General features: G+C 46.1%; 2 protein-coding genes across 5 annotated transcripts; both read left to right on the top strand.

Moving 5' to 3' along the window:
* Nucleotides 1-14071: 14071 nt before the first annotated feature.
* Nucleotides 14072-54999, top strand: HCK (HCK proto-oncogene, Src family tyrosine kinase). Its single transcript, XM_065919745.1, has 13 exons — nucleotides 14072-14428; nucleotides 29527-29644; nucleotides 32430-32472; nucleotides 32831-32930; nucleotides 33675-33773; nucleotides 37761-37864; nucleotides 39846-39995; nucleotides 40338-40490; nucleotides 42265-42444; nucleotides 43271-43347; nucleotides 48179-48332; nucleotides 50229-50360; nucleotides 53298-54999. Exons 2-13 carry the CDS (start codon nucleotides 29528-29530, stop codon nucleotides 53498-53500), a joined length of 1512 nt encoding a protein of 503 aa, XP_065775817.1. The 5' UTR covers nucleotides 14072-14428; nucleotide 29527; the 3' UTR covers nucleotides 53501-54999.
* Nucleotides 55000-67225: 12226 nt separating this feature from the next.
* On the top strand, nucleotides 67226-118243 carry TM9SF4 (transmembrane 9 superfamily member 4). Of its 4 annotated transcripts, none has more exons than XM_065921811.1 (18): nucleotides 67226-67360; nucleotides 85575-85688; nucleotides 90305-90404; nucleotides 95245-95413; nucleotides 95509-95638; nucleotides 96863-96986; nucleotides 98279-98397; nucleotides 98502-98613; nucleotides 99840-99910; nucleotides 104861-104993; nucleotides 105582-105663; nucleotides 105757-105832; nucleotides 108567-108650; nucleotides 110436-110611; nucleotides 111086-111149; nucleotides 112339-112458; nucleotides 113208-113297; nucleotides 116278-118243. In XM_065921811.1, exons 1-18 carry the CDS (start codon nucleotides 67346-67348, stop codon nucleotides 116425-116427), a joined length of 1929 nt encoding a protein of 642 aa, XP_065777883.1. In that variant the 5' UTR covers nucleotides 67226-67345; the 3' UTR covers nucleotides 116428-118243. The 4 variants fall into 4 exon arrangements, with proteins under 4 accessions (XP_065777883.1, XP_065777886.1, XP_065777885.1 ...); XM_065921814.1 differs by lacking the exon at nucleotides 67226-67360 and adding an exon at nucleotides 68775-68908 and having other exon boundaries at nucleotides 95289-95413; XM_065921813.1 differs by lacking the exon at nucleotides 67226-67360 and adding an exon at nucleotides 69306-69333.
* The last annotated feature ends 4096 nt before the right edge of the window (nucleotides 118244-122339 follow it).

Below are 122339 nucleotides of genomic sequence, written 5' to 3' on the forward strand. Positions count from 1 at the left end.
AAAGTCAAAGAGTGAAAAACTGGCGCTTTCTGGGACGGCTGGAAAAAGCTTCTTGGAGGAGGTGACCTATGAGTGAGACCTTGAAGGACAAGCGGGGTTTTGGCAGGTTGACGAGAGCAGGGAGGGCCCTTCAGGCGGGCTCAGCATGAGTGCAGGCAGGGGAGCATGACGCCCTCCGAGACACCTAAACACTCTGGCTCCAGGATCAGACTTGTGGTTTTGAGTCCCAACTCTGTCAGCTGCAGTTGGGTGACCTTGGGGTAAGCCCCTAAAGGTCTTGTTTCCCTCATCTATAACGTGGGGCAGTAGTCGCATTGGCCTCATAGGTCTCATGGCTTGCTGTGAAGCATAAACAAGATAATCCATGTAAAAGTGTACCTGCTGCGGCTCAGTCACTCAGCCGTGTCTGACTCTGTGTGACCTCATGGACTGTAGCCCACCAGGCTCCCGTGTCCATGGAATCGTCTAGGCAATAATACTGGAGTGGTTTGCCTTACCCTCCTCCAGGGGATCTCTCTGACCCAGGGATCAAACCCAGGTCTCCCGCATTGCAGGCAGATTCTTGACCGTCTGAGCCACCAGGAAAGCTGAAGAATACTGGAGTGGGTAGCCCATGCCTTCTCCAGCCAATCTTCCCGACCCAGGAATCGAACTGGGGTCTCCTGCATTGCAGGCAGATTCTTTACCAGTTGAGTTACCAGTAAAACCCCAAAAGCATCCAGTAAGTGCTTAATCAATGTGACCATGATTTATTTGGGAGGTACTTGGGGGTATGTGCAGTGAGGGGCAGGGCTTGTAGGGGAGGAAATCAAAGAAGTAGACAGGCTGAGATGGCCCTAGAAGGGCAGGCTGGGAAGTATAGGCAGTGGGGAATGAGCTAATGGGCTTGCATTTCTTCAAAATGAATCTAGCTATTGGACAGGGGAAAAGTTTGGGCCCTGGGGCCCAAGGGAGAGGGCTGGGACAAGGACCGAAGGAAAGATGCTAAGAACTGGCTCAGATGCGGTAAGAGGAAGGAAGAAGGGAGGGCAGGTTCAAAGAAGGAGGGAGGGGAAGAGGGCTTCCTATCAGCTGAGAGACAGTAAAGCTATATCCTTTGATTAGAATCACCCATCCTTTCCTTCATTCATTCTTCACAATTGTTTCTTTGGCACTTGAACATTGGCCTCATGAACATTGGTCTCCTCACTCTAAGGAGTTTATATGGCTATTAAATAATGTTCCAGATGCAGTAACCAGCAAATGATCAGAAATTGACAGTCCCACTGCTGTGTCCTGGAGGAAGGCATGGCAACCCACGCCAGTATTCTTGCCTGGAGAATCCCATGGACAGAGGAGCCTGGCGGGCTACAGTCCATGGGGTGACAAAGAGTTGGGCATGACTGAAGTGACTTACCACATACACACTCACTGTTGTGTCCTCCCATTTCTGGCTTGTCTATTCGCAGACATTCCAGATGAAGGGCAAAATGTTTTAGAACTGAGCCAGCCTGTCTTGTCTACTTCTTGCATTGGGGAGCTTGCTGTCTTCTGAGACAGTTCTTTCCATCTAGGACAAGGGCTCACAACTGCCTCCTAGCCCACCCCTCTCCCTCCAAACCCACCACCAGGTCTTAGCATCACCTTCTAGAATGTTACATGGCATGGCTGCTCCCTTAACCCTTGGGTGGCCCTGCAGGGAGGCACAGAAAATGATGTGACCTGTAGAAAACTTCAGGCTTTCCTGGTGGCTCAGACAGTAAAGAATCTGCCTGCAATGCAGGAGACCCGGGTTTGATCCCTGGGTCAGGAAAATCTCCTGGAGAAGGAAACGGCAACCCATTCAGTATTCTTGCCTGGGAAATCCCATGGACAGAAGAACCTGGCAGCTCATGGGGTAGAAACTTCTCATTTCTGTCTTAAAACAGCTTGTTCCAAAACATTATTTCTGAAGCTTATCATGCAGACAGTGCCTTTGATGTATAAAGAGAACATTCAAATAAATAATAAGGACCCACAGACCAACAGAAAAATAGGCAAATTATTTTTTCAGTTCACAGAAAAGATAATTGGTTCTGAAACTTGTGACACAATGTTCAACCTCACTCTAATAAGAAAAATGCAAATTAAAACTGCATTGAGAAGTCATTTCTTTTTCAGTTACTAGATTGGCAAAGTTTGGAAAGTTTGACAACTTACAGTGTGGGTAGGTGTGAGGAAACAGACACTCACACGTTTTGGGTGGGAGGGCAAGTTGGATAAACCCTACTTAACAATATCTATCAATATTTTAAATGCACACACCCTTCAATGTTTCACCGCCAGGAATGTCTCCTGCATTCATACTCACAAAATGGAAATGATGAATATACAAGGAAAATCACTGCAGCTATGCTTCTAAGGACAAGAGATTAGAAATAAATCGAATGCTCAGTGATAGAGAACTGGTTAAATAAACTGGGACTCGTGCAGACAACAGAATACCATGCAGCCATAAATAAGAATGAAGTAGCTGTGTTGTTGTTGTTTGGTAGCTCAGTCATGTCTGACTCTTTGTGACCTCCTGGACTATAGCCTGCCAGGCTCCTCTGTCCATGGGATTTCCCAGGCAAGAATACTGGAGTGGGTTGCCATTTCCTCCCATTTCCTTCCCAGCCCAGGGATCAAACTTGCGTCTCCTGCATTGGCAGGCAGATTCTTTACCACTGAGCTACCAGGGAAGCCCAACTCTCTGTGTAATGATGTGGAATTGTTTCCAGGATAAAGTAAGTGGAAAAAGGAAAAGCAAGATGCAGAATAATGCACTTTGGATGGTGCTATCCTTTTCTTTAAAGAGGGCAGAGAATGTCTTTGTGTCTCCGCATGGAATACATAGATCTGGAAGGATATACAAAATAGGTAATAGTTGTTGTCTCTGAGCTGGAGGAATGTACAGTTGTAAAATATGGAGGAAAAGAAACTCTCTTTTCATGATGTATCTTAAATATTGTGCCATAAATATGAATTACAGAAGAACAATCAAAAACCTGTTATTGCAGTATTCATCATACTCTACAACCCCACGTGTTTCAATGTCTACCTGACCTGATCTCCATCTCCAACACACGCACACACACACACACAGATCCTGATCTTGTGAGGGGGATGGGAAGAACTGGTTGTGACTTATACTCCCTCCTGGAGCCCAACACAGCATCCAGCACAAAGCAAGTGCTCAGAGAATCTGAACCCATATTCATAATGACTTCCTTCTCCAAGAAGCCCCCAAGTAGTCTCACCTCCTGGCATTCCTGCTCTTGTGTGGGCCACTCCCACATGGAATGGAGATGACCTGTGTGACCAGTGTGATGCATCACCTCCTCTCTCCAATCACTCGCTCTAGGGGAAGCCAGCCATCATGTCATACGCACACTCAGGCAACCTTATGGCAGGGGGGTTCATGTAGTGAGGTTCTGGGCCTCCTGCCAACAGTTGTATGAGTGAATCATCCTGGAAATGGCTCTTCAGCCCCAGTCAATCCTTCATTTGACTGTAGACCAGGTTTACCTTGCCTGTTTCAGAGAGACCCCAAGCCAGAGCCACTAAGCTAAGCTGCTTCCAGATTCCTGACCACAGAAACTGTGTGAGATAACTGTTTATAATGTTTTAAACTGTTATATTTAGGGGCAATTTGTTACACACCATGTGTAAATAGTACAGTCAATAGTCTTTATTAAGCATCTAGTAAGTTAAGTAAGTATGTTAGTCATATCTGACTCTCTGTGACCCCTTGGACTGTAACCTGCCAGGCTCCTCTGTCCATGAAATTCTCCAGGCAAGAATACTGGAGTGGTAGCCATTCCCTTCTCCAGGGCATCTTCCCTACCAAGGATCTAATCCAGGCCTCCTGCATTGCAGGCAGATTCTTTATCATCTGAGCTATACTGTGTATCCATTCTGTGGGGAGTACAAGAAAAAAAGACATGATCCTGCCCTCAGGGGAGAAGGCCATGTGCACATTCATTCTTCAACCAACATTTATTGACCACTTAATATATACCTGGCCCTGTGTGACATGCTGACTCATAGAATGCAGGCAGTTAAAATAGGACAAAGGGGAACTTTCAGGATTGATGGCAATGTCTAGTTTAATGGGGTTGAATTTATATAAATGTACAATCCATTTGCAAAAATTCAGCAAATAAACACTTAATCTTATGCAGTTTGTTGTACATACATTTTACATCAAAAATTTGTAAGCAAACATTGAACTAATTCACTCTGAAATACTTTTTAAAGACGAACTGATGCACAGCTAGATGGACAGACATGTGATAAAGTAAGTAGAATATTCATGGTCGATGCAGGTGGTGAGTATAGGGGTTTGTTGTAAAAGTCTTTCAGTTTTGATGTATTTGGGGGAAGTTTCAGAATAAGAAACTTTAGCGAAAGGACCCTCCATAACCATACATACCAATCCTCTCATTTATTATTATTTTAATTACACAAATAAAAACAAATATAGCCTAGTTCTAAAAAAATAGAGGAAAGGTAACATCTTTCTCTCTGGTCCCATGTTACTTATTTAGTGACAATCTCTGTTCCTGTCGGCTGTGTATATAGGTAGATACAAAACAGTGTGTTTTCCGTTTGCTTTTTTTTTTTTTTTTAATGAATATGCTCTCTATACTATTCTGAAAGCATATATTGGGGCTCTCTCCATGATAATTCATACACAACGCCTCAGTTTTAAATTGCTGGGTAGGATGTGCCCTCTCATTCAAGATGTGAATCTCAGAAAGGAGGTCTTTCTTAGGAGCAGTGAGTTAGGACTGCCGGGAGGCGAACCTGCTCCCGGGGCTCCAGGCCTGGGCTCACCCAGCCGGAGCTCGGCCACCAAGTGAGGGGGCGGGGCTAGACCAGGCTGAGCGCGGGTTGGCTGGCAGGTCCTGCTCTGCCCCGCCCATCTCCCCGCCCATCCTTCCGCCCTCCCGAAGGACCCCTCCCGGCTCCCGCGCACCCGAACCCAGGAGGAAGTCCATGTAGCGCTTCCTCTTTTGTTGGCCTCCGGAGACACGGGGGGGAAGGGAGAAGGGTTGTGAAACCGAACTGTCCCCTACCCCTCCTCCCCGGGGGAGATCCATCAGCTGGAGGTGGCCACGCAGCTGGGGGCAGAAAAACAACTCCGTGGACACCCCCTCCACCCCTGTCCCCGTTCTGCTCCGCCACACCCCTGAGCAGGAGGTCGGCTGTCTCTAGGGTGGTACCTGGGGTAGGTGCGCTTCCAAGACACCCATAGGGCCATCTCCCTGGTCACCCTCATAAGAAAGTCCCAGCTCCTTATCCGCTGCTGCTGCTGCCATCTCCAGCCTCCGGATGTGCCTTCTCTTGCCTAGGGCTTCAGACACCGACAAAAAGAAGGTTTGTGGTTGCTCAAACAGTCTAGTCTCCAGTCTTTGAAAGGCTGCAGTTTCTGTCTGGAGGACCCTTTGCCATGACCTTCCACTGTTATCCTTTGAACCTCAAAGGATCACCTTCTCCAAGAAGTTCTCCGTGATGCATCCCAGGCTGGGCCAGTGTCCCTCCTACTTGGTTCTACAATGTCATGTGCCTCTGTACCACAGAATTTTCCACTTCTGTGTCTAAGTTATTGGTCTAAGTTTCTCCCTCCCTAACTGAATTGCTTGAGGGCCAAGACTATCTTGTAAATTTTTGTCCTCCCAGCTCCTGGCTGCTTTCGGAGAGATTAAAGGACATGGGCCCCAGCCTTGCTCAGGTGAATTAACATAGAGAGAGCCCTAAAACAAGTTTGTAGAATAGTACAGAGAGTACATTCATTAAAAAAAAAATAACATGGTTAATTTTTTTACCTATGTGCGCGTGCGTGCATGCTCAGTCACTCAGTGGTGGCTGACTCTTTATGACCCTGTGGACTGTAGCCCGCCAGGCTCCTCTGTCCATGGAATTCTCCAGGCAAGAATACTGGAGTGCATTGCCTTTTCCTCCTCCAGGGAATATTTCCCACCCAGGGATTGAATCCACATCGCCTGCAGCTTTGGCATAGGCTGACGGATTCTTTACCACTGTGCCACCTACCTGTATTTGTATGTAAATATGTAAAGAAAAGCCTGGAAGCTACACATAGTAAGCCCTTAATAAATATTAATAGAATTAATCAATGATTGGGTTTGGATCCTAGGCACTGTCATTCATTTCATCATTCTGTTTGTTTCATTAATTCAGTTTCCTTCATTCATTCAGTTTCTCCATCTGTAAAACAGTGTGCATGAATAGTATCTGCATGGAACATGCCAAAAAAATGTAGAAGAGATAGACAACAAACAGGTTAACATAGATATGTATTAGAGTGCCTGGTGGTGACAAGTTCTCTGGAGAAAAATAAGCCAGGGCAGGGGCAGAGGTGGGCTTGGCGGAGGCAGCTAGAGATGATGGAGACTGGAGGAGTTTTTTAAGAAGAGAGGTCAAGGACCTGCTAGGAGCTATTGTGAGGTTCTTATGGGCTAACTTCTCAGATTTTCATTTGCCTCTCTTGGAAAATGAGGACAACAGTGACCTCCTGCCTGGGACAGTGTAGCTGTGAAATGAACACTAACTACTTGGCAACTAAAAGGGGAAATATCTGGGCTCTGAAATGACAATTGTGACTCTCTTCCCCATCTCCTATCCTGCTTTGAATGTGAAACAATCAGCAGTTCCCAAAGAACTTGAAATAAATAAAATGCAAATATTCCCGGAAATAGGAAAATATATTTTTGAAAGAGCAGACCTCTGACCCTCTGTAAAGTGAAGCCTGCATTGTTCTCTAAGACTGAGCCCTGTGTCAGATCCTGTCATCAGCATGTCGCTGTTTCTGCTCTTCAGTCTCCAGGGCACACTTGCTAAGTTTGTGTAGTTGTTACAAGCACAGCCTTTGGAGGCACACCGGAGGCTCAAAGACCTGGGTTCGAATTTGTTCTTGGCTGTGTGACCTTGGACAACTGTCTTTGCCTCTCTGAGCCATCCTCTTATAATCATCCCTGTTTCAAAGAGATTAAGTGAGATGATGTAAGTGAGGGCACAGTAATGAGCTTGACATGCAGTGATTCAGTGACCTGGTGAGGTAAGCACTCTTACCATTCCACTTCACAGATGAAGAAGTATGGACAGAGAGGAGTTGAGTAACTTGACCAAAGTCACAGCTAGAGAGAAGCGGTCAGTCCAGTCTCAGCGCCTTTGCTTCCATCATCCCTGCACTGCTGGTCCCAATGGCAAGTGCACAGACAGAACCTTTTGGAACTCTTCATCCCCTAAAAATCCTACCCAGCCTCAATTCTACCTTGTCCATGAAATCTCTGATATTTTAAATGACTTTATTTTTGAATAATTCATATTATTTTTTGAATAAATATATTTAGGTGGCTCAAAATTCGAGAGTACCAAGGGTATGCTAGGACCAAAAAGCCTCCCTCTCTCCTCTCTCATCCAGCTACACAGTTCCCTTCCCTGGAAGAAACCACAGGGGCTGTTTCTTCTGTGTGCCCTTCCTGACTCAGCCCAGGCATGTGCTGGTAAATTCCCATATCTTTGTTTTCTTGTTCTACACACATAGAAAAACATAATAGAAGCTGTTGTGCACCTTGCTCCCCTCCACTTACACACTTGTTCCCTATTAGTACATAGAACTTTTTTCATTTAAAAAAAGTATTGAATTGTAATCCCCATAGTCATCCATTTAAATGTACAATCCAGTGATATTTCATATGTTCTCAGAGTTGTGCAGCCATTACTGCGATCAATTTTAAGAATTTTCATTACCCACTCCCCCCCCCACAAAAAGCCCTGTACCCATTAGCAGTCAGTCCTTGTTTCTCTCCACCCCCCACCCTAGACAATCACTAGCCTACTTTGTTTCTGTAAATTTGCCTATTTTGGATATTTCATATAAATGGAATTATACAATGTGTGATATTTTGTGACCAACTTCTTTCATTTAACAAATATTCAAAGTTCATGTTGTAGAATGTATCAACACTTCATACCATTTTATTGTCAAATAATAGTCCATTGAATAGATAGAGCACATTTTATTTATCCACTGATGAACATCAGAGTTGTTTCCACTTTTGGAGCTATTATGAATAATGCTGCTATGAAAATTTCATTTACAAATTTTGGTGTAGACATACATTTCAATACTTTTGGGTAGACACCCTGGAAGTGGGATTTCTGGGTTACATGGTAACTCCATGTTAACTTTTTAAGAACATGCCACACCACTTTCCAAAGGGGCTGCACCGTTCTACATTTCCACCATGATACGGGAAGGTTCTAATTTCTTCATGGTCTCATCAACTGTTGCTATTGTGTGTTTATTCTTATTAGCCATTCTAATGGATGTGAAATGGCATCTCATTGTGGTTTAATTTGTAGTTCCCTAATGGCTAATGTTACTAAGTGTTTTTATGTGCTTACTAGGTACTTGTATAGCTTCTTGGGAGAAATACCTATTTAGATCTTTTGCCCACTTTTCAAGTATGTTGTCTTTTTTTTTTTTTTTTAGTATGTTGTCTTTTTATTATTGAATTATGTTGCTTAAATATTTAGGCTACCAGTACCTTATCAGATGTGTGACTTGCAAATACTTTCTCCCTTTCTGTGGATTGTCTGTCTTCTTGATTGTATCATTTGCAGTACAAGCTTTTCCTTTTGATGAAGTCCAGTTTATCTATTTTTTTCTTTTATCACTTATGCCACATCTAAGATTGCTTTGCCTAACCTAAGGTTGTAAAGATTTAATTCTAAGAGTTTTATAGGTTTGGCTCATAAATTTAGGTCTATGATCCATTTTGAACTAAATTTTGTGGGTGGTGTGAGATAGGGGTTCAACTTAATTATTTTGCATGAAGATATCCAATTGTTTCAAAACCATTTGTTGAAAGGACTATTCGTTCTTCCCATTGAATTGTCTCAGCACCCTTGTTGAAAATCAATTGGCAGTCAATGTAAGGATTTACTTTTGGACTCTTAATTCTGTTCCACTGATCTATATTTCTACCTTTATGCCAGTAACCACACTATCTTGATTACTGTAGTTAAGTTTTCAATTAAAAAGAGTGAGTCCTTCACTGTTTACTTTTGCAGGATTGTTTTGGCTGTTCTGAGTTCCTTGCATTTCTATACAAATTTTAGGATGAACTTGTCTATTTTTATTTCTTAAAAAAGATATCTGGGGTTTTGATAGGGATTTGGTTGACCATTTGGGGGAGTATCACCATCTTAATATTAAGTCTTCTAGTCCACAAAGGGATGTCTTTTCCATAAGACGTCTTTTCCATCCCATGAGATGTCTTTATTTAGGTCTTCTTAAGCTTCTTTCAAGACTGTTTCTTGGTTTTCCAAGTATCTTGCACTTCTTTTGTTAAATTGATTCCTAAGTATTTTATTCTTTTCATTAATATTGTAAGTGAAATTATTTTCTTAACTTTATTTTCAGTTTGTTCATTGCCAGTGTATGCAAAGACAAATAGTTTTTAAACATCATTATTCCTTTGACAACTGCTGGGCACTCCATTATTGTATTATCATTTTTTCCCCAGTTCTCAAATGACAGGCATTTAGCTTATTTCTAATTCATTTCTGGTAAAAAGTGGTGCTGCAATGACTTTTCTTGTGCATATCCATGAAGTTTAAGGCATCTGAAAATGATTGAGAAAAGATCTACAACTGTTGATTGCCACTACCCTGGCCCGTGTCACCATCATCTCGCCTTTGGAGCATAGCCTCAGCCTGCTCATTGGATTCCCTGCTTCCCCCTGGTCCCTCTAATTCATTCTCCTCCCAGAAGCCAGAGAGATCCCATTAAAATACAAGCCAGTTGTGGCTTACTCCTCTGCTCAGAACCATCCAATTGCTCCCATCTTGTGTCAATTAAAGTTTGCTCTCAGGATATTCATGGCCTTACAGTCTGACCTCACACCCTCTCCAACATCCTCTCCATCATTTTCTCCTGTGCCCATTCTGTTCCAACTACGATGACTTCCTCGTGTTCCTTAAATACATCAAGTGCAGTCGCCCCTCAGGACCTTAGCCATTACTATTCCTTCTGCCTGAAACACATTTCCTCAGACTATTCCATTACTCACTCCCCCAATTCAGCAGATATCTGCATACATGCTCCCTCTTCAGAGAAGGCTTCCCTGCCACTCCGTCTTGGGTCACACCATCACTCCTTCCCCACCCCTGCTCCCTTGCCGCTTGCTTTGCTTTATTTTTCTTATAATCCTTACCGTCCTCAGACATAAGATGTCAGTTGACTCTCACAATGATTCACTGATGTAAATACTATTACTATTCCCACTTGACAGATGAGGAGACAGGCTCCGAGAGGTGACTCAATATGTGCAAGATCACTGAGCTGATGGCAGTGTCCGGGTTTGAACTCTAGTCTGACTCCAAAGATGCAGCCTTTAGCACCATTTCTTGTGGTCAGCTATATTCCCCATGACAGTGAATGAATGAATGCCTGAGTAGACAAAATGTTTGCTATCCCAAATATTAGTAAGGCAGTGTTTTGGAGTAAAATTTATAATTGTATCAATGTTCTTTCATGCTAATATGAGTTAGAGGGGAAATATTTTTTTAATTACAAAGAACAACAATACAAAATTGACAAGGACATGATAAAACTGGAAACCATAGTGATTCCCATCACTGGTGGGAATGCAAGGTGGTATAATTACTTTGAAAACCACTTTAGTTTTGTATTATAAAGTTACCGACCCAGGGATCAAACCGGGATCTCCTGCATTGCAGGTGGACTCTTTACTGTCTGAGCCACCTAGTGGGAAGCTTAAACATGCACTTACTATATGATCCAGTAATTCCAGTCCAAACCATTTAACCAAGAGAAATGAAAATGTATCCATGCCAAGACTTGTACATGAATGTTCATAGCAGCTTTATTCATGTAACAGAAGCAACTCAAATATTCACCAGCAAGTAAATGAATGAACAAATAGTAATACATTTGTACTATGGAATACAACTCAGCACAGTAAAAGGAAAACATACTAGAATATGAAACAACTTAAACTCTTAAAAGCAATATGTGAGTAAAATGAAGGCCCATTTTATTCACAAAAAGAAACATATTGTATGATTGAATTTATGTGAAATTCTAGAAAAGACAAAGTTAATCTATAGTGACAACAAGCCAAACAATCGTTACCCTAGGAAATGAGTGGGGAAGTTGAATGTAGCAGGGTATAAAGGAACTTCTTGGAGTGACAAAAATGCTTTATATCTTGATTAGTGTGGTAATTACATGGATGTCTACAGTTGCCAAAACTCATCAAGCTGAGTATTTTAAATGGTGCATTTTATTTATAAAATTATGCTGCAGTAAAGTTGATAGGGTCTTTGGGAACACATACGCGATTTTCATTGCGGCATTACTTTAATAGCCAAAAAAAAAAAAAAAAGAAGAAGAAGAAATTGGAGAAATTGGCTATTAACAGGAGAATGTTTTCGCTATAAGTGGTCCTTTGCCATCAGAATGGCAAACTCAGAAGATGTGGCTGATGCTGGAAATGACACTCTAACATCCCCAGAACCTGCATCTGTCTTCTTAGAGGCTCTCTGTGGTGACTGGAGCATGCATGGGGCAGGCCAGAAATGTTAGAGGATTAATATCCAGCCCCACCAGGAGCAACCATGGGGTTGCAAAGAGTCAGACACTGTGGAGTGACTAAATAGCTGCAGGAGCAGCCCTCATCCAATGTCTCACAGGAGCTGGTGTATAAATGCCCAGACTACCTCATGTCTCAGGTGGGATGACTCTGTGTGGGTTCATTCCCCAGGCATGAATGAGCTCCAGGAGCCCCCAATTGGAGCTTGCTTGGTAATGCTTTCTTGAGTGGCTTTCTTCCCTTCTCATTCACCCACTCCTTTACCCGTGCTTTCTGCATCTTCTAAATAACCAACTTTCACTTTAATCTGTGTCTAGGGTCTACTTCTGGGGGACTCAAATTAAGACCAGCAGATGATACCTAAGGTACAGTCAAGATATGGGGAAATGGTGGAGAGGAATCCAAGCAGCAGCCATTTGATAAGTTTCTGTCATTCTTGGCAAAGCCAAGCCTTAATAAAATACTCACATAGGTTCATAAGGGAACTCATATCAGGATGTTTACAGTGGCACTGTTTATGGTGGGGTGAAGCTGTGTGCCATTTGGGTGTCTGTGACTAGCGGAATGGATAAATAGACTATGGGAGATATAGACAATGACCTTCAGCAACATGGCTAGATATATACTAGATAGATATATACTAGATACTAGATAGTATCTAGTGATGGAGTGAAAAAAAAAGTACAAAATTGAAGTACTATCCAAGAAAATTAAACACACAATTAAAACAATATCTGCTTTTTAAAAGGGCATACATGTATTTAAGCACATAAACCAAACGCATAAGAGCAGGGTCATTATCTTTCTTATTCATGGTTCTGTCCCCCTCCATCACCACCTGCCATTCCCCCTGCCACAGGGGACCTTTGGTCATGTCCAGAAACATTTTTGGCTATCACAACTGAGGAATGGAGCTGCTACTGGCATCGAGTGGATGACTTCTGGGAATTCTGTTCAACCCCCTGCTATGCACAGAACAGCTCCCCACAACAAAGAATTTCAGGACCTAGATGTCAATAGTGGGGCTGCCCAAGTGGCTCCGTGGTAAAAAAAATCCGTCTGCAGGTTCCACCCCCCGGGTGGGGAAGAACTCCTGGAGGAGGAAATGGCAAGCCACCCCAGTGTTCTTGCCTGGATAATCCCATGGACAGAGGAGTCTGGCAGACTGTAGACTGTTGGATCGCAAAGCGTCCAACAAGAATGAGCGACTGAGCAGGCACGCAAATGTCAATCAATAGTGCTGAGGCTGAGAAGTCCTATGTAGCTCAGCCCCAGCATAGTGAATGAAGGAGTGAAAGAGATGGTGGGGGCCTGAAAAGACTGGTAGCGGGTGGGACTCCAGAGACACCGTAGTGTTTCTGTACATTCTCGGAGGTGTGCTCAGCAGGATTTAGGGTGACAGTCCGTTTCCAGGAGGAGTGGGCTCTGCCCTTGTCTGGCCCTGGACACCTCTCATTCATCTGCAGCCTCAAACTGTACCCTCCAGCGCCGCTTACTGCCCCCTCAATTTTCGAGCTCCTCTGAGCTACCGGGAAACGGGCCAGGAGTGAGTCAGGCTGGTTCCTGCGGGCAAAAACTTTGCATAGAGTTTGAATAGCCAGGGCCTGAGGAGCAGAAACCGCAGACCACAGAAGGGCCGGGAAGGCTTGGGACACGGCGTTGGGGAGGGGACTGGGTTAGAAGGAGGCGATTGGAATGGTGGGGAAGTGAATCGGAATGCTTGGGGTGGGGGTGGGTAGAGTCCTGTGAGAATGAGGAAGGTAGGGTCAGGAGCCTCCCGAACCGGTTTAGAATCCTTTGATACGTGGGATCAGAAACCTGGAAAGCAGGGGTTGAACCTTTGAATGGGCCGGATTAGAATCCTTGGGGGGGGGGGGGCGGGGGGCGCGGCGCGGGGAGAGGCAGATTAAAATCCTGTGTGAATAGGCTGGGATCACCCAGGAGTGAGAGTAGAATAGTATCCCTAGGGTTAGGGTCACAAATCTTGAGGGCTGGGTTAGAATCTTCTTATGAAAGAGACTAGGATCCTCCACTTGCCGGATTAAAATCCTGGGGGCAGAATTAGAAACCTCTGATAGGCGAGGTTAAAATTCCTTCCTGGGTGAGATTCAAAATCCTTTGGGGCAGAATTAAGATCTCAGGAGCAGATGGGGTGCTGGGGTTCTCGGGAGGGTGGGGTTTAGAATCATTTGGTACAGGGTTAGGGCACTGGAAGGCGGGATTAGAATACATTGGAGGAGGTGTTAGTTTATTTGGAGATTAGGACCTTGGAAGGACCGGTTAAAATTCTTGGGGGCGGGGTTATTGCCCTTCGGGGATGAGGTAAAGATTCTTGGAGGCAGGGTTAGAAGCCTTGGATGGGCGGTGTTTAAAAAAATCCTTAGGCAGCGGGATTAGGATCTTGGGAGGTGGGGATAGAGATTGGAGTCCCTGGGGTGGGGTCAGAATCTCCGGGGCGGGCTTAGGACACTTGGGGGCGGGGTTAGCATCGCCCCGGGCGCCCAGATGGTCTGTGGGCGCCACCGAGTCCCTGGTTCCGGCCGGGACGCACCGCCGAGGCCTAGGGGCGAGTGGAAGGGGACGCGGACAGTCCAGCGCCAGAGAGCCCCCCCAAAGACGCACGGCACCGAAGCCCCTCGCAGCGCATCCCCAGCCTCTTCTTGAAAGTCAATCCATCTTCCCCTAGCTGTCGAGCGCCCCGGGACCCCGGGGACTGCCGAGCTGGGGGGGCGCTCGAGCTGCGAGGATCCGGGCTGCCCGCCGGAAGAGGAGCGGGCGCCCAGGTGAGTGCTTCGAACCCGGGGGTCGTGGGACACCGGCCCTCGCACTCGGCCTGACGGTCGGGTCTTCGGGCTGCTGAGGGCACCCAGGGTGGTGAGCCGCGTAGACTGGGGCTCAGCGGAAAAAGACCGTCTGGGGAGCGGCGGACAGGCGGTGGGATGCGGGGGCCGACTCTCGGGGGAGGATGTCCAGATGAACAGGCTAATGGCCCGGCTGCGAACCTGGGAACGCGGGAGGGTGACTTTCTGCCTAAGCCGCCACTTCCCTGGGCCGTCCAGGTTCCTCTTCTGCAAGAGACAAAAAAAAAAATGGCTTCAAGGAGCCCGAGAGGGGAAAAGCCCTTTGGGGCTGGGTGACAGTCACGGTCACGGCGGCTTGGCAGCCATGGTGGGGAAGGGGACAGCTGGCCGTGGGCGTGACAGCGCAAGCCACACCCAGGCGGGGCTGCAGCTGGGTCGGTTCGCTCGCTGGGCTCCCTCCTCCTCCCAGCTGCGCCCTGATTCCCAGGAGGTCTAGGTGGGACCCTGAAACCTCCTGGACAGACCACAGGAGGATGCCTGCCCCCTCACTTTCCTCCTGTGAGACCTTGGACAAGTCACTCACTCTCCGTCTATAAATTCCAATTTCCTCATCTGTCAAAGAGGGCTATTAGGTCTGTCTTCCAAGACTGCCATGAGATAGAGTATGTTAGAGGTCATGTTAAGTGAGTTTGGGCTTCCCAGGTGGCGCTAGTGGTAAAGAACTACCTGCCAGTGCAGGAGACATGAGGTGTAGGTTTGCTCCCTGGATCAGGAAGATCCCTGGGAGGGTGGAGGGCATGGCAACCCATTCCAGTATTCTTGCCTGGAGAATCACATGGACAGAGGAGCCTGGCAGGTTACAGTCCATTGGGTCGCACAGAGTCGGACACAACTGAAGTGGCTAAGTAAGGGGTTTGGGGTGGGCAACGTGCCTGTTGGATCTTGGGCAGAAGATGTGGCCATTCTGTGCCTCCGTTTCCATAACTGTAGAATGGGGATATTTGAAATAATGGCTACCTCAGAGGGTCTTTTTAAAAATGTATTTATTTATTTATTTGACCGTAATGGGTCTTAGTTGCAGCATGTGGGATCTAGTTCCCTGACCAAGGATCAAACTCATGCCACCTGCATTGGGAGCTCAGAGTCTTAGCCACCGGATCACCAGGGAAGTCCCCATAGGGTTGTTTTGAAGATTAGATTGAGTTACTGACAGGTCTGCTTATTGCCTAACAGGTCTAACTGTTTAATATCCATTAACAATGGTCATAGCTATTACAGTCTAGCCTAGTGGTTCTCAAACTTAAATGGTACATAAGAATCAACTGGAAAGCTTGTTAAGACACAGATTTTTGGGCCTTGACCCCAAAGTTTGTGATTCAATAGGTCTGGCACAGGATCCCAAGAATCTTTATTCCCAGGTGATGCTGTTGCTGCTGGTTCAAGGGCCACACTTTGAGAAGCACTTTGGCCAGCCGAGAGAAAGGCCTCAAAAGATATTGGTTCTCACCATTGCTTTCTCTGCACTATCATTTTTTTTTGGGGGGGGGGGCATTAAATACAGAGAAGCAAAGGCAGTAATATACTAAATATCCCAGGAACCCACCACCCAGAATTAACAAGTGCTCACATTTTGTCACGTGTGTTTCTGTTTTTTTGAAAAATAAAATTACTAAAAGTCACAGATAACATTGAAGCCTCCCCACCCTGTATCCATCTTAGTTCTGTTTCTCTCCCTCCCCAGAGACAATCTCTGTCATGAATTATAGCTCTTCCTGTCTGTGCCTTTAAAAATGTATTACATATATATGTGGGTGCATAAACAATACCCAAAATTGTCTGTCGTGTTTTAAAGATCTACATAAATGCTGTCTAACTGTGAGATTCGGCGGCAGTTTCATTTCCCCTGCCTTGTTATCATTAAGTTGTCAGAATCTAGCCAGAATCAGACACAGAGCTCTAGCTTATTCTTTCTAAGTGGAGGATTCCAGGAGGGGACCATCCTGCCCTACTTCTCATTCCCCCTGATGCTGAACACTCAGGCTGATCCAGGGCTTCATGACAACAAAGAACACCGCTGGGGCCAGCCTCATGTGTGGTCTTGGGCTCGTGTACAGGTGTTTCTAGGGGGAAACACCGAGAGGCTGAGTGGCTCTCCCAGGGGGCAGCTTTTGTGTATGAGTAGGACTGAGGCATGGAAATGTCACCCAGGCGGTCTGGGGCAGAGAAGAGAGAAGAATCGGCTCTGCTGACCTTCCAGCTCCCTCTAGATCCAGGGCCACTGTCACCTGTTCTCAGCTGCAGGAGGGCAAAGATTCTCCTCCGCCTTATTCACTACGCCTGACACTTAGTATATGCTCCAACAATAGGAGCATGCATCTTTTTGTTTTGTTTCGCTTTTCAGTTCTTTGGGGTTTTTTTGTTTTGTTTTCTTTTTGCTTCCCCTCACAGCTTGAGCAATCTTAGTCCCCCAACCAGGTATTGAACCTGGGCCCTCAGCAGTGAAAGCACGGAGTCCTAACCAACAGATAGCCGGGGAATTCTTAGAAGCATGAATCTTTTAAAAAAATGTTTGGGTAGCAAATGTTTTAGTTTGTTTTTATAGTCTACTTTTCTGTGCACGTTTTATTTAACATAATTAGTAAAATGCTGCATATACAATTTTTATCCCACTTATTTGCTTAGTATTACATTGCAAGCATTTTTCCATGTCATTAAAACATCCTCAAATTTTTAATTACTGAGTAATACTCCACTGTTTGGAGGCACTATAATTTGTTTTAACCATCCTAGCAAAGCACTTTTAGGTAGCTTGCAATTTTTTTAAAGTATTTTGATGTGGACCATTTTTAAAGTCTTTATTAAACTTGTTACAGTATTGCTCCTGTTTTGTATTTTGGTTTTTTGGCAGCGAGGCATGTGGATCTTAGCTTACCAAACCCACACCCCCTGCATTGGAAAGTGAAGTTTTAACCACTGGGCTGCCAAGGAAGTCCATAGTCTGAAATTTTTAAAACTTTTTTAGGTGAAATTCATATAACATTATAAAATGAATCATTTTTAAGTGAACAATGCAGTGGGGCATTCAGTATGTTCAGTGGGTTGTGTGATCAGCACCTCTGTATAGTTCTAAAACATTTTCATCATCCCAGAAGGAAACACCATAGTCAGTTATTCCCCTTCCTCCCTCCCCTCAGACCTTGGCAGCCACCAACCTGCATTTTGTATCAATGGATTAATTTATTCTGGATGTTTCAGATAAATGGAATTACATAATATGTGACCTTTTGTGACTGGCTTCTTTCAAGGTTCATCCACATTAAATACTGACACATTTAATTCATTTTATGGCTGAATAGTATTTCATTGTATGTATATTCTATGATTTGTTTATTCACTCATCTGTAGATGGAAATTCAGGTTGTTTCCACCTTTTGACTACTGTGAATGGTGATGCTGTGAGCATGCCTGTACATATATTTGAGCACCTGTTTTCAGTTCCCTTGGGTATATACTTAGGAGTAGAATTTCTGGGTCATATAGTAACTCCATGTTTAACTTTTGAAGAATCACCAAATTATATTCCACTACTTTACATTCCCACCAGCAATGTACAAGAGTTCCAGTTTCTCCACCCTGTGGTCAACACTTGCTATTTTCCTTTTCAAAAATTATTATTAAAACCATTATTCATTAAGCGTGAGTCTCAATCTCACCCCAACCAGGCTGCTGTCTGGGGGCCTCTTACCCCAGAGGGTGAGGAGAGAGTTGTCTGCATTCAGAGGACTGTTCAGGGCTTGGACTTTAAACTATTTTAGAAAGTTAAGTCCCATGAGGGCACAGACATATCTGTCTCCAAAACTACTGTATCTCTAACCCTGGCACCTGAGACATAGTAGGGCCTCAAAAATACAGAACTGAGGGGTGTTGAACACTCCCTCCCCTCCTTTGCCTGAGATATTTCATCAAAGATGTGTGTTTCAGTTGGCCTCACACAACGCTGCTGCTGCTGCTGCTTCTGCTAAGTCGCTTCAGTCGTGTCTGACTCTGTGCGTCCCCATAGATGACAGCCCACCAGGCTCCGCTGTCCCTGGGATTCTCCAGGCAAGAACACTGGAGTGGGCTGCCATTTCCTTCTCCAATGCATGAAAGTGAAACGTGAAAGTGAAGTCACTCAGTCATGTCCGACTCGTAGCGACCCCATGGACTGCAACCTACCAGGCTCCTCCATCCATGGGATTTTCCAGGCAAGAGTGCTGGAGTGGGGTGCCAGTGCCTTCCCCGGCCTCACACAATGATTCTTCTTAAATATGCACTAACATTTAAAGTCAAGAGAGCTCATAGAAATCTGAATTTCTGTCTTCTCTGGAACAACTAGAAGAGCTGGGACTAGAACCTTGATCTCCTGTGCTCTGCTGCTATCCACTCATTGTAGCGTGGGTGATGCTGAGTGGGGTTGCCCTGTAGACCGCCCCTGAACTGTCCAGTTTGCAGGACCCTTGCCTGGACTCCCTACCCCATGTGGGTAGCCCTGTGGGCCCCTATAGCTTCTATGAGTTCTCAAACCCAGTCCTAAAATCATGACAAGGCCTCCCTTTTATAGAAAAGAAATGTCAGGTCCAGAGAGGATAAGTAACTTTCCCAAAGTTACAGAGTAAGTTAATGGTACAATCTCTTAGCCTCTGTCTTTCTAAGCCACCTCCACCACAGCGCTTTGATACCCCAGGCCATTTTTCCAGTTTCCTCCATCCCAGGACTGGGAGATTTAGTGTGTAATTCCAGAGGCATGGGTAAGGACACAGAAGAAATCCTTGCTTGAATATAAAATGTGTCCTGTTCTTGGCCAGTGGCTGTGGCCACACAGGCTGCACCCTCTGGGTGGCCCTGCCCTGCACTGGGCCTTGTAACAGTCCTCATCCTGACCTACGACACCTACCTGAGGTCCCACCATCACCATGAAATCCTTTGGTCCAGGAGACTTAGGTGCAGCCAAGAGAATAGGAGAGCTTCCCTCAACTCTGCCAGAGAAATGAAGAATCATAGACAGAGCACTGGAAAAGGAAATGGCCACCACCCCAGTATTCTTGCCTGGAGAATCCCTTGGACAGAGGAGCCTGGCGGGCTACAGTCCATAGCGTTGCAAAGAGTCGGCCATGACTGAAGCTACTTAGCACACATGCATGCAGACAGAGCATGAGAGGCCTGAGTTTGAGTGCCAACATTGCCTCATACAAGTTGTGATGCATCAGACAAGTTCTTTCACTCCCTGAGTCTCAATTTCCTCATCTAACAAATGAAGATGAGATAATACCTCACGATTCATGCAAAATCGTGTTCCTTTTATGTTAACACACACACAAAAATGATACTTCATATTTTCCATGAGTGTATATGTGTCAGCCTGAGTTTCCCCAGAAGCAGTCCTTAGAAGAGATGTCAAGAGCATTCACTGTTTAGTTTATTTGGGATTTGATCCCAGAAAACCCTGTAGGAGAATGGGGAAGCAAGACAGAGAAGAGAAGTGAAAGTGAAAGTCACTCAGTCCTGTCCGACTCTTTGCAACTCCATGGACAGTTCATGGAAGTCTCCAGGCCAGAATACTGGAGTGGATAGCCTTTCCCTTCTCCAGGGGATCTTCCCAACCCAGGGATCGAACCCAGGTCAGCAGACAATAAAGATGTGATCAAGTCAGTCCCATTGTCGGCACCTGGAGCTCAGTTCTACTGGGAGTGCTGGGAGCTGCTTGAGCCAGCTCAAGAGGTAGAGGAACTGGGATGCTTATCTGCCTGATCCTGTCAGTCACAGCTGATGGGGATGAGGTTGGCTCCCACGGGCTGACAATCCTCTAGCACTTCCACTTGACAGGCTTATGGGCAGAGCAGGCACCAAGGACCACAGAGAAATCTGCTAGATGAAGAGGTACAGGTCCTGGCAGTTGGACATCCAGCGAGTGTTCAGAAGGGTGAACAGCTGAGCAAGGGGGCGGGGCACTGACATATCTGCTTTAATATAATATGCAAATGCATGAGAAGAGGCTACCTGGGCAGGGGTAGTGAATGGAGGGATGGCCATGGGGAGCCTGGAAAGGGTACCTTACAGGCCTTATTACAAAGGTGCCTTAGATTTAGCTTTATTGTTTTCATTTTTAACAAGGATGATGTAGTGTTTTAGTAGGTGATGAAAGGTAATTTTAAAAACAAAAATGCATACCATCCAAAACAGAAAAGAATAGGCTCTGTCAACAATAAAAAAGAAAGTGTAAAAGGGTCAGAGCACGCGATGGAAACTTTGAAGTTCCCATTTGAGGGGGTCAGATTTGGGGGCAGCTGACCTCGGAGCATGGTGGGAGGCTGAAATGAAAAATTGTCCCTTGGGCGAACTGGCCACCATGTCCTTTTGGAAGGGGGTCATCTTCACTTGGCTCCAATCAAGGAAAGACTTTGTTCCTCTCCAAGCAAAGATAAACAAACATGGACAGTCCTTCTCAGTTTAAACACACATTTGTGACTATTGTTTACAAGGAGAAATCTAGGGCACCCTGGCAGCTAAGGGCATTTGATTCAGTTAGTCAGGTCCTTGGAGAAGGTGACTCTCAGAAACTGATTAGAGGGAATGCCTGTAGAAGAAGCTAGGAGAGGCTAGGAAAGGCATCATATAAGATAGTAAGGCACTGTTCAGTCACTCAGTTGTGTCTGGCTCTGCCACCCCATGAACTGCAGCATGCCAGGTTTCCCTGTCCTGCACTATCTCCTGGAGTTTGCTCAAACTCATATCCGTTGTGCTGATGATGCCATTCAACCATCTCATCCTCTGCTGTGCTCTTCTCCTTTTGCTTTCAATCTGTCCCAGCATCAGGGTCTTTTCCAATGAGTCAGTTCTTCACATCAGGTGGCCAAAGTCTTGGAGCTTCAGCTTCAGCAGCAGTCCTTCCAATGACTATTCAGTGTTGATTTTCTTTAGGATTGACTGGTTTGATCTCCTTGCTGTCCAAGGGATTCTCAAGAATCTTCTCCAGCACCACAGTTCAAAAGCATCAATTCTTCAGGGCTCGCCTTCTTTATGGTCCAGCTCTCACATCCAGACATGAATACTAGCAAGGCATGTCTGACTCCAAATGAAAGAAGGAGAGAGGAAAGAAGGGAAGAAGCAAGGGAAGGAAGGTAGAGATGTCTTAGACTGCAGGGCAGTTCTAAGGAAGGTTGGCAAGGCTGTCAAGGAGGTTCCATCAGAGGTCCCCCTGGCACGGGCCTGCCTCAGTACCCCTGCCACACTCAGTCATTGGGTGGGAGCAGCCCAAGGCAACAGTGATAGTCTTCAAGCATGACAGCTGGGGCCACTGGTCAATTCTGCCCTCTGCATGTGGAGATCTGAGAGGCTCATTCTTGTGGTCACCACATTAGATGGTGGCTAAAGCCATGAAGAATATAGCTGGAAAGGGGCCAGAAAGTGATAGGAGTTGGGGACAGTGCTCCTGTCTTAGCCAGGGGAATAAGAGAAGACCCTGCTGAGAAACTAAGATCTGCAAGAAGACCTGGGTGAAGAGAAAGAGGCTTTCTGGGTAATGAATGTTCCAAAAAGCAGCCTGTGCAATGACCCTGAGGTAGAAACATGGTTGGTGAGTTGAGGAAGAGCAAGAGGCTAGTGTGGCTGAAATGAAAAAATCAAGGGAGGGCTGGAGGAGACAGGACTGTGAGGTTGAGGGGACCCCAGGTCATGGAGACTTGCCAGCCATAGAGGGGACTTGGACTCTTACTCCAAGTAAGATGGCAGCCTGGGGATATTTTGAGCAAAGGAGGGACGTGATCTGACTTATATTTTAAAAAGCTCATTTATCTGTAAGAGGCAGAAAGGGCATTCAAACCCATCTTTTTCTGGCTTCAAGTGTTAGTTGCTCAGTCATGTCCAACTCTTTGCGATCCCACGAACTGTAGCCCACCAGGCTCCTCTGTCCACGGAATTCTCCAGGCAAGAGTACTGGAGTGAGTTTCCATGCCCTTCTCCAGAGGATCCTCTGGACCCTATATTTTTCCAAACTTTCCTGCCCTCTGCCTACCTTAAAGATAAAAGTATTCTAAGGAGGCTTACAAGTGCCCTTGAGTTCTGGAGTTGATCAGGTGACTCAGAGGTAACATTGAACACGCTAAAAATTTACTACTTGTATGGAGCAAGTGGTTGGAACACATACATCTCAGAGTCAACCTTCTGACTGAGTCAGGCAAATGACCAAAGATCTGACTTCCTCTTTCCTATGTTGCTCGGTCACTTGCTGTTGTGTAAACCAGGGCATGACACCCGCCCTTTCTGGGTATTTGCAAAATCAAAGTTTTGAGTTCTTGATCAGAAAGAAACTGACAGTTGGAAAAGGGAAGAGATGGAGAGTCAGAGGTGACCCCTAAATGTCCATTATGGATAGCAGTCACTTGGAGGTTTGGCTGGTTCATTCAGAAGAATCAAGGAACCCGAGGAGAGGGAGCTATGTGCTCCTGAAAACTCTTTGGGGACTTGGTCCCCAACAGTGGAAGGTTTTTCCCTCTGCCCCCATGCCTGAGCTATTCTGAGAAGGGAAAGTTCCTCTAAATGGACAATCTTGAGCCCTGGGCCCCTGGCAGTCTGCCTTCCTAAACTTCCTGTTTGGGTTACTCATCCCCACCCCCTCCTGCTTTCCCTGATATAGCCTCTGAGGCTGACCCAGTGGAGAATGGGAGGCAGGAGAGCTGGGTTTTTGCTCTACCTGCCACTAACCACATAGGGATCTCTCTGCTGTGGGTCTCCATTTCCCCATCTGACAGATGGGTTCATATATATGGACAGCCTAATCCATGTCAGGCCCTTTCTAGGCATGGCTTCAGTGCCACCAACTTCATACTCTACCCACCCCCACCCGCTCTAATGGGTCTAGTACCCTCTTTACTTTCTTCTATCAAAACTTCCTATTAAGGCAGTCTTTGCCATTAAGTCATTTACACCTGAGTATGAATTGCAATCCTTTGTAAGAATTTCCTTTGCACTCAGCAGGACTCTTTGAGGTTCAAGGGCACATAAATCCAACTTAAACTGGCTCAAGCAGAAAAAAAAGGATATTGGAAAGCCCATGAGCATATCAGCTTCATAAAGGGTTGAAGAATTTGTATTTCCTCATTTCTAGGCTCTGCTTTGCAACAGCAAGCCTCTTTTCCAGCCAAATGGATGATTCTCATTGGCCACAACTGAGTCACATGCCCAACTCTGCTTCTATTACTGCAAGTCTGATTGGCCAGACTTCATAACAGACCCATTCCTACAGTCAGAGGTTGAAGTCAGCTCTGCTACAGTCCAGGAATTGAGAATGGGAGAAGGGTGGTTCCCAAAGAAAATTGAGGAGCTATTGTCAGAAGGAGGAGGAGCAGATGCTACCCAAGAAAGAACTATAGCTGTCCCCTTCGGAGAACGAATCACCCGACATCTCATCTCATATTTGGGGAAACTGAGGCCCAGAGAAAGGCTGGGACTTGCCTGAGGTACACAGTGAGTTTGCGGCAGAGGCGGGACTAAACTCCAGGGCTCCTCGCCCCCAGCCCTCAGAAGCCACTGCTTGAGCCTAAAAGCTCCTAGGAAACCACCTGCCACCCACTCCATAGGATGCTCAGGCAGGTTCTGAGAGTTCAGGAGGAGTCTCTGAGGTCTCTGTGGCCAGCACGGTGACCATGGGAAACAGTCAGCCCAAGCAAGCTGAACTTTCTTGTTTCCCTTCCACGCAGTGCCTGCAGAAGCCAAGGGGACGGGGAGCTGGTTTCAGGTCCCAGCGGTTCGGCAGTGAGCTGAGGAAGTATCTTTGCTGGGGGTTAGCTGTTCTAAGTTAATGTGGGGCCAGGCAAGCCACTGCTGCTCTCAGGGCCTGGTCTTGAGTCACATTAGACAAGAAACATGTGTTTTCTGAAATTTCAAAGAGCCTTTCAAATCCCTGTCCCATAGGACCTCAGGCCAAGCCTGAGAAGCAAGTGCCTCCTATTATAAAGGGGTGGGGGAGGGGAAATGGGGCTCAGAGAGGGCAAGAGCCTTACGCAAGGTCACGCAGCAATCAGTGGAAGAACTGGGATCCAAAGCCAAGTATTCAGACCCCAAGCTTGGTCTTCCTTCCACTACATTGGTGGGTATCAAATTTCAGTGTGATAAGACTCCTAAAGAATTGTTTGAAATGCAGATTCTATGCCTTCATCCCCAGAAACCCTAGTTCATTCAATTCAGAGTGTTGCCTGGAATAGTCAAGAGTCAGTGAGGACTGTTTGGGTACAAGTGGCAGAAATACAACTCAAACTGGCTTAGGCAAAATTGAGAATTTACTTGCTTGTGAATTAGAAAAATTCTGAGGTTGAAAAGTTTTGGGCATAGCCGGATCCAGGTGTTCAAACATGTCTTCAGGAATCACTTTGTCTCCATTGCTCAGCTCTGCTGTCCTCTGTGATGGCTTCCCTCTAAGGCAGTCCCTCCCTTCATGATGTCAGAATGGCTCCCAAGAGCTCCAGTTTCCTACATTCACACCTACATCTATACTCACTTCTATACCTACATCTACATCCATTTTCATATCCACAGCCACATACATCCACATCTATACCTACACCCATATCAACAGCTACGTCCACATTCACACCCACATCTACAACAATGCTTATAGAAATAGAATGCCTTTTCCCTAATTTTCCCAGCAAAACTCCAGGGCAGACTCTGCCTCAGATAGGATCACATACATACCTATAACTGAACCAACCACCGTTGGTTGTCAGGAGACTTGGGTTCGATCCCTGGGTTGGGAGGATCCTGTGAAGAAGGGAAAGGCTACCCACTCCAATATTCTGGCCTGGAGAGTTCCATGGACTATACAGTATCACAAAGAGTCGTCCATGACTGGACTTTTTTTTTTTTCATTTTGTCAACATATTGACAAAGTGAGCGACTTTCACTTGTCAGCATATTGCAGACTCAGCTGTCAAATCACTGTTCCCTGTGTTCTTTGGTGACCTTTATAAGAGGATCCACATAATAATTCTCTTTTGAATTTAGTGCTCAAAAATTTTGTTTCTGTCAGTAAATTGCCATGCTTCCTGGGTTTTATGTTAACAATGTACAATTTCCCGTTTTATCTTGGCTAGTAGGAAACTCAGAGGTAAATCTAGTACCCAATGGCAGAAACACTAGCACCCCAGGCTTCTGATTCAATCATCTTTCCTTTCAAATGGTGCAACAGAACCTTTTTTGAGTCTTGAAGTGCTCTGTACATGGTTTATTATCATAAGCTCCCTCAAATCCTCTTTGAAAGACAGTGCTTCTATGAAACATTCTTGGATTTCCCCAAATCTTTATTGAAATCCCTCCCTCTCTTCAAAATTCAACTCACTATCCTGCCGCTCAATTATTATACACAGGTTGTTTTTACTATGAACAAAGTAACATATATATGTTAGTGAAAGAACCTGGATATGTATTAGATTCACAAAATGGCTTGATATTATATATGTCTTGCAGGTTGTTTTTCTCACTCAGCAAGTATTTTAGAAGTCTTTGCATGGCTCTGACTGTCTCTGCCAATACCTCACAGCTCCTTGGGAACATAATTTTGAACGTAATTTTGTGTGTCTAGTCTTTACATCCCAGCTGGAGCAGGAGCCAGGAGCCAGGTCCAGATGCCTTTATCTTCAACTGACTACAGAAAGCATGGGCTCTGGGCACACATTTACTCACTGACCATGTGACATGTGACCATGTGACACTCCTACTGCGTGCCAGCAAGGTGCTGAGTTGAGCACCAAGGAACACAGACATGAGCAGGACCCGTCTCTGGGGTGCTGCTGTGATGGCAATGTTCTATATCTGTACAGCTGAGTAGATAGCTTCAGCCACAGATAGCTCTCTCTTTTTAATATTTATTTATTTCTTTGGTCGTGTCTTAGTTGCAGCATGCAGGATCTTAGTGGCAGCGTGCGGGGATCTTCAGCTGTGGCATGTGGGATCTAGTTCCCTGACCAGGATTCCAACCCAGGCCCCCGTGCATTGGGAGCACAGTGTCTTAGCCACTGGACTTGGACCACAAGGGAAGTCCTCCCAGACAGCTCTTGAGCACATGAAACCTGGCAAGTCCTAGCGGAGATGTGCTGTACATGTAAAACACACACTGAGATATGAAGACTCAACATTAAAAAAAAAAGAATATAAAGTATCTCATTGATCATTTTATGTTGATCACATTAATAATAATTTTGACATATTGGGAAAAGTAAATACATCTTAAAATTAATTCCCTTGTTTCTTTTTACCTTGAAAAAACACGGCTATGGAAAATTTTAAATTATATACATGGCTCACATTACATTGCTGTGTCTAGTGGTCATGAAAATGAGCATTTCAGAGGCCACTCCAAGCCAAGCAGTGGAGTGGTTTTCTTGGTTTAGGGGGAAATCACATCTTATGCAAATTTGACTCTTGCCCATATACCACTTAAAAAAAATACTTCATTGTGCAAAAATTGAACTAACAGGAATTCCCTATTTTAAGAAATTAACTTCTCAAGTATTATGTCTCTAAACTTGAGGGCCAAAGGACTTGCAAACAGTGTTCCCCCAGGGTAGGGCCACATCTGCCAGTAAATGGAAATGATATGATTAGCACTTCTGTAGAACTTACTGTGTGGCAGACGCCTTCAGACTTCCAACTCACTCTGTGCTCACCACCACCCTGGAACACGTGTTTATGTGTTAGGAGACCCTACTCCTCAAGACCCTGTGGCCACGTTGAATATGTAAGTTGTCGATGTAAGGAATACCAAATACATGCTCAGAGAGGTGGAGGGAGCTGCCCTACCTCCCACAGCCATCCTCTTCCCAGATCACACTTAACTTAATCAAAATATATGAAATGGAATATGATTTTCTGTCATACAAAACCTCACAATAAGCTGTTTTATTTCCTACAACTGTAATACATACTTATCACAAGCCAGAGAGGTGTTGGTTTTCATTTTCAGTTCATATGAGTACGTTATAAAACAGTGATTAATTGCAATAATTTTTCAAATTAATGATCCAGCGCTCCAGGAGTCTGGATCAGTTCCTTACTTTATTCGCAAAAGGAGAATGAAGCGGAAACTGCTTAAGCCTTAAGGTGGTAAACTGTTCCCAACTCCCACCAGGACAGACAAAAACATCCTTGTAAATGAAAAGAATCTTTAAAAAAAATAATAATTCCCATAAACCTAGGAATTTGGGTTTTTTCCTTAAGCCACAAACACATGTTCATTCTAACAAGATAAGTATAACTGCTTTAGAAGAAAATTGCAATTGTGCAGAGATGAGGAAAACAATTACTTCCTTATGTGACTTCTCAGCAAACACGGGCACATTTTGAGAAAAGAATAAAAGGTTTCTACCACTTTAACGATGAAGTTTTGACTCTGATCAGATCAATGTGTTTTCTTTAAGTGTCTTTAAATTTTATAAATCCATCAGCAAAGTCCGTCAGCTCTACCTCCAAAATATCTAAGTTGATGATCCAAGGGATACCAAAATATCTCCTGACCCTTTCTGTTCCTTACCCCCTCAGTAGCCAGCACCCCAGGCCAGGCCACCATCAAGCATCTCGAGCCTGGACTTCTGACCTATTCTCCAAAGGCTGTACTCCACCGATCAGCGGAAGAGCTGACAGGGTTATTTAAAGTGTAGATTGACTCCTGTCACCCTTCTACATGAAACTTTTCCTGGTTTCCCATCAGCCTTAGAATGCAATCCAAATTCCTCACCACTGTAAAGATGGGGCAACCTCGTGGTATACTCTCTGCTCCCTCCTGCCTGTGATCTCCAGCCACACTGGTCTCCTTTCAGTGCCTGACTCTCTTCAAGCACATTCCAGCCTCAGGGTCTTTGCACTCACTGTTTGCACTCACCTGCTGGGAACACTGTTCCTTCAGAGTGTTACATAACTGACTCCTTTGTGTCAGTTGGGCCCCAAGTCCAACATCACCTCCTGAGAGAGGCCTTCCCCAACCACCCTGTCTAAAGAGGCCCGGCATGGTTTTTCCCTATCAGCATCCTCTTTGAGCATCCTCACACGTTTCACTAACTAAATTTATCCTGTTAATTATTTGCTACCTGTTCTTTATCTGTGACTCCCATCCATCTCCAGGGTGAGCTCCAATAGGGGTGTGAACTTGCTTGTCTTAGTCATGATTTAGCAAAGTGCTCAGTAGGGAATTCCCTGGTGGTCCAGGGGTTTGATCCCACACCTCCACTGCCCTAACTGGGGAACTAAGATCCCATATGCCATGAGGTGCGGCCAAAACAAATACATAAATAAAAATGTAAAGAAAGAAAAGTACTCAGTAAATGTTTACCCAGTAAATGAATGAACGAATGAATGATCAAATAAATCCATGAGAGAAAGAAAGGAAGGAAGTAAAAGAGGGAGGGAGGGAGGAAGGAAGGAAGCTGTTACAAGGCAATTATAAAGTGATATGAGGGGATGGTGACTTGATTGTTTGAGCCACATTATGTGACCTGGTCTCTATCACTTAATATAAAATATTAACTTATTATATATGAGAGTATAGTCTTACTGTTGGCTCGGAGCCTGACTCTAGACTATTTCCCCACCCACGTACTTTCTCATCCTCCCAACACCCTGAGAGTAGGCTGCATTATTATCCCCATTTCGCTGATGAGGAACTGAGACTAGGGAGCAGGGGGAGTGATACGTGAGCAGTTGGTGTGGGGGCGGGGGGAGGGACCAAGCATCAGCTCAGGCTTTCTGCCCCCAAAGTGTGTTGAATTTCAATGATCATCACAATTTATTCTCTCAATAAGCTTCCTGTCGCCAGGGTCCTTGGTAGCATGACTTTGACAACTTGTCAGCTCTGTGTGGGTGTGTGGCAGACGTGGATATGGGGAAGTCCAGAGATGACAAGGGCAGAGTGAGCTCCATTAGGTGAGGGTGAGGTAGGGGTCTGACACGGGGAGGGGAGCCAGCCTGGCAACAGGGTGTCTCAAGCCCAGAATCAAAGAACTCCCCCTTGCGGGGATCCGAGCAAGCTGGGCTCATCTCCCTTCTCTCTACCGCAGGATGGGGTGCGTGAAGTCCAAGTTCCTCCGAAATGGAGGCAAGGTCTCAAAAACCGAGGCCAACACCAACCCACACAATCCCGTGTATGTGCCGGATCCCACGTCCTCGGGCAAGCGGGTGAGTAGGAGATGAAAGGGGACACCGGCGGCTATCCGGGGCTGCCCCATGCTGCCCCAAACTGCTCTCACAGTTCCCTGTTCTCCCAAGGGTGAGCAGGGTGAGTTTGGGGTGAAATGGAGCTGACCGGTCACCAGCAGCGCCGTGACTCCCCAGGATACGCCAGCACCGAGCACCTGGGGCAAGGGCATCACTGCTTCTTGTCCCGCTGCCCAGGCCTTGGGCCCTCAGCCTGGGTGACCACGTCCCAGGGGGTATGGCTGGCCTTCCCACCTGGGCAGTACCAGGAATCAGTGCTGAGGGTAATGAGCGAGCAGCTTAGTCACAACAGCAGTTGAAGAAATGACGGTAATGATGACAGCATCAGTATCATGGCGATAACTGTAATAACAATGGTAGTAATAATAGTAACAACAATACTAGTGGGAGTATAATAGCAATGGAGGCAGGAACTACAGCACAGAGTCGATGAGAGAAGTGATAATACTAGCAGAGGTATCTGCTCACTTCTGCTACACTTATATACAGAGCTTACGATGAACCAAGTACCATCCTAAGTGCAAGACGGTTATTAACACCTTTAATCCTCACGATAGTGTTCTTGTGGGCCACAAGTTGTTTCACACCCATTTTAGAGATGAGATGCAGACATTAAATGACATGCTGAAGGCTACATGGTTAGCAGGGATTCAAACTCAGCACATGTTCCGGTGTCCCAGAGGTAGGAACAAAGTAACAGGCAGAGCCAACTGCTAATGACAGGAGCAGTAGTCATGTGGCATTAGTGGGGGCCCGGGGGCGGTAGTTGCCACAGAAGTCACCCTACTAGTCATGGTAGTTGTGATGGTTCAAAGAGCAGTAACAATAGTAATAGTGGTGGTTACAGTAATAGTACTAGTAACGGGGCTGACAGTACTGCTGCTGCTATTAAGAGCAGCAGTAACAGTTGTAATGAGCATTATTGTTCTTTGAAAAATCTCCTATGGTCTGGGCACTGGAGTGAGCTGTTTCTATATCATTAATTCTCACCAAAAGCCGTGAGGCTGGAGTTAATACTTCTTATAGCCAGGGTGAGAGAGGCTCAAAGTTAAAAGGCTCCCTGGGCTCATGGTGCTGGGAGGCAGCAGAGTTGGGTTGTTCTAAACGCAACGCTGGGGTTCTCTCTCCTCTGGGGTCCTTCTGTCCATCCCCTTATCTGAAGCTTTCCCGGCAAGCTCAGCCTCCAGAGGCAGGGGTGCACTTCTTCCTGTGGCTCCTTAGAAAGTTCTCCCTTGTGTTGAAGGGAGGCCTGTTACCCCATAATCCTTACTCCTGGATCCTATACCGCCCCCCTCAGTCCCGCCCCAAACACATCCACTACCTCTGCTCCGTGAGAGCTTGTAGAGATGGAAGGCAAAGATCTTATCCCAACCCACCCTTTCCTTCCAAATCATCTTTCACACAACATGGGCTCCTGGTCTCTCTTCACCTGCTTGCCCTTCTCCAGGAGTGATGCCTAGAACAGGACTAATTTTGGAAACGGGAGAAGAGGGGAATGGTCACCTCCCATCTTCTGACACTTGACCTCCATTAATACAGCCTGAGTTTACAAGAACTTCCCACACTGGTGATGTCCTGGGGTGACATCCTAAACCCTAAGTCCCTCCCAGGTCAGCTTCTCTCCTAACTTGCGTGCCCCGGGGCCCTTTCTGTGGCCAGGGCTCCAGAGTCTCAGGTTCTCTGAGATCCCCTGACTTGTCCCCAAGGGGAAGTAGAGGTTTTCTTTCTCCCACCAGTTTTTGCCTGTTCTCTCTGAACATCAAGTTTAAGGGATATTATTATCAGCCATTCATTGCTCTGCTCATGCAGAACTTTGATTTAGCAGTAATGTAACAATTGAGAAAGGATTTCCAGGTCAAATCAGCTTGCAAAACACTGGGCCACACACTCTTTTCTGTAGGACTTCCTAGAGCCTTTATGTATCTTTGTGATGGGCTTTATACATCTCCCCAAAAAGGGTATACTTACTGCTTCCCAAACCTGTTTTTTTAAATTAGCATTTACTTACATGTGTGACACACAAATTCATTCTCTTTGAAAATAAAAATCACAAATTACAGTTAAAACTACAGTGTCTGCTGACCAATGCCCTCCTCCCTAGAAATACCACACCCCAGCCCAGAGGTAATAGCTGTTGTCAGTTTATCAGGGAACCTTGCAAACCTCTTTCCATGAATTTACTCACAGCTGTACCGTATGTGTCCACAGAAATTGTTTAGGCTGTGTGATTATATGTTTTATACCAGCGTATCATTTTTACCATTCTGAAGAACTAGCTTTGTTTACTCAACAATGTACCTTTGAGGTCTCGCTGCATCAGGAATGAAGTGGCCTCCCTCCTATAAGAGCTGCTTAGAGCAGCTCCCTTAATTTGGTGCCGATTCCCCTTTGGATGGACACTTAGGTTTTCTGTAGTGGAGCCTTTATTCATGGGCCTGCTGGTAGACCTCGGATTTCTTCAGACTTGGAAAACTCTGATCTGGGCCAACCCCCCTCACTGTATGTTGAGCGGAAGGGACAAGTCCGTGTCCCCCAGTAAGTCTAAGGCAGAGCCTACAAGCCTAGAGCTCTGCATCTTTGTCCTAGCTGTGCCCCTAATGTGCAGTGTTACCTGGGGCACTTTCCCAGCCCTCTCTGGGCCTCCCCCCATGACACATGGGGTTGGGATATCCTTTTTTGACACAAACCTTCAATGTCTCCACACACACTGTTGGATTCATTCTCTTCTCCCGTTTCTTCCCCACAGTGGCCTGATGGTAGCAATGGCAACCCGCCAGGGTCCACAGAGGGTAAGTAACTGGCAGGCACGTGCAGTGGAGTTGGTGATTGTAGAGGTTAGGTTAGGTGCTTGGCGAGAACCTAAGGCAAAAATCCAACACAGTCAAAACCGCCCTTGAAAATCCCCTAATTTGCCCCCTAAGTACTTAGTACAGGCCATTGCGTTTCTATAGCGCTATTTCACAGCATGACCATAACTTCATTAGCTTTGAACTCAAGAATGCACTATGGCAAGATGCTTACTTGTATCATGAAGAGACACATCAAGGGGTCCAGGGCTGGGTGCCAGGTGTTGGGGTGGGAAATACCCAGGGCTGTGGGTGTGCTCAGATCAAGCCTCACCATCCCATGTGTCTCCCTTCCCAACAGGTTCTGAGGATATCATTGTGGTTGCCCTGTATGATTATGATGCCATTCACCATGAAGACCTCAGTTTCCAAAAGGGGGATCAGATGGTGGTCCTGGAGGAGTGAGTCCCCATCCCACACCCCCTAAGACATAGCTATCTGCAACACTCAATTTTGCTCTCTTTTGTGTTTCAGTAGAGAACCTGATGGGCTATATTATACTAAAGTGTAAATGACTGATGAGAATGTGATCATAAAAAAGGAAGAAGGGTTTCCTTTAACCTGGGTTTTAGCCACAGTAAAGGAGCTTGTGTGCTTGCTAATGGTGCACCCAGGCAAGGATGGACAGCTGACAGTGCTTTCCTAGGGAAGCCTTCCTTGGACTCCTATGATTAAGTGGCAGGCTTACCTACAGAGCAGACCCTGTTGAGGTGACTTTGCATTCAGATCTGTGGATCTCTGAGTTTGCTACCTCCAATCTCCTATAATCCTCACCATCACTAGATGTAGTGTCTAATATGTGCTGGGACTGCTTATGCTTGGTCAGACTCCTGAGCCCAGTCCCTCTGGCCAGCAAGCCACTGTGAGTCTGCCACGGGCACAGTCTGCCTAATATATAGTTAGTAAGGTCAAGGCCACAAGTCCAGGAAATGAGAGTAAGGCCAAAGACCTAGGACTGTGAATGTAGGGACAGGGCTTGATTCCAGCCCCGGGGTTGTTGTAAAGATATTTGCCTTCATCATGGGGTGCAGGTTGGGGGCTGGGACGGTGGTGGCCCTGCCCTTCACCCTACCCGCCTCCTATTGTTGGGGGTATTCTAGGCCACGGCTGAGGGGTTGACCCCTTTGCTCCCTTCTGCCCCCCAGGTCTGGGGAGTGGTGGAGAGCGCGATCTCTGGCCACCCGGAAAGAGGGCTACATCCCAAGCAACTACGTCGCCCGTGTCAACTCTCTGGAGACAGAGGAGTGAGTATTCCATCTCCCTGCCCTGCAGAAGCAAGCATGAGCTGAGCCGGCCTCGCTTCTGCCTCAGGGCCTTTGCGATCACCATCTCCCCTGCCTGGCACACTCTTCCTGGAGCTCTTTGCCTGTCTGGCTCCTGCTCATCCTTTGGGTCTCAGAGAGGCCTTCGCTGGCCATTTAGTCTCAAGCAGGTCTCCGCTGTGACTCTGTGTGACTCCCTGCTTTACTTCTTCTGAACACTTCTCACTAGCAAAGACAATCTTGTTTCTTTGGTTGTCCCCAGTTCACTGTCTGCCTCCCCCCACTAGAAGGGGAGCACACAAGGGCAGGGACATGCATGGTCTGTCCTCTGCTGCATCCTGCGCCCTTCGCACAGGCTGGCATGCAGTTTGTGCTCAATGCATATGTGTTGGATGAAGTATAACAGCTGTGCCAAGGAGGGTCCTCTGAGAGGCGAGCCAGCCCACATCCGGCTGGTCATCCCTCACATGACTCGTTCAGCCCGCCTGTGCCTGCACCTCACTGAGCCCTGTGCCAATTGGGGGCCACAGAGCCAATGAGACATCCTCCACCCTCAAGGAGATCGCTGTAACCCCTCATTCTTTACTGCGGGCTGTTTATGTCTATGTTGGCTCAGAAAACAGACAGTTGTACTTCATCCTTCCATCCATCCATCCACCCAATCATCCCACAGACCCCTGAGCATCCACTGAACTCCCAGCTCTATTCCAGGAATGCTAGGTGACTCAGGCAGGCTTCCTCCCTGGAGATGTTCACAGTGTGAGGGGGGTGACCCTGACAAGTAAGAAGATGGCCACACTATCAGGCGGCAATAGATTCAATTCAGAATCAGCCAATCAAAAAGTCAAAACCTGATGGTCACCATGGCTTTATCTCCTTTGCCTCCTCCCTCTGGCTAGATGGTGTTGAGGGTTTGGGATGCTTACCTGTTAAAATGGGCTTTTCTTATTTTAAAGTCACCCCTTTCTTAGTGCACAGAAAACCTCTTCGCCCTGTGAAATCTCCCCTCTGTGGCCGTGAGGAAGCCCTCACTCCCAGCCCTGACCCTTCTGTCCTGGAATGCCCCCAGCACATGCCCTACATGCTGCGTGGGGTGGGGTGGCTGCTTCTCTGTCCTTCTAGGCTTTCTCCCAGGGCATCGGTGCTCTGCCCCCCTGCTCCAGGCTCTGAACACTTAGAGACTTCCTGCACCATTCCTCCCCTTGCAGCAGCCTTGAAGCAGGCATGGCCGGTATTACTCCTTAAAGCAATATAACTGCTGAGTGGAAAAGGCCAGGCGCAGAGGACAGACATAGTGGGTTATCATTTGGGTGATAACTTAATGGCTGGTTCTCAACCTTGAGTGCGTCAGCATCACCTAGAGGGTTAGTTAAAATGCTGGTTTCTGAGCCCCACTCCTCGACTGTCCAATTCATAACTGGCATTTCTAACAAGTTCTCAGGTGAGGTGGATGCTGCTAGTCCAGGGACCCACCTTGAGAACCACTGACCTGAACACCCATATGAGTCTTGAACTCCCGGGCTCTTGTGTCCCCATCAAGAGACTGCTCACAGAGGCTGCCTCTGAAGAGAGCAGCTGGGGCCTGGAAATCAGCGTGGGATGGAACCTTACTTCCTCATCTGCCTTGAAATAGGCAGTATTTTCAAATGTTTCAAAATGCAAATGGTACAGAAGGACAGACTAAAGAGTGAAAAGTCTTCCCCTCACCCCATCCCCAGCCAGCTACTTCCCTTCCAGAAGCAACCAGTTTCCTGTAAGTCCTCCCAAATGCTTTATACTTGATTAAGAAACTACATATATCTTCCTCCAATTTTTTAAAAAATCAGAGTATAGCTGATTTAGAATGTTGTATTAGTTTTAACTGTACAGGAAAGTGAATTCATTATACATATAGATAAATCCACTCTTTTTTAGACTCTTTTCCCATAGAGGTCATTATAAATATTAAATATAGTTCCCTGTGCTATAGGTCCTTATTGGTTATCTATTTCATAATTAGTAGTATGTATACGTCAATCTCAATCTCCCAATTTATCCCTTTTCTCTCCTTTCCCCCTGGTAACCATGTTTGTTTTCTACATCTGTGACACTATTTGTTTTGTAAGTTCACTTGCATCATTTTTTTAGATTCCACATGTAAGCGAATATCATTCGATGTTTGTCTTTCCCTTCCTGTCTTACTTCACTTAGTATAAGAATCTCTAGGTTTGTCCATGTTGCTGCAGATGGCATTGTTTTATTCTATCTTATGGCTAATGTTCCACTATCATGTCTGTGGTGACTCAGCGGTATAGAATCCACCTGTAATGCAGGAGACACAGGTTTGACCCCTGGGTTGGGAAAATCCCCTGGAGAAGGAAATAACTTCCCACTCCAGTACTCTTGCCTGAGAAATCCCATGGGCAGAGGAGCCTGGTGGGCTACAGTCTGTGGGGTCACAAAAGAGTCAGACACAACTTCATGAGTAACCAGTAACAACAATGTTTCATTGGATATAAGTGCCACAACTTCTTCATCCATTCATCTATTGATGGACATCGAGGCTGTTTCTGTGTCTTGGCTATTGTGAACAATGCTGCAAAGAATATTGTCTCTCTCTGTTTTACACAAGTGGCAGCCTCTGTGCTGTACTCGTCCACCCCTTCTGTTCAGATCTTCCAGGCAGCGCTGATATGCCCCCTTTCCACAGTTGCTGTGTCTCTCATGTAGATGCCCCAGCATCCCTCATCAGTGGTCACTTGAGCTGTTTCCAGCCTCACGCTGCCTTGAGTCTCGTTGTGTATGTGTCATTTCTTCCCGTGCAAAATCAGTGGGATAACTTCCTAGGGGTGGGATTGCCAGGGAGACAGCTCTTCCTGTGTACCCTTTAACATTGCTTGAACATTTTATCATGGCTTGAATCACTTTACCAAATGAAAGCAAGGAAGGCAGGGGTGTTGCATGGTGTTTAAGATCTTTGGCTCTGGAGTTAGACTGCCTGACTTTGAATCCTGCCTCCACCACTTACTAGCTGTGTGATGCCAGGCAAGTTACTTGCTCTTTCTGTTTCTCAGTTTCCTCATCTGTAAAATGGGGATAATAAAGGCAAAGATTCCATAGAGTTGGGTGGATAACAAGAGCTTGATAAATGGTAACTACCTGTTTCCCCAGTTGATAGCAGAGGAAACAGAAGTCCAGAGAAGAAAAGCAATGTGCTCCAAGTCACACATAGGCTTGTGGCAGGGTCAAGGTCAGCTGACCTCTGGTCTGGGGCTTTTTCCATCACAGAGCATGAACCACTCCTCAGGGAATAAATTTGGTTTCTGCTGCTTAAAGTTTTCCTTAAATTTTTTGGGGAATCTAAAGATCCCAAATAGTCAAGGAGGATGAAGAAAGGTCCAGGAATGTGGTCCCAAGTATAAAATTATTTGAAATCTCACATTTGAGCTTAGAAATTCATACTGATGTCATATTCAACTCTGTATCTACAGAGGAAGATGAACTGTGATGGTGACAATGCTCAACCCTCACTCACATGGGCCTCTAAGATCCTGGGAGGTTGCTCAAATGTTCTAGAGAAATCTGCAAAAGGAAGATTTTTGACCACAGTTGGTTAAGACTGCTGTATTTTTCCACCCAGTCTTTTTGCTCATCACCTTATGCCTTGCGTTGGGTGGCACTGGAATAACCAGCAACATTTTGTATTAATATTTATAATGCTGTATTATTTTTCTTAAAGAAAGCTCCCCCACCCCGCCAAAAATAAGCTCCCCAAATTGCATGCTTCAGCCTTAGCAAACTGGATTCACCTGTGGTAAAATGTCTGTTTTAATATCAAAAGAATGATTGCTTTCCCCCCAAAGAATCTTTGAGTAAAACTGACACCAGAGGAATGCAGGCCCTTGGAGTCCTGCTGCCAGGCGAGATTGCTGAGAGTCGGACAGGACTGCCCGCCGTGGGCTTACACACTGCCCCCTCCCTTCCCTCCAGGTGGTTCTTCAAGGGCATCAGCCGAAAAGATGCAGAGCGCCAGCTCCTGGCCCCTGGCAACGTGCTAGGCTCCTTCATGATCCGGGACAGCGAGACCACCAAAGGTGAGGCCGGTCCTCCTAGCCCTGTGTTTCCACCCCACCACACAGGGGAGCCCCAGATGTGACCCGACACCATCCTTCCCTTGGGGTATGCCATTGTCTGAACAACTCACCCAGCCCCCCTCCCCCGGCTTCCAGGCTTCCTTCTGCTCTTTGTTCAAACCTTCTCAGCCCCCAGACCTGCCAACTTAGGTCAGTGGAAGTAAGATGCAGTGGTTACTGCCCTGAAGAACAACCACTTGCTGAACTTGATCTTCATTAGCTTGGATTCTTTTAAATACCCATCAGAATGTATCTTGTCCACAAGCCTGACTCCTCTCTCCTTCTATAAGGAAATGAGATGGGCTCGGGCTGTAGAAAGAGCCCCCAAGCCAGCCTTGTCTGGGACCCTGTTTCAAATAACTCTTTTGAGGTATTTGGATGTTTTGATGTCGGTGACCTGCTTCCTGAAACTTCCATGCTGTGAGGGTGGCTTTGTGCCCAGTCATCACACAGGAGGCAAGAGCAATGCCCCAAAACAACAAATAACTCAAACTGGCATCAACTAAGGCCAGTTTTGCCAAAGGGATGATTGTAAGTAGGAGTTCTGTGATTTCAGGTTTCACACACAGTGTGTGCCTTTACTACTGTGTTTAGATTCAAAACTGCTTGGTTCAGAGAAACCAGTAAATTGTATAAAACATGACCTCACAGTACCCTGGACAATCAGTTCGGGGCCCTTCTACTTGCCCTCTGGTTTCTGAACTGGGGAAGCCTGGATGTGGCTAAAACAGCGCTCACAATCTGTGTTTCAGGTCAGGGAATGTTTGGGCTTTATTTCATAGGGATTTATTGTAATAGTTGAACTGGATTGGTTTGTTTGTTTAATCTTTTTGCTTGTTTGCTTCTAAACAGCCTTTTATTTTCAGAATTAATGTTTATTTGTATTTAAATAATCTATGGATATACCCATACTGCTTTCACTATAAAATCATCTATTTTTATTGTTTAAATTAACTAATTTATTTTGATTGGAGGATAAATACTTTACAATGCTGCTATGGTTTTTGCCATATATCAACATGAATCGGCCACAGGTATACATGTGTTCCCCACATCCTGAACCCCCCTCCCACCTCTCTCCCACCCTCTTCCTCTGGGTTGTCCCAGAGCACTGGCTTTGGGTGCCCTACTTCATGCATTGAACTTGCACTGGTCAACTGTTTTACATATGGTAATGTACATGCTTCCATGCTAATCTCTCAAATCATCTCACCCTCACCTTCTCCCACTGAGTTCTAAAGTCTGTTCTTTAAATCTGTGTCTCCTTTGCTGCCCTGCATTTAGGATCATCAGTGCCATTTTTCTAAATTCCATATATATGTGTTAATATATAGTATTTGTCTTTCTCTTTCTGACTTACTTCAGTCTGTATAATAGGCTCCCGATCCACCTCATTAGAACTGACTCAAATGCATTCCTTTTTATAGCTGAGTAATGGTCCACTGTGTGTATGTACCACAACTTCCTTATCCACTCATCTGCTGATGGACATCTAGGTTGCTGTTGTCCTAGCTGTTGTAAATAGTGCTAAATAGCCTCACTTTTTACCAAACTGGTGTGGTGTCTTGGTTTTTGTGAAAAATAGATAGATAATAGGAAGAAAAAGAATTAATAATGAACTCAATGACAGCCAACATTACTGAGCTTTTGCATCCTGAGTACAAGCATTCCTTCTTTTACCACCAGGCATGTGTTGAGGGGAGGAGATATGATGACCAATCCCATTCTACAGATAAGGAAACTGAGGCACAGAGAGGGGACTTGGTCACGTGTCCAAGGTCTCACAGCAGGACATGGAACAGCCTGACAAGCACCCAGCAGCCCGACTCCGCCGCCCACTCCTACCCTCTGCTCCGCTGCGCGGGTGTCAAGACGGTGCCCGCGGTGGCCTTACAGGCAGTCAGGGTGCTGACACCGGGTGGTTTCTCTCTGGCCCACGCAGGGAGCTACTCTTTGTCCGTGCGAGACTACGACCCACAGCACAGGGACACGGTGAAACATTACAAGATCCGCACGCTGGACAATGGGGGTTTCTACATCTCACCCCGGAGCACCTTCGGCAGCCTGCAGGAACTGGTGGCCCACTATAAGAGTGAGTCCTGCGGGGCTGCCTCCCTTCCAGGGGCCCAGCTGGGTGGGCCTCTCTCCTGGGAATGCTAGTCAAGGGGCATTGCTGCCTCTGAGGCTTGCTAAGGTTTTCCTCACCCTCCCCCAGACAAACAGTTGCTTTGGAGTCTCCTGAAGTCTTTGGTCTGTTGAGCAGGAGGGCAGAGATGCCATCTCACCATGCTCTGTTCCCCTGGGAATATCTTCGATGGAGCGGCCCTTTGGAACAGGGGCCAGATGCAGTGGACCAGGAGGGGAGGCCTGGAGGGGAAGCCTGAGGCTGGCTTGGGGCTGCCTGCCCTCGGCTGACCAGGGGGCTCTGTTCCAGAGGGGAGCGACGGACTCTGCCAGAAGCTAACAGTGCCCTGCATGTCCTCCAAGCCCCAGAAACCTTGGGAGAAAGACGCCTGGGAGATCCCCCGGGAGTCCCTCAAGATGGAGAAGAAACTTGGAGCTGGGCAGTTTGGGGAAGTCTGGATGGGTAAGGACCCAGGGCCAAACCCAGGAGGGGAGCTGGGGGAGAGGGAGGTCCTTGCTTCCAGGAACAGCCCGAGGCCAAGTGGGAATGCCACCCAGGGCAGAGGGGAGATTTGAATAATAACCGTAAAGGAGTGATTCCTCTGATAGCAAAGCAAATAGTCCTGCCATGCAAACACTGCCATGCAAATCTTTGAGGTCAGGCCTGTTGGGTCAAAAACTTTCTTCTAAGAAGTGGAAGTCCTAGATGAGGAATCTGCTTCCTCATATAGAGCTGGGACAGTCTGGGGTTGAGAGAACCAGAGCATCTCTTAGAATGATGACAATTAAGAATGGGAAAGTGTAGCTTGGAGATTTCCAGGTGAGTTCAATGTTGGCAGCTGATGAACACGCTGTTCTAAGACCCTGCCGTGTGCCCAGCATCATGCTAGGGCATTGTAGGGCTTAAAAAGACATATTCCACCCCTGCTGGGCTGCCTCTAATGATTTAAGAATAGCAAAGCCTGCTCTGCAAAACTGTGGGGGTAGACGTGATGCCTGGCCCAGTGCCTGGTGCCCCACACTGTGTTTATACTCCACCATGTTCCAAATGGGAGTGAAGACAGCTTACAGAGATGCAAACAATTCAGCCAGAAAAAAAGTTTAAAATCCACTCACTGCAACTATATATATTGAGAGCCTGCTATGTGTCAGGCACTGAAAAAGAAAAGGTGGCAGAGAAAGTATGGTGAGGAAGGTAAGACAGATCAGACTGATGGGGTTAGAAAACAAATACACACACACACACACATATATTATGTAAGGCCTTAGGCTCTTACTATACTGCTAGTGCTACTGCTAAGTCACTTCAGTCGTGTTCGACTCTGTGCGACCCCATCCCTGGGATTCTCCAGGCAGGAACACTGGAGTGGGTTGCCATTTCCTTCTCCAATGCATAAAAGTGAAAGTGAAGTCACTCAGTCATGTCTGACTCTTCCCAACCCCATGGACTGCAGCCTACCAGGCTCCTCCGTCCATGGGATTTTCCAGGCAAGAGTACCGGAGTGGGGTGCCATTGCCTTCTCCAGCTCTTACTATAGGAAAGACCTCAACTCTGCATTAGAGCTTCCTGGCAGCCAAGGCAAAAATGGAAACATGAGCAACACTGAGATTTACAAGAAGATGAAGATTACAAGATGAAGCAGGGAAGGGGTGGGGTGAAGTGAGGGAACAACATGAGGAAAGTCCCTGTGGTGGGAGGGGGAGATGGCTGCTCGAGGGACTGAATGATATGCAGGCGGGTTGGTGCACAAAAGGCAAGGGGTAGAGGTGTTGGTGGAAGACAAGGCTAAGTGAGCAAGGTCAGTTTATACAGGGCCTTGTGGACCATGATGAGACATGTTTATTTTGAGGACAGTGTTAGGATTAAATAAACATTTAAAGCAAAGATGGTGTGTATGTGAATGTGTGACAAAACAAAGGTAGGTGGTTGAATGAGTGACATAATCAGAGTGATGTTTTAATCCCTGAACCCCTGCATGAGCCTTTGCAGATGAGGAAACCATAGTTCAGAGAGGTTAAGTGACCTGCCCAAGAGCACACAGCTAGGAAGTGGTAGACCGGCCTTCGAACCCACATCTCTCTGAGGGAAAAGCACGTGTCTCCCCTTCCTTCTCTAAGGGCTGAGATGGGCAGGAAAGGCTCTCTGGAGGAGGCAGGTCTGCAGCCAGGTCTTTGGGGCCTGTGAGGAAAGAGCAGTGGGCCCTGACCGCCTTTTCTGCTTCCTGTTCCTACTGCAGCCACCTACAACAAGCACACCAAAGTGGCTGTGAAGACGATGAAGCCCGGGAGCATGTCCGTGGAGTCCTTCCTGGCAGAAGCCAACCTGATGAAGACTCTGCAGCATGACAAGCTGGTGAAGCTGCACGCTGTGGTCACAGAGGAGCCCATCTACATCATCACGGAGTTCATGGCCAAAGGTGCCGCGCGCTGGGAGCTGGGGGTACCAATTATGCCTCCTCTGGTCACCTGTAGAGTCAGAGGTGACTCTGACATGGTTCTTTGGCCTTCAAGATGCCCCCAGTCTGGCCAGGAACTCTTTTGACATAAACTCACTGAGCACCTTTGTATCTGACTGCCCCACTCTCCTGGTTAAGGGGAGTGAAGTCATGTTAGGGGGGATGCCAGGAGAAGGGGAGCACATGGACCTCTGGGAGAGGGGGTGGGGCCAGAACCCCTCTGGGTGATAGGAGAAGAGCCTTCTATGGGTTCACCATGAGCCCTTGAGGCTGGGGAGACTCCCTGGACCACCCCCGCCCCCCCGACCACCAGCCATCTTCCCTGGGTGGTTCAATGCTCCAGGAGACTCAGCAGAGCATTCCTTATGCACTGGCTAAGCATCCTTTCCAGGCTGCTCCTGCACACAGTGCAGGATGTCTCAGGGATATTTTTTTAGGCCATCATTTCTCAATAATGTTCAATTCCTGCCCATTTCTCAACATACAGAAACATCTCAGATGACATCCATTTAGAAGGATTTGACATCTCAAAGCTTTAATCATTTTCTAAACACAATTATGCCAGCCTTATAAAACCATGGCCCCAGTCCCCCAGGTTCAGAAAGCTGTCTCAATCAAACAACCAGTCTGGCAAGCACAAAGTCATTCTCAAAATGCTCAGATTCTATTTCTCATATGCTAGGAACAGTAAATAGATACTTTTATTTAAATCCATTACTATGAACCATGTTAACCACTTGTTAAAGTCATGAGAGTAGTAAATGTTGTTTCCCCTACCCCCACACAGGCAGCCTGCTGGACTTCCTGAAAAGTGAAGAAGGTAGCAGGCAGCCACTGCCCAAACTCATCGACTTCTCGGCCCAGGTGAGAGTCTAATGGGGAAGTCGGGGAAGGGGAAGTCAATTATTTATTCAACACATGTTTATTGATTACATGCTATCATAATAACAAAACTAATAGCTAGCACGTATTGAGTGCTCAGGATAAAAGTGTTCTTTTTAACTGTGCCTTCTATGACCTAACTCAGGACTTTCCTGGTAGCTCAGCTGGTAAAGAATCCACCTGCAATGCAGGAGACCCCAGTTTGATTCCTGGGTCAGGAAGATACCCTGGAGAAGGGATAGGCTACCCACTCCAGTATTCTTGGGTTTCTTTGGTGGCTCAGAAGGTAAAGAATCCGCCAGCAAAGAGGGTAGACCTGGGTTCGATCCCTGAGTTGGGAAGATCTGGAGGAGGGCATGGCAACCCACTCCAGTATTCTTGCCTGGAGAATCCCCATGGTTAGAAGAGCCTGGGGGGCTGCAGTCCCTGGGGCTGCAAGACACCACTGCGCGACTAAGCATGCACACAAGTCCTATCTCATATGGTCTTCACATCAGCCTTCTAGGGTGAGATTTTTGTTGTCTCTTCCTTTGTAACCAACTGCTCCAAAGTTTAGTAGCTTGAAACAACAATGTATCATTTCCCATGATTCTGTGGGGTTGACTGGGATTGGTTGGGTGATTTTTCTGCTCCACGCTGTGAAACCCAGCCCCCTCTCGAGGCTGCATTCTGCTGAGAGCTTCCCTGGGGCTAGAATATCTGGGATAGTGGCTTATCCTCTAGGTCTGTCTCCAGTGACTCCACATCACTCATTCAATAGCCTAACCTGAACTCCTTTACATCATGGCAGAAAGGTTCCAAGAGGGAGTCTTCCAAGGGACTAAGCCATCATGAGCGAGCTCCTATTCACATTGTGCAGGCTAATGTCCTGTTGGTCAAAGCAAGTCACATAACCTAGCCCAGAGTCAGTGTAGGAGGGACTGCAAAAAAGCGTGAGTCCCAGGAGGCGTGGTTCACAGGGAACCACTGATGTGACAGTCTGGCCACAGGCAGGTAATTGTCACCCTGTTTTACAGAACAAGAAGTTAAGGCTTAGAGAGGAAGTGAAGAGATGAGGCAACTGAGGCCCAGGGAGGTGAAGTAGCTTGCCTACGTGACTGTGTTACTTTGGGGGGATACGGCAGTGAACAAAATGGAAAGTACTGCTATCCCCCTAGGGTTTACACTTATTAAACAACTGAATCTCTTAGAGAGCCACAACCCAAGTAGTCCTGGCTCAGTGTCAAAAGAATGCAGTATCCACCAAAATTATTAATGTCCAGAAATCACAGAAATACTTCTTAAAACTCCATTTTCTTTCTCATCTTCCCTTCACTTTATGGAGCTCTTCTCACCCCCAGCCTGAGTGCTTTTCACTTCCGTCCTCTGTTAACCATTCTCTCCTGTCTGTGGGAAAACAGGGGAGGAAATGCGTACCAGTGGGAACCCATGGCTGGAGCACTTCTCCCAGTCCAGGAGCAATCAGAGAAGGCTTCCTAGAGGAAGCAGTCACTAGGCTGAGGCCTGAATAGAAGTTGGGCAGGTGAAGAGGAGAGGTAAGGGTATTCTAGGCAGAAGAAGCAGTCTGTGCCAAAGTCCAAAGGGCAAAACCAGAGCTCAACCTGGTCTGTTGGCACCTGAGCCTGGCAAAAATGAAGGGGGCGTGGCTTGCAGCCTGGAAGGTATTAAGGGAGGGGGCACCTGGGCCCAGGGCGGGGCCTTCAGGAGACCCTAAGGCAGAGCTCATTTGACCATGCAAATCCTGGGAAGGGCATGATAAAAGGCTTTGCCTGTCAGAGTCTTCCATTACCAGAGGCATATGGAAATCCAGAATAGGCATTTTCTCTTCAATAAGCCCTACCTCCTGGGGAAGCAAGAGTCTGGCCTGTTGCTAAACTGTAGCTGTCACACTGGCAGAAACCTTGCTGGGAGGAGGGTCATGGACCAGGGAAGGAACAATTCTCCCTATGGTACAAACGGGGAAGACCAAAACCACAGGAGGGAAAGAGGTGCCAGGCCCTTGTGCATCCAGGAGCAGAGGTGGACTCAGAGCCCAGGGACAGAAAGGAGCCAGCCTGGGGCCTGGTCTTCACCTCCCGTCCTAGAGAGGTGGGTGGGCCCAGCAGAGACTGCCCCGTCACCACCTGGCTGTGTAACCTCAGACCCACTCTGGGTCTCTTGGTCCCTCCATTTGTCAAATGAAGGAACTGGACCATCTTTGTGCTTTTCAAGTTTGAAAGCCCCCCCTTTTTTTTTTAAGCTATAACTGTGTTGGTCAAATGAATCTTATGGAGCAGCTGATCACTTTAAAATAGATTAAAACAGAGCTGCTGTGATTGAAGGGGTGACCTTTCTTTTGTCCCTCAGTTAGATTCAGTGTGAAGAGCCCTGAGCTGGAATATCCCTACAGGCCCTTCCAGCTGATTCTGTGATTCCCTGGAACTCTCTCAGAAGCAAACCCATGTGCCAATGACTGACATCACGGCAGACCATCTGGTGGTCATGAAATCTCACCACCTCATCAACTCCCAATTTATAGACCAACCCTGAACCCAGCCAACCTATCCACTATTCGTTCAGTTGACAAGCCCTTGAGAAGCAACACTGTATACACACGGACTTAGGAATCATATAGAGTTTTACTATTGAACCCAGGGCTGCCTGTGTAGTTTTGAGCAAATAGCTTAACCTTTCTGAGGGCTGATTTCCTCAACAGGGACTGTTGAATACTAATATGCAAGACCCTGTTCTAAACACTTGATGTAGATTTAGAGTATGAATCCTCACACGAACCCTCAGAAGAAGATTCTATTGTCTCATTCTACAGAGAAGAAAAATGAGGCACAGAGGGGTAAAGTAGTTTGCTTGGAGATCACAGAGATGTGGGGCTCAAGTTGAGCTGGCCCAACCCGGGAGTCACCTAGGCATTCTCATCTGCTGTCTTCTAAGTGGGGTTAGTCTCACTTGCCCCCTTGAGCTCATGTACTCCTGTGCAAATCCATAACATGATATCTGCCCCTGAGTACTGAAAAAATGCTAGCTACCAGCGTTAGTGACTGCTCTGTGCCAAAAATTCAGGTAGGGTAATGGACACAGGCCCTAAGCAGGGCTGTCAGATTTCCAGTCCCAGTCTCCACTTGGACCAAGTAGTTACTTCTCTGGGATTCAGTTTTCTTACCTGTGAAATAATAGTGCTGAAGGCAATAGTCCCTACCCCAAAGCAGAGAGCAAATGCTATTTAAGTATTAAATATCATATTATGATTAATGAATAAGCTACAATGTCCACAGTTAATGTTATGGCTGTTGTTAACTGTTCATCTGAACTCCTTATAAATTTTCCACACCCTTGAGGCCAAGACTGCCTCACCCACTCCTGGCGGGTGATGACAAGCAAAATCAGAAAGTCTCCTGGTTTCGTTAGAAAAGGCTGGAGACTCAGACTCAGACCTCGGTTCCAATGGCCATGGGTGCCCCCTGCTGGCCACTTTCCACAAGCATACCAGCCACTTGTCTCAGACCTTGAACAGACCTTGGTTTAGTCTGGCCAGACACCCTACCTTCCCAAATAATCTCACCAGATTGCAGCCAGCTGCAGTCCTCCAAACTGTTGGAGTTCTGGGTGATTAAAGGCAGCATGGAGGCCCTGGGGGTGGAAATTCAAATTTTGGGGGTGTGATCTGACAAAGGTGTCCCTCCTCTGTACACCAGAGACGGTGGTAACACCTGGCTCAAGGACGTCAAAGACCAGTTTATGAACTATAAATGCTATTTTCTGAGTTTCTGAGGGTTAATCATAAACCTCTTTATGAGGGGTAATGCACAAACTCTTGTAAGAGGAAAACGTCTTTACAGAAAAATCCCACATCTTTCCATCGGGCTTCCCAGGTCCCATTGTGAGTAAAAACCCTCCATGCAGTCCATTATGCACTCAGAAGCCCTGGTGACATTAAAATATACATCAAACCATGTCACCGTCCTGCTCCAAGACTTCTCACTTCCCTTCATGCTCAGAATACAACCCAACCACCTCTCCTAAGCTACAAGTTTCTTCCCCATCAGCAGCCTCCCCCACAACCTCCGCTCTCCTCCCCACTTTCCCCTGGGCAACTTCTGCTCAACCACCTGTTCCATGAATACCTAAGCTCCTTCCTACCTCCGGGCCTTTGCACATGATGTTTTCTGCCAAGAATGCTCTTATTTGACGGAGCATTTGCTGGTTTCACCTCCTGACTATCCAATCCAAAACAGCCCTCTACACTTCATGTCCTAATGCCTGCTTTCCCCCTTCTTTATGGCGCTTATCACCACATGTGGGGGCTTTGCCTGGCTCCCCACCTGTCCAAGTAACATGTCTGGTGCCCACAAGACACTCAGTAGATGTTTGTTGAATGAATAAAGGAATTTTCCGTACCCAGGCTTGGGAGTGAAGCAGGCATAAGAGATACAACAAAATGTGACATGAGCCTAGGTTGTTCCCAGCAAGGGGCTTGGGGATGAAAGCCCTTCAAAGTATCCTGGTGTGTGTGTGTGTGTGTGTGTGTGTGTGTGTGTGTAGGTCCTGGGAGAAATAATGCTTTTTCCTTAAAGTGTTTTCTGGAAGTCTTGGAACCCTAGGGAAGCTCCAGACTGGCTCAGGCTATGAGGATACCCCCAACCTGATTAGGTAGAGAAATGCCAATCTGAGACCAGGCCCTCCCAAAAAACAAGAGGGGGAGGCCAGCGCATGTGTTTTCCAGTTTTCTCCACTTGGACAGCCCTCTTCTGCTTTTGGGTGAGACCCACTTTGGGCTGGGCCAAATCTGAGGGTCAGGGTGTCTCTGTTTTGGGTGGAGATCGCAGAAGGCATGGCCTTCATCGAGCGGAGGAACTACATTCACCGAGACCTTCGAGCCGCCAACATCTTGGTGTCTGCGTCCCTGGTGTGCAAGATCGCTGACTTCGGCTTGGCGCGGGTCATCGAGGACAACGAGTACACAGCGCGGGAAGGTAGGGGACGGTGTCGAGGGCGCCATGGGGCCCGCTGGGGTGGGTCGTGTGTACTGAGTGTTAGGACCTGAGAAAGTGGTATTAATAAAAATGCAAAGGTCTGTCCCAGAATCAGCTGTGTGGTATTAAAGCTGGAGGGGCTCCATCTTGAGTTTTGGCCTCCAGTCTCCCCCAGTAAGTGGGGTCAATTGTAGATTGGGTCAGTCAAGTCATGTTAAAATTAAGGGTAAGGGCAAGAGCATCTTTAGGTGTGATAGACAAAAGCAGAGAAGAATCTAAATGTCCATAAAGAGTAGAATGATATTTAAAGTGTGGTTTATTCACAGAATGTTATTATGTAGTGATGAGAAGTTATAAACCAATGACACATGCAAATGTAAAAGAAAATGGATAACTCTCAGAGGCATAACATCAAAATAAGGGAACTCAGACCAGAAAAGTAGATGCTGGATGGTTCCACTTATATAAAATTCAGAAACAGGCAAACATGTATGTGAAGACTGGCAGCAGCATTATTCTTAACAGCCAAAAAGTGGAAGTAATCCAAAAGCCTATCAACTGATAAACAAATACACAAAATGAGATCTAGACATGTGGTGGAATATTATTTGACCATAAAAAGGAATGAAGTACTAATATACCCTAAACATGGACAAACTTTGCAAACATCATGTTCAGTGAAAGAAACCAGACACAAAGACCATGTATTATATGATTCCATTTATATAAAATTCCCAGAACAAGCAAATCTATAAAGACAGAAAGTAGATTAACTCTAGCCGAGGTTGGAATAGGGAGCTAGAAAGAAATGAGTAGTGACTGTTATGGTCTGGGGAAGGGTAGGGTGAAAATATTTTAAAATTCACAACTTTGTGACTATATTAAGAAAACCATTGAACTGAATACTTTAAGTGGCTGAATTATATGGTCTGTGCATGCATCTCAATAAAACTTTTTAAAAAAAACAGGCAAAACTCATTTATTGTGCTAAAGGTCAGAATAATACTTAACCTGAATTGCAGGGGTGTTGACTGAGATGAGGCAGAAGGGAGCCTTCTGAGCTGCTGAGATTTTCTATATCTTAATCCAAATGGTGATTACAAGGGGGGATGCATATATAAAAGGCATCTAGTTGTATAGGAAAGATTTGTATATTTTATTTCATGTTTGTATGACACAGTAAAAGTGCAACCACTAAAAGAATGAGAATAGAATGTAATTTCTAAACTAGGAGAGGATAAGCAGGAATAAAGAAAACTCTCTCAGTCCCAAGGGAGGAAGGAAACACAGAGAATTTTCAAAACTTGACTATGTACTAGATGATAAAGCAGGTCTCAACAAATTCCAAAGAACATGTATCCTTTATACTGCATTCCCAACTACAGTGGAATTACAATAGAAATTACTCACTAAAGGTTAACTAAACCTATCCCAGACTAGATAGAAGGAGAGGAGGACTAGAGGGAGAGATACCCAGTGACTGGGGGAAACCAAAATCTTCCCTTCCCCCACAGAGGTTAGGGGGTCGAGGTAGCAGGTATGACCTGAACTCAAAGTCCCTTGAAGTTCTGCCATCCCCAAAGATTCTGTCACCTCTAGGACTCCACTCTTCAGGAGTTGTAGTTCACCAGTACATCAGCTGAATCAATGAGGTGGCCCCAAGAGGGCGAGTCCCCTGCCACACCCCAGGTACCTTGGCCCATTCCTCCCTACTTTAGCCACTGGTTCTCAGAATGGATGCTCCTTGCCTCCACGGGGGCCAGATTGAGGAAAGTCATAGTCCTGCAGGGGACAGATGTTGACAGCTGTACTGATGTCCCGTTCCCTCCCCCTAGCTGAGACCCAGCTCTGACTGCTCCCCAGACTCTCCTTGACTTTGCTCTGTTCAAACCACAGGGGCCAAGTTCCCCATCAAGTGGACAGCTCCTGAAGCCATCAACTTTGGCTCCTTCACCATCAAGTCAGACGTCTGGTCCTTCGGTGTCCTACTGATGGAGATCGTCACCTATGGCCGGATCCCTTACCCAGGTAAGAGAGAGGGCATCACCTTGGGGCTGCTTCCAGGGCAGCCTGGCTCCCTTCTCTTGTTACTGTGTCTGTTCAGACTAAGTTTTTGTTTGTTTGTTAGCAAAGTGATTCAATTATACACATATTAATATAAATTCTTTTCCATTATAGTTTATCATAGGATATTGAAGATAGTTCTCTGTACTATAAAGTATGACCTTATTGTTTATCCATTCTCTACATAAAAGTTTATGTCTGCTCCACCCCATCCTTCCCCCAACTCTCTTCCCCTTGGCAACCACCAGCCTGAGTTGGTTGACCCTCACTGAGTTCTTGACCCTCACCCTCAGCTTCTCAGTTAATAACACCATTGTCTATCCAATTTCTTAAGCCTGGAATCTGGAAGCCTGCTTGGCCCTTCCTCTTCTCTCATCCCTTTCCATGTTCAAAGAGTCACAGGGTTCTAGCCATTGGACTCCAAAGCATCCCAAGTCTGTCCACTTCTAACTCCAGAGCCTCCACCCACACCAGACCAACGTCCTCCATCATCTCACTGGTACAGTGGCCTCCTAAGCAGTCTGCCCTCTCTCCTACAGGCCATTCTCTCCCTGAGGCCAGAGGAATTTTTCTTAAATTGTGGATCAGAACTTTTCCTTTCTCCACCTCTAACTTTTTAAAGGTCTCCCAGTATAACTGGGACAAAAATCCCAAACTCCTAACTGTGGCCTGTAGGTCCGGCATGATCCAGCCCCTGCCTACTTCTTCCCTCTCCCTTCATGTCATGCTATACCTCACCACCCAGTCATCTAAAGTACTATACACTTCCCTGTGCTTCTTGTTTGCAATACCCTATGCTGTTTAATTCACAGCATTCATCACTGTTGATAACTATATTTGTTTGATATTTTCTCCATCAAACTCTGGGCTCTGTGAGGCCAGAAATCATGTCCTTACTGGTACATCTGGACTGCCTAGCTTTGTGCTTGGCATGTAGTGGGTGCCTAGTAACTATTTGTCAAATGGATGAATTTATCCCCATGCCTGTGGGCAGTACTTCACAGTGAGTAGACCATGGGGTATACAAAGATACATCTGACATGTGGAGTGCCTGGGACTCAGTTTTTCTCTGTTCCTTTTCAGTTGGGATGTTTCCTAAGGTATCTGTAGTCAGAACTCTGGGGCAGGAGGCAAGGTGGATATAAAGAGAATTCTGACTTTATAAGTAAGTAGTCCTGAACTTTAATCCTGTTCCCATCAACACTTGGAGAAATTCACTTGACTTCTACCCCAGTTCTTCATCTGTAAAAAATATGAAATCTTGCAGAAGTGGTTCTGAAAATTAGAAATAAAAGGTGCAGACATTTGGTTCACTCATCAGTATGTATCAAATTCCTACTGTGTGCTCGGCATGGAGTGTACGGTAGGAGACAAAGCCCTTGCTTGGCAGAAGCTCACATTATAGCCTGAAGGCACACACACTAAATAGATGCACTTCTCAGTGGAGATCACTTGGAACAGAAAATGAAGCAGGGCCATAGGAGACAGAGTGACCTAGGGCTCCTGTGACACGGAGCACTGTCAGAGCAGGTCATATCTGAGCTGAAAGTTAGCAGAGTGAAGATTGCGGAAAGGATTCCAGATAGAAGGCACTGCCAGCTCTTAGGGCCTGAGTTGTATCTGAAGAATATCAAACAAGCAAGGTAGATGGAGACAAGAAATGAGAGCAGATGGTATGTGAAGCAGGGGTTGGCAGGGGCCCAGTCAGGCAGGATCCATGGTCATGGTGAAGACTGTGGGTGTTAGTCTACGTGTAAGGAAGCTCCTGGAGCATTATAGGCAGGGAAGTGGCATCGTTTGATTTCCACGTGCAAGTGATGCTTTGGTTTAGTGTGGAGAGTGGATCAGGGCTGGGGAGATGGTGGGCGCTGCAGCTGTGGCACAGACAGTGGTGATGGTGGTAACTGATAAGTTGGTGAGCTGGCGCTGTGTTTTAAAAGAAGAAAGGCTGTGACTTGCTGATGTGGAAGGTGGGGGAGAGAGAAGAATGAAGGATAAGTCTCTTGGTTTTGATTCAGCAACTGGATGCCTGATGGTCTAGGAATAAAAATTCAAGAGTTCTGTTTTAGCCCTGTTAAATTTGAGGTGGCTTATCCAAGATGTTCAAGGAAGCACTTGAATATATGAATACGTTTGGAGTTCAAGACTGGTAATATAGGACTTCGCTGGTGGTCCGGTGATTAAGAGTACCACTTCCAATACAGGGGACAAGGATTCAATCCCTGGCCAGAGAACCAAGGTCCCACATGCCATACAGCATGGCCAAGTAATTTTTTTAAGAAAGACTTGTAATATAAAATTGGGGATCATAGATGTTTAAATGGTTGTTCTTGAGGATAACTAACATAAACTTTAATTGAGCAAAGAAATGTTCCCACTCATAGGGTGATACTGAGTCAGCTACCTGACTTGTTTTATCTTGAGGCTTCACCAATAAAAACCCGGCCGGGGTGGGGGGGGGGGTGTTGGAACCCTGTAGGCGGCAAATAACAAATTAACAGACTGAGTGGTGGAAACAAAAGGTTAATTGTTACAACCCAGACTAAGGAGTCTGGCACTGGAGACAGGTCAGTTCAGGTCTCTGGGTTGGTTCCTCGGTAGTTCAGGTCTCTGGGTTGGTTCCTCGGTGATTGTCTTCCCCATGTGGTCAGATGGCTGATGCAGCTCCACAGACCACGCTGTGTCACAGTGTCCAAAGGAAGGAGGAAGGGTGTGGCCAAAACTGGGCACCCGGCCCCTGCCCTCACTGCAGGGGAAGTGGAGGAAGGGATGCCTGGCTTGCATCGTGGGAGGAGCTCAGCTCCCATGAGGAGGTGGGGAGGCATGGTTGTTGGGGAGGCAATGATTATCTGCCAGGCCGACCCCAATCCCTCCCCTTTTAATTCCGTGGCTCCTTCTTAGGGATGTCAAACCCCGAGGTGATCCGTGCACTGGAGCGTGGGTACCGGATGCCTCGACCAGACAACTGCCCGGAAGAGCTCTACAACATCATGACTCGCTGCTGGAAGAACCGACCCGAGGAACGGCCCACCTTTGAATACATCCAGAGTGTGCTGGATGACTTCTACACGGCCACCGAGAGCCAGTACCAACAGCAGCCGTGATGGGGGCGGCCAGGCGGGGCCAGGCGGTGAGGCCATGCCTGCGTGGTGGCTCCCGATGCCCGCTCACCCTTCCTATTCTCAGACACCCACCCTCCCTCCAGCCATAATTCCCCATCTGCCAAGTGGGTGGGTCGGACTGGACACTCTCTTTTTGACTCTGGCGATCCACAATCTGCGATTCTCAGGACACCTCCAGTTGACATTTCTATTGCCTGGGACAGCTGGATTCTAGTTACTGCTGTGGTTTGGGTAGAAAACTTTTAAAATGATTAAATAAATATTTAAATAAGAAATCTGACTGCTAAAGGTTTTACTAATAGGTTAGCTTTTCTTGTCTTGCCAGTTTTGGAACATTTGCCTTTTGGTGGATGACAAGTCAAAGGGGGAAGGAAGGACTGGCAAAGAGAAGTGGGGTTCAATGTTCCCAGTTTTCTAACTGCCCCTGAATACTTGCTGGCTGTGTTACTTGCCTATGGCTTCTGTAACGAATTAGCACAAACTTGGTGGCTTGAAACAAAACAAACGTATTATCTTACAGTTCCGGAGGTCAGAGTCTGAGATGGGTTGGCAGGGCTGCGTGCTTTCTGGAGGCTCCAGGGGAGAATCATTCCCTTGCCTTTTCCAGCTTCTAGAAGTTGCCCACATTCCTGGTTCCCTTCTGCTCATCACTCCAAATTCTGTTTCCAGCATCACATCTCCTTCTCTGACTCTGACTCTGAGGCCTCCCCGTGTTACTTGTCAGAACCCCTGTAGTTACACTAGACTCACCTGGATAAGCTTTCCTGATAGCTCAGCTGGTAAAAAATCCGCCTGCAATGAAGGAGACCCTGGCTCAATCCCTGGGTTGGGAAGATCTGCTGGAGAAGGGATAGGCTAACCACATCAGTATTCTTGGGCTTCCCTTGTGGTTCAGCTGGTAAAGAATCCGCCTGCAATTTGGGTAGACCTGGGTTCGATCCCTGGAGAAGGGAATGGCTACCCACTCTAGTTTTCTGGCATGGAGAATTCCATGGACTATACAGTCCATGGGGTCACAAAGAGTCAGACACAACTGAGCGACTTTCACTTTCACCTGGATAATGCAGGCTAATTTTCCCATCTTCAGTTCCTTAATCACATTTGTAAAGTCCCATTTGCCACACCAGATAACATCTTCGCAAGTTCCAGGAATTAGGAGGTGGACATCTCTTTTTTTTTTTTGGAGGGGGACTATTATTCACCTGTCACACTGGATGGGTTTTTGTCTCCAAAGAGCTGCATGTGCCAGGATGACAGGAATGACTTTACATGACCTGGGACAATGACTCTCTGACCAAGCCATGTTTTTATGCAAGTTGGTTGGTCTGGATCTCCCCCAGGGCTGGGGGCTGCCAATAGCCCCTGTATTTCCCATGGTCCAGCAAGCCATCACGGTTGTGATGAAATCCTACAGTCCTACAGTGGAAACGTGGCTCCTGAGAAGTATCTGCTATGCTGAGTGGGAAGCTCTCAGAGGAGGGGAGGGGTGGGGGGAGAGGTAAGAAGGGGGCAGAGAAGACAAGGAGGCAGCGGGCCTTCCTGTCTGTTGTCTTAGTTGAAAGTCCCCAGTGGTTGCCTTGCTGTAGAGGGAGTGATAGGAAGAGTTGGGCCATGGGATGGGGAGCAAGTGACACCCTTCTGTATTCTTGTATCTGCTGAAGGATCTATATCCTTTTGTGATGCACCCACTAGAGTCCCATGGAACCCTATACCAACTTGATTCTGTACCCCTGAGTAGCACCGAGTCTAACCTCAGGCACTCTGTGTAAGACCAGTGGAAAATAAAGTGTTTTAACTTGCGTAGTTTATACCTGAATTTCTCTCTTGCTTCCTGATTTGGAAACGTGTCCTTGGGTCTCTGAAAGCAGAGCCCAGGGTCCTGGGATAGGAACTTGCAAACATGATTGGTGGCATATTAGATTGCTATTTGATACTCCATAAGAGGAGTTTATGTCCCTCCCTGCCCCATTGATGTTGAGTTTGGCCATGGACTTGTTTTAGCTAATGGGATGTTAGCAGATATGATTAAGCAAAGGCTAGAAATGTGCTTGTGTGGTGAGGGTTGCCCTCCAGCCTTTTGATCTGAAACGAACAAAGTCCAATGAAGATGAGTGACATGTGGAAAAGATCTGGACCCAACCTGCAGCTTGGATTTAAACCCAGCTGAGCACAGCCTTGACCAACTGAAACCCAGCTGTCCTGTGGACATGTGAGAGAGAAAGAAACGCTTATTATTATAAGCCTTTGAGTTCTGGGGGTGTTTTGTTATGTGGCCTTATTATAGAAATATATGACTGAGACATGATCTCAAAAGGCAAAATCTAAATGGACAAGATTAAGGGATCAACTCCTGCCCACCTGCTCTTTCCATTTACACTGCCCTCTGAACCCCAGTAGCCTACACTCTGATTTTATCCCTTTGGTCACAGCAAAGACTGATTAAAACATAGGGCCAGGCACAGCACCAAAAGTAATCTCCATGAAAGAAAAAAACTGATAAATTAGAATTTATTAAAATTAAAACTCTGCTCTAAAACATTTAAAGAAAATAAAAAGCTCCAGTCTGGGAGAAAATATTTGCAAAACATGTATCTGATAAAGGACTGATAGCCAAAATATAAAAAGAATTCTTTAAAAATTCAACAATAAGGAAACAAACAACCCAATTTAAAAAGTGGGCAAAAGACCTAAACAGGCACCTCAAGAAGAAGATAAGCAGATGGAAAATAAGCATATGAAAGATGCTCAACATCATAAGTCATTAGAGAAATGCAAATGAAAATAACTGAATGCAATACCACTACACTCCTATCAGAATGGTTAAAATCCAGAATACTGACACCACCAAACACTGGCAAGGCCGTGGAGCACGGGAATTCTGACTCATTGCTGGTGGGAATGCAAAATAGTACAGCCACTTTAGATGACATTTGTCTGTTTCTTACAAAACAAGTATAGTCTTACCATACAATCCAGCAACTGCACTCCTTGGTACTTACCCAAATGAGCTGCAAAATTATGTCCAAACAAAAATCTGCAGAGGTCTGTAGCAGCTTTATTTATAATTGCCAAAACTTGGCAGCCACCAAAATATCCTTTAATAGGTTCCATTCTTCCATCCATATAATGGACTATTGCTCAGTGATAAAAAGAAATGAGCTATCAAGACATGGTAGAAACTTAAATGCATACTGATAAATGAAAAAAGTTGGTCTAAAATGACTACATACTGTATTCCAACAATGTGACATTGTAGAAATGGTAAAACTATAGAGACAGTAAAGAGGTCAGGGGTTTGGTGGGGAACAAGGGAGGGATGAGGAGGTGGAACATAGTGGATTTTAGGGCAGTGAAAGAAACTATTCTGCATGATACTCTTAATGGTGAATACATATCACTGTAAACTCTTGATGAAAGCGAAAGAGGAGAGTGAAAACTTTGGCTTAAAGCTCAACATTCAGAAAACTAAGATCATGGCATTCAATCCCATCACTTCATGGCAATTAGATGGGGAAACAGTGGAAACAGTGGTTGACTTTATTTTGGGGGCTCCAAAATCACTGCAGATGGTGATTGCAGCCATGATATTAAAGACGCTTACTCCTTGGAAGGAAAGTTACGACCAACCTAGAGAGCATATTAAAAAGCAGAGACATTACTTTGTCAACAAAGGTCTATCTAGTCAAGGCTATGGTTTTTCCAGTGGTCATGTATGGATGTGAGAGTTAGACTATAAAGAAAGCTGAGCACTGAAGAATTGATGCTTTTTAACTGTGGTGTTGGAGAAGACTCTTGAGAGTCCCTTGGACTGCAAGGAGATCCAACCAGTCCATCCTAAAGGAGATCAGTCCTGGGTGTTCATTGGAAGGACTGATGTTGAAGCTGAAATTCCAATACTTTGGCCACCTGATGCGAAGGACTGACTCATTTCAAAAGACTCTGACGTTGGGAAAGATTGAGGGCAGGAGGAGAAGGGGATGACAGAGGATGAGATGGTTGGATGGCATCACCGACTCAATGGACATGAGTTTGGGTAAACTCCGGGAGTTGGTGATGGACATGGAGGCCTGGCATGCTGCGGTTCATGGGGTCACAGGGAGTCGGACATGACTGAGTGACTGAACTGAACTGAACAGATAAACACTTCAAAACTCATAGAAAGTACAGGCACAAAGAGTGAAACCTTATGTAAACTATTGACTTTGGTTAATAATAACGTATCACTATTGGGTCTTCAAAGGTAACATATGTACCCCACTGAGGCAACATGTTAATAACAGGGGATATGGGGAGGGAGGGCTGGATGAGGGAGTATACCTGAACTCTATACTCAGTTTTCTGTAAACATAAAACTTCTCTAAAATGAAATTCTAATAATTAAATAAATATGAGGATAGATTCTGGGACACCAATTTTATAGGAAAACTGCATGTAATCCTCCCTGGAAGATGTCAAAGAAGGCATAGGTAAGATGCCCTTTCTAAGACTTATTAACTTGCTTATATTTTCTCTAGTTGTAGCTTTGAGTTTAAATATAGAAAAAGCACTTGTTTCCCCTTGTGATTTGTAAAACTGCCTCTCCTTTCCCCTACCTGGGCCCTCAATTTTGTCATGGATCTGTCCTCATCACAATAGGTTCTACTATAAGGCTCGTTTTCATTCTATTTGCATGTTTTCCCTTTCTGAGGTTGGCAATGACTGTTGGTTGTCCCCATATCTTATCCATGTTCCCCTTACTGCTAGAGAAATAGAATTTTCTCAGGGACACAATTCCCTAGAATGAAGATTACATTTCCTACTCTTGCAGCAAAGTATGGTAGTGTGATTAAGTTATGATCAATGGGTTGTAAGTGGAAGCGCGGTGTAGCATCTTCCAAAATCCTTTCTTAAAAGACAACTAACGTGGGCTCTTCACCTCTTATTTTTATTATATCTCTTCCTCTTTCTGCCTAGAATGTACATGTGAAGGCTGGAGCTCTAGCTGCCACCATGGACTCTGATGAAAATGAATTAATTCGAGTGATGGCAAAGCTGGGTGAAGCCTGAATCCCTGAGGATATTTTAGACACAGCCACCATATTAGCTAAGACAGTCTTCCCTAGACTTTTCACCTTGGAGGGTGTGACATGCACTGTTGGTATCCTTACAGTGGACTGAACTTCTAGCTGTTGTTATCTGCATCACTGTGCCTGAGAATTCTTTTTCTAAAACTGCAAAAAGCCTCAGCTTCCAGTGTTCCCAGAAGGCCAAAAGTACCAAGGAATTAACACCCTGTGGGATCAGTAATGACCTGTTCCCTCACCCTCTGGGTAGGGTAACTCTGAGGTGTGTGTTTTGCATTGTTTCCCAGAGTTTCCCCACAAGATTAAGCTTGTTAGTCGCAATGGTAACTTGCTTGACAACATATGCTCTTTAAGTATAGTTCCAAGTATTCATTCCAATGAAAGTGGGCTGACAATGTCATGTATATTCATGAGTCAGATGAACATGAAATACTGAAGGCATTCATATGTCAGAACTTCACTTGCTAGTCAATGATACGAGCAACTTCTTTTTCTTTTAGGTTGGAGTACAGTTGCTTTACAATGTTGTGTTATTTTTTTTACTGTATAGCAAACTGAATCAGTCATGCATACATATGTATTCCCTCTTTTTTTGGATTTTCTATCCATTGAGGTCACCAGAGAGGATCGGCTAGTTAGAAAACTGTTATTCTAGGATACATGTACCCCAATCTTCAGAGCAGCACTATTTACAATAGACAGGACATGGAAGCAATGTAAATGTCCATCAGCAGAGGCATGGATAAAGATGTGGCACATATATACAATGGAATATTGCTCAGCCATAAAAAGCAATGAAATGTGCTGTTTGCAGAGACATGGATGAGCAACTTCTTTGCTGAATAAAATGTGTCACATTTTTTGTGCTGACCACAACGTTTAACAGCTACAAACACATAGCTATTAAAGTTTAATCTGCATTATTGACACTTAAGTCTAAGCTTGGGTTTGGCAAACTAGATTTTATTGGAACACAGCTCATTATTTATTATCTGTAGTAGTTTTTATGCTACAAGGCCTAGTTGAATAGTTGTAACACAGTCACAGGGTCTGTAAAGGCTTAAATATTTATCATCTAGCCCTTTACAGGAAACGTTTGCTAACAAAGCAAAAATTCAAGCCCTGATTTGTAGCATTTGCTCATTTCTGTGGTGTAAATATCCCCACCATGGCCAATTTCAGGCTACCATCCAGAACTCCACTGTCACTTTCATGGGCTTTAGGCGATCTTGTCTTTGTAGGACTCTTCCTCCATAAAACATATATTTTATAAATATCGATATAAATACTTTCATTTGTAAATACAAATTGCAGTCAACAGCTGCACTGATATAAAAATGAATATACTCGGAATTTCCTGGTGTGGTTAGAACTCAGTGCTCTCCCTGCTGGGGCCAAGCTGTGCAGCGTGCCAATAAAAAATAAATAAGCTCTGGTTTTAAAAAACGGAGTGCTAATATTATATATGAAAACTTTCACTTCAACCCCAATGTTTATTTTTACCTTCGATTTTAGAAGAAATTATTTCTTTTAAACATTTTCATGGCCCCTAAAAGTATGGTGGGCCTTGGGCACTGTACCTACTGTGTTAATGCATAAACTGGCTCTGCTACAATCCAAAGTCACTGAACACAGGGTTGGGAAGAGATATGGAGTAGGACATGAATTAGAAGTATTCTGTTGTAAACATAAAATAGATGTAAATAAAATCAGCTCAGGGAATAGTGAAGTTATTAGAAATGATGAGTTTTGAATGTTTCATGTGTGTGTGGGGGGGGGGTTGTGTGCTCAGTCACTCAGTTGTACCTGACTATTAGTGACTCCATGGACTGTAGTGTGCCAGGCTCCTCTGTCCATTGGATTCTCCAGGCAAGACTACTGGAATGGATTGACATTTCCTACTCCAGAGGATCTGCCCGACCCAGAGATCAAACTTTTATCTCTCGTGTCTCCTGCATTGGCAGGAGGATTCTTTACCACTGAGCCACCTGGGAAGCCCTTTGAATGATTCATACTTTTGTTTTTAATACCATTTATTTAATTTTAAATTAATTTAATTTTCAATAATGCCCAAGTTCAACAACTGGCTCACAAAATTCCTGAGAATTTAACAATCAGCTCTTGCAAATAGGAGCTGACTCCTCCACATGACTGCGCTCTGGTATCCCTTTCCCTCCTTTTAATTATTTTAAATTACTCCCTTTAAACTACTCTTGCTTAAACTCCTGCATCTCAATTCCAGAAAAATAAACGACTCAATCAAAAAATAGGCCAAAGAACTAAGCAGACATTTCTCCAAAGAAGACATACAGATGGCTAACAAACACATGAAGAGATGCTCAACATCACTCATTATCAGAGAAATGCAAATCAAAACCACAATGAGGTACCATCTCATGCCGGTCAGAATGGCTGCTATCCAAAAGTCTACAAACAATAAATGCTAGAGAGGGTGTGGAGAAAAGGGAACCCTCTTACACTGTTTGTGGGAATGCAAACTAGTACAGCCACTATGGAGAACAGTGTGGAAATTCCTTAAAAAATTGAAAATAGAACTGCCATATGACCCAGCAATCCCACTGCTGGGCATACACACTGAGGAAACCAGAATTGAAAGAGACACGTGCACCCCAATGTTCATCGCAGCACTGTTTATAATAGCCAGGACATGGAAGCAACCTAGACGTCCATTGGCAGATGAATGGATAAGAAAGCTGTGGTACATATACACAATGGAATGTTACTTGGCCGTTAAAAATAATACATTTGAATCAGTTCTAATGAGGTAGATGAAACTGGAGCCTATTATACAGAGTGAAGTAAGTCAGAAAGAAAAACACCAATACAATATACTAATGCATATATATGGAATTTAGAAAGATGGTAACGATAACCCTATATGCGAGACAGCAAAAGAGACACAGATGTATAGAACAGCCTTTTGGACTCTGTGGGAGAAGTTGAGGGAGGGATGATTTGAGAGAATAGCATCGAAACATGTCTATTATCATATATGAAACAGATCGCCAGTCCAGGTTCGATGCATGAGACAGGGTGCTCAGGGCTGGTGCACTGGGATGACCCAGAGGGATGGGACGGGGAGGGAGGTGGGAGGGGGGTTCAGGATGGGGAACACATGTACACCCATGGCTGATTCACATCAATGTATGGCAAAACCACTACAATATTGTAAAGTAATTAGCCTCCAATTAAAATAAATAAATTTAAAAAAAATAAACTACTCTTGTTTAGACAGCAAAAGAGACACAGATATAAAGAACAGACTTTTGGACTCTGTGGGAGAAGGTGAGGATGGGATGATTTGAGAGAATAGCATTGAAACATGTATATTACCATATGTGAAACAGATGACCAGTCCAAGTTCTCTGCATAAAACAGGGCACTCAAAGCTGGTGCACTGGGACAACCAAGACAGATAGGATGGGGAGGGAGGAGGGAGGGGGGTTTGGGATAGGGAAACACATGTACACCCGTGGCTGACTCATGTCAATGTATGGCAAAAACCACCACAACATTGTAAAGTCATTAGCCTCCAATTAAAATAAATAAATTTTTTAAAGTTACTCTTGCTTGAATCCTTGTGTCAGAGTCAGCTTCTGGCAGAAACCAAACTAAGGCAGAAAAGTAGTATCTATTTTGTTAAGCTGCTGTTGTTTTGGGGGGTCTTCCTTACAGCCACAGCTATTCCCAACTGATATAGCGAGGCCTGCGATGAAATCATAATGCAAGCATTCAACCAGTATGTTTTTGAGCACATACTTAATACAGACACAGTTGGGTACACCACAGACCCAGTGTAGGCTTTCTTACTGGAAGAAAGACAAAAAGAAATAACCAAAGTATCTCTCCCCACTGCCAACCCAACCCTCTGTATATGTGTGTGTGTGTGTGTGTGTGTGTGTGTGTGTGTGGCAGGTAACAACTCTCTGTGGTGACAGTTGAGCTGAGACCTAATCATGAGAAGCAGCTAATCACACAAAATGTGAAGAGTATTCCAGAGAGAAAGGCCTGCAAGTACAAAGGCCCTGAGGTAGACATGAGCTTGGCAAGTTTCCTGGGAGGTCTGTGTGGCTGGAGACTTCTGAATGAAGGGGACAGTGTGGGAGTCAAGGCCTGATTTTGCAGGCCATTGCAGGTCATGGTCAGGGCTTGAGATGTTAACTGGGTAAAGTTTTAAACAGGGGAGAAACATAGTTGATTCTTTCTTTTTAAAACATGACTTTGATGGTTAAATGGAGATGACAAGAAAGGCTGTAGGAAAACCAGGTAGGAAGCCATTCCAGGTGCCCATGTGAGAGAGGGGAAGGTGGCCTCAGCAACGATGGCGTCACAGATTGTGACAAAAAGACCGCCAATGAATCATGCCTCCTTGAATTCTTGCCTTCGTGTGGTTCTCTCCCATTTTGACTCTGGATTGATCTTGTAACTCATTTTACCAATAGATTGACTGGTTTGATTTCCTCGCTGTCCGAGGGTCTCTCACAAGTCTTCTCTAGCACTACAATTTGAAAGCATCAGTTTTTTGGTGCTCAGCCTTCTTTATGGTCCAACTCACACATTCATATGTGACTACTGGAGAAACCAAAGCTTTGACTATATGGACTTTTGTTGGCAAAGTGATGTCTCTGCTTTTTAATATGCTGTCTAGGTTTGTCACAGCTTTTCTTCCAAGGAGCAAGCATCTTTTAATTTCATGGCTACAGTCACTGTCTGCAGTGATTCTGGAGCCCAAGAAAATAAAATCTGTCAGTTTCCACTTTTTCCACATCTATATGCCATGAAGTGATGAGACCGGATGCCATGATCTTAGTTTTCTAAATGCTGAGATTTAAGCTAGCTTTTTCACTCTCCTCTTTCACCCTAATCAAGAGGTTCTTTAGTTCCTCTTCACTTTCTGCCATTAGAGTCATATCTGCATATCTGAGGTTGTTGATATTTCTTCCTGCAATCTTGACTCCAGCCTGTGACTCATCCAGTGGGCATTTTGCATGGTGTCCTCTGCACATAAGTTGAATAAGCAAGGTAAGAATATACAGCCTTACCACACTCCTTTCCCAATTTTGAACCAGTCCATTTTTCCATGTCTGGTTCTAACTGTCGCTTCTTGTCCTACATAACAGGTTTCTCAGGAGACAGGTAAGATGGTCTGGTATTTCCATCTCTTTAAGAAATTTCCACAGTTTGTTGTGATCCTCACAGTCAAAGGCTTTCATGTAATCAATGAAGCAGAAGTAGATGGTTTTTTTTTTATTTTTTGGAATTCCTTTGTTTTTTCTGTGATCCAACTAATATTGGCAGTTTGATTTCCGGTTTCTCTGCCTTTTCTAAATCGAGCTTGTACATCTGTAAGTTCTTCATTCACATATTGTTAAAGCCTGGCTTGAAGGATTCTGAGCACTACTTTGCTAGTGTGTGAAATGAGTGCAATTGTGTGGTAGTTTGAACATTCTTTGGCATTGCCTTTCTTTGGGATTGGAATGAAAACTGACCTTTTCCAGTCCTGAGGCCACTGCTGAGTTTTCCAAATTTGCTGGCATATTGAGTGCAGCACTTTCACAGCATCATCTTTTAGGATTTGAAATAGCTCAGCAGGAATCCCATCACCTCCACTAACATTGTTTGTACTAATGCTTCCTAGCATTAATTTTTTGAAAGTTTCGCATCATGTGAAATGCCGGGCTGGATGAAGCACAAGCTGGAATCAAGATTGCAGGGAGAAATATCAATAAGCTCAGATACACAGATGACACTGTCCTTATGGCAGGAGGCGAAGAAGAGCTAAAGAGCCTCCTGATGAAACTGACAGAGGAGAGTGAAAAAACTGGCTTAAAGCTCAACATTCAGAAAACTAAGATCATGGCATCTGGTCCCATCACTTCATGGCAAATACATGGGGAAACAATGGAAACAGTGAGAGACTTTATTTTGGGGGCTCCAAAATCACTGCAGATGGTAACTTCAGCCATGAAATTAAAAGACACTTGCTCGGAAGAAAAGCTATGACCAACCTAGACAGCGTATTAAAAAGTAGAGACATTACTTTGTCAACAAAGGTCAAAGCAATGGTTTTTCCAGTAGTCATGTACAGATGTGAGAGTTGGACTATAAAGAAAGCTGAGCACTGAAGAATTGATGCTTTTGAACTGTGGTGTTGGAGAAGACGCTTGAGAGTCCCTTGGACTGCAAAATCAAACCAGTCAATCCTAAAGGAAATCAGTCCTGAATAGTCATTGGAAAGACTGATGCTGAAGCTGAAACTTCAAAACTTTGGCCACCTGATGTGAAGAACTGACTCACTGGAAAAGACCCTGATGCTGGGAAAGATTGAAGGCAGGAGGAGAAGGGGACGACAGAGGATGAGATGGCTAGATGGCATCACCGACTCCATGGACATGAGTTTGAGCAAGCTCCAGGAGTTGGTGATGGACAGGGAAGCCTGGCATGCTGCAGTCCATGGGGTTGCAAAGAGTTGGACATAACTGAGCAACTGAACTGAACTGACCCACTTCGGTATTCTGGCCTGGAGAATTCCATGGACTGTATAGTCAATGGGGTCACCAAGAGTCAGACAGGACTGAGTGACTTTCACTTTGCAACTGGCTATATCTTTGTCTGGGCTACCCTGGTACCTCAGCTGGTAAAGAATCCACCTGTAATGCAGGAGACCCTGGTTTGACTCCTTGGTCAGGAAGATCCGTTAGAGAAGGGACAGGCTACCAGAACCAGTATTCTTGGGCTTCCCTGGTGGCTCAGCTGGTAAAGAATCCACCTGCAATGTAGGAGACCCCAGTCAGATCCCTGGGTTGGGAAGATCCCCTAGAGAAGGGAACAGTTACCCACACGAGTATTCTGGCCTGGAGAATTCCATGGACTGTATAGTCCATGGGGTCGCAGAGTTGGACACAACTGAGTGACATTCACTTTAATGGGCACAGAGTTCAGTCTAGGGTAATAAAAAGTTTCCAGAGGTGGTGGTGACTGCACAGACGGTGAATGCATTTGACAAGAATGAATTGCACTTACAGGTGGTTAAAATGGTAAATTTTATGTGATATATATTTTGTTGCTGTTGTTTAGTTGCTAAGCCACGTCTTTCCAACCCCATAGACTGTAACCCGCCAGGCTCCTCTGTCTATGGGATTTCCCGGGCAAGAAAACTGGAGTGGGTGGCCATTTCCTTCTCCAGGGGATCTTCCTGACCCAGGGATAGAACCCATATCTCCTACACTGGTAGGCAGATTGTTTACCACCAAGATACCAGGGAAGCAATGTGTATTTTACCACAATTTTTAAAAAAATGTTAAGGGAAAAAAGAAATTTGCCCCTACCATGGAGCCAGTGGGTGATGGAAATGGAATCTAAACCCAAGCAGTCTTGCCCCAAGATTCTGATGGATGTATGTTTCTAAAGAAGACTGGGTCATGAAAGCCTTTTGGGAAAAACAGAGGATATGAAGGGGAAAATGGAAATAATCAAGGAATAATATACCATTCATGGAGCTTTGTTCCTTATCATTCAACCCTCTTTTGGCTCCGGAAATGATAGGAAATACCCAGGATTCAAGTTCCAGAACTGGTTGCAAGTTTAGAACCTGTGGCTTACTAGCTATGAAACTCCAGGTAAATGCTCCTCCTGTTGGCAATCTTCTTTGCCTGGCAATCAACCATAGCCCTGGGGTGGGGATCAGAGTTCAACCACCCCCTGCCAAGAGGTAAGACTAGACAATAGAGCCTTATGAGTAGTTTTAGCATGATGCTAAATGCTGCAGCACACAAATGTTCAATACGTGATATTAACCATTATTAATCTTTCACAACTTTCCCTAACAGTTTCAGATAGCACTGGTACTGTACCCACTTTACAGTGATACATGGACCAACTGAACTTTCAGATCTCTCCCAATTTTAACACCACAACTTCTTGAGTCCCCTTTTCTAGCTACTGGAAACTGAGGCTTAGGAAGGTGGAGTGACTTGCCTCGAGTCACACTCTTAGGTAACTAGCACAAGGTGAAGTCCACATTCAAAGCTGTCTCCTCCCCCAACTAAAGACGCTGCGTTTTCTTCCTCTATTTAGTAAGTAGTGTATTGGGCACCTATCATACGACTGAAGGAGTAGACATAAGAGTATAATGACATTTATTTAATAATATTATGTAACATTAGTTAATTGGATTCTCATCATAAACCTATAAAGAAGGTGTCAAAATAGTCTCCTCCCCATTTCACAGATAAGAATGAGGCAAAGCAAAGTTAAAAAAAAAAAAAAAGGATTGTACCCACATAGGGATTAGTCTATTGGAGAGAATACTGGATAACCAAGCAAATAATTAATTACAAATCATTCTGCTAATGGAGGAGCCCTGGTACGGATCCCACTCAACCAAATCAAGGGGCTCAGGTAACCCTGGCAACGGATCTCCCTGCCAATAGTAAAGATGGAGCCCACAGAACAAGCACCTTTACGCACACCGCTATTACCCACAATGCAGTGTCAGCCAGGGAAGGAGTGGGCTCTGCCAGGAGTTAACATGGCTTCCGTAGTTACACCACCCTGTCTTTTCACCTAATCACGACCTAACTGCCCAGACCAGGCTACCGATGAGGAGCTAAGTCTTCTTTGCGCCTCCACTCACCGCGACCACAAGAGCGACTGAAACAGGGTAGCACCTCGCGGAGGTAAACTCCGTAACCAAGGAAACACTACTTCCGCTGACGTCATTACGGCGACACGTGGATCCAAGATGGCGGCGGCGATGGTGAGTGAAGGAGACTCCGGGAGCCAGAGATGGAGCGGGCCGCTCTGGGGCACCCCAGGACTTTCTGGCATCCCATGCCTGGCTCAATTCACTTCAGGGACCCCTAGCTCAGGCCCGAGGGACATCCCTGATTGGGCTTGTCTCCCCCCGTCCCCGGCCTTTGCCCCGCACTCAGGCTTGTCAAGGCCCGAAGTTTTGGGGGAGGCTCTGGGTCGGAGGAAATGTCTCAGCTACCACCCTAGCCGGTTCCTATTCCAGTCTTGGTCTTTGCCTCCTGTGACCCCCATTTCCCAATTTTCACTTTGCAGTCCTCACCCCTTCAAAGAGCCCCCGTTACTCCCAGTTTTGCTCCTCCCTCTCACGTCTGTACCCTGCTTTCTCCGCCTCCCCGCCTCCCCACTGTCTTGACCAGTCCCCGGATACGTCCTCACCTCTCCCAGCCCGAACCCTGTGTCATATCCTTTCTAGAACCCTGTCCTCACCTCTACCCTCAGTTGTCCCCACTGCGAACCTGTCGACTGCCAATACCCGGAAGCATGCCTTTACCCCCCTCCCCTCCCAGCCCCCGTCGTCAATCCCCCGATCCTTCTCTAATCGTATCTCGTCTTCTCTCAATTCCAATTCCCTGCCTCTCTTCTAGGGATCTTTTATCCCACTGGTTGTCAAACTTTCCTGTGCATAAGACTTGGGGGGTGTGTGGGGAAGCTTGTTAAAAATGCAGTTTCCAAAGATTCTAATTCTGTTGGCCTAGGAGATGCCTAGGACTTTTATATGCACTCTAGTGATTATGATGGAGGTGGTCTGTTGTGAAAAGCACTATACCAGTTCCGCCTGGCCCCCTCCCCTTCACTTGCCCCTACAGGGCCACACAGCTCTTTAGGATGAAGCGTTTGTGTGGATAAGGGTATGTGGATAAGCTGTACCCAGAAAGTGGGTCAGAACTTGCTGGCTTCTGGTATAGAATGCTGGAAGTAGATCTGTGAAAAACTGGCCCTTTCTTCTTCTAGAAGGTCGACTCACATTCTGCTTGTCAAGAGACCAGAACCAAAATTGAAGTCACTTAGGCCAGAGTGATTTTGTACTGTTCCTATATGTTGCTTCCTCAGCAGATAATTTCATCCTGGGAGTGCACACAAAAGACATTTGATTTCAGTAAAGGAAGATTCTTGTTTAAATTCTTTGGTATTGATTTTTTCCAAGCAAGGATAGGTTACTGGCTGATAACAAATTCCCCTTCTCCTATTAAGCAACTGATAAATTATCCTTTTTGTTTAGTAAGGGATTCCTCATTTAGAACCTCAGAGGTCACGTAAAAGACTTCACAGCCTTGCCTGGTATCTGTGGTGTCAGACCACAGAAAAAAATCCCACAAGTGGTATGTTGAAACCAACTTTTTTTTTCTGGACCACTTTCAGAACAAGAATGGCATAAGAACTTAACATCAACAGGAAAAGTCACACCCTCTTTTGCCATAGAGAAGGAGTTCAGTAAAGTGGCATTTATAGCATTGCACTGGGAAATTCTTGCTCTCTTCTGAGATTTTAAGAGGTAATAAGTTAACATATTTCTGGTACACATTTATTTAATCAACAAATATTTGACTGCCTGCTGTGTGCCAACATCTAGGAATGTACTGGTGAGTTAGAAGGTCAAGGTCCCTATGCTTGTGGAGTTTTTCTAGCCTGAGGAGACAGTCAGTAGATAAAATACATGAACAAGGTAATGTCAGATAGTGGTAAGTGTGAAGAGGGCAAGATGATGTGGTAGTAATTGGGGGGTGACAGGGTGGTGCAACTGCTTTGGATTACATGGTCAGAGAAGTCTTAGAGAAAGTGACATGAGTTGAGACCTGATTGACAAGAAGGAACCAGCAATGTGGCGAATGTTCCAGGCAAAGGAGATGGCAAGTATAAAGGACCAAGATGGGAAGAGTATGTTTGAGGAACACAGAAGGCTGGAGGGGCTGAAACATGGTGAGGAGCTGGGGACAGGGGGGCAAAGAATAATACAAGATGGAATTAGAGAGAGGCAGGAAGAGCTGTGTTTCTAGAAGCATGCCTGTAATTGTGGGTTGTAGTCTACAGTTTGTAATCTGTGGATTGCATTTTGAAAGATTGTTCTGTTACAGTGCTTGCCCTTCCTACACTTTTCAGAATGCTACATTAAGGGAGCCGGTTTGTTCTCAGCCTGCAGAGAAACCATGGAAAGGCGTTTGGATTTTATTCTAAGCACAGTGGAGAGCAAAGTGATTTTGTGTTTGTTGTGTCACCTGGGAGTATCATCCTCTGCTTTCATGATGAATACTATAAACTGATTGAGGGTGTAATGTATACAGGGACCCACAAAGGCCACTTTAAAGAGGGCACATGAGCAGCTTCGTGTTTGATGCAATAGTGAAAAGTCAAGGAAGCACATTTATTACCAGGGGATACTACGTGTGATGGGCTGGGTGGGCAGATAAACTTGAGCTTGGTCTGTGTGAAGCCCTTTATTATACGGAAGTTAGAACAGTCCCCGCACCCTCGTACAATAGGTTGTTTCATAACTGCTGGGGATGGAAGTGTGTGGGTCTGCTTTGGGGTGTCTGGGTTTCTGAGGCAAGGCATACAACCAAAGAGGAATCTAGCTAATAGATTCAGTGACCGTGGGAACATGCTGGCTTTTGGTTTATTCTTTTATTTTGAAAGTTAGGGTTGTGGGTGCAAGTTTCAAGTGATATTTATGGGTTTTTACCTCCCTCCCTTTCCTTAGTGATTGGTTCTTCTTCAGGAGTCGGCTGCCACCTCCCAGATTTGTGTTAGCACAGTGGGTGTTTCCTGAACTTCCCCAGCATAGGAATAGATGGCTGATGTAAACTGAAGTTCTCTGTAGTTTTCCTGTGTTCCTTCTACTCTGGATTTAGATGACCATAAAGTTACACGATGCCAAGTTTTTCTAGCTCGGTCTGAGGTGAGGAGCAGGCCCATATCTCATCCTTTATAGAACTGTTGAGCATATGGAATATGCTTTCAGGAATATTGTTTTGGTGGAACTTGGGAAGTGTCCATTGAGGACATTTGTAGACATCTCAGGAGTCTAGAAGAAGGCAATGGCACTCCACTCCAGTACTCTTGCCTGGAAAATCCCATGGATGGAGGAGCCTGGTAGGCTGCAGTCCATGGGGTCTCTAAGAGTCAGACATGACTGAGCGACTTCACTTTCACTTTTCACTTTCATGCATTAGAGAAGGAAATGGCAACCCACTCCAGTGTTCTTGCCTGGAGAATCCCAGGGACAGCGGAGCCTGGTGGGCTGCCGTCTATGGGGTCGCCCAAAGTTGGATACGACTGAAGCGACTTAGCAGCAGCAGGAGTCTAGAAACCTCTGTTTGGAAAATAAAACTCTGTGTATTTCTCTAACACATTGTTCATGCTGTTTGGGGTTTTATGTTTTTTCCTTTTTATTGGATTATAATTCATATAACATAAAATTCACCCTTTTAAAGTTTGCAGTTCAGTGATTTTTAGTATTTCACAGAGTTGTGCAACCTTCACCACTGTCCATCTCCAGCATATTTTCATCACCCCATTAAAAAAATCCATTAGCAGCCACTTCCCACTCCCCCTTCCCTCCAGTCCCTGGCAACTACTAATATACTTTCTGTCTGTATAGATTTTTCTGTTCTGGACATTTCATATAAATGGGATCAAACAACATGTGGTGTTTTGTTATCTGACCTTTTTTATTTGAACAAGGCATAATGTTTTCAGAGTTCATCCATGTCATAGCATGTGTCAATATTTCATTCTTTTCTATGGTCAAATAATATTCCATTGTGTGGATAGACCTCATTTGGTTTACCTTTTCATCTATTCATGGATTTGGGGATTGTTTCTACTTTCAGGCTATTATGAATAATGTTGCTGTGAACATTTTGTGTGCAAGTTCTTGGGTAAACCGGTTCTCAGTTTTCTTGGGTGTATACCTAGGAGTAGAATTGCTGGGTCAGTTCTCACTGTTCTGAGGTTGAGTTTGATCCAGTCCAGAGGCAGGGGAATGATCTGAATGACCTCTAGGTTCCTTTGGTCAAATGAAAGCCGTGCTAGCCAGTTCCTTCCTCCCACTGTCCCCCTCGCCCCCTGCCCCCCTGCCCCCGGGCCAGTCAGAAGCATAGGAATTGTGTTTTGTGATGGAGTCTGGATGATAGAGGCCTGGGACAGAAGGCAGGAGGCCTGGACTCTGCTAGCAGGCCTGAGCGTGGCAAGTTGCTGTCTCCCCGGGGCCTCACCTGTGGATGACCAGCGGCTCATTGAGGAAGAAGCAGCTGGGGCTTAGTCCCAGCACTGCCACTGATCTATCAAGTGGCCTGGAGCAAGTTACTTTGGTGTTACTCGTCTGTTTCAGCACAGGTGAAATGAAGATTTAGACTTCAGAATTTCTAAATTCTTCAATGAAGTTTGTAAAATCCTCAATGAAATTGAAGATTCCAACTTGAGGTTGAAAATTTTGTGGCTTAGAATACTTGGATTCAGGGTGATTTTTGCTAATATGCCTATAAAATCAGATTGATTTTTTTTTTTCCTTTCCTCCCTGATCTTAGTCCCTGTGGTCTTTCCAGGCTGCTGTCTGTTGGTTGTGTTGTCGATTCTCTCCACTTGCTCCACCTGGCACATGTGTTCTGCAGGAGCCACTGTGTCCTTAGAAGCCGAGGCGCCAACACCAGTCCTTGGTACAGATGTATATCTCTGAGAAATCCCTTTAAAGGAGTGCCCTTAATCCCCCCAGGAAGTTCAAGGAAGGCAGAGGCGGCATTAAGTTGCCTCTTGGTTTCTCTTTTACAACTTGGACAAAAGTTTCCCTTTGATCTCAGTGAAAAAGAAGCAGGTCACAGAATGTTGGAGAAGGTTGAGTTTTGATCTCTGGGCACTGGCAGGAAGGTGGGAAGGACCCAGGATGAACAGGGCCATCTGGCCATAGGCGAATGGTAGGAGCCACCTGCCGCCCCAGACCTGCTTTGATCCTTGAACCATTTGCTGGCACTGATAGTTCCCAAGTGGGACATGGTTTCGGACACTGGGACTTCTCGGTTCTGTCCCATTCCTCTTCATTGCTTCCTTCTCTGCTCTGTACCATGACTTCTCACCTATCCCCAAGCATTAAAACTGACAGACCTCCCAGGGTTTGAAATCGGAAGGTTTTGTGTTCAGAGGGTATACTAAATGCTACTGGCAGTTCTTAAAAAGCAAAATCAAATCACAAATTGGATCTGAATTTGTAAGCCAGTTTAGAAGGGAGTCTGGGTGCCCTGGCCAGTCACATAGTATCTTTGGGCCTCGGTTTCTAATGAAGCAGATCTCATGCTATGAAGTGACAGTTTATGGGGCACATCTTCACATGGCTTTGATTGGGGTTGGGGGGCAAGGAAGAGAGGTTGGCAGGCACAGGACTTCACATTTTTTCCAGTTGCCAATATTTAATAATTGGGAGATATTTCAGGATTTTCATTTTTTTCTTGAAAATTTGGGCCCAAATTTCCCATAAAGAACATTCCCTGTGCAGGACCCAGTCTTCCATACCTTTTGGCTTATTCCTTTTGTCACCCAGTAGGTAATTTGCATGGCCCTTCTAGGGGGCTGAATTTGTTGCCCCTGAATGAGGTGATCTCTCTATAAAAATCTTCCTATTTTGATATGGATTCAAAAGCAATATTTAAGTTTTGTGGTAATCCCCTAGGTTACCTAACTTTGAGGGGGAAATTTCTGTTCACAAGATACATGTCAGCTGATAAACCATATGTCCATCCATTATTCCATCTAATCTTTACAAAAGCCCACTTTACAAATGAAGAAACTAAGACTTGGTCTAAGGACATGGCTAGAATCTGACACTGATTGGTTTTATGACTTCGGGCCAACTGTTTGCTTCTTTCTTTCTTTCTTTATTTTTTTCTGTTTGCTTCTTTAAACCTGTTACTTAAATTTATTTTTTTATTGTGGTAAAATAGACATAAAATGTATCATTTTAACTATTTTATGTGTACACTGGCATTGCATGTACAGTGGCGTTAAATACATTCACATTATTGTGCAACCATCAGCACCATGCATCCTCAGAATTTTTTTGTCTGGATCAGTTTTCTTATTTTTAAAATGAAGATGAGACTCTCAAAGAATTGTGATGATTAAATGAAACGTGAGATGAACACTCTGTAACTTTCCTACTCCAGGGTTTGAAGTCTTTAGGAGATGAACTATCTAAGCCTATTGCTTGGGCTAACAGAGTATTTAACAAATACCCAAGGTGGGAGGGAAGTTCTGTGCATTTGTAATGTTTTATTTCTGCACTTTCTGGCCTCAAGGTCTGGGTCTGGATGTCTTCTGCTTGGTGAGGGTAGTTATTCATTTTGTCTGGACTTTCACACAGTTGGTTGTTCTCTACCCCCAAAGAACACTTTTGAGTCTTTTTTGCATGTCTCTGCCCAAGTTACTCAGTTTCTACGGGCTCTGAAATAAAGGCTACGTTTTCAGTCTCCTGTGGCTAATTTTGGTTCTGGGTTAGTTTGTTTTTCTTCCTGAGGTCTTTAGCTCCATGGAGGCTGCTTGGTAAGTGGTTTTGACTGTCATTAGCTTTCATTGAAGTATGGTTGAATTCTTAGGGAGCTTTAACTGATTAGGTAATTGATTTCAGTTAACTGTTGGCAAACTGTGCTCCAAAGTCTTTTTCTTTCTTCTTCCCCACCCCCACAAATCTGGGGAGCAGTTACTGAATGATCTTAAAATGATGATTATATCTTTGAAAAGGAAAAAAGAATCTAGCTTACTCTTAAGGGAAGGTGCCGCTTTTGCAGCAGGAAAGGCATGGAATAGGAACCTGGAAGGCTGTTCAGATTGGCCACACTCTATACTCAGATGCTGTTTATGGGGAAGAAGACAACAACGCAGAGGGCTCCAGAAAACAAAAGGTTAACTTCTGGCCACAGAGAATATGAGTGAATGAAAAATTTTCAGTTCTCAGGGGAAACTTCCTATTTTCTTTGGAAGAAGTTAATTGTTCATACCTTTCAAACTGGGTGGTGCAGAGTTGGGTGGGGGGGTGAAGGGTACTTTTGGGTCTTAATAGTTCTTCATTTGGCTATTGTTTGGGAGAAGTTTTTCTATGTGCCCAACCCCCAAGAATAAAATAGATAGGGAGGGCAAGACCTTGATTCTTAGGTCTCTTGAGCTTTATAACTTTCCTAGTCACCCGTATCTTTGCCAGAGATGGAGTGTTAGATTACAACACAAGGGTTTCTAGATTACCATCACCTTGTTCCTTGACATCCTACCTCTGCAGTGTTGTGACTTGGAAACCAAGTAAAGCGAATAACATTGAATGGACTGGTTCACCTCTTCTAGGACTCCCACTCTGTGCATGGGTCTGAACATGCAATAGATGTTTGCTAAATACTTAACTGACTTTTCAGACAGTCTCACGTGAGAGTTTCTGGTGATCAATTAAAAATTAAAGGAAGATATAAAGGGATTTCACAAGAAGCAGGTACTTTGCTTCTTCCTGATTTCCTTACAGAAATGAAATACGCATCAGGCATCCTCTATCAGCCTGTCAAGGGCTACAGAGGTAATTAAGTCAAATAATCACAAAAAGTTGAAATGGGATCCAGTCCGGAGTTCTTTAATCAAGGGCCTGTGAACTTCTAGGTCTTTGATCTCCTTGGATCATATTCTGCATTTTGGAGTGTTTTTCCTGGGAGCAGCTTCTGTAACTTTTTAGGATTCTCAGAGGGATTTGCAACACTTTCCCAAGATTAAGAATGACTGATCTAGTCTGGTTCAGATCACACACCTGGCTCCAGAATCTCTGCGTTATCATTCTTACCTTATAGCTCCCATTTTCTGCCCGTCTTCAGGGGAACTTGCCCAAATGCTTTCAGAGGAAACCTTCCCCTTCCTAAAATGTCAGTGTATTTATTTTGAATATAGGTTATCCATATACATGGGTAAAAGCATAAACGTTACAAATGAAAAGAAAGTCACTCAGCTATCCCCTATCCATTCATCAGGTGTACTCTGATTTTTTTTTTAATATTTCTCCAGAACATTTTTATGTACATAAAACATCTACTTTAAAAAAAAAAAAACTACTTAAAATAATATGGTTTTAAAAAAATAGATGTTTTATGTACATAAAAATGTTTTTTTGCTAGCTTTTCTGTCTAGGTCTATGATCCATTTTATTAATTTTTGTACATGATGTCAGGTTCCTTTTGGACATGGCTCCCAAATTGTGCACGCACCATTTGTTGAAAAGACTGCCCTTTCCCTATTAAATTGCCTTGGCAACTTTGTTAAAAGTCAGTTTACTGTAAATGCAAAGATTTATCTCCAGACTTTTAATTTGGTCCATTGGCCTCTTATGCTTATCCTTATCACACTGTCTTAATTATTGTAGCTTTATAATTGCTTAGAAATTGGTAGTATAAATCTTTAGTTTTGTTCTTTTTTAAAGTTATTTTGGATATTTTGGGTCCTTTGTGTTTCCAGGTAAATTTAAGGATCAGCTTGTCAGTTTCAATAAAAAAGCCTGCTGGAATTTTGATAGGGATTGCACTGAATCTGTAGGTTAGTTTGGGGAGAATTACCATCCTAATGGCAATTAAGATGTACTGAGTCTTCCATTTCAGTATGGAATGTCTCTCCAATTATTTAGATATTTTTCATTTTTCTTAGCAATGTTTTATAATTGTCAGGATACAAGTCCGTTTTAAAAGCTTATTCCTAAATACTTTGTTCATTTTGAAGCTACTGTAGATGAAACTGTTTTCTTTCTTTCTTTTTTTTTTTTTTTTTTGAAACTGTTTTCTTAATTTTATTTCTGGGTTGTTTGTTTGTTACTAGTATGTAAAAATACAAGTAATTTTTATATATTGATATTGTAGTCTGTGACCTCATCCAACCTTTTTATTAGTTGTAGTAGTTTTGTGGATTCTTTAGGATTTTCTTGATACAGGATATGTGATCTACAAATAAAAGGACTTTTTTCTTTTTAATCTGAATGACTTTATTTTTAGCTTAGAGGGTATTATTTGCATTTATAGAGCAATGCTGACTAGAAATGACAAAAGTGGACATCCTTGCCTTGTTCCTCATCTTAGGAGGAAGCATTCAGTCTTTCATCATCAAGTATGATATTGGCTGTGGGTTTTTCAAAGCTACCATTTATCTGATTGAGGAAGTTCTTTTTTATTCCTAGTTTGTTTAGAGTTTTTATCATGAATATGTGTTGGACTTCATCAAGTGCATTTTCTGCATTAATTGTGATGATTGTATAGTTTTTGTTTTTTATTTATATGATGTATTACATTATTTGATTTTCAGATATGAAGCCAACATTGCATTCCTGGGCTAGAACCCGCTTGGCCATGGTGTGTAAACCTTTTTCTGTATTGCTTGATTCAGTTTCCTAATGTTTTGTTAAGGAATTTTCCATTTGTGTTCCTGAGGAATATCTGTCTGTAGTTTCCTTTTCTTGTGATATCTTCCGCTTTGGTACATTCTTTTTAAAAATTTATTTAGACAAATGAGGTTATAGTATACATTGATGTGCATCTTTATTTTCTACTTAATAATTTATGTTGGCAGTCTTTCAGTAATAATCCTACCTCCCACTTAAGTGTATATTGTGCCAAATGTATCTATATCCAGTGTATTCAGATTTTTTTAAACTTTTTGACCCTGATAGGTAAAAAAGATGTCATTATTTTCATTCGCAGTGTTTAGATTCTGAATGATGCTGAGCATCTTCTTGTGTCTGACCGTTTGGACCTTTTTCTCTTTAACTGCCCATTCCTATTCTTTTGGGCTATGTGTCCTTTATTGGTTTGTAAGAGTTCTTGGTGTTTTGAAGAAATTAGTCCTTTGTCAGGGATGTGCGAAATATTTTTATTCAAATGGTCCTTTCTTTTTTTACAATGATTTTTTTTTTCATTTTCTTCCTTTCTGTGTATTCTCTTTCTCAGTAGCTTCTAGATTTTGTTTTCTTCTTAGAAAACTTTTCACATCAAGATTGTGTTAAAGTGTTAAAGAAAATATCCATATTTTCCTCTAATATTTCTCCTGTTTCAACTTGTACATTTCTTTCCTGCCTTCTTCAATGCCAAACAGGTTGGATAGCTCTGTATTAAAAATTTAGTAAAATTAGTCTGCCTTCATTATTTTTCTTTTCAAAATAATCCTGAAGTAACAGATAAGTGTGAAAGTGACTACAGTGATTTGGTTATTAGTAGAAAAGCATTGAATTGGGGGAGGGACAAGGAAGGCATAGTAGTGGAGAAGAAAAGAAATTAGAGGAGGGCAAAAGGGAGACAAAAAGCAATTAATCCGTGGCATCAAGTTCTTCTTTGGACACCTCTAATCATGACCTAAAATTATCTCTGAGCATGGCTCCCACAGTGGGGACAAACTTCTGATCACCCAGCTCTGCCAGGTTTGGTAGAGCTGGACCTTCTTTACCCTTCAGATAACTTGCTGTGTGACCACATCACTTCTCCTCTCTGGCCTCCTGGATTGTGTGACCCCCTAGGTTCTTCCCCTGGGGCTCAGATGGTAAAGAGTCTGCCCACAATGCGGGAGACCCAGGTTTGATCCCTGGGTTGGGAAGATCCCTTGGAGAAGGAAATGACAACCCACTCCAGTATTCTTGCATAGAGTATTCCATGGACAGAGGAGCCTGGCGGGCTATAGTTCATAGAGTCACAAACAGTTGGACACAACTACACTTTCAGGTTCTTCAAAAGATGTCTTTAAGGAATCCAACCCGGGGTGGAACTTTGCCTTGTTTTGTTCTGCCTTTAGGCTGCTTGGGTTGATGGAACGTCCCAGAGTTTCAAAGGAATCATGAATTTCTTAAGTTTCCTGGGAGGTCACAAGACTTCTGATTCAGTTTCCTCACTAGGGTAGGGATATCACCTTCCTCCTCCTTCCTTGTCACCTGCTTCTCTCTGTTTAGCTCTGGTTATGGCCTTTTCCTTAGCTAGGTAACTCTCATGTTGGAAGTTTCCTTAGAATGAGCATACGTCTTCCTCCTTGCAGTGTGCTCATTGGTCCTGCCTTCCAGTGTAACCCAGCGCAAAGCCTCTCCCTTATCCAGCACACTTAATGTGTACTGTACTTGGTCCTTACTACCATCATCACTGTAGCACCCTGCCATGAGCTTAGTATTAGTTTCCTAGTTTCTTATTACAAATCAGAAACCTGAGACTCAGAGTTTAAAAAACTTGCCCAAAGTCATACAGCTAGGGCGTGATGGGTCAGGACTTGAATTCACATCTGTATGACCCCCAGAGCCTGTGCTTTTTCCACTACACCCATGGTTCTCAATGTGTGATCCCAAGACAAGACCAGCAGTTGCAGCATCTCCTGGGAACTTATTAGAAGAGCAGATTCTCAGGCCCTGCTCCAGAACTACCAAAGAAGACATTCTGGGAGGTTAGACCCAGGAATCAGCTTTAATAATCCCTCCTGGTGATTTCCTTGCCTGCTCAAGTTTCAGAACCACTGCCTACCGTTTCTGCTCCCCCACCTGGCTGCTGCTTACTGTTCACATCTGACCAAGAATTTATAGGTGACTTCACTTATCCTTGTTAGTTGTCAAATCTAGGGCTGGACATTACAGTGTCTCTGGAGCAGAAATGTGCTGCACACACATACACCCTCCTGCCAAACACATTCACGTACTCGGTTACCAGAGTAATCTTTACAACTGCAGATATTCCTTTTCTCCTTAAAGTTCTTCAGAGTCTCCCCAGTGCACGAAGGACAAAGCCCAAACATCTCAGTGTGGCTTTTGTGTGATGTATCCCTTACGTACCTTCCAGCCTCCTGTCTGCACAGACCTATTCATGCTTGCTACTCACAGGATGATCCGTGAACTAGAAGTGTTGTCATCACCTGTGAGCTTATAAGAAGTACAGAATCTCCAGTCCTATCTTTAGGCCTGCTGAATCAGACTTTGCAGTTTAACAAGCCGTCTAGGTGATCTATATGCACGTTAAAGTTCCAGTAGCACCAACCTACACCTCACCTGCCAAAAACTCCTTATGGTTGCCCCCAGGCCTTTGTGTCTGTGTTTCACTCTTTATGGAGCACTTCCCCCTTCCTTCTCCTTGCCCTTGGAGTAGACTTCTTAGATTGACACCCCACCCCTCCAAGACTGGGCGGGCTTGTAGCTGCTCTTGTGTACTCCTTAGCCTCTTAGCTGCTAGGATAAGAGACTAGACCCTCCATAGCAACTGGGACCTAGCATTGCAATTAGCTGATGACTTATCTGTCCCCCAGCTGGCTCGTGGGGGTGCGTTCTGTGAGGCTGGCACAGTGCCTGACATATAGTAGGTGCTCAGTGTAGTAAACTGATTTCTGTTCTGGTTAGAGCATGGACCTTGGAGAGAGACTGCTTTCATCTCTGACATGAGAACAATAAGAGTCTCTGCCTCATACGGTTGTTGTGAAGATTAATTGCATTGTTGCATGAAAAGAACCTAAAACTGTGCCTGGCACATGGTCAGTGTCCAGCAAATATTAGCTGACATTGTTATCACTATCATCATTACATGTTCATCATCTTATAATGCAGCTCACCTTCCTGAAAAGAGAGTACTGTTTCTCTACATTCTGATCTTGAGCAAGTTATGTAATCTCTGGGTCTCAGGTTAACCCGCAGTCATCTGGGAAATGGTGATAGAAATCCCCAGGTAGTTGTAGTTGTGAGAATGGTGTGAATCAGTGCTTGTAAACTGCTTAGCACAAAGCGGGGATTTGGCACCTGGAAGAGGCTGTACCACAGTGCCTTGTACTTACTTTTAGGCGCTCAGTGACTCTGTGACTTCTTGTTACTTTTAATGTTGTTTTCCGCCAAGGTGAGTATTTTCCATCTTTTTGTTTGTTTGGTTTTTTTGTGTGTGCTTGCTCCATTGGTTTGAGTTTTTGGAATAAAAGTATATTGAAGTCTTTTAGGATTTGCTTTTCATTCTTCTGCAACCTGAGGTCTCATGGAGCCCTTCACTTCCCATGGGCAGTGACTCTCTGCTAAGATGAGAGGACTGTTACAGAAGAACTGGAGTAACTTCTTAGATTTAATTGGCTTGATAGCCATAAGAGATTGTAATCATCTGCCCTGGCCTCAATTGACAGTTATCAGATAAGGCAAGTCTAGTGTTGTGCTTCCTAGGAAGGGAAATTTAGAACATACACACACATATATATATATTTCTTTGAATTTTATTGAAATATAGCTGATTTACAGTGTTGTATTAATTTCTGCTATACAGCAAGGTAATTCAGTTATACATATATATTCTTTTTCATTATAGTTTATCACAGATTATTGAATATAGTTTCCTGTGTGGTACAGTGGGAAACTCCCAACCCTTTCTTCCCTCTTCCTCATTGGCAACTACAAGTCTGTTCTTTGTATCTGCGAGTCTGTTTCTGTTTTGTAGATACGTTCACTTGTGTCATATTTTAGATTCCACTTGTAAGCGATATCATATTTGTCTTTCTCTTTCTGACTTACTTCGCTTAGTGTGATAAACTCTAGGCCCATCCATGTTGCTGCAAATGGCATTATTTCATTCTTTTTATGGCTGAGTAATATTCCATTGTGTGTGTGTGTGTGTGTGTGTGTATACATGTGTACATGTTCCACATCTTCTTTATCCATTCATCTGTCAGTAGACACTTAAGTTGTTTCCATGTCTTGACCATTGTAAATGGTGCTGCTATCAATATAGGGGTGAATGGATCTTTTTGAATTATAGTTTTTTTCTGGATATATATCTAGGAGTGAGATTGCTGGATCATAAGGAAACTATTTTTAGTTTTTTGAGGAATCTTCATACTGTTTCCCATAGTGAGTGCACCAGTTTTCATTCCCACCACCACCAGCACTGTAGGAGGTAGAACACATATATTTTGCAAGAGATAATGATGTTAACTGTGGGCTTTTCATATGTGGCTTTTATTGTATTGAGGGAAATTCCTTTTATGGGCTTCCTTGGTTCAGACAGTAAAGAATCCACTTGGAATGTGGGAGACCTGGGTTTGATCCCTGGGTTGGGAAGAGCCCCTGGAGGAGGGCATGGCAACCCACTCCAGTATTCTTGCCTGGAGAATTCCATGGATAGAGGAGCCTGGTGGGCTATGGTCCATGTGGTTGCAAAGAGTCGGTTATACCTTTTTTTTTTTTCACTTTGAGAATTTAAATCATGAATGGATGTTGAAATTTGTTAAATGCTTTTTCTGAGTCTGTTGAAAAGTTTGTGTTTTTTTCCTCTTGTTTTGTTAATGTAGTTTATCACATTGATTGACTTACATTTGTTGAACCATCCTTATACAATGGGAGTAAATCCCACTTGATCTTGGTGTACGCTACTTTTGGTGAGGTGTTAGATCCAATTTGCCCTACGTGGTTGAGGATTTTTACATCTGTATTCATCCAGTATACTAACCTATAGCCTATAGTTAGTTTTCTTGTGGTGTCTTTGTCTGCTTTTGGTATGAGGGTGCTTCTCACCTTATGAATTTGGAAGTGTTCCCTCTTGTATTTCTGAAAGAGTTTAAGGATTGGTATTAACTCTTCTTTCAATGGTTGTTAGAATTTACCTTTAAAGCCATCTAGTCCTGTACTTTTCTTTGCTGGGAGATTTTTGATTACTGATTCGGTCTCCATTTTATTCAATTTGTTGACCTATAAACGTTCACCATAGAACTTTATCCTTGTTATTTCTTAAGCTTCTGTTGTAATGTCTCCTCTTCCATTTCTGATTTTGCGGTTTTTTTCTCCTTAGTGTTGCTAAGGGTTTGTCAATATTATCTTTTCAAAAAACCAACACACACACACACACAAAAAAAAACACAGTTATGTTATTTTTTTCCTATTTTTAAAAATTCTCTTTTTAATTTATTTCTACTCTAATCCTACTCCCTTACTTCTTCTAACTTGGGCTTAGTTTGTTCTTTTCCTGGCTCCTTGAGGTGTAAAGCTGGTTTGTTTTTTAATCCATTCAGCCACTCTGTGCCTTTTGATTCAGAATTTAATCCATTTACTCTTCAGATTAGTCTAATGTGCATCATGATTGAGAACCACTGTCTTAGATGTACAGATAGGGTATAGACATAATAGATGTCTTGGAGAGTCTCAAAGTAGGTCCTTGGATGGGTGGGAGGTACCACAACTCCTTAAATTTGAGGATTTGAAAAAAAATCAGTTATCAAGGGGATATAGCTAAGATTAAGAACCATAGTATTCAACCTCTATGTGAATGAGTGATTTTATGTTTTTATAGATCCAGAGGTTGCTTGATGCTTATTATTAGCTCGTTTGATAAGGGTTTATTGAGTATTCACATCAAAGAAAGCCAGACAAGTGATTCATGTAGGTGGAGAGATAGCAGATACTTAAACCATAGTGTAGCATGAAAAGTGCTAATAGTAGTGTGTTAAACAAGTACAGATTTAAATATTTGTCAAGTAACTTAAGTAGCCATCTTTGAACATATATAGATGTGAAAGTTGTATTGGGTGGTTTCCAATTTCTTGCCTTTAGTGTTGTCATAGAGATATTCACAAAGAGCCTTAAAAACTAAGGAAAGAGGAGAATAATTCCTCCTGTGGAAATCTGGGTAGTTCTTGAAGGAAGAAACATGACCTACACAGGACCTCTGAGTGTAGGTAGGACTTGAACACAGTGAGAGCAAGTGTCAGAAACAACCTGAGCAAAGCCCTTGAAGGCAGCCTCGCTGGGCAAGCCTGCTCACCAGAGACAGCGGCGACCACAGGGTCTTCCTGAAGGCTTAGAGAGAAAAAGTGGGAGTTGCTGATGGAAAAACTTCTTGGAGCCAGCAGGTGGAGTTCCTCCCATACCAAGCTAGAATTGGCTCTAACCTAGGTGTTCAGAACAATGATGTTTTCTTTTGCCTAATTTATTTCATTATTTTTCTTAATTGGTATAAATTTGTATAATGCCCTAAGAAAAACCAGAAAATACAGATATGTTGTGCTTAGTCACTCAGTTATGTCCAACTCTTTGCTACCCCGTGGACTGTAGCCCTCCAGGTTCCTCTGTCCATGGGGATTCTCCTGTCAGGAATACTGGAATGGGTTGCCATGCCCTCCTCCAGGGCATCTTCCCAACCCAGGGATCAAACCTAGGTCTTCTGCTTTGCAGGCGGACTCTTTACCATATGAGCCATCAGGGAAGCCCGATTACAGATATACAAAAAAGGAAAACATTGCCTCATTTTCTCAAACATAACTTTAAAAAGAGGAGCAGAGCTTGCTGAGCAGGGTTCTCTTCCCTAATTTTTATACTTAAATCTAAAGCTCAAATATTCCTACTGAAAAAATACATCATCCTATTTAATGACTACATAAAAGGATAGGTGGAGACCCCATAATTTGACCCATTCCACTAATATTGGATATTTTACTGTTGTAAGTTATGAACTACTTCACTGTTTTCAATAATCCTGTGGTGAACATTCTTTTATGTACATTTTGGCATTTTGTCGTATTTTTCTGAACATGTCTAGAAGTATTGGGCGGTCCAAGAAGTTTGTTTGAGTTTCCTGTAGGAGCAGGGTCAAAGAATGTGCAATTCTGGGGGGCTTTTGTTACAGAGTATCAGATTGCCCCCCCAAAAGTGTTTCAGTTTATAACCCCTCCAGCCATATGAGAATATCAAAGCAGTGGCATTTTAATAGCTAAAATTAATAATATCATCTTGGTATGGTCATTAATTCTAAACCAAATTTCTGAATTGCTCTTGGTTGCAAAAATATTAAGAATCTGGCATATTATGGAAATCATCCTTTGCCATGTTTCATCTGTTCAATTTATCTTCTTCTAAGATAAATTGTTTTGTGGTTTGTTGGTGGTATCTGGATTACCTGTTTTCTGCATCATTTAAAAAAATTTAGAGTTAGCTTATTATTCTTAAGTGACTTTTGGATGACAGTTTATATGCCACTAATAGTACAGGATTTGTCTTTCTTGCATTTTATTAACTGGAATTCGGGTTCAGAGAGGAATTAGAGGAAAAGAAAGGACAGAATTTATTTCTCTCACACAAAAGCACGAACAATCTAAGGACTGCCCTGTGAGGCCTAGCAAAGAGAGAGAGCCAGAATACCCTGATGACTGTTGAAGCGGAGGAAGTCCTCCACTTGAGGGAAAGGAGGTTAGATGCTGGTGAGTAGCCCATAGTCAGTAGGCTTTCTGTCACAGAAAGAAAGAATAAAAGTCTGTTGCTGTTGTGTCAAGGCAGGCCCATACTTCTGAATGCTTCCCTTTGTACGTGCATAGGATGTCTCCAGAGGAATATTCAAGGAACTGGTGCTGGTCGTTGTCTATGGGGAGCTGAAGAAGGAGGAAGATTTGTTTTTCATGGTTGTACCCATTTTTACTGTTTGAATTATTTACTCTGTATGTTTTACTTTTTCAAAATGTTTTAAAATCTAGTTATTTTTTAAAAAAACTCTCTACCCATGGTTATGCAATATGTTAACGGTAGAGGAGACTGGGTGAGGAGGCCATTTAGACAGCTAGTCAGTGGGGGCTTCTCTGAGGATTTGAGAGAGGCCGGAATGAAGTAAGGGATCGGACATGAGCCAGGCAGGCATCTGTGGGAAGGACGTTCTGGAGGAGGGAACAGTGAAGGTGATGGCCTGGAGGGTGCAGAAGGGCTCGCTGTCAGGAAACAGTAAGAAGGCCAATGTAGCTGGAGTTGAGGTGGAATATGGGAGGTGGTGGGGTCAGGACAATTTTGGAGATGGCTTGTAGAAAAGTACATTGGTAAATACGAGCTTCCTGACAACGGGAGCCCATTGGTGTGTAGAGAAGCAGAATTAACAGGACGTTGTGAGCTTTGTTTCCCACCAGCCTGTGGGACAGTGATACACGTGAAACAGTAAAAGGAACATTGCTACAGAAGTGGGGAGCCCTGGCTCCTGTATTAGTTTGCCCTGATGTTAATTACTGGGCTCAGTTTGTGGCTCATTTCTGGAAATGCAGAATCAGTGCCTTGTATCACTTTGGGGGGCATTTGGATGGCAGCTCTTGGGGGAGGTGCTCAGGCTTCTCAGAGTGGAGGTAAGATGGGTCACTTATAGCAGACATGATGGTGCTGCAAAGGGTTGTTCACTTCTTTCCCCTGGTCTGACTGCTGCCTCTCTTCTTCCAAGCAGGATTGGTTGCCGTGGTCCCTACTGCTTCTCTCGCTCACGTGTGACACAGGGGCCTTCTATGTTCCTGGGGTCGCACCAATCAACTTCCACCAGAACGACCCCGTTGAGATCAAGGTAAGTGCATTCCGGGTCTGTAGGAGCCTCTGTGCTGGGCCAGAGGACCTGGCTTCAGGAGCACAGTGAGCGGTCCTGTTCCTCCTGTGGTTGCAGAGATCACAGACCAGTCAGCCTGAGAGCAAGAGGGTTCCCGGCTCGGAGCTGGAAGTAGTCTAGTCCGCCCCCACCCGCACCCCCCAGGGCCCCGAGGTTCCAGGATCTCCTGCTCTCCATCTCCCTCTGGGTCTCTCTGCATGTCTGCCTGTATGAGTGCGTTCTCTGTCTGTGTTCCTCTTTTTCTTTCTCTTTGTTTCTGACTCTGGCTCTATTTCTGGTTCTTTCTGTATCTTTGTTTCTCTATTTTCACTTTCACAGGTGTCTCCATGTCTTTCTCCTACACTCACTGCTGGGTCTGTCTCTATCTCTTTCTGTGTCTCTGTCTCTTTACCTGCCTCCTCCTTGGTGATGTTTCTGCCTCCCTTTTTGGGCTGTTCCATCCTCCTCTTGGTGGTACAGTGGTAAAGAATCTGCCTGCCAAGCAGGAGACCCGAGTTCGATCCTTGGGTCAGGAAGATCCCCTGGAGAAGGAAATGGCAACCCACTCCAGCATTCTTGCCTGGAAAATCCCACGGACAGAGGAGCCTGGCGGGCTACAGTCCATGCGGTCGCAAGGAGTTGGACATGACTGAGCACACATGCACGCACATCCTCCTCCCTGTCACCAGCTTTCTCTGCGTAATTGATATCATCTGTGTGTACGCAGCCTATTATGGATTCTGTTTTTTCAGTTTTAGCTTCTGCCAAGATTGTGTGGTTTAGTATTTCTTAACTATGCACTACACATCTGAGTGGTGGTATATGAGATGATTTTAAGTTGCTCACAAATATATTTTAACAACTGTTTTCTTTTAATTATACTAGAAAATATAGCCATTACTTCAGCTCATGATTTCATGACTATCATTGTTGGTTTTCCATTTTTAATAGGGATAAAATGTTTGTTTCTTAAATGAGTGTATTTATCTAAAAATGAATCATACCCAAGCAAATAGTAGAATAAATGTTAGGCAGATAGGGCAAGTCAGTACATGAAAGCATTGTCCTAAACCAGAGTCCAGGCCACCTCCCTTCTTCAGCCTAGGTGCCCACTTCTGTGTTAGTCACTTATGACAGGGATTATGGGAGAGTCATTTTAAAATATGGTTGATCAGGGGCAGTGGACAGGCTGACACCTTGGTTAATGTCTCTTATAACGTCAGACTCAGAGTGGCATTCTCAAAGCCCCAGATAGGGCAGGGGGTTGATGGTGGACCTTTTTGTATTTAGTTTTCCCCAGAATCAAACTCTAAGGTGGAGATTTGCTACATGAGATTTATTGACTAGACACTCAAGGTCGTCACTAGGGAGGGAATGAGGGAAGCAGGACTGAGCAGAGGGAGACCTTGAAGTGTGGTACAGCAGAGTCCCTTGGAAAACTGGCACTGCAGTGGCTGGCCCTGCAAAGGTGTCTCACATTGAGGCGAGAAGACCACCAGGGGAGGGCCGCGACCTTGTACCAGAGCTCCCGGCTAAAGGGGCTCCCCTCTGCTGCTGCTGCTGCTGCGAAATCGCTTCAGTCATGTCCGACTCTGTGTGACCCCATAGATGGAAGACCACCAGGCTCCCCCGTCCCTGGGATTCTCTAGGCAAGAACACTGGAGTGAGTTGCCATTTCCTTCTCCAATGCATGAAAGTGAAAAGTGAAAGTGAAGTCGCTCAGTCATATCCGACTCTTCGCTCCCCTCTGCCATCACCCAAATACAACTGCTCCTAATGCTTCAGGATATTTTTCTTAGTCTTTTTCTCTGTGCAATGTTTACTGTATAGTGTATTTGGCATTCTCACACTTCCATAAACCCCCAGTTTCTTGACTATATCGGTCCCCCATAGGCAAAATAATTGAAATTTTTAGTAGTCCCTCAAATCCTTAGCCATTCTGTAAAAAGGGCTAGCAAAACTTACAAAGTTATGAAAATAAATTCTGCTCCTAAAATGTACGTTTCTTACTTCATTATTGTGTTCTTGGGAAACCACATCTCTACTGATATGTGCAAAAGCAAAGCAGTGAGATTGTATGAAAATACAGTTTTTATCCTGTCTAAGCATCACGGTATTCAAAATGGGGAGCAGAAGACCAGAGGATCCTGAAGGGCTGTGACGTGCTGTCATGTACTACATATGCCTTTGTTTGCCACCACATTTTGGGTATTTGCAAAATTATAAATTGCTACATGTCATGCTTGCTTGGGGCATTAGATTCAAGCAACTTTGCATTATCTAGGGGGAGTTAACTGGTTTAGAGGTTAAAAATAGGATACGTTTGTGGAAAATCAAAAACTACCATGAATCAAGTTCTAGAAGGGCTGGAATTTTATCTTTTTTGGTTGCTGCTGTGTCACCAGCTCCTAGGGTGGATAAATACATATAATGAATTACTGTTAGAAAGTGCATTTAGAACTATGTAGTGTAACAAGCAAAGGCACCGTCCCATGTGTTGCATTGCTGTGAGCATCCCTCTTCCTTGGAAGTCAGTTTGTAATTTTGGGGCGCAATAATCAAAGCAATACTTACTGAGGATTATTTACATGCTAGGCATTATGCATGGCTTAGCCTAAGATGCCCCCGTCAAGAGCCCTCTGAGGCAGATACTGTATATTTTAGAGATTTACTGAACATTTTACAGTTATGAAAACTGAGGCCCAAGGAAGTGAACCATCTTGCCCAAGGACACATTGTGAGAGACATAGGGTTAGTTTCAAAGTCCAGCTCTTCACCACTGCAGGACCCTTCCTCCCAGTGCCTCAGCCAGAAGCCCCTTCCAGAGCAAAGCTTGTGGTGTGGGAAAGGCTGGGTGGTTCTGACTTCAGTCCTGCCAAGCTGGGTATGTGAGAACATACATGTTGGGTGGGAAGAGAGAGGGCAGGAGGGGACATAAAGGTGAGACTCAGTCTCTTTGTAATGTGGATTCTTTTTTGATTGTCCAGGAGGAGAGAATATTACGAGACACAAAATAATAGGCAGTTATAACAGATAATAACTTTTTGATTATTTTGCCTCAAGCAGTTTATGAAATGCTTCATAGAGGCCCCCAATTCTCAATCCAACATCTAAAAAAGCTCTGAAACCAGGGTTTTTCTAAATTCATTGTAGGCAAGACCTGACCTGAATTTTTTTATTGACTTTATTTGTCCCACTTAGTATGATTATTTTTACATTTCTTTGTACAAACAGTCATTGAATGTGGGGTACTACTCCAGACCCAACTGGGAGGTGTTATAAAACCATGGTATATTATATACCACATTGCTCTCTTAAAATTAGAAAAATTCCTAATTCCAGAACAAGAGTTTTTAAAAAGTAAGGATTGGACCTGGATTTTAAAAATTATTTGTACTTTCAGATGGTGTATGAGGAATAATCAACAGAGTCTAAACAGCAAAGATAATATTAGTTGCATTTAAAATTTATTTTTTGCAACATTTTGATTGGTTCTATTTTATCCATGATTGGGGAGTAGTCTGTGGCTGTCACTGTTTCCAGAGCTACATTCTTGCATCACTTCCTAATTGTTCTCCTTCATGGTCTTCTTAAACTTCATCTTTAATGGTTGCATAATGTTTAATTGAATGACTAGTTTATGATTTATTGATCAATTTCCCATTGTGGAGCTTTTAGCTGTTTTTCCCCTTTTTTTTCTCTTTTTCCATTGTGCAAACATTTGGTGAGCACCTACTATGTGCCTAGATCTGTAGGCACAGTGGTTACATAGGTGAGCAAGATACATATGGTCCTTGCCCTCATGAACCTTAAATTTTAAATTCCAGTAGGGGAGGCTGATTTCTTTGGGGAAAAAAAATCAAACAATTATATTTTATCAGACATGCTACAATGATAACTAGGAGTGTTGAACTAGAGGAAATGGGGGAATTCCTTTGGTAAGATGATTAGGAAAGGACTCAAAGGCGAAGAATTTCAGCTGAAACCCCAGTGACTCAGCAGTAAAGAATCTGCCTGCAATGCAGGAGGAGACAGGGGTTCGATCCCTGGGTCAGGAAAATCCCCTGGAGAAGGGAATGGCAACCCACTCCAATATTCTTGTCTGCAGAATTCCATGGACAGAGGAGCCTGGCGGGCTACAGTCCATAGGGTCGCAAAGAGTCGAACATGACTGAAGAGACTGAGCATGCAAATGTGAGAAGGAGTCAGAGAATCAAGCAGAGAGGAGCAGGGTTCCAAGCTGGAGGCAAGAGAGGACTGGTCAGGCTCAAGGCTATAGAGGCAGAAGACCGCTGTGGTTAGGAATGAGGAGTGAGCTCTTCGTTCCTAAATAGCAACACGTTAAGGACTCTGAGTATATATTGGATTTGGTTGTGACTTTAAACAAAATCTTTAATGCAGTCTGAAAGTAGTGAGCTGTGAAATAATTCAGAATTGTAGAGTGTATTTATAGTGTACCAAAGTTGTGTCTGCTGCAGTTAGTTTGCTTTTTAGATAATAATACTGAGTATACTAAAGATGAGTGGGTACCAAGGAGGATTACTGAAAGTCCCCTTGATTTCTGGGTTGAGGAATAATGGCCTCTCTTCTCCCACCAGGCTGTGAAGCTCACCAGCTCTCGCACCCAGCTACCTTACGAATACTACTCGCTGCCCTTCTGCCAGCCCAACAAAATAACCTACAAGGCAGAGAATCTGGGTAAGTTCTTCTCTGGCACTGCTGTTATCTTGTCCCAAAGAGGAACTCAAATCTTTTCATAGTGATAATAACAGTTAACCCTTAGATAGCACATACGTGTGCTGGACGCCATTCTACATAGTTTATATATTGGCTCATTTAATCCTCATAACATCCCAAAGGAGGTAATTGTATTTATTCCCATTTTTACAGTTAAAGAACTTGTCATTGGTTATACTGTAAATTAATAGCTAAGTTGGACCTGGAATCTGTGTAGTCAGTCTTCAGAGTTGGAGCCCTTGGCTACTGTTCAACCTGGTTCTTCTTGATTTCCAGATATCCCCTTCTGTCTCTCATGGCTTCTGTAACCTGCTCTCCTTTTAATTAAGAGTGAGTGATTATCTTTGGCCCTGATAGAAGCAGACATCACTATAGTTCTTGCTAAGCTGTTCAGGCCTCGCCTCAAATAATGTGTGAAGCAGCCAGCACAGTGCCTGGCATATGTGTTCATAAATAGCAGCCATTTTACTTTAATTCAAGTAATTCTTCATTTGGTAGAATTTCAGGCTTAAAAGAAAAGATGTTTGGAGGACTCTGTTGAGGACATGATTATTAGTACTTACTTTCTGCCCATCTCACTTTAAGTCGTGGAGCTAAAAAATTGGAAGGATGTCCCTCCACCCCCTGACTTTGAGGAAATGAAGAGACTTTGCTCTTCTCTTACAGCTTAGGGAGGGAGAAGGAGAGAACTGCTTATTTAGCAAGCCCCTAAAAGGGCCGCTTTCTCCGTCAGGGCTGCACATGGTTCTGATGTTTCCAGAACCTCTAGCCAGCAACTGTACCTTCTGTTGGGTATTGGGCATCCCAGGCCAGCTGGGGCAGACCTTGACCTAAAGCAGGCAACACCGCCAGTCCCCAAGTCTCCCCTGAAAATGATTTTATTGTTATTACTTTTGGCTGCGCTGGGTCTATGTTGCTGTATGCGGGCTTTCTCTAGTTGCAGCAAGTGGAGACTTCTCTCTAGATGCAGCGCTCGGACTTCAGCAGCTGCGGCACATGGGCTCAGTAGTTGATGCGGCTAATGGACGCTACAGTGTGGGCTCAGTAGTTGTGCATGGGCTTAGTTGCACTGCAGCACATGGAATCTTCCCAGACCAGAGGTCAAACCCACATTCCCTGCGTTGGCAGGTGGATTCTTCACCACTGGCCCACTAGGGAAGTCCTGCTTACCTTTTTTCTCTCCACCCCACGCCATGTTCCCAGCACCTTGCTGCTACCAGGAGTCCTGACCTGCTTTGTCCTCCAGACCCCTCACAGCAGCCCCTCCCTTCCTGTGAGCTGGTGTGGATTTGTCAACAGCCCGTAACTCAACAGTTGGGCACACCTCAGCGTGATACTAGGTGACCTTAACCTCTGTGAAGCTAGGAAATGTTCCTGCCTCACAGAAATGGAAATTACAGTGTACAGAAGTTATCCTGCCACACTGTATCTCAGTCCATCTTTGTGTGGAATGAGATCCATCTCCCTCTGTGGCCTAGGGGCTCTTTGAGCAATGGGATTGTGTCCTACATTTCTCTGTCTCTCTGCCACTTCTGACCCAGCCTCTTACACATCGTCATCATTCAGTTAAAGTTAAATTCCCTCCCTGAGTGAAACAGAAACAGCCTTGATCGAATGCCTGTTGGGTTGCAAGCCTTGTTCTCTTCCTCATCATTATCATCACCGTTAATCCTTACCTGACTCTCACAGTGAGACAGGCATTGTTCTGAGCCCGTCTGTGCTTTAACTTAGTTAATTTTCACAACAACCCTCTGTGGTAGCTACACTTAAAATCTGCTTGTCGTGGACAAGGGAAGTGAGCCACAGGAGGTGAAGTCACTTGCCTCAGGTTACTCCCGAGTTGGTGGCAGAGCCCAGGAGCCGTGGCTGCAGGGTCCAAAGCCTCGAGCAGCACGGTCTGTGCGCCGTCTCAGTTGGTTCCCACTGTGACTGCACAGCCAGGTACGCTGGCCTCCATGCCAGAGTAGAGGGCACAGCAGCTTCAGAGGTTTGAAAAAGTTGCTCATGGTCAGCGGGTGGAGATTTTAACCCAGGTTTGTTTTGTTTCTTTTTTTAATATTTATTTTTCCTTACTTATTTGACTGCGTCAGGTCTTACTTGCAGCGTGCAGGATCTTGAATTGCAGCATCTGGGATCTAGTTCCCTGAGCAGGGATAGAACCCGGGCCCTCTGCCTGGGGAGCACAGAGTCTTAGCCACTGGACCACCAGGAAGGTCCCTTAACCCGAGTTTTTTAACTCTGAAGCAGTTCTTTCTGTTGGCGGCTCACCTGGTAAAGAATCTGCCTGCAATGCAGGAAACCTGGGTTCTATCCCTGGGTTGGGAAGATCCCCTGGAGGAGGGCATGGCAACCCACTCCAGTATTCTTGCTTGGAGAATTCCATGGACAGGGGAGCCTAGTGGGCTACAGTCCAGGGGATCACAAAGAGTCGGACAAGACAGAGCAAGTAACACTTTGACTTTGACTTTTCTGTTGTCCAGACTGCCTTTTCCAAAAGGTTCGTTTGGGCTGTCTGAGGGCTGTGTTTCTGATTCTTAGATTGGTGCACTGATGAAGATTCATATGGTGGGGGTTGGGGGGGGTTGTGAGGGGACATCTGCAGTGGATGTACTAGAGGACAGTGTCATTCTTTCTTTGAGTGTCCACTTAGCCTGCTGTTCGTTTAATGTGGCTTGCTGGCTGCTCCCAGCTTTAAAAGTTAAAAGGAATACTTCTCTATTAGAAATGAGCTGTTCTAGACCACCTCCTTCTTGGTTTAAATCTAATTTCTAAATATCAAGAAGTGAAACCCGTCTTACTTGATCTGCAGCCCTGTTCCTCTCTCTGTATGTTCTTCCTTTCCTCAAGTGAGTCCCTTATTGACCTCACTGAAGACAAGTGGGCGGTAGGGCATGTAGTAGAGGAAGGAGCCCGGGGGCTTGAACTGGAACTTGGTTGTAGAAACCTCAGAGTCTTTCTGATGTACACCCGTCCTCACTCATCCTTTGTATTAATCAGCACCAAGCCACCTAGATTTCACCTCCTGGGTAGCTTCTGAATCTGTGTACTTGTTTCTACCCCACCACACCCTGGAATGCAGCCACCATCACTGCTCGCTTGCATGGTGCTTGCCATCACCCCAGACAGTTCCTTGCATCTCTGATGTTTTCTTAACAAAATACCCAGACTGATCTGTTACCAGAATTGGATAATGTCTTCTGCTGCCCCATTAGAAACCCTTTATTGATTTTTGTTTCTCTCTGGATGAAGATCAAACTTCCTGTGTGGCCCACAGGCCCCCTAAGGTCCAGCTCTGGCCTGTCTCTCTGACGCACCTCAGGTCACCCTTGCTGTCTGTACTGTAACCACACAGGCCTCTCAAGTTTACACTGTCATCTCCTCTTCCCCCAACTCTTCCCCCCAGACAGGAGCCTTTGCACATACTGTTCCTTCTGTCTAGAAGTCTTTCTCTATCTTTTTGTCTCTTTAATCCTCTCTTCCTTTAGAGCTCACTTCAAGCGTTATTGTTTCCAAGAAACTGTCCTAGACCTGCTTCCCACATCTAGAGCAAGTTCCTCTTATACTATATCTTCTCATTGTCCTGATTATTTAATCAGTGTGTTCCCACTAGACCATAAGCTCCATGAGTATGTCTGTACACTATTGTGTCTTCAGAGCCCAGCATATAACCAATACCCAGTTTAGGAAGGAACAAATGAGCAAAGGAACAAATGACTAGGCCAGGAGTCCCGCATCAGGCAGGTTCACTCTGACAGGCAGCCGCTAGGCCAGGTGTGGGTTCAAGCATTCGTACTGCCTGTGGGCTCTGGTTGGTCTCCTTCAGCTCGCCCCAGTTCCTCCTTGTCCCAGTAGAATGGTCAGAATGGCTTCACATGTAAGCGCTGTCGGGTTTAGTCCCTGACTGCTTGGTGCCTGCTCATGGGACACCTGGCAGCAGATTTTTCTGAGATCATAGGCGTGCAAGGGTGTGCCAGTTGCTCATGTAAGAAGATGTTTTGGCTAAAAATCTCCAGTGCTGGTTTTTATGTTACCTCCCTCTCTGCCTAAACCAGGATCTGAAGATGCAGAAATAAATTATCTGCCTTTAAAGAGCTCATAATCACATAGCAGGGCAGAAACTTTAACCATCGGTACGTTGTGCAAAATCACATCACTGACATATGAAAAGGTGCAGGGGTGATGCTGGTGATAAAAATAGTATTTGTTGCCTTCCTACTCTGTGCCTGGTACTTTATTTCTCACTGTAACCCTGTGAGATGGGTACTCTTATCCCCATTTTGCAGATGAGGAAATTGAGCCTCATCAAGGTTAAATTACTTTCCAGGACTGCTGAGCTAGTAAGCTGAGCCACGGTTCAGTAATCCTCGCTTCACCATCATACGATGCTCCCTCTGTGCTGAGGGCAATCCAAGGAGAGAGACGAGCTCAGCCTCAAGGAGGTCAGGAAGGGCTTCCAGAGAATGGAATAAAAGCTGAGCCTGCAGGTTGAGAAAGTTTCCCAGGAATGTGGGGCAGGGATTGGCAAAGGAAATGATAATGCTGCCCAGAGCCATGGAATGACGGGGCATATGTGATGTGCCCTGAAGAGTCTGGGAGTACTAGAGCACAAAAGGGAGGAGGGGGCAACAGGTGGGGTCAGGTGGGCAGGCTTGGCCTGAACAGGCAGGGTAGCACATTGAGTGTGCCAGGCTACAGGACTGCTGGAAGCCTTCCAGGTGGGCCCTGTGTGTCTCCGTGGGTCTGCTGACCTCAGCAACCTCGGGGCTGAAGCTCTGAGCTCCATCTGTCTCTCTTATGGCAGGAGAGGTGCTGAGAGGGGACCGGATTGTCAACACCCCTTTCCAGGTTCTCATGAACAGTGAGAAGAAGTGTGAGGTTCTATGCGGCCAGTCCAACAAGCCAGTGACCCTGACCGTGGAGCAGAGCCGGCTCGTGGCCGAGCGGATCTCAGAGGACTACTACGTCCACCTGTGAGTTGGCCTCTGCTCTCCCAGCCTCGGGTTCCCATGGGGAGGGCCCTGAGGGAGCGGCGGTCCCAGGGACTGAGCGGGGCCTTGGGTTCCAGCATCGCGGACAACCTGCCCGTGGCCACCCGGCTAGAGCTGTACTCCAACCGCGACGGCGACGACAAGAAGAAGGAGAAGGATGTGCAGTTTGAGCACGGCTACCGGCTGGGCTTCACAGACGTCAACAAGGTACTGGAATGCCCTCGTGTGCGCAGAGGGCCGGGGAGCCCCACCTCAAAGGCATGAGCACTCGGGGCCACGGAGGAGGGGGAGACATGCAGCTCTAGGTTTACAGCAGGAAATACAGGGATGGCCATGGCAGGTTCCTCCTGGTGCCCGCAGGTGTGGTCTGCCGGAAGTTTGGGTGCTGCTGGGCACGGCGCTGGCAGATGCTACAGAGGAAGTGGAAAGCGCAGTGCCTAAAACCTCAGATTCTGTATAGCTGTATGATCATATGGATCATAAGAGTAATTCTGCCCACCCCACCCCCACCTCCAGAAAAAATCTGGAATTTCGTCAGTGTGTTAGAGAGAGAGCTAAGTGGTGGCCAAGAGCATACAGGTTCTCTGGGTTTTGAATCCTGCCTTACTCGTTGATGAGTGACCCTAATCCTGCTTCCTCCACCTCTCTAAGCTTTGTGTTCCTTTTCTATAAAATGTGTGTGATAGCCATACCTGCCCTTTGGGGGGTCACGCAGCCTCAGTCAGATAATCTGTGTGAGCGCTCTGCAGCACAGCCACTGAGAAATACGCTAGTGGTGCCGATTGTAACGGGGCTTCTCTTATATTTGTCGTTTTCTAGACTGAACACATAGACTTAGGGAATAAAGAACAAGCACATTTCTTTCGAGGCACGGTCACTGTCCTCCAAGGGCTTCTGTCATAACTGGGGCGAGAACTGACAGTGTGAGACCTTGGATCTTAAGTCCCAATCCCAATCCCATGGGCAGTGCCAGAGGAGTTTAGAGGAAGCATACGTGCATTCAGGTTGTCACAGAGGAGGTGGGCCTTGGAAGCTAGATAGGCTTGAGCTGCGTGAAGTCGGGACGGCATTCTGGTTGAAGTGAATGCTATGAACAGAGTTCAGGGTGGGGACCCTTCATGAGGCAGGGAGAGATCCAGGGGAGCAGGTGAACTAACCTGCCTGAGAAGGTGACGACAGCCCAGCATGTCAGGGTTACAGGACAGAGGGCCTTGAATACCAGCCTGTGGTGTCTGGACTTTAATAAGCCCCACTGAGCCCTGGAGGGTTAGCGAGTAACAGACTGCAATGAGAGCAGTGTATTTGGAAGGTTGGTACGGCTGGGTCTGTTAAATGAGGGAAGGGACCGAATACCTGGCCTGTCTTTCTGTGTGGGTTTGCTGGTGGTTCCCTGGCTCCTAGCTCCTTTGTTCCCCCTGTTGCTCTGCTCAGATCTACCTGCACAATCACCTCTCGTTCATCCTCTACTACCACCGGGAAGACCTGGAAGAGGACCGGGAGCACACGTACCGCGTCGTCCGCTTCGAGGTGATTCCCCAGAGCATCAGGCTGGAGGGTGAGTGGGTAGGTGTGGCTAGAGGGCAGGGCTGGATGGGCCTGGGCTTTCCCTACCCCGGGTCTCTGTGCCCTTGACTCCTGACATGGCTGATAGGGGCCATGTGTGGCACAGGGGCCCAGCCAAGCTAGGGTCACTGCATTCCCGTTAGAGAAAGCAGGGATAAGGGGAGAGCTGACAGGCTGAGTCCTGGCCTGGCACCTACCGGTTTACCCCCTCCCGGCCACCAGGGAGGTGTGTGCTGATTGCGATGGGAACCAGAGGCTCAGAGAGGTCGGTGACTTGGCCATGAGCAAACAGCAATCGGGCTTGGCTGGGCCCGTCATAAGAGCCAGCCAACTCAAGAACGGGGGGCAGAGGCAGAGACAGAGCTGTTGGGCAGCCAGTTTCAGTGTCTGTGCTCCTGCGGGAGAGTGACTGGCGTAGACTGAAGTTGGCCCAGGGTCGGCCGTCCTGTGGGAATTTGAGAGCCCTGGCCCAGCCCTCTGGGCCTGACTGAACCCCGTCCAGCTTCCCCTCGCCTGGCAGCCCTTGCTCACCACAGAGCACGCTTCCACTTAGTAGGCCTGGTCTTCTGTCCACCGTGGTGGTTTCAGGATTTTTTTTTAAGGTGTGGAACCTGGTATTCAAACAAACAAAATCATACTCAGAAGTCTCTTGTAAAACATAGACCCGGGGCTTTCGGGGCGCCAGACTGCCTCTCCTCCCACCAGTGTCGTGGGCACAGCCTGACGTTTACTGTGTGAGTGTTTAACAGTAGCTGCTGCCCCCGTGGTTCTTCAAGGTTAGAGACCCTATCTTCTTTTCTCACTGTTTTTAGCCCAGGACCAGGCAGGTAGTCGGCACCTGCTTATTGTATGTTTGTTACTGAATGGACAATAGCAGGATGAATGGATGAGTAAATGAAGGGAGATGGTGACTGAGGACTGATTGCTCGAGCGCCGGGACTCTGGGGACTGAGGGAGCGAGGAAACGTGTGAGACAGTGGGCTGGTGGTGTTTGCATGTTGAATGGGACTGACTGAACGAGCAGGTGAATAGTTGCTTTGAGGGAAGGAAGAATTTGTTTGACTAAACAGGGACTCAGACCCACTCCCTGCACACACCCCTCTGTAGGCCCTGAGGCTCTTTGAAAAGTCAGGGCTCCAGGGAGCACAGTTTTAAAGCTGTTGTTGCCAGCTCTTCTCCCAGCCTCTTCTCAGCAGCACGCCACCCTCGTGTACACCCCCAGAACAGTCCCTGGGTAGTGGCACCCGCCCTCCCAGGAACAGACTGAGTCTCTGTCTCTTGCAGACCTCAAAGCGGATGAGAAGAGCTCATGCACCCTGCCTGAGGGTACCAACTCCTCGCCCCAAGAAATTGACCCCACCAAGGAGAATCAGCTGTACTTCACGTACTCTGTGCACTGGGAGGTGAGCAGGGGCTGCAGCCCAGAGCTGTAGGGGAGGAGGGCTCGTCTGGGCGGGAGTGGTCAAGCAGGCGGCTTGACTCTCAAGCACTTCCTCCCCACCACCAGGAAAGTGACATCAAGTGGGCCTCTCGCTGGGACACTTACCTCACCATGAGTGATGTGCAGATCCACTGGTTTTCTATCATTAACTCTGTTGTGGTGGTCTTCTTCCTGTCAGGTGAGAGCTGTGGGCTGGAGGGTGGAGAGAACAGGGGCTGAGGTGTCACATTGCTCACGGGGAGCTTCTAGGGTGTTCTTGGAGCCAAGGGTGGGTCAGAAATGGACAGCAGGGCTCTGTGGGGGCATCAGGCACGCAGAGGTGAACAAGACTCAGCCTCTACTCTGGAGGGCTCCCCAGGGAAGACCATGCCTCTCTTCACATACACTTTCACTGCTTCATTCAACAAGGGTTCATCATTGCTCACTGTTTTTGGGCCCCAGCCACGTGCTGGATATGGTGTTGAGCAAACCTAACCCAGACTCTGCCCTCACAGTCTATACTCGGGTGGCAGGAGAGAGACAGAAAAGCCCGGGGTGATGGAGTTCCAGATAGTACTAAGTTAGGAGGGGTGAAGGCTGCCTTAAAGAAGACCTCTCTGAACAAGGAGCTGCATTCAGAAACCCAGGGAAGGACTCTTCTAGCCAGGGTCACACGGCTCTGCTGTGGGACAAACTTGGTGAGAAGCCAGATGATAGGAGGGCGGGAGGGCAGTGGACATAACTGATCTTTTCAGTATCAGAGAGGAAGTAAAGATAATGCTGTCTTCATTAAACATTTACCCTGGGACCAGCTGTGGTGCTAATAAATACTTCACAAGCCTCCCCTCCTTCCAGCCAAGCCTAAAAGCATTAAGTTAACTCAGGTTTCAGTAATCCGTTGTCTTAGCCGCTATACCGCTGCCTAGAGAGAAACAGCCCATGCCAGTGCTGATGGGGGCCTCTGAACTGTTTGGGGTGTGTCAAGAGATGTCTTGAAGTGTGAGTAGGAGTTAAGGCAAAAGGAGTAGCCTGGGTTGTAGGCACACAGGTGAGAGGGAGGTGGGCCATGACCTGATAACCAAAAGCAATAAATAATCAGAGAGGTGAGCCTGGGAAGTTAGAAGGACCAATTACTGGAGGAACAGGGATGCTGTTCTCCCTAGAGTGGAAGCAGTGTCCTGTGACAGCCCCCACCAATCCCAGCAGCTCATTCCCCCCCCCCCCCACTTGAGGGGTGGCCCTCTGTTTGCTCTTCCCCTGGTCACTGAGCTGGAGCCCTGCCCAGGACAGGACCTGAGGCCACTGCATAGCCAGTTCCCACTCGAGAAAGCCACACGTGCCGGGGGGACCAGCAGCACAGAAGACTCAGCTGACAGTGCTGACGGCTTCTCTTCCTCCCCCGCCCCACCACCCCATTTGTTTCAGGCATCCTGAGCATGATTATCATTCGGACCTTGAGGAAGGACATCGCCAACTATAATAAGGAGGATGACATTGTACGAGGTCTTGGCTGGGGAGGGATGGACTTGCAGAGGGAGGGCAATCTAGCAGCAGAGCTCCAGGCCTCCCAGACCAGGACTGGGGGTGGGGGTGGAGGGTTGTATGATCATTCATAGCATAAACCTTGAAAGTATTGAAAAGGAAAACATAACGTTTAATGACTCAAAGTGATTGGGATAGATTTTCTCATTTTATTTTCCTTTTTTATTTTATTTTATGTATTTATTTTTGTTTGTGCTGGCTCTTCATTGCTCCACACAGACTTTCTCTAGTTATGGGGATCAAGGGCCACTCTCCATTGCAGTGGGAGGCCTTATTGTGGTGGCTTCTCTTTTTGCCGAGCACAGACTCTAGGGCGCACAGACTTAGTTGCCCTGCAGCATGTGGCATCTGCCCAGGCCAGGGATTGAACCTTTGTTTCCTGCATTGGCAGGCAAATTCTTAACCACTGGACCACCAGGGAAGTCCAGCTTTCTAATGTCCAAGCTTACATAATGGAAGAAAACTGGATTGATTTGATGACATACACATATTGTATGATATTTGATTGATATTGATTTGACATACATAATCCTGTATGTCAAAATAAACAAGACAGAAAGGTGAAATGGCAAACAATTATGCAACAAATTTTTTAGAAGATGATAGTTACACAATATTGTAAAGTAATTATCCTCCAATTAAAAATAAATGTTTTTAGAAAGGAAGATGATAGTTAAAAGAACTGGTATAAAATCTCTTAAAATAAAAGAACACTAAAATTCTCTAATGTGCTGATGAACAAAAAATACAGACAAGAATACATGGCTAATAAACATGTGAAAAAGTGTTTTTACCTTAGGCATAAGTCCCCAACATGGGCTTCCCTGGTGGCTCAGTGGTTAAGAATCCACCTCCCAATGCAGGAGATGCAGGATCAATCCCTGGGTTGGGAAGAGCCCCTGTGGAAGGAAATGGCAATGCGTTCCAGTATTCTTGCCTGGGAAATCCCATGGGTAAGGGAACCTGGCAGGCTGCAGTCCATGGGGTTTCAAAAGAGTTGGACACAACTTGGCAACTAAACCACAACATCAGGCCCCCCACATGCAGTTTCAATCATGAGAAGACAGTTCTGGACCTTCAAATTAGCCCAGCTCTGTATATATAGTGTTAATTGTTGGCAAGGTTAATGTGAAATAAGCACCTTTCATGCCACCTGTGTAAGTGTAAGCTGGTAGTTTCCTGAAAAGTAGTTAATTGACAGTTTCATAAACTGTCGAAAAGTTAACTTTTTTTTTTTTTTTAATTTTTGGCCCCACCATGTGGCATGTGGGATCTTAGTTCCCTGAGCATCAAAACCATAAAAATTTGATATAGAAATATTTATAGCAGACTTCTTCATAATTTAAATAAGCTGAATATAGCCTGATATCTCATAATAATAACTTGGTTATAGTATAATATAGCTGTACAATTTAATGAAAAATTGTACAGCTATTAGATAGTCATTGTAGAGAGTGTTTACTGGCATGAGGTAATGCTCATGACCATCCCTCAGCTGAAAATCATCAATAAATACAGTATGATCCCAGTTTTACTGTTAAAAGCTATATACACATACTCACATGTCCCTATCTAAAGGGCTAAGAAAATAGATCAAAACACCGGTATTATTAAGAATATAAATCATTTTCTGTATTTTTCTGGTTTATTTTTTAATCCTTAAATGTTTACGGATTATATATTTTTTGTTCAATCTTTCTGGATTATTAAAAAATTGTGATACACATTTACTACTTTTTGTTCATTTGAGTATCATACCAAAGAATTTTTTTTTTACTTTATTACACATGTAAGAGCACGTACAGACATACCCCAGAGATATTGTGGACTCATTCCTAGGCCATCACAATAAAGTGATTATTACAATAAAGCAAGTGAGACAAATTTTTGGTTTCCCAGTGCATATGAAAGTTATGTTTATACTATACTGTGGTCTATTAAGTGTGCAGTAGCAGTATGTCTGAAGAAGTACCTTAATTTAAAAATACTTTAGGGCTAAAAAATGCTAACCAACATCTGAGCTTTTACCTAGTCATTATCTTTATCTGGCCTCAATGTTAATGGCTGCTGACTGATCAGGGTGGTGGCTGCTGAAGCTTGGGGTGGGTGTGGCAATTTCTTAAAATAAGACAGCAGTGAAATTTGCTAAATTTTCACAGCATCCTCACCAGGAGTAGATTCCATCTCAAAAAATCATTTTCTTTGCTCATCCATAAGAAATAGCCCCTTACCTATTAAAATTTCATTGTGAGATGGCAGCAATTCAGTCCAGTCCTTAAGCTCCACTTCTAATTCTAGTTCTCTTGCTGCTTCCACTGGATCTGCAATTACTTCTGAAATCTTGAACCCCACAATTTCATCCATGAAGCTTGGAATCAACTTTGTCAAAACTTTTATTAATGTTCATATTTTGACCTCTTCCTATGAATCAGTAATGTTCTTAATGGCATCTAGAGTGGTGAATCCTGGAACTTCCCTGGTGGTCCAGTGGTTTAGACTCTGTGCTTCCAAGGCAGGTTGTGCAGGTTCAATGTCTTGTTGGGGAACTAAGAGTCCATACAGTGCACAGCTCAGCAAAAAAAAAAAAAAAAAAAAAAAGCCAATAGCATTGGAATGGTGAATCCTTTCCAGAAGGTTTTCAATTTACTTTGCCTAGATCCATCAGAGGAATCACACTGTCTTATGGCAGCTATAACCTTATGAAGTACGCTTCTTAAATAAGACTGCAAAGTCAAAATAATGCCTTGACCCATGGGCTGCAGGATGGATGTTAGCGGGCATGAAGATAACATTAATCTCATTGTACATCTCCAGCAGAACTCCTGGGTGATCAGGTACTTTGTCAACGAGCAGTAATATTTTGAAAGAATTCTTTTTTTTCTGAGCAGTAGGTCTCAACAGTGGACTTAAAGTATTCAGTAAATCACATTGTAAACAGATGTGTTGTCATCCAGGCAGAGTAGACTTAAAGTAATTCTTCAGGGCCCCAGGATTTTGGGGATGGTAAATGAGCACTGGCTTCAACTTAAAGTCACCAGCTACATGAGCCTCTAACAGAGTCAGGCTGTCCTTTGAAGCCAGGCATTAACTTCTCCTCTATAGCTATGAAAGCATAGATGGCATCTTCTTCCAATCGAAGGTTGTTTTTTCTGTATTGAAAATCTGTTTAGTGTAGCTAGATCTTCTGGGTAACTCACTGCAGCTTCTCCATCATCACTTGCTTCACTTTATACTTTTTTGTTATAGAAATGGGCTTTTCTCCTTAAGCCTCATGAACCAACCTCTGCTAACTTCAGACTTTTCTTCTGTAGCTTCCTCACCTCTCTCAGCCTTCACACAATTAAAGAGGGTTGGGCCTTGCTCTGGATGAGGCTTTGGTTTAACGGGATCTTATGGCTGGTTTGATCTCTCCAGACCACTCAGACTTTCTCCATAACAACTAAATAGCTGCTTTGCTTTCTTATCATTCCTATATTCACCAGAGTTTCACTTTTAATTTCCTTGAAGAACTTTTCTTTTGCGTTCACAACTTGGCTGATTATTTGGTGCAAGAGGTCTAGTTTTCGGCCTGTCTGAGCTTTTGACAGGCTTTCCTCTCTAGCTTAATCATTTCTAGCTTTTGATTTAAAGTGAGAGGCATGTAACTCTTCCTTTCACTTATACATTTAGAGGCCATTGTAGGGTTAGTAATTGGCCTAATGTCAATATTGTTATGTCTTGGGGAGTAGTGAGGCTGGAGAAGAGGGAGAGATGGAGCCGTTGGTTGGTGGAGCAGTCAGACCGCACGTTTATCGATTGTTTGCCATCTTTATGTTTTTGGCAGCCCCAAACCGCTGCAGTAGTAATGTCAAAGATCACTGATCCTTGGGGGTCCAGTGTCTAGGACTCTGTACTCCCAATGCAGCGGGCCCAGGTTCCATCCCTGGTCAGGGAACTAGAGCCCACATGCCACAACTAAAGATCCTGCATGCCGCAACCTGTGTGCCACAGCTAAGACCCGGTGCTGCCAAAAAAGTAAATAATTTAAAAAAAAAAAAAAAGAGAGATCACTGAGAATAGATCACTGTAGCAAATATAATAATAATGAAAAGTTTTGAAATAGTGCGAAAATCACTGAAGTGTGATACAAAGACACGAAGTGAGGAAATGCTTTTGGAAAAACGGTGCCAGTAGACTTGCTTGCTGCAGGTTGCTACAGACCTTCACTTCATAAAAATTACAGTACCTGTGAAGTGCTGTAAAATGAAGCACAGTAAAATAAAGGTGTGCTTTTATCACTTTTTTTTTCATTTATTTTTATTAGTTGGAGGCTTATTACTTTATAATATTGTAGTGGTTTTTGCCATACATTGACATGAATCAGCCATGGATTTACATGTGTTCCCCATCCCGATCCCCCCTCCCGCCTCCCTCCCCATCCCATCCCTCTGGGTCTTCCCAGTGCACCAGCCCTGAGCACTTGTCTCATGCATCCAACCTGGGCTGGTGATCTGTTTCACCCTTGATAGTATACTTGTTTCAGTACTATTCTCTCAGAACATTATATCACTTTTATAATCAGTAAAAAAAAAAAAAAACTTGCTTCTAAATATACCACTCAAAAACTGTCACAGCATTTTAGTGTGTTGGTTTACATTATTTTTCTGTTCAGTAGGTTTTTGGCATATGGGGAGGAAATTTTCCTTTCATATGGCTGTCTGCTCATGTTAGTGGCGTCCTTTCCCCATGTGACAGTTCTCTGGGAAGTACTGTCTCACTCACACTCCTGTGTAAGAGTGGAGCTGGTCGACACGTCTAAGGGACCCTCAGCCCCTATCAGAGGGTGGGGGTCCTAGGGTGGTCCCTGCAGGAGCTGCCTCCTCCGGAGCCCAGGAAGAGCCTCACTCTCTGGCCCTTTGCTGCAGGAAGACACCATGGAAGAGTCTGGCTGGAAGCTGGTGCATGGAGACGTCTTCAGGCCCCCCCAGTACCCCATGATCCTCAGCTCCCTGCTGGGCTCAGGCATTCAGCTCTTCTGTATGATCCTCATCGTCATCTGTGAGTGGACTGCGGGGCTGGGGTGGGGGGTGGGGAAGCACCACAGGCCTGAGTCTGAGGAGTGGGCTTCCCTTCCTGGGGCAGAGGGATTTGTCAGCATCTCTGGGCCAGACAGAAGCATCTGTCCCAGCAGAAGGGCTGGTCCTCTCAGCCACAGGCCCCAGTGCTTTGCTCCTCAGATCTTTCCAGCACCATCCATAGCCCCCCCACAGCCACACTTCCAGTGAAGCCACGGATCAGCACGGGGAGGTTGGCCTCCATTTGCAGCCAGGCATTATATGACCTACCCCTTTCCACGCCAGGATTAGACTGGAATCAGGTCTCTTTTCTCAGAAAACACCCCCCAAATGATTATATAGTGGTTATAGGCAGTACTGAAGTCAGTCTGCCTACTTTTCTTTTTTTGCTGAGGTATAATAACTGCTGCACCCCTCTGAACCCCAGCTAAGACCCAGTCTTCTCTTGTAGAGAGGAGGGCCAAGGGAGCCTCATCTAGCTTCACCTGTGCCAGGGCCCTGTCAGCCGGCCCGGATGGGGCCCTGGGGCCTAGAGACCCTGACTTTCCCTCTCTCCCCACTCCCTCCTCAGTTGTGGCCATGCTCGGGATGCTATCACCCTCCAGCCGGGGAGCGCTCATGACCACGGCCTGCTTCCTCTTCATGTTCATGGGGTAGGTGTGTCTGAGGGACTCGGGGCTGACTCAGGCAGTCTCCGCTTCAGCTAACAGGTCTCCTTGGTGTGGACCCCCGCCATTTCCCCACAGGGTGTTTGGTGGATTCTCAGCCGGCCGCCTGTACCGCACTCTGAAGGGCCATCGGTGGAAGAAAGGGGCCTTCTGTGTAAGTGTCCCACATCTCCTCCCTGTGCTGGTGGGGAGCCGAGGCGCTTCCTCCTGGGCTCCTCAGGAGCAGCAGAGGCACGTCCTGGGGGGTGTTCAAGGCCAGAGGCTGGACAGCAGCACGAGGGGTGGGAGGGGTGCACCCAAGGAGGAGCCCTGGGCTCTCACCTCACCCATGGGTGCTTACCTCTGAAGGCCTTAGTTGCCACATTGATGAAAAGAGGGAATTGAAATAAGGTGATCTTTAGCCTGTGTTGTCCCATGGCTCAAGAACAAATAGAAATAGGGAATTCAGAATAATAGGAGTTAGGCACCAAGCCCAGCTGTCAAAAGTTTAAGGTCAAAACCTGATCAGCAGGGCTGCTGGGAGAACACCCTGCCCAGCAGAGTAAAGAGAGAATTATCTGCCACAGGTGGGAGAGGCCGGGCCCCACGTCCCTGTTGGCCTGCTTGCCAGAATTGGTGCCGCCGTTCCTCTTGAGTAGGGTCAGCTCCTGACAATCGCTGTCCTGGTGGTGAGGAGAGTTCTTGGCAGCAGAAGAGAGAGCACCTGGGAAACAAGAGGACACCTAGGAGTCCTGAGCCCCTTCTAGAGCAAGAGAGCCCTTAGAGGACCAGGGAAACCCCTTTTGCCAAACTGGGAAAAGCCTCTAGACCCAGCCTTCTGAAACCATTCTCATAGTTTTCGAAAACTCAGGGGAACTCAGGCTAGCCCAAATCTAGCTAACACTCCTGGCACTTAGTAAGCCCTCAGTATGGAAGAGCTTCAATTGTTCTGGAAAGATCAAAAAAGTTTCCTGAATTCATCATGCGTCAGGTGTTTTTCTCAGGCTGCTATGAATGCTTGATGCATCAGATGTTTTCCTTGGGCTGCTGTGTACTGAGAACCAGGGATGTTCAGAACTGTAAAACCCAGCCCTCTTCTCCCCTGGTGAGACTTCACTGATGAAGTCTCCCACCAGATACCCTCCAAGTCTCCCTGGGTGGGTCCCAGCACAAACCCTGTCTGCCAGCATTCACCCAGGCCCCAAGGCAGACACCTGGGTGGCTGCCTGCCCTCATCTATCAAGTGTGGATGGATCACCTGCCAACTAGCGCATGAGTTCCTTCCCATCTCCATCCCTAAGACTCTTGGCCACATTCAGGCTTCTTTGCCTTTCTCATGGACCCTTGGCTCCGCTAGACCTCCCTAGTTTCCCTGCAAGATTGTGACCCATCCCTGGTATGGAGCTCTGCCCCCCTTCCCAGGCGGGCCTCTGCTCCAGTCATGCAGGTGTACAACCACGCCTCTCCTCTGGCACCTGTGTGGGTGGCTAAGTCTTAGCTCCCTTCTCCTTCCCTGATTCTGACTTCAGTGTCTTCCTTGGCACCCCAAAAGGGCCAGGGCAAAGCCTTGTGCCTACGAGTGCCACATGTGTTGTTCTCCATTTGTGGATCTGAACTTTTTCCCTGTTCTTCCTCGTATCTAGCACAGTGGCCAGTCCATAAATTTCAGCCAGGAGGACAGACAAGAAATTCCCTGCTACACAGCAGAATAAACCAGGACAGACAGGAAGGAGGAAGTGACATTTGAGCTGGGCCTTGGAGAGGAGAGTTTCCATTGGATGGAAGCAGCCAGCAGGGCAGCCTCAGGTTCTGGAATCTCCTGGATCCCAGTCCTGGCCCAGTTCTCTCCTTGGTTGGTAACCTTGACCAGCTCTCTGAGCCTTGGTTTCCTCATCTATCCACAGGGCACTGGTGTCTCCAGGTTGTTGTGTGGATGCAAGAAACTGTACATGGCAGGTCACCAGTTCAGCATTGACACTCAGGAAGCGGATACCTGAAATGCTATTAACTGTACCTTTGATAAAGGGCCAGAGTCAGAGACGTGGAGGGGCAGTGGCCAGTTAGTGAGTGTGGGAGGCTATGGGCCAAAGATAAATAAAACTGGCCATGAGGCTGAGCGCCAGATTGCAGGGCGCTTCCGACATTGTGACGGGCAGCTCTCTTGGGTGCTCAGCCAGCCACAGTAGTGAAGAAGGCTCAACTGTGAGTCTAAAGCTTTGGTTCACTGTGCCTGAGCCCATCCTGACTGGATAGAATACCCCACAGGGTGTCAGAGGCGGGGCCTCTGCAGTCAGACAGCCGGGGTCTGAACCTCTGCTACACCCTTAGCTGGCTGTGTGAAGTTAGCATGGGGGTATTTTACATGTAAAATGGCTGAGCCTCACTGTCCTCTTCTTAAAAAGAGCTAGTGGTGGTCCTTCCCATCTAGGCCTGTAGTGAGGGTTAGGTGAGATCATGCACTTGGAGGCCAGCACCTGCCGCCCTTAAGACTCAGTTAAAGCTTCCCCACCACTCCAGACGGTTTGGGTTGAGGTGCAGACCAATATGTTTACTAGTTTTATCTGGTCATTCCTATTCAACAAATGCTTACTGAGCACACTGTGCTCTGAGTGCTGGGAGCACATCGTGAGCAGGACACGGTCCTCCCAAGACCTCACATCTGTGGGGTCACAACAGCATGAGATCACGAACTTGAGTGAGGGCAAGGGAGGAGCGGTCCAGGGATCTAGAAGGACAGAACAGGAGGCCCGCGTAGTCTCGAGGTCAGGGAGTGCTTTCTGGAAGGGATTATCTTGACGCTGAGTCCTCCAGGACAGGAGGGCTTGGGAACCTCTAGTCTGGGTGCCCCGACTAGGGGGCAGGTGAGCCCCCGAGACACAGCTCCCCAGCCTGGTGTCTCTCGCTTCCAGACGGCGACACTGTATCCTGGCGTGGTTTTTGGCATCTGCTTCGTGTTGAATTGCTTCATCTGGGGCAAGCACTCCTCAGGAGCGGTAAGTGCCCTCCCCAGCCAGGGAGGGCCAGCTGTGCTGGACCCATCCCCTCAGGTGACTTCCTGCTGTTTCCTTCCCTTTTCTGAGTCCCCAGAGGTCTGTTCCCAGCCCTGGGGGCTGAGGGCTGGCCAGGGTTTCCCCAGCCCTGTGCATCCATCTGCCGTGACCCTCCCATGGACTCTTTTCAGACAGCTGCCTAAAGCTCACTTCTCTAAAAGGAGGTTTCCACAGTCCAGGGGCCAACTGGGGAATTTCCCTTGTCTCAACCAAGGGAAAGCTGCCTGGTGTGACTTGATGAGGCCAGGATCCCAAAACGAGGCTCTCCTCGTCATGTCCCTGCCAGCCCCCGTTCGAGGATTGTGGACTCAGTTGGAGATGGGAAGATGGTCTTGATTGATGAGCTGTGAGAGAGGTGGGATCGGCATTTGCCATCCCAGCCTCAGTGGAGGGAACTGCCTCCCTCTCACTGAGGTACCCATTGAAGGGCCTTGGGTGGGGCCCACAGTCCAGGCTGTGGAGTATTGGGTTCTTCCCAGCAGTCCAGGGAGCTGCCCTCAGGAAAGACCGGGTCCTGTTCTTCCCCTCACTTCCTCTTTTTTAATACCTGTCTCCCTTCTCTCTCTCAACATTTTCCTCCCAATTTCCAGCTGCTCACCGTAAACACTCATTGTAGAAATTTTGGAAAGTACAGAAAAGTTAATGTAGATCTTTAATATGTTTTTACAGTCTTTTTTTTTTTCTTTGATTGCACTGTGTGACTTGCAGGATCTTAGTTCTCTAACCAGGGATCAAACCTGCAGTGGAAGCAGAGAGTCCTAGCTAGGGAATTTCCTATCTTTGCAGTCTTCTAACTTATTTTTGTTGTTGTTCAGTCGCTAAGTCATGTCCAACTCTTTGCGACACCATGGACTACAGCATGCCAGGCTTCCCTGTCTTCCATGACCTCCCAGAGTTTGCTCAAACTCATGTCCATTGAATCAGTGATGCCATCCAACCATCTCATCCTGTCTCATCTCAACCTCTTTTTAGATGTATTTAAAATAGAATAATGTAATTGTAAAATTATAAAATAATAGCAAACATATAGTGCTTACTTTGGAATAAATTTTGTTCTAAATACTTTACAAATATTAATTTATTTCTTTCATTTTGCATGAAAAATGTAAGACTGCAAATGGGGATTAAAGAAGAAAATGAAAAATCAATTGCAATCCCCTGTACCCCATCTGAGGAAGGACTGTTAACTTTTTGTCATAGGCCTCTCTAGGCGTGTATGCATGTTTAAGTATTGGGGTATTTTAATTAAAATGGACTCCTGTACATACAGCTTGATATCCTGCTTTTCACTTAGTGGTATAGTGTGGTGTTTTCATTGAACAAAATTGGAAACACACTATCTGTGTACTTCTGTTTTTTTTTTCCACTTAACATAGCACATGTAATTTCCCTTTATTCTGGCCCTTCATCTCCCCTTCCGGTTCTCAGGCCCTCCCTTGTTCTTTCCCCACATCCTCCCTGGTGACAAGCTCCTGTGGGATGCCGTGGTTCCTTCTTCACTTCATGGCTCAGCTGGTCCTCCATCTGTCCTCCACTTTTGCCAGGGCTGGGGTCCACCCCAGGATGGTCTGGCCAGGAGCCCTGTGTGGGGTGTGTCTGTAGAAGCTTCCCCACCGTGGTGTCCTGCTGAGCCCTTCCTGCCCTGGGGCCCAGAAGGCCCCTGCCCCACTGCATGGCCCCTGGCCTGGGCTTCAGGGCTCGTGGAGCCTCACAGTGCTCTGCCCACAGGTGCCCTTTCCCACTATGGTGGCCCTGCTCTGCATGTGGTTCGGGATCTCCCTGCCCCTCGTCTACCTGGGTTACTACTTTGGCTTCCGTAAGCAGCCATATGACAACCCTGTGCGCACCAACCAGATTCCCCGGCAGATTCCTGAGCAGCGGTGGTACATGAACCGATTCGTGGGGTGAGTCTTTAGCAGGGGCCAGGCGGGGGCTTCTGGGGTCCACAAAGCTGACACTTCGCTGAGCCGTCTCCTTGGGAAGACTTGGGCGAGGGTACCCTCCCAGGCAGGGGCTGCACCATGGCTGACTCTGGTAGACTTCATAAGAGCTCAGCTTCACTCCAAGATAGGACCCAGTTGTAGCCAGACTAGGTGTTGGCCAGGCAGGGGTGGGGTGGAAAGGTGCAGGGTGACAGGTTACAACTACCTATAGGACCTTGGACTAGACACTCCCCTTCTCTGTACTTCAGTTTTCCCATCTATAAATGGGGAGAGTGGTGCATACTTCTTGAATGTCTGTAGTGGTACAAAAGCATGCCAGAAGCACTAGACCTACCCCACTGTGTTAGTGGGCTCATTCTCACTGGCTCAGGAGGGAGCCCGAAGCTTCCAGTGGCCCAGGTCTTCCAGCAGTGTTAACCCTCCCGTTCTCTGCAGTATTCTAATGGCTGGGATCCTGCCCTTTGGTGCCATGTTCATCGAGCTTTTCTTCATTTTCAGTGTGAGTACTGCTACCTGCTCCCACCCCTCACCTTCACCCGCACCAGCCTTGTCCCCACCCCCCTGCTCAGGTGCTCTGCCACTTACTGTCTATGAAATTTCAGACAGAAATTTTAACCTCTCTTAGCCCCCACTCTTCATCCTAAAATATAGTAACAGTCCTGCCTCTCACAACAGCTGGGAAGGTGAAGTGAGATGTGCCATGTGGACAGGGTCTGGTGTGGGAGGGGCTCAGTGAATTTCTAGAAGCTGCTTTGGCTGTGTTAGCAATATTGCCATTAGTCACCACCTTTATTAATAGCATTGTTGCATCTGCTTTGATTTCTGGGTCTGCACGTGTCTTTACCTATCTCAGTTACTCAGAACTGCTAGGAAAATGTGGGAAATGGTGCTTAATTCTCAGGATCTTCATGAGGCTTGAACATGATAATGTCTGTAAAAGGCACAGTGCTTGACATTCAGGAATTGCTTCGTAACTCATAGCTGCTATTTTAATGATGACTGCTCCTCTCTCAGGCCTGCCCAGATGAAAGCTGGCAGAAGGGTTCTTCAGAGCCATCTAAGGCCAGCTGACCCAGCTCGGTGTCCAGCACAGAGAGAGGGCTTTGCCCTAAATCGGTGCTGGACAAGCAACCGCACCTTTGGAGTGGCCCAGCTCGCCCAGCTGATACCCCCTCGCCCACCCAGCCCTGCCTGGGACAGGTTGGCTGCCTGCCCAGGGGGCCTCCTCTGTTCTGTTCGTGTGACCCCAGGCCAGTCACTGACCTCTCTGAACCTTGCCTCCTTCACTGTAAAAGGCCACCCTTTCACAGGCTGACATGTGGAGTTGTGTGCGTAAAGCACGTAGCACTGTGCCTGGCGCATGGCGAGCCATCCCAGGTAGTGGTGGCTGCTGTGTAATTTTGATTGGGGTGGGATTTGTTATTTTCCACAAGCTGCTGAGTTCAGGCCAGGGCCTACCCATGGTAGGATCAGCCATGCCCCAGCCCCTCCCTAGGGACAGCCTGGCTCACCCTCTGCTCCAGAGAGGAGAGACCAGGCCAGGCACAAGCCAGGACCACAGGCCTCAGTGGTCGTGATGGGTCTCCATTCCTGCCAGTCCCGACTGAAGGATGGAGTTCCTGAGCACAGGCAGGGACTGCAGGGGCAGAGGGCGGGCTCACTGAAGGCCGGCTCTGATGTATCTGCAGGCAATCTGGGAGAATCAGTTCTATTACCTTTTCGGCTTCCTGTTCCTCGTCTTTATCATCCTGGTGGTGTCCTGTTCACAGATCAGCATCGTCATGGTGTACTTCCAGCTGTGTGCAGAGGTGAGGGGAATGTGGCCAGCACTTGGGGGTAGGGGGAGCTGGGGCCAGCATCGAATGGGTCAGGGAAACTGGGTTTCCCATGTGGTCCCACGTCTTCTGAGGCCTTGGACAAGTGCGTCACTTCCCCTTGCCGAGCTTCCATTTGTTCAGCTGTAGACTCGTGGGTGGAGGTCACCTCGACCTCATGACAGTACTTGTGAGTACCGAGTCCACTCCAGTAGGGATTTCTTCAACAGCTGGCGCCATTTGGGTAACCAGCCCTCCATCTGGGGACTATCTCTTGGCAGAGCGAGCAAAGCCAGGGCTCTGGGACAGACAGCCTGAGCTGAAACCCTGGCTCCTCCAGTAGTTCTTGGGCAGTCATTTAACCTCTGCGTGCCTTCCAGACCTAACGCAGAGGGCTGCTGCATGAACTCTGAGCTGATTCACAATAAGCACCTAGAACAGGACGTGGCCTTTGGTGAACGTTTGCTCCGAAATGCTAATGTTAATACTGTTCTTTTCTTGTTGATTTTTTAAATTGAGATGTAACTTATTAACAGTAATGTTCACCCTGTTTAGTCTATAGTTGTGTAAGTTTTGAAATGCATGCAGTCGTGTAACCACCATTACAGTCAAGGCATAAAACCTTCACATGACCCCAAATATTACCATCCTTATACAGGGTCTTTAAGCTCCTCAGGCAGCTGTGAAACGGGGAAGAGATTCTGCCTGGAGACAGCAGTGACCCTCCTCTGTTTCCTCCTCAGGATTACCGCTGGTGGTGGAGGAATTTCCTAGTCTCCGGGGGATCTGCATTCTACGTCCTGGTCTATGCCATCTTTTATTTTGTTAACAAGGTACCACCCTGCATGAGGGAGACACTTTGCCCTTTTAGGGCAGGACTGTAGGGAGGGGTTGCTGGGGAAAAGCCTCTAGTGTCCAAATCTTACTTTTCTACCAAGAATGGGGAGGCCCAGGGTCATTCTAGAACTGTTCCTCTCTTAGAACAGAATCTCTTTGGAAAGAGAATATGTTTGGGTGACAAAAGCCTTCAGGATAAACGACAGTGAGAATGTTGTACGAAGAACCTGTGAGATGACAACCAAAGCAGAGCTAAAAGGAAGTGTATCACCTTACAGTGCTTTTAAGAGGAAGTAAGGTAATACAGTGTTCACTTCAAGAGGACAGGGAGGAAAAAAAAAAAAAGGGAGAAAAAAGAAAAGAAGACGCGTAAAATGAACAATAACATGAAAGAATAAATGTAAATGAGAAGAGTTAAAGAGATAAGAACAGAAACTGCTGAAGTAGCCTTTAGCACTCAGATTGAGGAGCTCAGCTGTACTCACAGAGCTCATGGCCCCCAAAAGGTAGCTTAAGAGTCCAAACAGATCCCCACGCCAGGTTTGGTAGGTGTACACATAACAGTAATCAGATGGGCCACTGAGGGGAGTCTGAGAGTCGTTTTGGTGGACCCTGTGTCACCTCCGAGATTTACACTGAAGACGATCTTACCCACTGTATTTTGGGTTTCCAAAGCAAGAAGCCCTCTGCTTATAACCAAGCTATATTTTGAAACTAAACTAGAGCCATAGGCTAACCAAGTGAAGGTTAGAATTCCCTTTCCCAAAACATCAGGTTGGAAAGGACTATCCAGATATTTGAGGAAAGTTCCCACCCCTGCCTCCAGTTCCCTGACTGGGCCCTTCCTCAAATCCCAACAAAGGACCACCTTGCTAAGGAGTCAGTCAGCGGTGGCCTGTGGGCCCGCAGGCCTGCTGCTGTAAACAGTTTTATTGGTGGTCATTCATTTACATGTTGTCCAGGCTGTTTTTACACTACAGTGGCAGAGTACTGTAGTTTTGACAGAGACCACATGGCCTCAGCTGTTGGCTTGGCCACAAGTTTGATCGGGTTTGTCCATACTATCTTCAGAAAAATCTGAATGAACTTTTTGGCCAACCCAATATAATCTGTCCCTTTAAGAAGAAGCTTGCTGACCCCTGTTCTAGCACATCAGTGACTGAGGGCATTCCCTCCTGATGCTCCCATTCTCTTTAGATAGCTCTTGTCATTATTAAGGTCTTCCTTGATTCACACTGAAATCTGCCTCGCTGTAAACTCCATCTTCAGACCAATCTTATTCCTGGAATCCTGCAAAACAAATCTAATTTCCCTTCCCTACTTATCAGAAACTCTTCTGAATGGAAGGTGACCAAAACCCAGTTCCAGCTGGCTTAAGCAAAAAAGGAAAATGTTTTGGCTTATGTAAGTTTAATAAGAAGTTGAAGTGCAGCTTCAGGCTTGGTTAGATCCAGCAGCTTAAATGATGTCAGGGCTCTGTGTTTATACCTCAGCTCTGTGTGTGTTTTCTTGGCTTCAGTCTGCAGGTAGTATCTTTTCACAAAGTAGAAGGATGGCCAGTAGCAGCCGTAGAGTCTCTTCTCAGCTTTGCAGCCCTAGAGATAAAAGAAAGTGTTTCCTCTGTCCTCATGTTACCAGTCCCAGGGAAGGTGCTCACTGGCCCAGGTCATATGACACCCTCACTATTCCTCATGTCCAGTAGGCCGGTGTGCTCAGATTGACTAGCTTAGGCTTGTACTGGACTGACCGCTCCAACAGGACCACGGAGTGGGGAGTGGGTACCCAAGACCCCAGGAAAGAGGAAGACAAGAGCCAGTGCTGGGCAAGCGAAGCCTGCTTCCATAGCTCCCCACACAATGGTCACAGCTCAGCCTCCTGCCCTTCCTGCTTCTGCCCGAGGCTTTCTCCTCTGCCCTAAAGCCAGCCTGAGAGCCTTGTCTGAACCATGATGGCCTTGGCCTGTCTGAACTCTAAGGAGCTTTCCAGCACCGCCATTTTGCCCCATTCCTTTTCTGGTTTTCCCACTGGATTTACCACTACTCCGTTCCCCCTATCACCTTCACCCCACCATCAGCCACAAGAAAGCTCATAAAAAAGAGATGTGGTTGAGCTGGAAAACATGGCCTTCATCCCCCAGTTTGTGGCTATTTGACTTCAGGGAGATGGTCTCAAACAGAGACCCTTACTGTTTTCTTGTGGACTCCTGGCATTTTGTGACCATGTGTCTGCCCACTCAGGCCCTGGTGGGCAGGCAGGTCTTGATACCAAGGTCCCAGATTAGCTCCACTTGGCGCAGCAAAGCCCACCACACGACAGATTACCTGGCATCCCTGCCCAGGTCTGAGAACTCTGCTAAGGAGTTCAGATGCTCCACGATCAACTCTCCATGACTCCCCGGGAGATGGTAACAAAAGTGACAGAGCACGTTCAGGTGGAGAGCGCCATGGGCTGAGACAGGCTCAAGGTGACTCTCTGGTCCTAAAGTCAGGAGCTGTGAACACCTCTCTCCTCCCCCGACTTCTGTGTTCCAGCCATCCACTAGTCTCACTGCACTGTTCTGGGGACTGGAGGGTGGGGCAGTGACAGCTGTGGCCTTTCCTGCCTTCGTCATTCTGGCAGTGGGGCCTGAGGTCAGCCCCATCTCCCAGTGAGCTCCCAGGCCCTTCCCGAGGAAGACTCCTACCCAGACAAGGAATGGCCTGGTCAGTGGATTTGGGCCTTGGGCTCCTAGCCCTCTGACTCCAGGTTCAAATCCCAGCTCCTCTGTAAAATGGGTTAATAACCCACCATTTGGATAGTGTGAGGATCCAAGGCAGAGCACAGGCCCTGGCGCTGATGAAGGTTCACCCTGGCTGTGCGCCCCACCTGCCCCTCACTACCTGCCCACGAGGTCTGGGCGAAAGTCAGGGGACACCTGGTTGGCCACAGCAGGCTGGCACTGAGAGTGTCCTCCTTCTCTCCCCGTCTGTGCCCCAGCTGGACATCGTCGAATTCATTCCCTCTCTCCTCTACTTTGGCTACACGGCCCTCATGGTCCTGTCCTTCTGGCTCCTCACGGGCACCATCGGCTTCTATGCAGCCTACATGTTTGTCCGCAAGATCTACGCTGCTGTGAAGATAGACTGATGGGGGTGGACCACGGTCTGGCCCACTCCATCCACGGACAGGAAGCCGCCCCGCACAGGGAACTGCAGGCACGTAAAATAAAACAACTCCTGCTCGTTTGGAATGTAACTCCTGGCACAGTGTTCCTGGATCCCGGGGCTGCGTGGGGGGCGGGAAGGCCTGTAGATAAATCTTGCATTTTTCTTCATCATCTTATTGCAGTTCTATGGGGATGAGTTTTTTGTGGGTTGTTTTTCTTCAGTGCTAAGGAAGTTCCCTCCAGCAGGAACTCTCGGACCTGTTTATTCAGGTGTATTTTTGGTTTGGGGTTTTTTTCCCTTAGTTTTTTTTTAACAAATGGATCCAGGATGGATAAATCCACCAAGACACTGGGTTCTGGTCACTGTCTCCACCTCAGTTCCTCAGGGCTGTTGGCTACCCCACGACTAACTGGAAGAGGAAACGCCAGGGCTGCAGGGAGGCTTTTGAGCCTCTCGCTGCCCGTCCTCGCCATTGATGCCGCGACAAAGCACAGCTCAGCCCGGACTCGCATCCTCAGTGCCAACTAGCCTCTTCCAGCCCCTTCCCCTCCCTATTCCTTCCTCCCTAGCCTCCTCCCAGGGCTGCTCAAAGCGGGGCTCCCCACCAGGCCTCTGGTCATCTTGTCACTGGGAGCAAGCCCAGATCTTGGTTGAGCCAAGGAAATCCCCCAGAAGTACTGAGCGCCAAGTGCCCCAGGACAGCAGGAATCGCCCCTGTTCAGAGCAGCGGGAGTTTGCTGGACCAGAGGAGAGACTTGCAATGGACTGTCTTTCGTGCCAAGAAACCCTGGATCTGGCGCCAAGTATTTCCAGAGCCAAACCAAGCATTCATGTGTCTGTCTGGATGAGGGTCCTCACCCCTCAGATTGCTCCTCAGCCCCTTCCTGGGTTGGGGGGGGGGGGGGGGCGGTGTGCTGCTCTTGGCAGTGTGTGCTGGTGGGAGGCCCTCTCCTTGCCCGCTTCCAGGGCAGGACAAGGCCTGGAGACCTCAGATGTCTTCTTCAGATGACTGGGAAGAGGCATTCTCTTCCTGACATCCCCCAGCCTCCGTGCCCACACACAGCTCTTTTAGCCAGACCCCGCCTCTCCACTTCCTGTCTGAACTCTTGCCTCCTTTGGGGAACACCCCGAACACTACTTGCAGGAAGGAAGGTGAAAAATAAGTTGTGTCATTCCTTCCCCGAGTCCCAGGAAGAAGCAAGGAGCCTAAGTTAGAAAGAGGAGCTGACACGGATGCCTGGCTTCTTCATCGGCACCCCCTCTTCCTAACCCCTGCCCTTCCCCATGCCTGTCACAGACCTTTGCTCTCAAGTTGCAAGAGACCAAACACACCCTGGGGCTAGGGTTTAAGTAACAGCCGCTCACCCTTGCTCCAGCCCCATTAGGACCCCCACCACAAGACAAAGCTCAGGATGCTGGCTAAGCTAGGAACATACTCCCCTCGCCCTCACCCCCAGATTCTCCCAGCAGCCCTCACCAGCTCCACCAGTCAAACCAGTGATCTTCTCAACCTTGCCTCAGTGACTCTGCAGTACCAAGCGGCGTCCACCAAGAATCAGGTTGGAGGAAAGGGAACCCAAGCAGTGGAGTATGAAAACGGAGTCTTGTTCATTCACATCTTGAATTTTTTTCCCTAAGAGATTCTCTTTTCAGGGGGAGTGGGTAAACAGACTCCTCATAAACAGTTCAGACATCAATTTTTCTGACTTTTTTAATCATCATCATTTTTTTTAATTAAAAGATGCCTGTATGCCTTTTTTTGGTCCAGTTGTAAATAAATATGTCATTGTCCTGTTGTCATGTCTCTTGACTCTCTCGCAAGGGTTACAAGTCTGAGGTGACACAGATTTCCCCCAGTGGGTAGAGCTGAATGGTTTCCCTTAAAGCTCAGTCTCCCATCAGGCTTTCTGCTGCCCTGCCTGGTGCATGTTCAAAGCCTCTCCCACCTGTCTAGCCCCTCCATACTGAATCCCTCAGCACACCCCTCTGGTCCCTCAGGTAGGAAATGGCAAATACATGTGAGCTTTGGTAGCAGTGAGACCTGGTTTTTAAAGGATTCCCAGCTCTAATAGTTTGCTGCTCACTCACTTCACCTGTCATGTAAAACTCCTTCAGTGTCAGACAGTAGAAACAGGTCACACTGCCCAAAGCCCCAAGGATTGATTAGCTCGTAAGTCATCAACGAAAAGAGTGGTTTGGCTTCAGGTCTGGATAGATCCAGGGGAAAGGATAGTCTTAAGATTCTCCCTGTCGCCACTCTGCTTTTCTCTGTACCATTTTATCCCACTGTCAACAGTCTTCCTTCCTCTGTGGAAGGCCAGGAGAGCATGGCATAGATCAGTCTAGGCCTACATTGTGCTGTGCTTAGTCACTCAGTCGTGTCCGACTCTTTGTGACCCCATGGATCGTAGCCCACCAGGCTCCTCTGTCCATGGGGATTCTCCAGGCAGGAATACTGGAGTGGCTTGCCGTGCACTCCTCCAGGGGATCCTCCCAACCCAGGAATCAAACCCAGGTCTCCTGCACTGCAGGCAGATTCTTTACCAGCTGAGCCACCAGGGAAGCCCACGGCCTACATTAGCCAGTGAAGAAAGCCCAGAAGAAAAAGACTTCCCACTATGTCAGTATATTCAACATAGATAAATCCCAGGAAAGGTCTCTGAGGGGCCCAGCTGGGATTACTGTTTGTACATCTTGGACCAATCACTACATCTAGGGGGACTGAGTACTATTAACAGGCTGCATACTCCAAGGATATTGGATACTGTGAATTTCTGCTCACCAAAGTCACGTGGAATGGGTGATAAGGAAATGATTCACCACAGTAAGGGATGCACAGTAAACAAAAACAAGAGTTGCCTGCTAGGTCCACCCAATCTTAATGCCAAACCAGTGAAAAAGATGCTGGTTGCCATTCATGGGATACTTCCTGTGTTCCAGACACTTCGGACACTTTCCATGTGTTAGCTCATTTAATCTTGAATATGATCTTCTGAGACATGTTCTGTTATTAGTCTCCTTTTACAGAAGAGGTTGCAAGCCCCAGTAGTTCAGGTAGACTGCTGAGCCATCCCATGGCAGGTGAGAGCTGTAGTAGTACTCAATTGAAGCCAGCTTCCAAAACCCGTTCCAACCACTACTATAGCTGCCTTTTTAAAAGACTGTTTATGTTTATATTTTTAGTTATAATTGACAAACTACACAACTTGATAGGTTGTTGATACATATATATTTGGTCATGCTGTGTGGCATGTGGGATCCTAGTTCCCCAACTAGGGATCAAACTTGCAACCCCTTGCAGTGGAAGCACAGAGTCTTAACCACTTGATCACCAGGGAAGTCCCATGTTTTGACATATATACACACACCATGAAACCATTACTACAATCAAGACAGTGAACATATTTACCAACCCAGTTTCCTTATGTCCTTTGTAGTCGTGGCCTCTAGCCTCTCAGGAAGGCAGTGACCCAGAAGCCAGAAATACTCTGGATGATGTAGCTCCTTGGGACCAGGTGCAGCTGCCCTCCAGCCATAGGTAGGCCCTGTCCGCCTGGGCACTCACCGCCTCCTGCTCCCCACTTGACGGCTTCCAGAGGGTCCACACCTGGGCCACCAAGTTCAGCGGCCCCAGGCCTTCCGGCGCCTCCGCTCCCACCTCTAGCTTCTCCTCCCCCACCAGCTTCTCCGCCACCTTCACCCACTCTCCCACCGCTGCTTCCCCACGCCCCCCACCCTCCGCCTCCTCCATGAAGATGGCGCCCTTCTCAGTCGTCACTTCCTCGGCCTTCCCGCCGGCCCCAGCACGAGCCCCCCACCCTTCTGTGCGACAGGTTGCTGGGGCGCCGTCCCGACAAGGCCGGTTTTCCGGGCTCAGGTCAGTGGCCGCGAAGGCCTCCTCCTGGCGCTCCCGCACAGGCGGGGCGGCCACAGGGCGGGCTGTGGGGTCTTGGGGACCCGCGTCCCCCAGCCTCTCGGGCCCCAGACGCGGGGACCCAGCGCGCGGCGGTTTCCAGGCCCCCCCGAAACCTCGTCCGCCAAAACCTGCGGGAGCCTCGAGCCTGGAGGGGCGCAGGGGCGACGCTGCGGATTCCGCGAGACAGACGGCTGGGCGGCTGGCGGCGACCCCAGCAGACCTCTTGCAGGAGGAAGAGACGCGCTGTCTTCTACGGGGCTCCCCCCGCCCCCCTTGGGCCCCCACCCCTTTTCGGATGTGATTCACAAAGGTTCCCTAGCTAATAAGGGGCGAGGGACCCGGTGGAAGGGCAGAGGGCTGCAACTGCAGGCACCCAGACAGAGCTAGGAGTTGGGGGTGGAAAGGGGGTGATGTGGAGGGGTGTAGCAAGCAAAGAATAGCTCTGAACAGGGACCCAGATCATAGACAGATAGAACCTTCCATCAGAGCCACCATGCCAAGCAGTAATTTCCCACCTGCGGTGAACAGGTGGGACTTGCTCGGTGCCCACACTCTACTGTGCCCTCCGGGGAGCTTTGCAGAGGATAAATTACTCAGGCAAGTGCAAAGGACTCAAGAGGTATCCTTCGGTCTCTGACCTGACTGAAACTTGTAATTGTCGGGCACACGGAGGTGCTCAAAATATTTGTGGAAAAAGAAAGAAATGAGGTTGAAGTGGAAGAATCAGGGACAAGAGAAGCTCTCAGATGCAGCCAACCAGGGAGCAAGTGGGTCTCTGCCTGGTTTCCCATGGGCTGGTGGGATGAACATTGCTTTACCTCCTCCTGGACCTGGGGGCTACCCCTTATTCTGTTCCATTTTACAAATGTGAACTGTAGTCTGATGTGCAGGGCCTGTGCCTGGATAGTAAGAGCCTGGGTGGACCACCTTCTGCAACCCTAATCCTGCACATGCCTGCCGTCCTGTTATCTCAGTTCCCCAACTTGTGGCCCATGGTGGTCAGTACACCTAATACTCCACCCCCTCACCTGGAAGTCCTTGCCACCTCCTCCAGAAAGCCTTCAGCTTCTTCCTATCCAATGGAAAAGACAGCTTTGAGCTGCCAGACCCGCTCCCAGGAATGCAGCTCCTGGAGGGCAAAGTGGATGTCTTTGGGGCCCTAGCAAAGGACTGACCCATTGGGGTGGAGTTACTCAAGTCAACAGGCTGAAGAGAAGGGCCAGCCCACTGCCTTTGAACATAAAACACCTGTTAACACACAGTCACATGGAATGTCCCATAAAGCCTTGGGCTGGACTCTGGAGTGATTTGCACTGCTTCGCTCTGGACACTGGCTCCAGACCACAGAAAAGCAAGCTCAGTCTGAGCCCGGGATGGGAGGATCTCACTCAGTACAAGGGATGGGGCTCAGAAGAGTGATGACTGCCGTCACTGGACTAGCCAAGCAACATCAGGTGAAGCCATGCCTCCTTTCAAGAATCTCTCTCAACCAAATGGGTAGGCACAAGTGTGGCCAAGGTCAGGTCCTAGCTGTCACTGACCAGCTGTGCACCTTGAGCCATGGATGACATTTTTTTCTTGGACAACCAGCATCCATTCCTCATTCTAACAGTATGCCAAAGTTCCTTTGAGAAAACACTCCTCCCCTTGGCTCAGTCTTGTCACCACTGGTCTACAGTGACTGGCTTGGGGATGGCACAGAACACCAAGGCCAATGAGACAGAAGATGCTTACAGGGCTTCTGTGAATAAAAAAACTCCTCTCTCCTTAGAGAAGAGGGTCCCTTTCCATTCCTGGTCAGCACTGTGTGAGAATGACTGCAATCATGGCAGCATGCTTTGATAAAGGGACAAGCCACATGGAAGGGCCTGAGGATGGTCACAACTGCACAAGATAAGGCAGAAACAGGACTGCTAAGGCCTACCATGTCTGAGTTGCTGAACCAATACTAACCTCAAGACTGCATTCCATCTGGC

This window comes from Muntiacus reevesi, chromosome 2, assembly GCF_963930625.1.
Source record: "Muntiacus reevesi chromosome 2, mMunRee1.1, whole genome shotgun sequence".
NCBI classification, from domain to species: domain Eukaryota; kingdom Metazoa; phylum Chordata; class Mammalia; order Artiodactyla; family Cervidae; genus Muntiacus; species Muntiacus reevesi.

What these genes read in the sequence shown, in the direction of transcription:
- HCK (XM_065919745.1), top strand. Translation starts at nt 29,528, where the DNA reads ATGGGGTGCGTGAAGTCCAAGTTCCTCCGAAATGGAGGCAAGGTCTCA. An exon ending in GTTTGGGGAAGTCTGGATGG is followed by an intron (nt 40,491 to 42,264) that starts GTAAGGACCCAG and finishes TTCCTACTGCAG; the next exon opens with CCACCTACAACAAGCACACC. An exon ending in CACGGAGTTCATGGCCAAAG is followed by an intron (nt 42,445 to 43,270) that starts GTGCCGCGCGCT and finishes ACCCCCACACAG; the next exon opens with GCAGCCTGCTGGACTTCCTG.
- TM9SF4 (XM_065921811.1), top strand. An exon ending in CTACAAGGCAGAGAATCTGG is followed by an intron (nt 90,405 to 95,244) that starts GTAAGTTCTTCT and finishes CTCTTATGGCAG; the next exon opens with GAGAGGTGCTGAGAGGGGAC. An exon ending in TACATGAACCGATTCGTGGG is followed by an intron (nt 110,612 to 111,085) that starts GTGAGTCTTTAG and finishes CGTTCTCTGCAG; the next exon opens with TATTCTAATGGCTGGGATCC.